The 140472-nt window shown below is 50.2% G+C and overlaps 3 protein-coding genes and 2 long non-coding RNA genes across 9 annotated transcripts; 2 read left to right on the top strand and 3 right to left on the bottom strand.

The window, feature by feature from the left end:
• Positions 1–13076: 13076 nt before the first annotated feature.
• HOXB13 (homeobox B13) lies at positions 13077–14921 on the bottom strand. The gene is made up of 2 exons (XM_042917211.1): positions 14324–14921; positions 13077–13330 (listed from the first exon to the last, which is right to left on the bottom strand). The coding sequence occupies exons 1-2, from the start codon at positions 14919–14921 to the stop codon at positions 13077–13079; spliced, it is 852 nt and encodes a 283-aa protein (XP_042773145.1).
• Positions 14922–44546: 29625 nt separating this feature from the next.
• TTLL6 (tubulin tyrosine ligase like 6) lies at positions 44547–83607 on the bottom strand. 3 transcript variants are annotated; one of them, XM_042914377.1, is made up of 17 exons: positions 83382–83607; positions 76673–76765; positions 74100–74321; positions 72738–72775; positions 71471–71589; positions 71202–71332; positions 69277–69433; positions 68420–68563; positions 67726–67811; positions 62004–62229; positions 60571–60743; positions 57783–57971; positions 56489–56663; positions 55080–55340; positions 47240–47606; positions 46104–46340; positions 44547–45269 (listed from the first exon to the last, which is right to left on the bottom strand). In XM_042914377.1, exons 2-16 carry the CDS (start codon positions 76747–76749, stop codon positions 46114–46116), a joined length of 2592 nt encoding a protein of 863 aa, XP_042770311.1. In that variant the 5' UTR covers positions 76750–76765; positions 83382–83607; the 3' UTR covers positions 44547–45269; positions 46104–46113. The 3 variants fall into 3 exon arrangements, with proteins under 3 accessions (XP_042770311.1, XP_042770312.1, XP_042770313.1); XM_042914378.1 differs by lacking the exon at positions 57783–57971; XM_042914379.1 differs by lacking the exons at positions 76673–76765; positions 83382–83607 and having other exon boundaries at positions 72738–72778; positions 74100–74142.
• Positions 83608–83929: 322 nt separating this feature from the next.
• On the top strand, positions 83930–121442 carry CALCOCO2 (calcium binding and coiled-coil domain 2). Of its 3 annotated transcripts, XM_042914380.1 has the most exons (14): positions 83930–84039; positions 84754–84838; positions 102102–102291; positions 107305–107407; positions 107544–107677; positions 109635–109760; positions 112030–112118; positions 112463–112532; positions 113483–113605; positions 113886–113975; positions 116485–116580; positions 118668–118803; positions 119864–119892; positions 120421–121442. In XM_042914380.1, exons 2-14 carry the CDS (start codon positions 84762–84764, stop codon positions 120595–120597), a joined length of 1440 nt encoding a protein of 479 aa, XP_042770314.1. In that variant the 5' UTR covers positions 83930–84039; positions 84754–84761; the 3' UTR covers positions 120598–121442. The 3 variants fall into 3 exon arrangements, with proteins under 3 accessions (XP_042770314.1, XP_042770315.1, XP_042770316.1); XM_042914381.1 differs by lacking the exons at positions 83930–84039; positions 84754–84838 and adding an exon at positions 93397–93503; XM_042914382.1 differs by lacking the exons at positions 83930–84039; positions 84754–84838 and adding an exon at positions 93927–93951.
• Positions 121443–124176: 2734 nt separating this feature from the next.
• On the top strand, positions 124177–125640 carry LOC122205804. The gene is made up of 2 exons (XR_006196272.1): positions 124177–124967; positions 125424–125640. It is a non-coding gene; the product is annotated as an uncharacterized LOC122205804 (long non-coding RNA).
• Positions 125641–130285: 4645 nt separating this feature from the next.
• On the bottom strand, positions 130286–131436 carry LOC122205805. Its single transcript, XR_006196273.1, has 3 exons — positions 131372–131436; positions 130712–130871; positions 130286–130319 (listed from the first exon to the last, which is right to left on the bottom strand). It is a non-coding gene; the product is annotated as an uncharacterized LOC122205805 (long non-coding RNA).
• Positions 131437–140472: the final 9036 nt, after the last annotated feature.

Raw genomic sequence — 140472 nt, 5'->3', positions numbered from 1 at the left:
AATCTCAGCTTGTGAGTTCGAGCCCCGCGTCGGGCTCTGTGCTGACAGCTCAGAGCCTGGAGCCTGCTTCCGATTCTGTGTCTCCCTCTGTCTCTGCCCCTCTCCTGCTCATGCTCTGTCTCTCTCTGTCTCAAAAATAAATGAAAACATTAAAAAAATTTTTTTTTAATTAAAAAAAAGTTCATTGATAATTTGGACAATTCAGCTGGAATGGGAGGAGAGAAACTCGGTGGGGGGGGGGGGGTGGTGGTGCATAAAAACGGGCTCAGCCTTGAGAGATCTTTATGAAATTTCTCCTGCTCTTTTCGTCCAGACTTCTCTGATCCACTCTCAGGGCACGGGAGCCCAAGCCGGCCAGTGACAGCCTGGGAGCTGTGTCAGCCTGCTGGGTTGGGAGCACGGGACCTCTGCCTGAAAAATACAGGCAGCTCTTAACGCTCCCTGGGCTCAGGGTGCAGCTACAGAAATAGCACTGGGTTTCGCTCCTCTTGAATATTAAAATGCTCGTAACGCCGTCTCCACGTCCCAGATGATGACGGCAAGCTGGAAATTAGCATTCTGTTCCAACACGCCGTGGCACCTTCGCTTTGGGGGTTGAAACGACGGTTTTTTAATAAGCTGGCTCCAGGCACCTGTCACCGGTAATGGAAGTTCTGCCCGGGGAAGATAGATCACTTCTTGTTAAAAGACCACAGGGCAATAAATTTCCCAAGTCATAGCTCAGCTTCCAAATCAGGACTCTGGAGAATCGCTTCCATCTAAAAGATGGAAGTGTTAAAAGCACTAACCCCGGAGCCGCTGGGCCCCGCTGATCCTGACCTTTGACCCCAGCCACAGTTCTTCTGTGCCCTTGCACCCGGGGGTTCAGTGCGATCCACACAGATATAACTTGAAGATACCACGGTGCCTCAGGACTGGACCAGCGGAGGGAAGCCACGGGAAGGACAGAGCCTGAGTGTTAATGCTCTACTATCAGCAAACCCACATTTCTGCTCTCCCACGGATCCCGGTCCTCAAGCCTTGAAAAGAATCTCAGTATCGAAATTCAAGCAGATGTCATCAGATCCATCAACGTTGGGTTTTTCTTCCTCTTAAATCTGAGCACTTGCCCCAGGTGTGGAAAATTGGCACTGGTTATAAACAATCTGATTTTTAAAGACAAGCAGGCTCCAGGCTCTCGAGCTGTCAGCACAGAGCCTGACACGGGGCTCGAACCCACAAACCACGAGATCACGACCTGAACCGAAGGCGGACGATTAACCAGTTGAGCCACCCAGATGCCCCTAAACAAATAATTTTTTTTTAAAGGTGAGTGGATAAACTAACTGTGGTATGTCCATAAATGGAGTAGCATAGAGCAATTTAAAAGAATAAACTATCAATACACACAACAAATAGACAAATTACTATCAAGTTCAAGAACAGGCAAAATTAATTCATAGCAATGGAAATCAGAATAGCAATTATCTCTGGAATATTATACTGGAAAGGAACCTACATGGGTGCAGGAAATGTTCCTATCTTGTTCTAAATCATGGTTACATGAGTAAATATTCCTTGAGCCATCCACTTAAAATTAATGCACTTTACTGAATTATGTTGTACCTCAAAAGGGGAGGAGGAAACTTTTTTATAAAACACCCAGCGTATATTTGTCTGACTTGGAAAGATGTCTTTGGTGTCTCCGTCAGATATTAAAAATCAACTTCATCCCGGGGCGCCTGGGTGGCTCAGTCGTTTAAGCGGCCGACTTCGGCTCAGGTCATGATCTCGCGGTCCGTGAGTTCGAGCCCCGCGTCGGGCTCTGTGCTGACAGCTCAGAGCCTGGAGCCTATTTCAGATTCTGTGTCTCCCTCTCTCTCTGCGCCTCCCCTGTTCATGCTCTGTCTCTCTCTGTCTCAAAAATAAATAAACGTTAAAAAAAAAATTTTTTTTTTTAAATCAACTTCATCTTGATCCTAAATGAAAGGGAGTGAAATGACAATTAAAAAATAACAAAATCACAGGGGCGCCTGACTGGTAGAGCATGTGACTCTTGATCTTGGGGTCGTACGTTCAAGCCCCACGTTGGGCGTGGAGCCTACTTAAAACCATTCAATGAAATTAATAACAATACATTTTTAAATGAACGAATAAAAAATAAAAAGAAGGGAAAAATCCCAGCTGAATACTGGGCAGTGGCTGTGATCGTCTTCCATCGTAAACACAATAGGAAAATAACGTGCCAAGTAGGTTGAAGGGTTTTTTTTCCCTCTCCTGCAGCGTCCCAAGGATTAAGCATGTGTTCTGGCCAGCACACGGCACGGCACGGCACAAAGTGCCAATAAAACTCCACTCAGAGACCAGACACTACTCCAATCTCTCGGGTCCTCCTGGTCATCCGGGAGGGGTGTTGTCCCTACAGCCTCCAGGTCCTGCCTGCTATCATTTGAAGCGAAAACATAGATTATAAAATAGATCCAAAATGAACCGTTTTCCTGAGGTTTTTTTTGTTAAATTTTTACGTGATATAGAAAGCACCCCACTTCTATTTCCCAGGACAATGATGGCAGGGTCAGCTGTTTATATGTTCATTTTAACTCTCTTCGTAAACCTCTTCTACCGGATTTTTACTCCTCTTCCACTCGGGAAATTCAGAGCCGCAGGAGTGCAACTATAATAGAAAAGCCATCTTTGCTTAACAAGGGTTAAGCACAGGGGTGGGGGAAGAGGGCCAGGCTCTTCCCCTGCCCCCGCCCCCAACCCCTGCTCATCACAAGCTGTCAAATATTTACTTTTGGTCTCTGTGAACCTAGCAAAGGGGTGAACCGATCCACTTTGGGTTGGTCCCCACCCCTCGCTCATTTCCTTCACCCATTTATTTCCTGCATTGTTCTTTTTCTAAGTAAACAGACATAGAGCTTGCAGGAGTGAGAGAGCAGTTTAAAATGTTAAAAGTGCACAAATTCTACATGGTCAGCTTAATTAATCTTTCACACACCCCTGTAACCACCACCCTGATCAAAACACAGAATATTTCAAGCATTCTAGAAGGCTCCCCTTAATGTTCCCTCCCAGGCAATACTGGGAAGGAGGAATTTGTTACCTAAAAAAGACAAGCATTCTATTCCTTGAATTTTGGAGATTCAACTCTCGTCTCCCTATCAAACTACGTGGGGGCATATCAGTGTTCTCTTTCTCACTTGTGAATTATTTTGAAAAGTAAACATGGAAGCCATCTAAATGACCAAAAGCAGAAATGCTTTTCCATCTGAGGCACGCCTCAAGGACTAGATACTGTGCAAGCCTTAAAATCATGCTTTTGGAGAATATTTAGTGGCACTGAGAATAATGTTAAATTTAAATGACGCTGAGAATATACTAATTAATATTAAATCAAAAGGCAAGGTGCACCAATGTTCATGCAGAAGTTCAGTTTTGACATCATACACACAGGCAAGGAAAAACGACTGAAGAAAATTCTCCAAAAGATTAGCTTTGGTGAACTCTGGGTTTTAGAATATGAGATGGTTTTTATTTTCGTCTTTATATTTGTTATCTTTGAAATTCTTGATGATGAAAAAGTGATACTTTTCTAATAAGGAAAAAAAAACCCTGTTTTCAAATGTGGGTTAACCGAAATGACCAACATTGGGGAAATGATTTTCTAAACTATGACAACACATTTTGTGGCATATTATGCATTTTTACAGGGCATTTTGAAGACTGGAATAACTTGGAAAGTTGCCTACGGTGTAATCAATGTATAGTGTTTTTTAAAGCCATGGGGCATCTGGCGGGCTCATTCCATAGAGCATGTGACTCTTGATATCAGGTCCTGAGTTCAAGCCCCATGTTGGGTGTAGACCTTGCTTCTAAAAAAATAAATTAAAAAAAATAAAATAAATAAAACCAGGACAGGATGCATATAACTAAGTTAGGGAGGGGGAGACACGACTAAAAACTGGTTGCAAATTGTAGAACACGAACATTGAAATCATGAATGGAAAAAAAAAAAACTTTAAGAAAAGGTTGTTTATTTAAAAGTTTTTAAAGAATGTGTGTTTAAAGCCCTATATATTTATTTCTGTGATCTGGATATATTTTTTTTGTACGTTGAGGGTTTTTTTTTTTTTAAGCCAGGAATGTCGTCGGGGGTAATCATTTCAATGTGTTTTAGTCTGAAGCTTTTGGGGAATTGTAAATGTGGCCTCTTCTACTCTGAATCAGATTCCACAGAAGCGGTCGGGGCGGGAACACTCTAAATCCTTAATTTTCACAAATGCCGGAACCGAACTAACACAAAACTACCCAAGTGCCAGAGACTCAATTCATGCCATTTCTGGGAGGCTCACTCCATTAGACCTTTGCATTTACTTTTTTCAATTAAACGTTTTCGTTTCGGCTCGGGTGATTCCTCCCGGAAACAGAGCTGAGTGGAGGGGTTGGGCAGGGATGTGAGAACCCAACAAACTAAAATTGAGAAGCCCTTCTCGCAGCTTCGGCCTCCCCGCCACCCCTCACCCCACCCCAACACACACAAAGTCCCAATTTAGGGTTCTCTTGGTCCAGACGACAGTGAGATGTGACCCGGGTCTGTGCACTTGCCCCGGGTGCCACGCCTCTCCCCCACCCCCAAAGTTAGACAAAGGGAGAAGGGTTGGCTGGGTTCTTTCCAGGGCCCAGAAAGCCTGGGGATTCCAGGTTGGAGAGAAAGAGAAAACAACAAACCCCTTTGATCCACGTCCGGGAGCAGGTAGAGCCAAATGGAAGGGCTGGGAAGAACTTGGCGAGCATTATCCGTCCAACTCCCTCAGGCCTCTTTTCCGGGTTGCCAGTTGCGGACCTGCCTCCGGGCATTTCATCTGGCCCAAATCGGGAGGCCGGGGGCTTTTCGTTGGCTCGCCGGGATCCGGTGCCTTCTCGGCGGTCGCGGGGCTCCTCGCTGGAAGGGACGCCGGCCGCGCACAAGACCCGGAAGAGCTGCGCCTCCCGGCGCGCTGTTCCCATCACACTGGATCTCACGAAGCCGGGAGAAGCCCGCAGATCGAGTCTTTGATCCCCCCAAGCTCCGGGATCCCAGAGTCTTTAAAACAAACGGACAGAAGAAGGAAGTAAAGAGTAACTGACTCCGTCTCGCCAGGCCGCTCTGCGCAGCCTCGGCCGGCGGGTGGCTGGCAAGTCCGCGCCACCTTCCCGGCTCTGGCGGCGCGGCAGGCCTGGCTTTCCTCCGCCACGGGTGCGGGCGTGGGGAGGACGCCCCATCTACCAAGTTCAAGTTTCCAGAGCCTGAGGGGACCGCGGGCTTTTGGGGCCTCGGCCACCGCCCGCTGGAATGACCCCGCCGACGGAGGGGCGCTTTGAAAATAGGTCGCGGCATGACCTACTGGAACGTTCTTTAATAATTCACCTTTTTTCGCCATTATTCGTTTGCTATTTTTTTAAGATTTAATTTTTAAAGTTTTTGTAATGTTAATTTTTGAGAGAGAGAACGGGGGAGGGGAAGAGAGAGAGGGAGACTAAGGATCCGAAACCGGCTCTGCGTGTTGACAGCAGAGAGCCCAATGCAGGGTTCGAACTCATCAAACCGGGAGATCGGGAGATCGTGACCTGAGCAGAAGACGCATGCTTAACCGAATGAGCCATCCAGGGACCCTAAGATTTTTTTTTTTTTTAAAGTAATCTCTACACCCAGTGTGGAACTCGAACTCACAACCCGGATATCAAGAGTTGCAATCTCTACCGATTGACCCAGCCAGGTGCCCTTCTTTGGCTATTTATGCATTTGTTTTCCCTACTCATTAAAAAAAAAATGGAGATTTTGCTGCCTAAAAATAAGGTAAGAAAACATGAATTACGAAAGAGCGAAAATGAAAAAATTACATTATGTTGATCCTGACTGAAATATTGCTCTAACTTGACGTGCAGCCTCAGTAACCGGGATTTTTCACGCAGATCAGGCGAGTTTTCCGGGGAAGACAACAGACACTCGTTGATAAAGCAATGAAGGCTTGGTTAGAAGCCAGGCCTCTCGAGTTCCGGATCCTTCCACAACCCTCCCCAGGCCCCTTTCTCTCCACCAGCTGCGCGTCCAGGTCCACCTCCCGGAGGGGTGAAGGAATGTTTATAGCCTGACTCAAGTTCAATGACAAAACCCTGCCTGGAGGGGGAGGGGCACCGAACTTCAACCTTCCATCAGACAAAGGCAGAGCGCAGGTGTCCGGCGGGAGGCGCGGGGCTGGGCCCAAGTAGACTCCGGGAGCTGAGGGCCCTCAGAAAGAGTATGGATCTCTTTGTCCCCTGCCTGGGGCCTCTGGTGTGCGGCCTGTAGCCCCGAGACCAACATTTGGTGCGTGTCCCCCTGGGTTGCAGTGGGGCGGTCACAGTCTGAATGGCAAGTAGCTGTCTGATCCCTACTCCGGCTACGCCCACCTTTCAGGACCCAGTGCTAAGGCCCCTGCCTGCTCTACCCAGCCAGAGCCCAGACCAGACCGTTCTCTGGCCACGACCTGCGTTTTCCGGCCCCCTCCCCGAGTTTTACTGGATCTTCCCTCCTGGATTTGATATTCTAATCATCTTCCCAGGTTCTACTCCAACAGGCCCTTTTCTGGGACACTCCAGATGCCAGGGGATGAGGGGCGAATCTTGCACACTCCTTGTTCCCCCCATTTGTCTTGGTTGTGATCATTTACCCCACCACACAATGTCAGAGGTCACAACTGAGGAAGCAGCGGACCCAGGATCTGGCAGTAAGCAAGAGGCAGGGCTCCACGCGATGGGAGATGGCCTCTCCAATGTCTCTCCTCCAGCCTCCCACCCCCAGTGGAAGATTTTGCATCCTGTAGGCACCGGGTAAATGAGTGGTGGGTTTAACCAAATTTCTATTTGTCTTTAATCCTGGTGTGGTTTTGTTTTGTTTTGTTTTGCATTTATGCAAATCTCCCTGGTGCACCCAAGAGGGGCCAGGTCTAGGGAGTTTAAGTGCACCTGTGTGACATCAGGGCTCGGCTCCTGATGGAAACAGGCGTCTGTCAGTGTCTAGTGGGACCTTGTGAAAAGAGGCATGTTGGGGATGTAGACAGAGAAGTTTAGACATTAAGAGCCCCTGCCACTGCCGGCTGGGTGACGCTGACCAAGTAACTTACACTGCTTGGTCTCAATGCCCTCATTTAAAAAAATTTTTTTAACGTTTATTTATTTTTGAGACAGAGAGACACAGAGGGAGACACAGAATCTGAAACAGGCTCCAGGCTCTGAGCGGTCAGCACAGAGCCCGACGCGGGGCTCGAACTCACGGACCGTGAGATCATGACCTGAGCCGAAGTCGGCTGCTTAACCGACCGAGCCACCCAGGCGCCCCTCAATGTCCTCATTTTATAAGCTATATACTCAGTTGTGGGTTTTGTCATTGTGACGGTAGTAACTCCGGAAGGAAACATGAGCAGGGGTCAGCTTGGGGTGGAGGGAAGAAGGGCAGGTGAGTCCTTGCCCCCCCCCCCTCCCCGCCAAGAGCAACGAATTAGCAGTGTCAGTGGCTAAGGTCTTGGGCATGTGCCCCACCTCCCGCGGCTGTCCTTTGGGGCTCTGAGCCCCTGTGCGCGTGTGCCAGCAGCAACATGTGTCCCCTCCAGTTGCTTCTCGGATCCTGGCACTCGCCAGGCTTCTGAAAAAGACGCAGGAATGGGGGGGGGACCGAAGGTAGCGGCTCCCAGACAATGGTATGCTGATTTATTTTTTTTAAAGGGCCAGGGCCTTGACCTTTAGGGTTAGTTTGTCAATTATCCGTGTTATCACTACATTTCATCCTCACAGAGTTTCCAAAACTAGGCGTGTTGTAAAGAATTATGATTTTACATAACAATAACAATAGCATTAACGGTAATATTAATTTTGGCTGTGCCAGGACACCACCCAGTCGGAGACAGACATAGGTCACGTGGGGGGCCCCAGCTCTGGAGCTTCCTCCCACCTGCCAGCCTCTCCCGGGCCGGGGCCGTGTCTGTCCCGCGTGCTGCGAAGCGCTTTCTTTGTCCCTTCCTCCTCAGGCAGCTGTGCGGCTGTCTCTCCAGGAACCAACATGGAGGTGCCCTCCCCAGGTGCTCGGTCTCTGGTCTCAAGTCCCTTCTACCCCCCTTTCCCTGCCCACCTAGACCGCGGAGGCCCACCCATTCCTGGGGAGACCCCTCCAGGGCCTCCTGAGGCCGGTCCCAGACTGTGAGAGCGGTGACGCCTTTGGCCCACAGATTAGCTAGTTTACCTTATTAGGGAGAAACGCACTCTTGAAGGTAGTGAAACGGGCCGGTCCCTGGTCTGAGAAATGGGCGCATAACACTCTTGTTCTCTCTGCAAAGGCCAAGCCCGGAATTCAGCTGGCGTCAAGGGCCTGAGTTCGGCAGTCGCCCACCTGAAGGCTCAGCCTCCCGAGTGGTGGCGCAGGACTCAGTTTGCGCACTCTGGGCTAGAGAAGGAAGGACGGGTGCCCCCCTCCAGGCAGAGTCTGGGGCGGGGCTCAGGGAGAGGGCTCCCCACTGCGGGCGAAGCCTGGGGTATCTCCTCCCCAATGCAGACCGAGGCCTCCTCGCCTGGCCGCCAACCTCCCAACCTCGGTGTCCCCAGCAGGTCTCCGGGTCTCTCCGGCCTTCCTCCCTGCCCCCCACCAGTTTAACTTTCTCCCTCCCGAGGCCGGAGGTGCCCCCCCCCCGCCCTTCCCCCCACCTTCCTCCCTCTTCCCTCAAAGCGAGTGGGGCGGAGGCAGTGGAGACCACCAACCTGAAACTTCAAGTTCAACGGCAGCCCCTGACCCTTCTCACCCCTCCCCTCCCCTCCGGATGCCAACAGACTCAATTTCCCTCTTAATCATTCTAGGGGCCACTGAACGCAAGCTGCCCGCGTCCCCTGTTTCACCTTGGGGGCAATTTAGGGGAGGGGAGTCAGTGGCGGGATTCTTTCCCTCTCTGTCTCCTCCACCATCCCACCCCACCCCCTTTCCACACAGAGGTAACTTGTAGCGGACAAAAGAGGAAAGGCCCGCATCAGTTCCCCACTGGATGTTTTTTAAATCTCTCTCCAGGCCCAGATCAACGCCTGGGCGTGGCGGTGGGGGAGCGGAGGGGTGTCCGACTCGGGTGAAAGGCCGAGGGCCACTCTGGTGCTTTCTCCCCCCGCCCCTTTCCTGGAGAGGAACTGTTCAGGTGGGTGAGACTACGATGGAAATTTCTTCAACAACAGCGGAGCCGCGCTTTAGTGCAGGTTTGAGTATCCAGTCCATGATTGTAGCTCCAGGGTTTCTACGAGACCAGACGCGGCCCCGGACACCGAGAGTTTCTCCCGAAGGGAACCTAATTAAAGTGCAGCGCTTAGGACCTCGGATAAAACTTTAATGACGGGGAGGAAGGGGGTGAGGGGGGGGAGGCAGTCTTCTTCGCGTTGGAGGAGGGGAGCCGGGCCGCTGGGAGAACTGGGGGGCTCGATCAGAGCCTTTCTCCTGCCGCAAAGGGCAGTTTCCGGCTCCGGAGCGGCTCAGAGCAGGGGTGGCTGGGGTGGGGGGCCGGGGGGGACCGCTGTGCGGATTCTCCGCCCGCCGCAGCCTCGCGGGCCCCGGAGCGGTCGGAAGCGTTTCCCAGCGTGAGTGAAGGACCCCAGGGCTGGGACCCCGGCCTGGCCCTCCTCTGGGCGGCCTCGGGAATTTAGATTCGAAAAGAGCTTCCGGAGGTTGCGTCTATGCACTTCTCCACCACGACCCCCTAATTCGGCCTCTGGAAGCCTAATAAAATACAACTGCTTTGGCGTTAGCAGTGATTGCGGTCCTGGAGCCAGCGTAGACGCGACCCTACGATCCCGTTCGGACGCTTGCTGCTGAGACTCTCAGCCCGGGGTGTTTGGGGGAGTACGGACAGGGCATGGAGGACCGCTCCGAGAATTCCGCCTCGTTGGCGGAAACACACCCGGTGTGTTTTCGGGAGTGTATTTGTGCGCTTCTGCATGTATTTTGTTCGTGCAAATGTTGTCTGAATTTACCGATATGGGAACGTGGCGTTCACATGTTTCAGCCTGAATAATTTTTTAGCAAAACCCGCTCCCCGGTGTCTAAACATGGCCCGATTTAAAAGCAAATCGCTGCAGACAAGTTAACGTAGGTGTATGGATTTTGTCGTCAGTTAACACCAATTGGTGAGAGGGTTTTGTTTGTTTGTTTGTTTGTTTGTTTTAAAGGCTCGGTCTGGGTGGGAGGGGGTAAAATTGCCTCGGAGTAAAATTGGGTGTTTGCAAAGGGATTTCATGAGAGGCTTTAAAGCCAAACGCAATTAAAATGTTTTGTTTTGTTTTGCACAGGTTCCTTATGTAAATCACTCCGGCTGGGGGGTGGGGGGGGAGGGTGTCGCCGCAAACTGGTCTGCAGAGGAAGATAATAATATTCCAGTGGAACGAAGACCCAGACCCGGGACAGATGGCGCCGCGGCCTTGCTACCCAATGTTGTCTATATTTAAGATCAATGCTGCTGCCCACTTTGCCTTCCTCCTGGGTCTCTCGCTGGCCGGACCGATACAACTGACGATACCTTGGCCCCATTCCAGGCGACTCCGGGTCCCGGCGCCCTCACAAGCAGCCCTAAACTGCACTTACTCCGGAGGCCTGAGACCCCCAGGCATCCGAAAGCCAGCGGCCCGGCCTGGGGGGTTGAGGCCGAGCCGACCAGCGGGTTTCCCTGAAATAGCAAACTTCTGCCGGCAGGGGGCGTCCTTGCCTTTTTAATCGTGCACAAACTCCTTGGTAGCGAAATAAATCTCTAAACTCCCGTATCTTTTGTTCGGAAATTGTCGCAAACGAATAATAGAGGAGCCCCCGAAACTCTAAGTCCCTTATAGCGGCGTGGAAGAGTTAGAGCCCGGGGGCTGCAGAGTCTCGAGGGCTCTGACTCCTTCAGGCCTCCCCCTAGGCCCACTAGGCGCGTCCAAGCATCAGCCCCTTTTGTGGCCTTTCCTCTCCTCGTGTGGCAACCCCCTGCACCATGGAGACCCCCACACACGCCTTCATTTGGCCCACACCCTACCCACATGCTGGTATGCACTGAAGTCTTGCCATTTCTGAAGCAGGGGAAAAGGGGGTTTTCACACACTACCCTCCAGAACCTGTGAAGTTCAAAGCTACTTGCATGAGTCTGTTTGAAAGGCAGTAAGTAACTCCCTCTGAGCCGGGTGCTTTACCAAAGAGCTTAAACTGGACCACGGGGCTTGGGAGGGTTTTTTCGGTTTTTTTTTTTTTTTTTTTTTTTTTTTAATCACAAAAGGGACACCCCCCCCCCCAAGCAGACACAGTCTAAGGAGACCCAAGGGGGGAGGGTGACCGGCCACCTTTAGGGCCTTTCCCCTCAACCCTGGGCTCCTCTTTGGTACACAGATTTAGAAGAATCTGAGTTGCTTCCCAACTCATTCCCAGGAGAGGAGCCAGAACTGGGATTTCACCCAAACGCCCGGCTGTAAACGCCCCAATCCCTTGGCTACACTTGGAGAACTATGAGCCTGAGCCTGCTTGGAGAGGCCATTGGGACAATGACCTCGGCCCCCACAGGGTGCGTCTGGGATCATGGGAGGTGCAGACCCTCTCCACTTGGATCACGAGGAGCATGCAAGCCAGGATGCCCCAGCCCAGGCTGCAGGAAGACCCAGGGCAAACCGGCCCACTTTGCTGCACAGCCAAGGTGGTGAATCCCGCAGGGCACTGAGCCCAGGTACGACGTGAGGGAGCAGGCACAGTGGGGAAGTCCTTGGCTCTGCAGCTCTGCGAGCAGCCAGTCTGCCCCAGGCTCGTGGAATTCTACATGCCAAGCCTCTGTCTACTTGGATGGAGAAAAGGGAGTTGACACGAGCACCAACCTCGTCCTCCACCCACCCAGGATTCAGGGTACTTGAGCCAGCGCAAAGGGAAAGGGGGAAAAAAATCTGCAGCCACCGTTGCTGAACATGCCTGATCCTGGGTCTTTGGGTTTCTGGCACCCACTGTTCTTTTATCCACAAAGGGCCTGCCCCATCTCCCAAGCCTGAGACCCGCACGCTTCTCTTGGTGGGGGCAAGCGGGTGGTGAAGGGCCATTTTCTGGTTTTCTCTCCAGCCTGGCTAGTCCAGCGGGTTTGGGACGTGTCTGCCCCTTAGGGTGGGACGGGATGCGGTTCTCCAGTTCTGTAACCTTCTGTGCCTGGGTGGGGCACATCTACAAGGCCACAAATACCTATTTCATGTGGCTTCCAAACGCCCGACGGATCGTAACCTGGACAGAACCACCGGGAACGCTAAGGAAAGACTTGGGAAGTTTGGGGGAGGAAATGAGAGGTGGTGAATTATCCGGGCGCTTTCTCGAACCCAGTTTTTCTCGAGGAAGGAGGACGGACTCGGGAGGGCAGCACGCTGGCTTTATTTTCACACAAGGACAAAATCTAAGCGTTGAGGATGGGACTTCTGAGACCACTCGGTACAACCTAGGGGGTGGGCGGGGAAGGGAGGGAGTGGTGCCCACCCGTGTTGTCTTTCTTGCCCGTGGGTCCTCTGAGAAAAATGCTAAACGGAGCAACGGTAGGCGTAGGTAGTCGCAGGGATGAATGTGCCTTTTCTCCTCTCTGCGGCAGTCACTGGGGCGGGGGATGGGATTTGGAAATGGACGGGGATCCAGAGGAAGCTTCCCTGCCAGGGGTCTCCTTCCAAGTTTATTCATAATCAGCTCAATCCATGCAAGCGGTTTCTAAGGTGCTCTTCAGAGCTCTAGATAGAAAATAGGAGACTAATTTTCATGGGAACTCATACTTGTGATAGTAATTACTGCCCCTAAGGTGAATGATTATGACCGCGACAGGTCCTGTAGCTGGTGGCTTACTCTGGTGGGTTGGACTGTAACTCTGGGCCTCACTGGCTCCCTAGAACATATGGGGGTACAGCAGACCATCCCTCCGGAACAGCCCAAGAGGTGTGGCCTGTGACGAGTGTAACCTGTGGGAGCCCTTCACTAGAGTCCTGCGCTCCAGCCTGGCACTGGCAGTCTCCCGGTCTCCCGAGGACACTCCCATTTCTCCCTCCCCCCCCCCCACCTCCCCAGGCAGGGATCTCCCTCACGGAGTGGTGCTGGTCTTGACCTTGGCGAGGACTTTCTTCTCCTTAACCCGGCGGTTCTGAAACCAGATGGTGATCTGGCGCTCTGAGAGGCTGGTGGCCGCGGAGATCTTGCGCCTCTTGTCCTTGGTAATGAACTTGTTAGCGGAATACTCGCGCTCCAACTCGCGCAACTGCCCCTTGCTGTACGGAATGCGCTTCTTTCGGCCCCGTCGGAAGGCGCAGCCTTCTGGAGGGTGCTGCTCGCTTGTATCTGCGCGTCGACAGAAGGAGGGAGAGAAAGCCACGCTCAGACCTCTGCCCCCAAGGCCACGCGCAGACCCAGGCCCTACAAGCTAAGTAACTCTCCAGGAGCCCCCAGATCGCCCTTCAGACACACGCGGGCTCCCACTCCCCCAAAGCACAGCGGGACACCTCGACTTCCGGCTCGTTTCTAATTACCGCTGAGGCTTGGAAAGACCAGGATCCTGCGGATCACCCTTACCTAACACTGTCCTCACGCTTGCAGGTCTGGAAACACACCCATCACACACGGCCAGACCTTTGCCCAGGGTCACATACATACATCCACCCTCACATGCATTTTCACACTCCTGGCCACTCTCCTAGAGTCTACAGCCAAGTTATGTACAGAAGGGAACACATTTCTGTCCCCGCTCCCAACACACACACACACACACACACACACACACACACACACACACCCCACACACACATACCCCTAGGTTATGACTGCAGGAAATCTGAATTTTCCTGTGGAAACTGAAAATTCATTGGAGAGAAAAGGAGGGCTTGTATTTTTTACAGAACATCCATTATCTCTGTTCCGACACACCCCACCCCCATACTCACTAAATTGAGAGTCATTTAGCCTTTTGGCAGAAGTAAACCTGGGATCTTTGAGGTAGGAACAGCCTGAGCCCCTCAGAGGTGATAGGGGAACCAAACACTCTGACATATTGAGAAGCTGGTCCCAAAGCCTCCTAGGGAGGTGAAGGGGCCTGGTGGCCCGCAGGCTTTCGAAAACACCCAGCTCAGCCACCCCCCCCCCCCACTGACCCTCTGGGGCTCCACCAGGCTCTTCAACTGCCTAAAACCCTCCTTCAGGGTCCTAATAGCCAACAGAGGACCACAAGCTCCTCCTCACCAGCCCCAAGTTTCCCTTCACCTCCTCCCATGCAAGTGCCGGCCGGGCCTACAACCCACACTCAGCACCAACGGGACCCAAAGTAGTGGGGCAAGTTACCTGCAAATGCTGCCTTCCAGAAGGGCCCTGGCGGGTTCTGTTCTCCCTGGCAACACATCTGGCTGTTCCAGCCCCCGGTGAGGGCCCAGGACTGGTAACTGTCCACAGGCAGCAGGGAGTCGTGGCGAGGCTCCCCGGGGGCCCCCAGAGTCTGCACCACCGACACATCCAGGTAACTGGCCATAGGCTGGTAGGGTCCCGAGTACCCCGGATAGAAGGCAAACTCGGTGGGGCGGCTGGGGTACTCCTCCCCGGCAGCGGCAGTCTCCGCGGGGTAGGCAGCTAGGGTGGCCGCCTGGGCACAGGGTTTCAGCGAGCTCCGGGACACTCGGCAGGAGTAGTACCCGCCTCCAAAGTAGCCGTAAGGCACCGGAGCCGCCCCCTGGGGCACCCCGGGGCAAGGGTGGCACTGCTTTGGCGGTTCCGCAGAGCCCGGCAGGTCCAGGGGGGCATAGCTGACGGCGGGCATCAGCGTAGGCGCCGCTGCTGGGTGGCTAGTCAGTGGGGAGTGGGCGACTAGATTCCGACTCCCTCCCGCCCCGGGCAAGCCATCCATGTCCTTGGCCCCGTCCAAGGTGGCATAATTGCCGGGCTCCATGGGGCCGCGGGTCGGCTCATGGGGTGCCGGGGGTGGGGGATACAGGGGGCACCCAGCTCGCTCTCCCCACCCAGGCCCCGGGAATCCAAGGCGTTTTAAATCGCTCCCAGCTCGCCCGGCGCCTGCATTCGCTCGTCCCGGCCGTCTTGACGCAGGAGACGCAGGTGCCAGGGCACGCGCGCTGATTGGCTGTGGCCTTGGGGAGAGAAGCTAGTAAAATCTTCATGGCAGAAATTGCGAAAATACTTTACCCTTGCTTCTCTCCCAGTGTGTCTCTCTCCCTCTCCCTCCCTCCCTCCCTCCTCCTACCCCTCCCTCTCTCCCTCCGCGCCTCCCTCCCTCCCTCCCTAAGTCCCTCTCTCCCTCTCCCTCGCTTTTATTGCATTTGGAAACCAGAAAAGAACCGAGAGGAAGTGTCCTTTCTCCGCTTTCCAGTTGGGAGCTACCCAGCTCCGCGTCCGGGGGGAGGGGAGAAGCGGGAGGCGGAGGGAGAGAAGACAAGGAGCCGGCCCCCCACCTCCGCAGCCTCCTCTCCCTCCCTGGCTCTCTGTCTCCGGTGCTTTGGCAGGTTTAACGAGAGAATAAAAAGCTCTCCCTATAAAGTGTGCATCTCATGGTGGGGGTGGGGTGGGGAAGGGGAGTCGGGGGTGGGGCCCGGAGGAGGCCGCTCTGTGCCTGAAAGGGGAACCTGGGAAGGTGCCTGAACCAGAAGAGGCTGGGACATGGGGATTAGAGGGCATTTCTGGGAGCCCCTTGCTTTAGGTCCCGGGGGGCAAGCATCCCAGTTCACTCCAGGTGCCCCTCCTATTCCGGATGCGCGTAATAGGCTGCCCAGGGAAGTGCCTGGGAAGCCCTTCCCCGACACACACACACACACACACACCCCACCCCGGGATCCCAGCTACCGCCCTGCCGGCTCCCGGAGTGGGGTGGGGCAAGAGAGGGAGGGAGACAGGAGCTGGGGAGAAGACGGGAGATCTGGAGCCTGGGATGTGCCACGTTCAGATCTGAAAGGGAAATGGAGTTTCTAGCTGTAGCCTGCGAAAGGGGGTCCGGATTTCCGTTTCATGGTGGGGAAAAAAGTACGGAGAGAGCACAAAGATGCCTTGTATATTCAGAGAGAGGCAGAGGCCGAGGGACGACAGCACCAAGAGGGAAAGAGAGAATTGGGTTGCAGGAGTGGGAAAGGGTCTTATAAAACCCCGAAGTACCAGCCAGAAAAGAGGATCTCTTTTCCCCCTTTGCTGGGATCTAAGGAATTTCCAGGAAACCAGGCCTAACTGGCTAAGCACACGAGTCGCAGGGGTGCTGGGCCCCAAGGAAGAAGGAGCCTGCCCTGTGCAAAGATGTCCAGCCTCTCTGCCCTGCGGTTCTCCTCTTAATTCCCAAGAGGCCCAGGTAACTCACCGTGGCTCTGGCACATTCCTACCCAAGCTGAGTGTCCAGAAAGCCCAGGACCCCCTATTGGCTTCCTCCAGGATTTACATTTCCTTGGAAAGCAGGATGGGAGAGAGAGAGCCCGAAACACTGCAAGGATTGCTGGAGGTCCCTCCCTTGGACCCTATTGTACAGTGCAATTCAGAAGACTCCAACCAATTCGTTTCACGGTTCCTCAGAGGTTTTTCTGTTTCCTTTGCTACCCCTCCCAAATCAAATCCTTCTGGGTCCACTTCTTCTAGAACCCCCAGTTTTTCTGGAGGAGGCAGGAACTTTTCCATTCCACACCAGCGTCACGGCGATTATACGAAACAATCCACCCTGACTCTCGGTGGGCTCAGCCATGCCCAACCGTACCAACCTGAACCTGAACTTGAGCCATCTCTCAGGAAACTGAGAATTCCATACAAACTGGAATTTCCTCCAAGCTGTGAGGCTGTAGTGGAGATCATAGCTCGCCCTCGACGGACCTTGCTAATAACAGAAGACACCAAGCACAAAATCCTCACTAGGTTTTATTTTATTTGAAAACAACATGAGAGAAAAGGGAGGAGATATCTCTTTGGATGCTTTCCAGTTTCTTCTCCTAGCCTCTTGCTTGTGTAATAATGAAAGACAGAACTGCCAGGATTTTTGCCTAAAGACTACAATTTTTTTCAATTTTTTTTTTTTTAAGTATGTTCTACACCCAGCCTGGGGCTTGAACTCACAACTCGAGATCAAGAGTCACGCACTCCACCGACTGAGCCAGCCAGGCACCTCTTGTCACTGGTTTTTACTGTAGGTGACAGTACAGGTATAAGATCCCTAAACTTAGAAATACATAATTCTTTTTTTTAAATTTTTTAATGTTTATTCATTTTTGAGAGACAGAGAGAGTGTGATCAGGGGAGGGGCAGAGAGAGAGGGAGACAGAGTGTGATCAGGGCAGGGGCAGAGAGAGAGGGAGACAGAATCCGAAGCAGGCTCCGAGCTGTCAGCACAGAACCCGACGCGGGGCTCGAGCTCACGAACTGCGAGATCATGACCTGAGCCAGTTGGACGCTTAAACGACTGAGCCTCTCAGGCGCCCCCCAAAGTACATAATTCTAGTCATACCTTATGACCCAGCAATTCCATTCCTGGACATATTCCCAACAGAAACGAATGTTTATGTCCATCAAAAGGCAGGTACCGGAATGTCCAAAGCAGCTTAATTCATTGTAGTTCAAAGACAAAAACAACCCAAATGTCCATCGGTAGTACAATGGGTAAATACATCGTGCTATAATTAAAGAAGGGAGTACTACACAGCAATAAAAAAAAAACCTACTACTACACACAACATGGATGAATCACACAGATATATGTGATTTGGGGATATGTAGTGCTCTGGTTCGTGTCCACGGAAATGCACTGAGCTCAGCATTATTCTGGAACGCAGAGATGATTCACCGGAACCTTGCCGGGGAGAAGCTCTCCAGCTGTGCTAGAGACTCCCGTGTAAACAGATAGGTTTCAATACAAATACTCTAGGATTTTTGTTTTTGTTTTTGTTACACTCTGCAATTTAGTTAGTGTCTACTAGATCCCAGGGAATCCTTCTGGATGTCATATTTATTAGCATATGACATATGTTCCCGCTTCTTGTACATTGTGTATGCATGTCCGTCTCTCTGTGACCTGTCATCGACCTTTAGTGAATTCAGATAAGGTACGACGAACTCCCTCATCCGTAAAAATTATGTCTCCTTACGGGGACAATAATTCCTACTTCACAGAAATGGTGTGGAGATTAAATGGAATTTAAATGGAATGCACTTGAGAGCATTTTATAAACCGAACACCTACGAGTTCTGTATGTGTATCTGTGTCTATCTAAGGAACTACAGCCACCTTTTCTTATTTGAAGAGAAAAGGACAGTTGCCCTAAAGACAACCAGCCTCTCCTCACTTGCCTCTCCCAATGCGGTGTACGCCTGAGATTTCCACAAAGAGAAACTGAGGCTCAGAGCCTCCAAATCCTCCCTCCAGCCCGACGTGAGTTGGGTTGAGGTCTCAGGGGGCCTCCTGACCTCCCAGCCGGCCCAGGCCGAGCCAACCCTTCCCCCCGGGCACCCCCCACCCCGCCCCGCCCCACAGACTCCTTTGTGTCCTGCTGGGAGCCTCCATGCAGACCCTCCAGGACCCCCGAGCCGTCCCCCCCGCCCCAAGTCCCTTTACGGACCCAGCCAAACGCGCTGAAAGCCTCAGCTGCTCCTTTACATACCGCCCAGACACCTCCGGGAAGGTCAAGGCCAAGTTGAAAGTTAAGAGTCTGTTTACCTCCGGGAGCCCATTCAGCGCGGCCCCACGGACCGCCTTTGACCTTTACAGCCGGGCTTTGAGCGCGGCCGCCGCGCCCCCAGGGGTTCCGGCCACGGGGACTTGGAACCTCCTTGTCAGCTCCCGCCCCCGCCCGGGCTCGGGTCGCCGGCGAGGGGGAGGGGGCGAGCGGCGCCCCCTCGGCCCACTTGGGGCAGTGGTTAAATTATGTATTATGTTTTGTAAAGCAAGATGAGCGCCGCTGTCTTCGTTCTCCCACCTGGAACAAGGTATATGATCACGACGACCGAAGGCCTCAGGTCGGCCGTGAAGAGTAACGCGAATTTATCTGTGGTGGCCACAGTTCTTTTTCTGGAAAGGTCAGGGCTCCGCTGCCGCGACACTGCTTGGAGCCGCTTCCTTTATGAAGAGGGCCTAATGGGGTGTGTGCTCTTTTCTCTCGTCTTTTCTAACATCCTTTCTTTCCATCTGTATTTTCTTTTCGTCTGTCTTTAGTCTCTTGGTATCTTTCTTTTCTTTTTTTACATCTGTGTTGTCCTGACTGCCTTTCTTTCCTTCGATTTTAATTATCTTTCTTTTCGTGCGTTCTTTCCCGCATTCTTTCTTTCTGTCTGTATTGCTTCCCTTCGCCCCCTTCCCCATCCCCATGTACCTTTATGTAGCCTTCGGTCCCTTTCTCCCTAGCTGCCCCTTACCCTATTTTTCCTTTGTTTGCTTTTTCCTCCCCTCTTTTTTCTTCCTTTCGTTTTCTCTCTTTTCCTTCCTTCCTCCTTTTCTGTCTTTCCTTCTCCTTTATGTCTTTTTTTTTTTTTCAATTTCTTTCTCTCTTCTCTCAGATTTACTTGTCTCTGCCCTCTGCCCCCAACGCACACACTCGGTTTCTCCTTTTCGGATCCTCCCAATTTTCCATTGTTCTTCTCCAGAGTCTGGAAGGGGCCTCTCCGCAGGCGGCCGGAGCCGGCCCTTGGCAAGGTCGGTCTGCAGGGCGGCCTGGAGTGGGTCACCGGCTTCGGGGGCCCTGCCGGCAGTTGGGGAGGACAGGGGGCCCAGGCCCTTCTCTCGGAACTGAAGTCAGGCTGGGCCTCTCCCGACCTTAGAGGAAAGTCTTTCGGCAAATTGACGGCCCGGTCCAGGAGCTACAAGAATCAGAGACTGGAAGCACGGCTCTTAAGAAGGAGCCCGCCACCACCTCCACTGTCTCTCCCCACCCAGAGAAGCCTGGAGACATCCCCGGGGATTAGGACCCTCTCAGGACAAACTCAAGTGCTTTCGAAGCGGAGACTGTAGGAGAGAGCTACAAAATGAGCCGATCAAGGCCTCGGGCACGGAACACTGGATCTGAGGAGTTGATCAAAAGACGGTCTGCTAAGAGGAGCGGCGCGCCCGCCCTGATGGTGCCTGGAAACCAGAGAAGCGCTTAACCAAGCCCAAGAACCGTGAGTGGGGGTCTGGAGCAGGGGGAGGGAGGGAGAGAGTGAGGAGCGGGGGGCGGGGGGCAAAACTGAGGGTCGCTGAAAAGAGACCAAGAGCCTCCAGTCCTTTGGTCCTGCAACTGTGGGCCAGAAGCACGCTGTTCCCTGCCTGCCTTGTGTGCTGTGTGTCCAGTTAGAGGCCCTGCCGGCCCCCAGAGTCCCCAGCCTCTTCCCACCCTGGGCTTTGCTGGGGAGAACGACCTCCGGCACCCACCCCAGCACCCAACCCAGAAGAGCCCAGTGTGGATCTGGCCCAAACCACTAGGAATTTGGGGCCTAGAGGGCGGCACTGCAGAGCAAGGCTTGGGTGGGCAGAATCATTTCCCCTCTCCGAGCCTCTGTTTTCTCCTCTGCCTGTGTAAGGAGCGGAGGGCTGGACAAATCTCTAGGCCCGCTTCAGCGTTCACTTTGGGCAGAAGCAAGAACAGGAAAAGGGAGCATTCCTGGAGGTCGAAGGCGTTAGTGGGGAGGGAAACCCTGGAGAGAGCCACAAATAGGCCACTGGGCTGGCCACTGATTATTCTGAGAGGATCTAGGGCGGGGCACAGTTATTAGGTCCTTGAGGGAGCCCTGCCCTGAGACCATTTCAGGCTGACTCAGTTGGGACAGACAGCCCCAGGGTATAAACTCCACAGTAGCCCATTAAATAAGACCAAATTGGTGTGGGAGATCACCTCCTCCACCCCTCATCCTGCAATGCCCTGAGGAGCCCTCTAACCTCCTCAATGATGCACCCACTGGGAGTAGGATAACAAGAGTGGCATCCTCAAACGGAGAGGCACAACTAACGTCTTTGGGGTTTGCAGCGGCTTCCCGGGTCCCCAGAGACTGGGCTTCCTTTGTTCCCACCCCTGCGATCCTGGATGGGACTCAGGAATGAGGAACATAAAAAAAAAAAAAAAAAAAAAAACTTACCTGCAAATTCAAGAAAATAATTTCAGTCCCTTATGACCTCCCCACCCCATCTCCACCTTGTTTTTTTTTCTATCGGGTGCATGTGGTTCTAGATGATAATTATCAGGATAAATGGCTGGCTACTCTCAGGGCTGCTGGTGGACAGGCAGTCAAGTGAAAAGTCAGCACCAAGTCCCCTTCAAATCCAAACCCACCTCCTTGGCCTAAAGTGGAGCTGTCGGTTTGAGGCTTTGGGGAGAGTACAGTTTGAGAGATTTAATTTCTTGCCCTGATTTCCCCCACTTCCCTTGCTGACAGGCCTGAGACCCCCTCCAATGGTCCAGAACTTGACCGTCTTGTGGCCCCACCTTCTTTTTCTCTCCCCCACCTCTATAGCAAAAGATTTTCCCTTTGCTTTCCACTAAGTTATTTGTTCCAAGAAACAAAGTTGGGGGAGGAGAAAAGTAGGCATTTCACACACACACACACACACACACCCCATCTGCTTCTCTGAATCTCAGCCCTAGCCTGAGATGACAGTCAGATGGTTCCTGGTTACTACCTAAGTACTCTGACCTGCAGGAAAGTCCATCTTAGACAGGCCGCCAAGGTTCTGGGCCAGCCATTTACCCCAGACACCAGCATGTTATAAATCTGGAGGAATCTGGCCGATTGTCTACACCGACCCTCAAGGTCCAGAGCCAGTACTGGGCCATACACAGGGAACCCCTCCATTGACATGAGATCTGGGATTGGAGCCACGCTCTGAGCTCTGGATCACCAGCTTAAACTAGTACCTCTCCCTCTCCAGCTTCCTTCAGGGGTTTTCTAAGCGCTCTGAGAGGGTGGAGGAGATGCCCTTCATTTTAAATTGGAAAATCTCCCGCCAAAAAAAACAACTTTTTTTTTAATGTGGTCCCCACAGAGTCTATGGCTTGGTCCACATTAGAGGAGACTGGTATCCGCTGTTGGCCCTGGAGGCCAGAAATCTTTCCCCAGAGACATGAAGAACTTTGCTTCCCCTTCAAGTTGCTTATGTGGCTGGGGGAGGGCTTGGGAGCGGATTCTGATCTTGTAGGCTATTGTATAAAAACTAACACCAGGGGCTAAGGATCTAGGAGCTTAAAAGGGCAGAAAAGCTTTCTCCCAAGGAAGCATTAATCAGGGCCATCTCTGATTGGGGGGTGTTGGGGGGGGCTCCCCTTTCTCTCTTCTCCCTTTGAAGGATCGGAAGTCCCAAATTCTGTAGTTACTCGAACTGGTCAGTTGGTGTTCGGCGTGGGGAGGATCCTTAGAGATCATTCAGTTGTCGCCAGCCGTGTGCTCAAGCGGCTGGACGGCAGAGGCCAAGAGAAAGAAGCGGTTTTGCTCACACCAGAACGAACGGACCTCAGAATAACTGGGGGTTCTCTGGTTCCGGTAAGCTCCGAGCTGAGCTGCCATGGTGGGAGCGGGACGGAGAGATGAAACCAGAAGGTAGACAGCTATGGCAGCTGGATGCAATGTGGGAACTTCCAGTGACGCCCTGACTGTCCCTCTCGGCGCCTGCCCCGGGGGAGCCCCCAAAGCCAGGCTGACTGGGACATGATTATGGAGAAGCTCTACAAGTTTGGCTCCATTGTCTACCAGGGCCTACAGGGCCAAAGCTTGGCCACAAAGGCACGCCCTCCCAGGCTGAGGGACTGCTGGTGGGGCTGTTCCAGCCCCACTGAGCAAGACCAAGGTTCTCGGTTTCCTATTCCTAGGGTTGGCCTGGAAATTTTCCCTTAGAACGGGGCTCAGCCTTAAAGGCCCAGATGGAGGCCTGGGGAAGAGCCATGGTAAGCAGACCCTCGCCCCATGTCTTCACCACCACCAATTCCTTAATAACCCAGGGGATCTGGTAAGGTCCAGTTCAGATATCTGGCTACGTGTGTGTGTGTGTGTGTGTGTGTGTGTGTGTGTGTTGGCTGATGCAGACAGGGATCTGGGTGGGGGGGAAGGGTGCCCTCCAGCCTTGGATTGGAATCCCCCATATCAGCCTACCTTCGGGTTCTGCATCATTCATTGTCCCCTGCCCCCCCCCCCCCCCCCCCCCCCGCCCAGCTCTGCATGGTGTTTCTAGCCTCAACAATCACCGGTCCCAGGGGTGCTGGCCAAGGCTGGAACCAGGGCCGGCAAAGATGGACGGTAGACCAGCTCCTCCTCCAGGGGCCTTTTGTGGTCTCAGATGCGGGCTAGGTGGATCCTCCCTCCAGAAAGGAAATTTCATAGGAACAACTCTCCATCAAGAGGAGGGGTGGCCTAAAGACTTTCCCCCTTTAGTCCAAGAGCCTTTCTTCCCTTACTGACGTGGGTGTAAACACCCCGTCGGGCAGATTTTTCAGTAATGTGGCCGAACACACCCGTCCTGCGAGGGTTACCCACCCGCTCTTGGATGGCAAAGCGTCCCGCCCGGATGGGTCGTTTTGACCTCAGAGGGCGCAGCTGCAGAGTGTGGGAGCCTCCTCCCAGACCCTCCTTCCACCCACCCAGAGACCTCTGTGCCGTTAGGTGCGCCCTCCTAATAGGGAGTCCTTACCCTGAGGCAGAGGCTCTCCCTCTAGACGGAAGTTCCCGCCAGACCAAAACCTGCCTAGTGCTTCGTCGGAAGCGGTGCGCGGGAGCAGCGTGGGACCGGCCTGAGGACCGGCGATCCCCGGGGCGCCACTTTGGCCGGCACCTTACTTCCGGCCAGACCCCTGCATCCCTGCCCCGCTGCTTCTGGGGGGGGGGGGGGTTGGTGGGGGGCCGCTTCAGAATTCTTGTTAGGATCCTAACCCAGTGTGTCCTGTGCTGGGGACTGTAAGTGCCCTGTATGTCACTTTCATTTAATCCCCCCCAACAATAGAACTGGGTAGAGGGCAATTGTTACTACCGGAGCTTTGCTTGTTTCTTTGTTTGTTTGTTTTGGTTTGTTTGTTTGTTCATTTCTGTTTTATTGTAGATAAGAAAACTAAGGTTTAAGAGATTATTGTGTCCCATTTCTAGAGGCTAATGGATGAGGAAGGCTGGACTCCAACGCGTGTCTTCATGGCACCAAATCCAGGCTCCGACCCTTTCACTCTCTCTTCCCTATTTAAACGCCACGTTGTTTCCAAGTTTTGAAATGGAAATAAATCTCATTAAAAAGTACAAACGGATCCTGAAAATAGAAGCTATTTGAGGAAGTTATGGAAGGGCAGAGGGAAAAATAAAGGGTTCGGGAAGAACTCTTTCACCCACGGTAAAGGTTGACTAGGGACACCGACCCCCCCCCCGGACTTTTAAAACTACAAAGGTGGGGACAAAATTCAACTCCCCTATTTCTACCCCGCTCTCACCATTCTGTCTCACTTCAGAGCTGAGTTTTTAAGAGCAACAACAGAGCTGTGCTGGGAAATTTTCACCTATACCCCAATGTCTGAACCCAAACTCCTTAGCGCCTGGGCTAAGGACACCTGGGCCTCCCACACCCGCGGCACTGGGGAGAAGAACGTTCTGTCGTTGCTCTGCCGCTGAATCATTTTCCAATTCTCTCCTGTCCCCGGAGGAAAGTAGGTGTCTGGTAAGCCCGAAGATTGTAAACCTGATTCCATGGGCTCACGCCTTGAAATTGGGGGTGAAAGTTGGTGCATGTATGTGTTTCTCTGGGATAGGGATCCACACTTTACTGACTGGTTTTCTAGTGGCAAATTTCACATATCAGAAAAGTAAATAGTAAAAAAAAAAAAAAAAGTAAAAAGTAAAATTCACATATGCAGAAGGGGATAATAATGCTTTCCTTATACTTTTCATTTAGCGTCCACAACGATCAACTCATGGCCAGCCTTATTTCAGGGTGTTGTTTTTTTTTCCGAAGTATTTTAAAGCAAATCCTACACGTCGTTTTACCCAAAATCACTTCTGTTTGGATGTTTAACAGATCAGGATTTCTTCTTTTTTTTTTTTTTTTCCTTTTAACAAAACCTCCACGTGATTATCATACATAACAAAATTACCAATAATCCCTTAATACTATCCATGTTTCAATTTCTTCAACTGTCTCACGGTTCTTTTTACAATTAGTTTTTCAAACAAAATCCTGACCTAAACAAACTCCACGCCTTACATTTGGCTGATACATCTCTCAACTTGCTTATAACTGATAACAGCTTCCTCTCCTTTTTCTCGTGCCGTTTATTCATTTAAGACCTGGGTCAACCCCATTCTCAAAGGTATTGGTCATCGACTGCTCTAGGGGTGCCCGGGGGGGCTCCGTGGGTTAAGCATCTGATTCTTGATTGCCGCCCAGGTCGTGATGTCAGGGTCGTGGGATCGAGCCTTGAGTCGGGCTCCTCTGTGCTGAGCCTGGAGCCTGCTGAAGATTCTCTCTTTCTCCCTCTGCCCCTCTCCCTGCTTATGCTCTCTCTGGGTCTCTCAAAAAAAAAAAAAAAAAAAAAAGATTCCTGCTCTATGTTGGACCAAACAGAGGTCCAACATATATTCTTATAGGCTTCTTATTCTTATAGGCTCCTGCCCCACTGTCCACGGCAGCTGGCTGGGGACAGGAGAGCTACATAGTTCCCTCTGCTCCCTCCCAAAGAGAGAGGAACCTTCCAGGCAGACTCCCCTCCCCCTCGCCCCCCCCCCCCACCTCCTGACTCGATTTGGTTCCCCTGTTGCTCTTGGAATGGAAGACCCCCCCCCTTCCCTCTCCCACCCAGCCGAGAATAGGATCCTCTGATGAGTCTTTGGGTTATCCAGCCTTCAGAGAGCATCAAAGACTGAGTATATAGTCCCAGGCCTAGAGACGAAATTGCTGCCATTGGCGCGGGAATGTCCAATTCCTTCCACGGGGAGTCCCCAGAGACCTCCACGCTTCCCAAGGGAACCAGATCCCGGTCTGTTTCTGAGGTGGGGTAGCCAGACTAGCTTTGCCACACCCTTCCTCCTTCCTGCCCCTAGGGCATCCCTGACGGGGGCAGCTGGAACTTCTGTCCCTGCTCTGTCACCTGTTGCCAGCTGCGTGCCCTTGGACTAGCCATCTCCTCTCTCTGACCCTCAGTGCCCGCATCTGCAAAATGGAAGCGATCTTCTCTGCCCCACCTTCCGTCCAAGGCTGCTGGGAGACCAAGAGGAAGGAAGTGAAGACTGAAAAGAAGACTATAGATATGTAAATAACGGGTCGTTTCTCTCCTTGTCCGCGGTGTCTGGGAAGGTGATGATTTCTACTGGGAGAAGAGGAACCAGCCCACAACCTTGTTCTGGCCTCCTGCCCATGGGGAGGCACTGCCCCCACACCCACACAACACCACCTCCCCAACTGGGAAGAGAGACCTGAGCTTGGTGTTGTCCAGTCAGAGAAGCTGTGACCTCTAGGCCTGGAGAAGAGTATCAGAACGCCTGCTCCACGTACCCCGGGACTGCCGAGGAGGCCGGAGCCAGGATCTTGTCTCGTCCCTGGGCTCCCTCCCTGCAGCCCACGCCCCTTCCCTCTTTCCAAGGCTCTCACCTCTGCTGCATCAACCAACCCAACACCTCGACTTGTTTCCAGGAAGAACTCCAGAAAACACTGGTTGGGACCCTGGCTACAGAAGCTGAAGGGGGTGGGGGGAGGAGGGCAACCCGGCTGCTCTGCTCTACCCTTCCAGGACGACGTCCCTCCCACCACCGCTGGGACCTGGTGAAAGGGAGTCCCCGAGAGTCCAGTGCAGAACGCAGGGCAGGGCAGACATCATGGGACAACACTCACATTTTTCATTTCCAAACTACACCTAGCTCATAAAAAGCCAGAGAATGTAATAAATTGTCCCCTGGAGGACATGGTTTTAATTAATTATTGGGTTATTCAAGGTGACTCATGTGTGAGACCCAATTTGCCCTCGTAAACTGAATCTCACATAATCCATCCTGAGTAACCGGCTGCTTGTGATCCGCAGACACAACTTGTATTTATCCTTTGAAAGTCTTGAGGGGAAATAGAAGTGTGACTTTAGCTTAGAGAGAGCTTACTCATTCCAGCAGCAGTGACGCCAAAAGAGAGAGAGAGAATGCCTGAGCGAGGGAGAACGAGTTTACGTAGCTGGCTAAGGGGATTAAGACATTGAGTCTTGTTTTCTCGACTACTTATCTGATAGGATTTCTTTCTTAGAAAATCTGGTGGTGGGGCACCTGGGTGGCTCAGTCCGCTAAGCGTCTGACTTCAGCTCAGGTCACGATCTCGTGGTGCGTGGGTTCGAGCCCCGCTTCGGGCTCTGTACTGATGGCTCAGAGGTCATTTCGGGTTCTGTGTGTCTCCCACTCTCTTTGCCCGTCCCTTGCCGGCAGTCTGTCTCTCTCAAAAATAAATAAACATTTTTAAAATAAAAAAAAAGAAAATCTGGTGAGATATATATATGTATATATATCGCGGATATATTTATATTCCTTATTCACTTGTTTTGCAATATCTGCAAGGGACACGCGTAGCCATCTCATTGCAGAAGAGAAATTTGTGCTGAATTTTGCCTCTGCTGACCTGGTGGCAGCAGTTCGTCCGACCTCTGGGTCTTTATCATCCAAGATTCATGTCGGCCATACATCACAAAGGTCTCGGCTGTTGAGAGTGGAGTCTCTGCCTGGGATTTAAACTCCTTTCCAACTAACTTAAACGCTCTTTACTCCTCTGGCTCCTCCCCCCCATCTACAAAACAAGCTCCTTCCTAGGAGGGCAGGATCCCCATAGAGCCATTAGCATTGCAGGGATGGTTCCTGGAATCAGGGAATCTACATTTTTAAAACTTTTTTGGACTTGTTGGGGTTGGAAAGCTGAAGCTATTTCTTTAAAGAGAATCTGGGGGTGCCTGGGGTGGCTCAGTCGGTGGAGCACTCGACTTCGGCTCGGGTCAGGATCTCAAAGGTTCGTGAGTTTGAGACCCACATCGGGCTCTCCACTGTCAGCGCGGAGCCCGCTCCGGATCCTCTGTCTCCCTCTCTCTCTGCCCCTCCCCCACTGGCACACACACTCTGTCTCTCTCTCTCTCTCTCTCAAAAACAAATAAAAATTGGGGCTCCTGGGTGGCTCAGTCGGTTAAGCATCCGACTTCAGCTCAGGTCATGATCTCGCGGCTTGTGGGTTTGAGCCCCGCACATCGGGCTCTGTGCTGCCATCTCGGAGCCTGGAACCTGCTTCAGATTCTGTGTCTCCCTCTCTCTCTGTCCCTCCCCCGCTCGTGCTCTGTCTCTGTCTCAAAAAATAAATATTAAAAACATTTTTTAAAATAAATAAATACACATTTTAAAAAAGAGGATAAAAAAGTAAAGAGAATCTGGAAATACAGTGGCGGGGGTGGGGAGGCTGGGGGGGGGGGGAAGAGGCAGTCCAGGGACTCTTGGCCGTCACCCCTGTGGGACAGGCTCCTTCTGCCTGACCAAGGCAGTGCAGAGCGGGGAGAAAATGTAAGAGAGGGGCAGGGATTCAAGCCAGCCCCCCAGAGTTCAACAATAGAAGGGGTGGGAGACACAGGCATTGTGTCTTGGGTTCCTGCCCCAGAGAAGCATCTGGGTCTTTGGGGGGGGGGGGGAAGGAAGGAGAGACTTGAGGACACTTTCTCTCAGTCTTTGGCCCCCAAGTTGAGTGTGGAAGGCCCTGCCAGGGGCCCTGGACTGAGCCAGTTCTGAGCTGAGAAAGCAACCCCCCCCCCAGCTTTTTTCTTCCCGGTTCTTTTTTCCCTTTTGCTTCCTTCAATTTCCTTCCTTGAGTTGGATGCCAGAACTTACGTATTTTTCAGTAAAAGGGAGACCGGATTCCAAAAACCCCTCAGCTCCCTCTGGCCCCCAGAAGTCTGTCCTAGCGGGTCCCTACACATCCCCCGCGTCCTTCCAAGTGGCAGGCAAAGTCCGCATCTCAGCTGGAGTCTTGGCCTGGACATTTTTTTTCCCCCGTTCATGACCAAGCCAACGAGGCTACACACTGGAACAAAAGAAAATCCTCTTCTGTCTCTGGCTCACTCGAGTTTTTCGTTTCAGGAGAAAAGAAATTTTGGGGTCATTTCAAAGTGTGTGGGGATTTAATAAACGCAGGTGGTAGTGGGTTACCTTTCCCATGAAGACGAGCCCTACCCGCAAGCACCCCCCCCCCCCGCGAAAAGACAGACTGACAGAACCACAGACAGCAGCTGCGTCCTCACACACAGACGCCCTGACCCGGCATTTGAAGGAGCCAATTAACCAGGAACCATTTAATTCCTTCACCAGACCCGAGGGACTGAATCCAGAGGAACCCCACCCCCAGAGAAACGGATTCAGTCTATGACAGACAGAGAGAGGAAAAGATAGAAGCATATATGGGGGGCGGGGTGGGATGAACACTGAAGTTTAAAAAATCAGGGAATTTCAGTGCACACGGAGCAAAGGAACGTCCTAGCAAGCTGGACGAGAGGGCAGCAGGGGCTGGGATCGTCCAGCACCCACGCTGACACAGGTACACATCACCCAGTTCAGCACCCGCTAGGCTGGCTTTCTAGGATGCCAAAATAACCAGCCAGTGCAGCCAATTCTGGGAGAAAGGAGCCAGGGAGTCACTGTTTGGCGTTTCTTTGACCAAACAATAATTGATTGGCTGGAATCTTCCCTTTACCTGAGTTGTTAACTCCTGCAGGGGAGTTGGTCAGCCCCCCCCCCCACCCGTCGCCCTTATCCAGGAGGAGACCCGCACCCACCCACCCCCACGGGGGGAAATCTCTCACCTTTACTGATTGAACATCCGAGAGAAAGTTCGTTGCCCATAAACCAAACAATCCAGAGTGATCCTGAAGTTTTATCAACTCTGATCGTGTGTTCAGAAGCAAGACCAGAGGCCCACCCACAATTTTAGAGTCCCCCAAAGCCGATGCGGTTTTGTTTTTATTTTTCGTATTAGTCTCATGATTGATCCTCTCCTTCTGTTTACTGTGACACATCCCCAACCACATTTACCCAAAGAAAGCCGGAGCATTTGGGCAAATACTCAGATTCCAAGCTTCCCCCCCCCAGCCCCCCTCCACCGCCACTGCTCCCAGTTTTAGCCACACCAGTCCAGTGGGGGAAGTGGGGGGGGGGAGTGGAGGGGAAGGTGACAGAGGAAGAAGATTCCAAGGGCCCTGTTCAGCTGAGCCAATCTTCCTTCATTTAGCAGTTTCTTTGGAGGGAACTGACCTCGGAGAGCAGAATCCCCAGTAAGGGAGAGAAAGGAGGAAAGAGAGGAAATTGCTGGTTTGAGGGTAAATCCAGTCCATTTACAATTCCTGTAATGCTTGGGTCACTTCAGCCTCTGCTTTTTGAGAGGACACCAGGAGCCAGGGAGGTCGGCCTGCTGGCTCTCAAGTCAAAGTCCTCCTCCCCAGGGCTCCTTGTCGGGGCTCCTGGGGGTGGGATCTCTTTGTCCTCCAGTCCCTCTTCTCCCCCTCCTAGCCCTTATGTTCCTCACCCCCAACTTGGCCCACCCTTACCTGTCTGTTCCCCTTCACCCAATGCGTCTTCCAGACTTGCCAACGATCCCGCTGACCAAGAAACCCATCCCCAAGATCTCCTAACCCAATTCCAGCACATCTCTTTCAACTTCTGTGCCTCGGTTTCCCTCTATTTTTAGCGAGGGAGACCCGGAAGATACCCGAGGCGTCGTCGGTCTGGTCAGGAAAGATGTGGGCCGAGTGGTGGGGAGGGGGTTTGACCCCAGGCCCGCGCACGGGGGGTCGGAGTTGGTCGCTGGTCGCTCCAGGGACATGGAGAAGACGAAAGCGCCCAGAGTCGCCCCCAACGGAAAAGGGTGGGAGCAGCGTACTCACAGGCGCCCCTCGCTCGCCCCACGTTTATCCGGGGGGTAGGGGTGCCCAGCTCCGCACAGGCAGCTTGAGAACCTCGGGCCCGCCGGCTTCCTCACCAAATCCTTGGAAAACCCGCACCGCCCCCACCCCTTTCGAATAAGGCGCGGGAACCGGCCCAACCCGGTGAGATTGCCCGAGGCGGGCCGCAGCGGGGGCCCGTCGGGGAGGGCTGGGCTCACCTCTCTCCTGGGGGGTCGGGGGAGGGCGCAGAGGGGCGCGGAGCGGGGGCATCTCCCTAAAGGAATCATTTCTTTCCGTCAGGGGTAGAGGCACGCTCTCCCTGACCCGGCTCCTTTCGCAGACGTCCTGGGCCCCCGACCCCCCGCGGCCCAGCGGCCCAAGTGGCCGCCGCCGCAGCATCCCCGCGGCCCGGGAGGGGGGACGGAAGGTGGGGAGATCTACAGAGCCACGCCGCCCCGGGGAAGTCGGGAGCCCCCCAACAGACACACACAGTGCCTGGGTTTCCACTTAAAAACCAACGGTTAGACTTTGGCTTCATTCTTGGTCTGAATGGCGCAAATGGTGTTTCCTTTCCCTTCTTCATTCGGAGGGTCTCCGCTGTGTAGACCTGGCCTGGGAGCGACCCTCCACCCCCCCACCCCCCCCACCCCCCCACCCCCCCCACCGAATGTGTCTTTTCTCCCGGTCTGCGGTTAAGTCGCTGCTCTCGCATCGTTCTCGTTGCATTAAACTCTGCAAACTTGCTTCAGAAACAAATGACTTTGTTTTTATATTTTTGTAAGGAATTAAGTCAATGACCTGATTTTTGTCAGTTCTGCTTATCTGAGAAAAGTCCACCCTTTCTTTAGTGATTGCCAAGATTGAGTACACGAGACCTCACAAACAGAAATGTAATTCGTTTTTAGTTTCTCTATTTTCAAAATTTTTTTCGTAAGGAGCTTCTATTACCTGTGTAACTAAAAAGGAACACTATCGAAATAATAATTTCCAGATTTTTGTCTTTTTTTTTTAAATGGATAATGTTGGCTAAAGGAAAAATTCAGAAGTGACCAAAGGACATTCGTTGAAAAGAAAAGTAGTTCTTTGTCCCGCTTCTTACCTCGGGTCCTTCCCAGAAGCAACCACTGTGCGGAGTTTTCTGTACCCTTACAAATATAGCCCTTAACACAAAGGGCAGCAGCTGGTAAATACGCAAGGCTTTGTATTTTTGTCTTTTATTTTTTAATCATGTTGATAATGGTTCGGTATGTTTACTAACGCCTCCTTTTTAATGGCTCCATTTTATTGTATGGATGTGCCATCACTAGTTTAAGCAGGTAACTATTGAGAGAGATTTAAATTGTTTCCAATGTTCCCTTCCCCTTTTTTTTCTGCCACTATAGGAAATATACACGACCCCGTGTATATACGCAAGTGTATCTGTAGGATATATTCTTGGAGACGGGTGGGATCAAAAGCCTTGTGCATTTTTAATGTGCTCTGAGTTTGAACTTATTTTCACAGTGTTAAAAGCAATTTGCATGTCCTTTTTCAGAGAACTATCTTTTCCTGTCTCCCCCCTCCCCATTTTCTATTGCTCTTTGTTGATCTAGAGTCTTACTAATTTGTTTTTATGATACTTTATTACAATGTAAGATTCTGGTTTTGTTCTGTTGGTAGGGTTATAAATGTGACAGAGGATTTAAAGTTTTTCCATCTATAAGGTATCAGAGCGTTCCCGACATTTTTTTCCTGGAGATTCAGGACAGAATGGTGGGAATGGGGTGTTGATTTTGGACTGTTGCCCGCTTGGATTTCCTCTTGCAGAATTCCACCCGTATTGGAAAATGGAGGGAGATTTTTTTTTTTTTTCCTTAATCATTATCTCCTCTTCTTTGACTCTCCTTCAGATTAGAAGACACAGAAAAGTCCCAAGTTGGACAGTGATGGAAGGTTCAGCACTGCAGAACTGGGACCTCAGGCCCAGTGTCGCCGCAGCAGCCTCGCTCCCTCTAAGCCCAGGGCAACCCCCCACCCAGGTCTCCAGACTCTCACCCAACACTAGAATGTGGGGTTGGGGTCTAAGATATGGCTCCTCCAGGCACCGGGCAGATGGGCTTCTGGAAGTTCCACCCTTCCATGAGGGGTGATGGTCTGCCTTCTCAGCCTTCAGTTTTCTGGGGAACTGAGAAAAAGCAGCCAGGGCACTTAGCCGCTCCCTCCCATGACCCAGTGGTCGCCACAAGCTTGTTATGACCCCGGAGAACACATGGGACAGCAAAGACTGGCTGGGGACAGGAGGGTCGGTGGGGCTGGAGTTGGGAGGGGTGAGGGAGGCGAGCAAGGAGGAGTCAGAGGGATTGGAGGGGCTGTAGAGACAGCTCTTTCAGCTACGGGGTCCCTGCAGTGAGCTGACCAGCCCCCCCTCCAATCGTGCCGCACACAACTCGGATGTCCCAGGCTCGGTCGCAGTCATCGGGGAACCTTGGAGCGGTAGCCAGCTGGGGAAGGGGGGAGGCGGCGGGGGGGGGGGGTGTCACTGCTCAGCCTCGCACTCCCACCACTTCCAGGAATTCTTTGGAAGACAGAATGGTTTGCGTCCCTTTATGGTACCTAAGATAGCAGTCAAGAAACTGGGCAAAAAACCTAGCAGATCTTTAGAGGAAAGGTCAACAGAGAATTCGGATCCTGCAGAGTTGCGTGGATAGGAGCCAGGCGGGCGCCGCGAAGAGAGGATATTGCAAACATTTTCTGAGCACCTACAGCATGCCAGGAACTTGCTAACAACTTCGGGGGTGCAATCCGGATGTCTCAGGGCCGTGTTTAAGGTTTGACAATGAGATCTACGTGCCCCCAAGGTTTTGTTATTAAGTTTGATCCCCTCAGAATTGTTGGAAGTGACATCTAGAGTGGGCGTGTTAAACGTTGAAGGTTTTTAAGAACGTTATTATGGGATAATAACTTATTATCTATTTCTTTTTCTTTCTTTTTTTTTTTTTTTTCGTCAGAAGATCTCTCTGTCTCTCCGGAGAAGTCTAAGGGCTTTTATTACCTAATTTCTGACGAAACGACATTTCACTCTTTGGTCCTACGACTGCATTATTTTAAGTTAGGAACTGTTGGGGCACCTGGGTGGCTCAGTCAGTTAAATGTCCGGCTTCGGCTCAGGTTGTGATCTCACGGTTGGAGAGTTTGAGCCCCGCGTCGGGCTCTGTGCTGACAGCTCGGAGCCTGGAGCCTGCTTCCGATTCTGTGTCTCCTTCTCTCTCTGCTCCTCCCCCACTTGTGTGCTCTCTCTCTCTCTCTCTCTCTCTCTCTCTCTCTCAAAAACAAATGTTAAAAAAACTCAAGTTAGAAAATGTTCCAATGCATCCAAGTGATTGCTGGAATTGGTATCAACCTCGCAATTGGACTTAAGACCTCAGTTCCTGTGGAGAAAGGGAGGTGGCCCCTCCACGGAGGAAGAGCTCCCATCCCCACCCCTCTGCCCTCTCCCGTGGATGCCACTTCCCCACCCCACCCCCACCTGGCCTCTGTGACCAGAGCCTGTCTTCCAAGGGTCTTTTCCAGGAGCCTTCTCTTTCTTGGGAGAAGGGATGGGGAGAAGAGAGCTAAGAAAGGATTTGAAGGCAGAAGCCATGTCGCTAGTGGCAGTGGCTGCTACATGAACGACCAGCTTTCTAAGCCTGGCTCCCTCCACCCTGGACAGATGGTCTGCGGCCCTGGGGCCGGGACCCACACTTTGTCCGTGCTCCCCCTCACCGAGGGAAAACTACCATCCCGCTCCTTCCCAGCAACCGGTGGTTGGGGTGTAGACCCTGTCTCTGATCCGTCTGAGATCTCTTTTTTTGCGCGTGTGCCTGAAGTTTTTTTAAAAGGCAAAGGGAACCGAGAAACAGAACATTATTCGGCAGGGCGGTCCCAGAGGACAAATCCAACCCTTCGCCCCGGCCCCTCACATTCAGGGTTGAGCTGAAACTAAGTTTCAGTTTCTGAAATCGTTGTTGACATTCTCCGACAACAACCCCCCCTTTCTCTCTCTTGATTTTTACGGTTTCCTGGAAGTCTTCTAAGACAGGGGCCAAAGAGGCAAGAGGAGCTGTGGCGGAGTAGAGGGCGAGGGAACACTATTTTACACCCACCGAGGGGCACAGAAAGTCGGCCCTTGGGCCAAAAGCCTGAGGATAGGGAGGAAGGGGATTGCGTGGGGGGGGGGGGGGGAGAGGCCCGATGTGTGGTGTGTAGGATTCCTGGAGGACCTACTGGCACACACCCAGGCGACCCCTGGGCCCGAGGTCGGAGAAAGGACAGGCAGAGAAGTCTAGAAAGGCAAAGAAGTTAACGATGTTTGGCCGTCTGGGGGCTTATCGGTGCGTCGGGGTCAGACGGGGGCCGGGGCTGCGCAGGTGAGGAGCCCCGCCCCCACGCTGGGGACCGCGTGGCGGCTGTGGTCCCGGCCTCCAGGTGGAAGGAAGGGGGGGTGGCGAGCTGGTGAAATATTAACCCCTTCTGGGTTCTGAAGTGGGGACATCGGTCCTTGGAGGACGTGGAGAAAGGGGGGGGGGGGCGGTGCTGAGAGCAGAGACATGTAGCCTTTCCGCAGGGGGCGCCTCGGTCAGGGTCACCAAAGTCTTTTAGTGGATTGGGGGTGAGGTGGAGCGGATTATGGGCACCCCTTCTCCGCAGCCTTCGATCTCAATCGGGACGGGGACTGGGGGTGAGGGGCGCCCAGCTCTCTCCCCGCCCCCCCCCCCCCCCCCCCCGGGGTCGCGCGCCCCCCGGGGCGTAGCCGGCCCGAGGCGGGAGGAAGGGCAGGCCGCCGGAGGGATGCCCTCGGGGCTGGGGAGTCGCGGAGGCATTTATGGGCCGGGCGGGGTGGCGGTTCCCAGCCTCGATCGCCTCACCCGCCGCCGCGCTCGCTGGGGACCGCTGGGTGGGGGCCGGGCCGGGGTGCCTCCCTGCGGTGAATCAGGCTTCTGACCTCAGCCCCTAGCCCGCCGCGCTCCGGAGGGTAAACATCCTCAGCACTTGGCAAACTGGTGGGACCAGAAAGGCGAGGGGATGGCCGGGAGAGGGAGCGGGGTTAGGAGAGAGAGGCCCAGAGACGGCAAGTTCTGAAATCCTGTGTCCAGCCGGGAATGCAGGGATGGCCTTCCTGGGGGGGGGGGGGGGCGGCAGGGGGTGTCCAGGGGGTGTCAGCTGAGCTGCCTCCTGGAGGCTGAAGAAGGCGCATCCCGTGGGGCGATGTTTCTCTCCTGCTGGATGAAGAATCCCTTCATTCAAACCTTGGAAATGCCACTTTGGAAGAGGTCCCAGACTTGGGGGGCAAGGGAGAGCAGGAAGGGGCTGAGAGGTGCCCACCCTGTTCCCATTCCCCCCAGGATCACCGGAAGAATACCCCTCTGAAGGGATACGGGGCATCTGTGAGCTGTTATGGATGGAAGCAGGGCGCAAATGACATCCTCACTCCTTCGGGAGGGACGGGGGTCACTAAACCTTAAGAACCGTGTGGTCGCCACAGCTCTCCTTTGTTAACGCTAAGACGGCGTGGAAAGAGCCTGTGTAGGGCTCCCAATTCAAAGCCATCCTTAGGCGGGTGGAGAGGAGCTGTGGAGTCACACAGATCCATCATAGACCTGGATCCCAGTGCCCTCTGGCTTCAGACCCCAGCAAGTGTCTCCCTCCACCCCCTCACCTCCCCCCCCCCCTCCCCCGGCCCCAGCAAAGTCTCCTTCTCCTTGCCTGTAAAAGAGGGCTGATACTAACAGCTACAGAGTTGATCCCGGACTCAAGAAGTCATACTCTACTCCTTTGCCACAGCATCCCCCCGACCCCCGCCACCCACCCGAGGGGGGCGGCTCAGTTCCCTTTCCTCCAGCACCCAGGTGGTAGAGCTCCACACCAAGGAGTCCGATGGCTCTGAGAAGAGGGAGGTCTTAGCTACTAGGGTCCGGAGACACTCCACAGCCTGTTTTCAGCACCCTGTTTCCTTTTAAAATGAAAGTAATTCAGGAGAGGGACTGGCTGAAAGCTCTTCCTGGGTTTAGGACAGCAGAAGACTTTTCTTGGAGCTGGTCTCCAAACGAGCTATGGCCTGGATGTGGTTGAACCCGCTCCTACTCTGTAAAACTACCCGCTCCCACCCTGTCTTCCTGGGGGGGGGCGCCTTATGGGAACAGTGACAGAGTGGAGGTGACTGCACAGAATGCTCTGTTCCCCTGCGTGGTATTACATTGATCTCCACGCTGGAAACTAATTGCAAGGGTGCAGGTCAAGTTCAAGTAACCGTGGCCCTGGAAGGACCTCACTGAGGTTTCGGGTGGCCTTGGAGTCATGGCGGAGTTCAGTCTTGCCTCCCACCCATATTGCTTCTAACATTACTGGGTTTCCCAGGGCCTGGTTTTCTCATCTGTAAAGGGGGATTGAACCCCCCACACGGGCACACATCACCACCAGCACCACCACCATCGGGTGGTTTGGGTATAATAAAGTTCCTAGAGCACTTGGCCCTTGTGCCTGACACCTGGTCCGCACTAAATAAACAGCAGGGACGTATATTCCTAAGTAGATACCAGAGGAAGGAAGCCGACTGCACGCCCCCCCCCCGCTGCGGGAGGCTTTACCCCTGCGGCGTTGGGGTATCTGGGCTGGAGACGCTGGGTTGCCCACAGCCTGTAGAGCAGCGAGGGGAAGGCGCAGGTCCCCCAACCTCCGTCCTACTTCTTCCAGCCTGGAGCGGATCCTCCTGAGACCCCGCTGGGGCGAAGGTCGGCTTCCCTTTGGGTGGACGGACGGCCGAGCCGGGTCTCTGGTCCTGGCGCCCGAGCCGGGATGCGCTCGGCAGGGCCGCGCGCGGAGGCGCAGCGGCGTCGGGGGGTTGGGGGGAGACAGGCAGGGAGAAACGGTCTCCCCGGGGTTTCTCCCCGCCCAAGAGCGCAGGGCTCAGCGCCCCGGATCTGCCGAACTCCTCCGGTCGCTTGGAGCACGAAGGCGGACCTGGCTCCTGGGTGAGCGAGGTTTTCCTCTCCGTGCGTCCTCAACTCCAAATTCGTGCAAATTCACTGGGACGCGCCTTTTCCGCGCTCACCTTCTCCAACAGGAACCTCTAAACCAGCTGCGCATAGGCCTCTCGCTCTCTCTCTCTCCCCGGGGGATCCCCAACCCCACCCTGCCCTCTAAGCCCCCCTCTCCGGAGATGGGAAATGGAGGCCATGCTCCAATCACGCCCTCCACCTCCACTTTGCCAGGCCCCTTCTGGTGCACATTTCCCTGCAGGGCCCCCAGATGCGGGGCAAATGACAATGCCAGGGAAAGAGGACCCGTTGTGGGTGTGAGACTAATGAAAGATTCCTTTTTTCTTTCTATCTTGCCCTCCCCTCAAACAGGCACTTTGGAAAATAATCCAGAATGTTCGAAGAATCAGGAAATTTGCTGAGGCATGGAGACCCAGAAGGGAACAAGCAATCCAACAGCTGGCTTTTTTTTTTTTTTCTCCTTTTCCATAGGAGCCCAGTCCCTCCATCAGATATGAATACAAATATTGTGCATCTTTCCGTGAAATATAAATTTCCCAGCCAGGCTGCAAGGAATATGAATTTTTATAGGTACACTGAGCCCTAAAACCACCCACAGGCCATAAGGGGGTCTATTCAGGCTACCTCCAAATACAACAAAATTACAACATGGAAACCAGAGATCTTGATTCAGATCTTTTATGTGTTTTTTTTAAATCTTTTTTTAATGTTTATTTTAATTTTTGAGACAGAGAGAGACAGAGCATGAACGGGGGAGGGTCAGAGAGAGGGAGACACAGAATCCGAAACAGGCTCCAGGCTCTGAGCTGTCAGCACAGAGCCCGACGCAGGGCTCGAACTCACGGACCGCGAGATCATGACCCGAGCTGAAGTCGGCCGCTTAACCGACTGAGCCACCCAGGCGCCCCAGATCTTTTATGTTTAAATAAAGAGGGGAAGGGGCTCCCGGGTGGCCCGGTCAATTGAGTGTCCGACTTCAGCTCAGGTCATGGTCTCACAGTTCACGGGTTCGAGCCCCGTGTCGGGCTCTGTGCTGACAGCTCAGAACCTGGAGCCTGCTTCGGATTCTGTGTCTTCCTCTCTCTCTGCTCCTCCCCTGCTCACACCCTGTCTCTCTCTCTCTCCCTCTCAAAAATAAACATTAAAAATTTTTTTTTTAAATAAAGAAGGGAAAAACAATTTTGAAGTATCCAAATAATTGGAAATATGCATAAATATATTCATTTCACCGGGCCTCTGTTTGGTTGGTGGGAGTGGCAGACAGAATCAGGGATGTCAACTAGCTATTTTTCTGGTCTGAAAACCAAAATATCCTCCCCCCCCCACACACACACATACACACCTCCTTTGAGCCTCTGCTTCTCAGCTAGGAAATGGAAAGAACTCAAGTCCCATTTAGACTGTGGGAATTGACATCGAGGGGTTCAAGGTGGAAAGGTGGGAGCGCAGAGGAAATGGGAAATGCAACAGACGCATTGTCAGAGGCCCGGAGCCCAAGTCCTGGCTCTGTGCCTTTGATGGCCCCTGGCCTCAGTGTTCTCATCTGCGAGATGGGGATACTACTGATCTCACAGGACCTCTGTGAAGGCTGTACAAAATAATACACGTGAAAAGCTTTATCATTATCAGACTTTTCTTGGCCTCTCCCAAATTGAAAGGGGATCACAGCAAGGAAAACGAGGATCCAGCTTGGGCCCTCACCCAGAGATGGTATGAACGTCCGCAAGGCTACTTGATGTCCTGACACGTGACCCTGCTGGCTCCATCTCACCTTCGGCCAGATCCCAGGGGAAGCGAGAGTCCGTCGCGGCAGGCCTGCCTCAGCCCTTGTTTGCTTTGGCCAGGTCGTGATGGCCCTGCTGGGTTTGCCAACAGGATCTGGGTGTTTGCTCTCCCGCCTGGCATGACTGCTGAGGCAGCTGGCATTCTGTTCCCAATTACCCCGCTAACCAGTGTTGCTCACGGCAAGCGGGATCTGTCTCGGCATTGCCTGCCTGACTTCCTGCCGCTTCCACTCCCCCCTTTGCAGATGGACGGGGGGCCCTTTTCATTCCTAAGACTCCTAGACTTGGGAAAGCAGGGTGGTGGAGAGACGGCACAGTCTTACGCCCCCCCCCTTTTTTTTTAGTTTATTTTTTAAACTTTAAAGTATATTTGAGAGAGTGAGCAAACAGGGGAGGGGGAGAGGGAGAGGGAGGGAGAGAGAATCCCAAGCTGGCTCCACGCTCCACGCTGAGTGAGACACGGGGCTCGATCTGACGAGCCCCACGGTCTTTCCCTTTACAATGGTTGTCTGGGGGGGGGGGGTGCCTGAGATGGCTCAGTCAGTGAAGCATCTGACTCTTGATTTCTGCTCAGGTCATGATCTCAGGGTTTGTGAGTTCAAGCCCCACGTCAGGCTGTCGCAGAGCCTGCTTGGGATTTCCTCGCCCTCTCTCTCTTCCCCTCCCCTGCTTGCTCACACATACACTCTCTAGTGCTCTCTCTCTCTCTCTCTCTCTCTCTCAAAAATAATAAAATAAAGGGCACCTGAGTGGCTCAGTCGGTTGAGTGTCCAATTCTTGATCTTGGCTCAAGTCATGATCTAATGGTTTGTGAGTTCAAGCCCCGCATCCGGCTCTGTGCTGACAGTGTGGAGCCTGCTTGGAATTCTTTCTCCCTCTCTCTCTGCCCCTATGCTACTCGTGCTCTCTCTCACTCTCTCTCAAAATAAATAAACTAAGAAAAACTTCAAATGGCGGCCCAGGAAGTACATTCTCAAGGAGTGAGAGGAAATCAGGAAGTAAGCCAGGAAAAGAAATCAGGGGCACCTGGTGGCTCGGTCGGTGAAATGTCCGACTTCGGCTCAGGTCATGGTCTCTGGGTTCATGGGTTCAAGGCCTGCATTGGGCTCTGTGCTGACAGCTCAGAGCCTGGAGCCTGCTTCCGATTCTGTGTCTCCCTCTCTCTCTGTCCTCCCCCGCTCATGCTCTGTTTCTCTCTCTCTCTCTGTCTCAAAAATAAACATTAAAAAAGAAAGAAAGAAAGAAAGAAAGAAAGAAAGGAAGGACTTGTTTTGCTTCCCCCCATTCCTTTCCTCATGTTCTCTGGGGATAGTAGACGGTTCCAGAGTAAAGAGGAAGGGGGACCCTTGCTGAAGGTCACCCGAGACCAGTCAGAGCGTCTGGAGAGTAGCGGCGGATAGCAAGTGAGTAGCAAGTACCTGATGGGGAGAACATCTGCTCAGAGCAGTCACGATCCTCCCACCGCAAGGCAGCTCCCGGAGCCTCCAGCCACCTCCCCAGCCCGCAGGGCGCACGCAGGAGTCACAAAATAGCCTGGCCACGGCGCACTGCCTGCTTGGCTTTCCCAGGCTTCTGGTTAATAACGTAGAGTCATGGCTGAAGAATGCAAAATAATTGAAAGCAATGCTTCGTAAATTGCAGCTCCACGGTCTTCATTGCCTTCCTAACAATTTGCAAAACCCATTTCACTGCTTTTTTCGATTCCTTGAATTGAAACGCCGCTGTGTGCTGTAATTAAACTAAGCGACATGCCAGCTGTAAAGACAAGGGTTGTGAATGATTACATTGGGCTCATGTAATCATCCAGTGCGGGTGGGGGAGGACGCTTGAGCCAGCTGCCAATCGGCCTGACTTCCAGTCCCTGCTAGAGTGGATGGAGAACTAGAATCTGCGGTTGCCCTTTTAAGGCTAGGGAGAGGTTTCCCTGCCTGGCCTGTTGGAGGTGGGCTAGGCGTTGTCCAGTGTGGGGTGAGCCAGAGAAGTGGTCCCCAAACACGGCGATGCATTAGAGCCCTCTGAGGGAGTTCTCTAATCCAGGTCAACACCCTCCAGGTCAACTGACTACTCTGGTTTTCGGGGACCGGGAGCACACATATCTTGAAGCTGCCCCGGTGGTTTCTGAGCCTGGACAAGCTGCCCAGTCCAAGATGTCTATTTAAAAAAAAAAAAAAAAAATTTTTTTAATGTTTATTTTTGAGAGAGAGACAGAGTGCAAGCGGGGGGAGAGGGAGAGAGAGAGGGAGACAAAGAATCCGAAGCAGGCTCCAGGCTCTGATCCGTCAGCCCAGAGCCCGACGCGGGGCTCGAACTCACGGACCGTGAGATCATGACCTGAGCCGAAGTCGGACGCTCAACCGACTGAGCCACCCAGGCGCCCCTAGACTTTACTTCTTGACCACGTTCGGGGGTGTTTTTATTTTCTTCCACACTGCTGTGCCTCAGTACCACACCTCATCTCCCCCTTTTTTTTTCTTTACATTTATTTATTTTTGAGAAATAGAGTGAGACAAAGCATGAGCGGGGGAGGGGCAGAGAGAGGAGACACAGAATCTGAAGCAGGCTCCAGGCTCTGAGCAAGCAGTCAGCACAGAGCCTGATGTGGGGCTCGAACCCACAAACTGTGAGATCATGACCTGAGCCAAAGTCGGATGCTCAACCGACTGAGCCACCCGGGCGCCCCTCATCTCCACTTTTAAAAATCATATTTATCTCCCCCCGCCCTTAATTTTTTTTCCCCTTAATTTTAAGTAGGCTCCACACTCACCGTGGGGCTTGAACTCACGACCCTGAGATTAAGAGTCGCATACTCTACCGACTGAGCCAGCCAGGCGCCCCCAAAACATCTTCTTTTCCTGCCATTTCAAATATCACCTCTTCCAAAGAAGGGGACTTGATCCTCCCTGCTGGGTGGGAGGGCATTTCCCCCTCTCATCTAACGACACTCTTTATTAGTGGCACTTAAGTCAGGCTAGCTATCTGTGGGCTTGTCTTCTCCCACTGCACACGCCACGGGAGCAACGTCTGCCACGAGCATTTATTTTGTCCCGCAGGAGCATTTGGCGGACGGCTGCTCGGCGGGGGCCCTATGGGTGAACCGGCAGGAGTGGGTGGGGCGTGCCATTTTGCCTTCTCTTTGGATAACCCAGAGCTGTTGAAGTCTCTTAAGCAGGACTGGCTACATAACGTGGTGGGTGCAAAATGAAAATGCGGGCCTCCTTGTTCAAAAATATTCAGGGGCGTCTGGGTGGCTCCCGTGGTTAAGCGTCTGACTCTTGATTTCAGCTCAAGTCACGATCTCATGGGTCATGAGTTTGAACCCCGCATTAGGCTCTGCATTGTTAGTACGGAGCCTGAGGTTCTCTGTCTACCTCTCTCTCTGCCTCTCCCCTGCTCACTCTCTCTCTCTCTCTCTCTTTCTCTCAAAATAAATAAACAAACATTTTTTAAAAATAGAATTTCAAGGGGTGCCTGCGTGGCTCAGTCGGTTAAGCGTCCAACTTCAGCTCAGGTCACAATCTCGCGGTCCGTGAGTTCGAGCCCCGCGTCGGGCTCTGGGCTGATGGCTCGGAGCCTGGAGCCTGCTTCCGATTCTGTGTCTCCCTCTCTCTCTGCCCCTCCCCTGCTCATGCTATCTCTCTCTCTCTCTCTCAAATAAATAAACATTAAAAAATTAAAATAAAAATTTTTAAATGAGGTGAAGAATAGTATGTAGAACAGAATCCATTTGGGTAAATGTGCATTGAAAAACTCTGGAAGGGGGGCGCCTGGGTGGCTCAGTCGGTTAAACGTCCGACTTCGGCTCAGGTCATGATCTCACGGTCTGTGAGTTCGAGCCCCGCGTCGGGCTCTGTGCTGACAGCTCGGAGCCTGGAGCCTGCTTCGGATTCTGTGTCTCCCTCTCTCTCTGCCCCTCCCCTGTTCATGCTCTGTCTCTCTCTGTCTCAAAAATAAATAAACGTTAAAAAAATTAAAAAAAAAATAGAATTTCAAGAGGGTGACAACAGAGCATCTAACCAAGTGCAAGGCCATGTGAGACAACACAGACTGCACGCCCATGAAGCTGAGCCCGTTTCTGGGATCAAAGGTGTGGGCACCAAATTGTCCCCTAGAAAGACAAATCGTTCTGACTTCACCTCATTAAAAGACTTCCTTTTTATCAGCTCAGGAACCTTGACTGGCTGGGGCTGGTGACTAGGGAGAAAAGGGGAGAGATTGTAGACGTTCCAGAAAGCCCTATTTCGGCAAGGCTTACATCTTTTGTGTGGGCCAGGCTATGATCCGTATAGCCTGAAAATTGACAATGGAAAAATTGGCCTTGAGTCCGTCTACTTGGAGGGTCCTCAATGGTATTGGGAAAGGGCGAGCCAAGGGGGTTTAATCTTTTTTTCAATAATCTCTGTGCCCAATGTGGGGCTCAAACTCACAACCCCGAGATCAAGAGTCACATGCTCTTCTGAGTGAGCCCGCCAGGCGCCTAGGTGGGGATGAAGGTGTTGTGTATGCGTGTCCTTCACAGCGGGACCCAAATGGCTTCTCCATTCACTCCTTTGGGTAACTGAGTGAGGAGAGCTGTGTGTGCTTCAAGTATCCCAGAACCCCCTGGCATCCTTGAGGCCAGAAATTCGTGCCAGTAGGAATTCATAAAGCAAAGCTGCATCAACATTGGGAAGCAGGTTCTTGACTTGGGACCTCACCCTTCTTCCACCGTTGCCCCAACCCCCCACCCCCGCCCCCTGCGCAAAGGGCCACCTTGGGCACTAGCCTCCCAGCAAGGAGGGCAGGGCCTACCATTCATCCAAAGAAATTCTTCAAAGGCTCCTGATGCATTTTCAGTGAATTTGGAGCTTTCTTACCAAGGAGTTGCTTGCGAGAACAATCTCTCCCCCTTCCCCCTTCCCCCTTCCCATCCCCGCTCTGGATCAGGCTCACCACCCTAGCATTGAGCGTGGCAATTTATTAATGCACACTTGAGGGGAAGATGCGTCATTTCTGCAGGTTGATGGAAGAAACATTGCACGCTGGGCACTCTCGCCTCACTTTTTTCTCCATCAGCAGGATCGATGTGGACCAGTGAGGGAGGGGGCACAAAGGTGGCACAGAGGTGGCTGGGGTGGGAGGAGGTCTGGTCTCAGGGCTCAGAATTCTCCATTCAGGGCTCAGAATTCTCCATGCAGGCCTGGCCCTTTCTCTGTCTTTTCTCTTCGAGGTTGAAAGCCAACTGACACAGGCCTGTTGGTGGACGGGGGGCTTTGCATCCCTGGAAGCTTTGAGTCCTTCCCTGAAACATGCCTCCCTTCACACTGCTCTACCTGGGGGGGGAGGGGAGGGCGGGGGGGGGGGGGGAGTGTTCTGGATGACGATGCCATCTGAGGGACCCGTAGGAATGCCACTGGTGGGGCAGCTGGGGTGGATCCTGGGGCAGCTCCAATACTTCTCATAAGTCACGGTCCTTCAGCACCAGAAGCTAACTGGGAGGGCACAAAAGGCAAGGCTGTTGGCCCACTGGTATTAATGGGAGGTAGTTGTAAGACCAGGATATCTAGATGAGGAAATAAAACTTTCCGTTGATCCTATGGACGTTGTAGACACTTTAAGAAAAGATAAATCATTTCCTGGGAATACGACGTGGAAAGGGAAACAATGGCAGAGATCCGGTCTGATTCTGGAAAAAAAAAAAAAAAAAAAGATATGTGTATATATTTCCTTTAACTTTTTTTTTTTTTTTTTTTTTTTTTTTTTGAGACAGAGAGAGACAGAGCGTGAGCAGGGGAGGGTAAGAGAGAGAGAGGGAGACACAGAATCGGAAACGGGCTCCAGGCTCTGAGCTGTCAGCACAGAGCCCGACGCGGGGCTCGAACTCACGGACCGCGAGATCGTGACCTGAGCCGAAGTCGGACGCTCAACTGACTGAGCCACCCAGGTGCCCCTCTCTTAATCATCTTAAAATCTACACAAGGGGCTACGTATCTCCCAAAAACTCAACGGTTGACACCTCTGAAGGCCTCGACTCAGTGGCCCATCCACTGTGAAAGTGGCTCCAGAGGAAGGATGATGAGATCATAGTGATTTAAGTAGAAACACGGCAGGGCTCCTTTCTTCCCACGGGTCAAGATGGGCTCTCCGTTCACAGCAGAGCAGTAGAGAGGAAGAAACACGGGGTTATTTGTCCAGAACCCATCACTTGTGTGAGGTTGGGCGAGTCGTCTAATGTCCCCAAACCTTGATTCTCTTCATCTGCCAGTTGAGGACAAAGTAATGATGTCTTCGTGCCAACCTCGCAGCATGTGACCTGAGGATCACGTGAGATATGGTACGTCGCCTTGACGTGTGGAAGGTATGACACTGACCAAAGAAAGCCCCAGAACTCGGACCTCTGCTCTAGTACGCGTGTCCTTTATCACTCCAGCCGTCCACCTGCCCATCCGACATTCCAGAAATACGTACCTGTGGTGCCCGCCAATCAGCAAGCACGCGAAGGGAATATGGTTGGACCTACCTAGTTCCGCTCACATCCTCTTGGGCCAGCGATCGGGCTGTGACTGGACGCTTCCCCCGTGGCTTCGGCCAGGCCTCGGATCCAGTCGGGCTGGGGTGGCGACCACCAGCAGATCCTTCAGAGAAACATTGTAGCTCGGACGATGGTGCAGGAGGACAAGGGAGGACACGTGCAGCCGCCTCTTCCTGCCAGAGCTTTGGCCGCCCCAGCAGCACTCCCAGGGCAGGGAGTGGTTTTCTGGAAAGGCAAAGTCATTGGCATCGTCGACGTGTGCCGCTGGACTCGGCACACCTCCCACTAGGGTCCCCTGGCCTCAAACCGCCTGAGGTTCCTCAATCCGAATCAGCCACCGCTCCTCTCCTCCAAGTAGTTTCTCTTCCTGTTGCCAGACTGAATGCCCCTCACCCAATACCCTGTGACTCAGCTGGATGCAGCTCATTTGAATGAGAAGCAGGAAATTGAACAGGGTACTTGTCAAAAGCATTCTATTGGGGGGGGGGGAGGGGGGAGCGGGGCACCTGGGTGGCTCAGTGGGTTGAGCATCCGGCTTCAGCTCAGGTCATGAGCTCTCGGTTCACGAGTTCGAGCCCCTCATCGAGCTCGTTGCTGTCAGCCCAGACAGATCCTTGGTCTCCCTCTCTCTCTGCCCCTCCCCCGCTTGCTCTCTCTCTGTCTCTCTCTCTCTCTCTCTCTCTCAAAAATAAATAAGACATTAAAAGGAGAAAAAAAGGTCCCAGGACACTGGGTGGCTCAGTCGGTTAAGCATCAGACTCTTGATTTCAGCTCAGGTCATGATCTCACAGTTCACGGGGGTCTCTCTCTCTCTTCTCTCTCTTCCCCTCCCCCGCTCGCATTCTCCCTCCCTCTCTGTCCCTCTCTCAAAATAAATAAATGAACATTTAAAAGAAAAATACTTTTTTTTTTTTTTTTTGCCTTTTTTTGTGTTTCTGGTAAGACTAGAGACTCCTTAAGGACACGGCTTATGACTCCACCATCAGGTTGGGGTCTCCCATCTGCCTGAGGGCAGGGGCTGCGTCCCCCACCCCAGAATGGCCACTCCTCAAAGAGGAGGACTGGTTCCGTTGGTGGCTCCACCCCCTAGGCCCTTGGCACATGCCATGCACGCTGGCACTCACGTGACTTGTTACTCAGCACCAGCTTTGGGTTGTCCTGAGCTGGGAACAGGGACAGCTTCTCCCTCAGGGGAACCCTGGTGAGTAGCTCCGACATCAGACTCTGCTTCCTCGTGTCACTCTTCAGCAAAGCCCAGCTCTGGTTCAGATTTCCTAAGAAGCTCTGGGAATTTGTCGGCAGAGAAATTTTCGAGATTTTCCCCTGGAGGAGGTGCTGGGAGATGTGGTGCTGCCTGTATTTCAAGACCGCCTTGTCCGTCTTGGGGCTACTGCACTCAGAGCTGGTTTTCGCGGTCATGCTAGGCAGAGACTCCGGGGAGTCTGAGTCCTGGGTGGTGGAATCTGGGGAGGTTTCCACTGAGGTTAAGGGCTGGAAGAGAAAAATAGCCCAAAATGAGATGGTCGAAGCCTAGGGCTCCTTCCTATGCCTTCTGGATTCCAACAAAGTCAGCCAAGCTCATCAGCAGCAAGAAAGATTAAGTCAAATGGTTTCTTCACCAGGAATTGGTTAAACAAACATTAGGGCAGAGGATCGGGGAGGGGGGGCGTCCACAGAACTTTCTTTGTTGTTGTTGTTTTTAATACAAGAGAGATTTTAAACACTCGAGATTGCTCATCTGAAAAATAGGTATTCAGGGACACTCAGGCACTGCCAATGAGAAGGTAGACTGATATGGCCATTTTGGTGAACCATCTAGAAACAGTTAATAAGATTACAAATACAGTATGACTCAGCATTTCTGCTTCTAGGTATACATACCGAATGAGTTATTAGATAGCTCCTTTTCAAAAAAAGTGTATACGCCAATGTTCCCAGCAACATTATTCACAATAGCCAAAAGGTGGACATAACCCATTTGTCCACCAACAGAGGAAAGAAGAAACAGAATGTGGCACATGCATCCAATGGAATACTATTCGGCCTTAAAAAGGAAAGAAATTCTGATATATGTTGCAACATGCGCGGACTTTGAAAATGTGATGCTAAGTAAAATAAGCCCAACACAACAGTATAAACGTTGTATGATTCTTCTTCTCTGGGGTACCTAGAGTGGTCATAGAGGCAGTAAAATAGAGAGGAATGAAATAAGGCAGAAGAAACATTTGAAGAACTAGTAGCCATAAACTTCTCGAACCTGGTGAAAGACAGCAATTTACAAGACCAATAAGCTCAAGACTCCTAAGCAGAACGAATACAAATAAAATGGCACCCAGATGGGGGCGCCTGGCTGGCTCAGTCAGAAGAGCACGCGACTCTTGATCTCGAGGTTGTCAGTTCAAGCCCCACACTGGGGGTGGAGATTTCTTTAAAAAAAAGAAAAAGAAAAAAAGAGACTCTTCCAAAAGGAAATGATACCCATACACATCACAGTCAAAGAGCTGAAATCTGGAGATAAAGGGAACAGCCAGAGAAAAATGACACATTATATACAGCAGACAATATTATGGATACCGTTGACTTCTCATTAAAAAAAGAAAAAGAAGATGGGAAGATAATGGAACTTTTCTTTTTTAAGCCTTTCCTCTTAATTTTTTTAAATATTATGACTGTTTAAAGCAAAATTTTGGGGGCTCTTGGCTGGCTCAGTCAGTGGAGCATGGAACTCTTTTTTTTTTTTTAATTTTCAAACGTTTATTTATTATTGAGAGACAGAGAGACACAGAGAATGAGCAGGGGAGGGTAGAGAGATGGGGAGACACAGAATCCAAAGCAGGCTCCAGGTTCTGAGCTGTCAGCTCAGAGCCCAATGCGGGGCTCGAACTCACAAACCATGAGATCATGACCTGAGCCGAAGTCAGACACTTAACCGACTGAGCCACCCAGGTGATCGGAGCATGGAACTCTTAATCTCAGGGTTGAGTTCAAGCCCCACAGTGGGGGTAGGGATTACTTAAAAATAAAGTTTAGGGGCACCTGGGTGGCTCAGTCAGTTAAGCATCTGACTTCGGCTCAGGTCATGATCTCGCGGTTTGTGAGTTTGAGCCCCACGTCGGGCTCTGTGCTGACAGCTCAGAGCCTGGAGCCTGCTTTGGATTCTGTGTCTCCCTCTCTCTCTGCCCCTCTGCTGCTCACATTGTCTTTCTCTCTCTGTCTCTCTCTCTCAGAAATAAGCAAAAACATAAAAAAAGTAAATAAACATTAAAAAATAATAAAAATTAATTTAAAAAGTAAAGCTAAAAAAAGCAAAATTTATAACACTGTGTTGTGGGATTTATAATGTACATTAGCACAAAAGAGGGAATAATTTTCCTATATTCAGAATGAAATCCATTACCTCTTAAGTAGATTCTGACAGGCTGGAGATGCATTTTGCAATCCTTAGAACAACCACTAAAAAAATGCAAAAATTATCACTAACTAACTAAATGAATGAATTAAAACTAACAAATATTCAGGGTTTTAATTTTAATTTTTTTTTTTTTTATGTTTCTTTTTAAGAGGGAGAGAGACAGAGCACAAGCTGGGGAGGGGCAGAGTGAGAATGAGACACAGAATCCAAAGCAGCCTCCAGGCTCTGAGCAGTCAGCACAGAGCCCGACGCGGGGCTCGAACTCACGAACCGCGAGATCATGACCTGAGCCGAAGTCAGACACTCAACCGACTGAGCCACCCAGGCGCCCTATAAATATTCAGTTTTTTAAAGAAAACCTTTATTTGTTTTAAGTTTATTTGTTTTTGAGAGAGAGAGAAAGCATGATGGAGCAGCAGAGAGAAAGGGGGAGAGGGAGAGAGAGAGAGAGAGAGAGAGAGAATCCCAAGCAGGTTCCATGCTGTCAGCGCAGAGCTTGACACAGGGCTCCAACTCACAAACCATGAGATCATGACCTGAGCCAAAACCAAGAGTAGGATGTCCAACTGACTGAGTCACCCAGGCAGCCCACAAAAATTCAATTTTCAACTAGCCCAAAAGAAGGCAGAAAAGGAGGAACACAAGGAAAAAAGCAAAAACAGAAGAGATGAATAGAAAACAAACAACAAAAGTTCAGCTCTAAATTCAATGGTATTAATAGCTGTATTAAATGAAAATGGAGTAAATGCCCTAATTAGAAAGCAGAGGTTATTATACTGGATAAAAAAAAAAAAAAAAAAAAACGAGATCCGGGGCGCCTGGGTAGCTCAGTCAGTTAAACGTCTGACTTCAGCTCAGGTCATGATCTCATGGTCCGTGAGTTCGAGCCCAGCACAGGGCTCTGTACTTACAGCTCAGACCCTGCTTCAGATTCTGTCTCCCTCTCTCTCTCTGCCCCTCCCCCACTCTCACTATGTCTCTGTCTCTGAAAAATGAATAAACCTTAAAAAATTAAAAAAAGCAAGATCCACTTATGTCTGCCTATAAGAGATACTCTTTAAATATAATGAGAAAAAAATGTTGAAAATAAAAAGATATACCATGCAAATACTAACCATAATCAGCTGAAGTGGTTATATTAATGTCAAACAAAATAGACCCTTACACAAGGAGTATTATCTGGGATAAGGAGGATTTTATCATTTCATGATTGAAAAAAGGGTCAATATACCAAAAAGACAAAATAATTGCAAACGTGTGCCTAATAAAAGAGCACAGAGCCTGACACGGGGCTCGAATCCACGAATGGGGAAATCATGACCTGAGCCGAAGTCAGATGCTTAACCAACTGAGCCACCCAGGAGCTCCAGTTTATTTACTTATTTTGAGAGAGACAGAGAGAAAAAAACAGCAGGGGAGGGCAGAAAGAAGGGTAGACAGAGGATCCAAAGCAGGCTCTGCACTGACAGCAGAGAGTCTGATGTGGGGCTCAAACTCATGAACTGTAAGATCATGACCTGAGCTGAAGTCAGATGCTTAACTGACTGAGCCACCCAGCCGCCCCACAGGAAAGCCTTTTCAATAAACAGTGTTAGAGGGGTGCCTGAGTGGTTCAGTTGGTTAAGCGTCTGACTCTTGATTTCGGCTCAGGTCATGATCTCACGGTCATGAGATCAAGTCCCACATCAGGCTGCACATTGGGCATGGAGGGTGCTTAAGATTCTCTCTCTCCTTCTTCCTCTGTCCCTCCCTGCCTCCTCTCTTTCTCTCTCTCTCAAAAAAAAAAAAAAAAAAAAGTCTTTTTAAAAATTTTTTAAAAATAGTGTTCAAAATAGCAACACATATGGGAAAAACAAACCCTGGTTCCCATCACCAAGCATACCCAAAAATTAATTTGAAATGGATCATGGACCTATACACAAAGCTAAAGCTATAAAGCTTTTAGGAAAAAACTAAGAGAACATCTTTATGACCTGGAAGTACATGAAATTTCTTAAATAGGACACAGAAAGCAATAAGAGAAAAATTGATAAACTTCATCAAAATTAAAATCTTTCACGAATCAAAGGCACGAGTAAGAAAAAGAAGCCATGGGGCCCCTGGGGGGCTCAGTCAGCTAAGTGTCCGACTTCGGCTCAGGTCATGATATCGCAGTTCGTGAGTTCGAGCCCCGAGTCGGGCTCTGTGCTGACAGCTCAGAGCCTGGAGCCTGCTTCGGATTCTGTGTCTCCCTCTCTCTCTGCCCCTCCCCTGCTTGTGCCCTGTCCCTCTCTCTCTCAAAAATAAAGATTAAAAAAAAAAAAACTTAAAAAAAAAGGAAAGGAAAAGAATAAGCAGGTTTCCAGGATATACAAAGAATTCCTACAAGTCAATAATAAAAAGATAAAAAATCCTAACTTTTAAAAGAGAGGGAAGCAAAAACTTGACAGACTCTTCACAAAGAAAGATAATACGAATGACCAACATGCACCTGACAAAGTCTCAAAACAGTTAACGACCAGGGCACTGCAAATTAAAACTACAAAGTGAAATCACAAATAGCCAGTAGAGTAGCTGAAATTTAAAAAGCAGATAACCCCAAATGTGGACAGAGGGACAAATGGAACTCTCATTCATTGTCAGTGGAAATGTACAAATGATACAATCACTTTAAATAAAGATTTTGGAGTTTCTTATAAAGTTCGACATAGATCTACACCTTGACCTAGCAAACTTCTTCTAGGTAGTTACCCAAGAGAAATGAAAACATATGTCCACAAAGACTTGTACAGCAATGTTCATAGAAACTTTAATCACAGTAGCAATAAAAAAATAAAAACTGGGAACAACCCACATGTCCATCAACAGGAGAATGATAAACTGCAGTAGATTTGTACAATAGATTATAATTCAGCAGTGAAGAACCAACTATTGATATACCCAACAACATGAATGGATCTCAGATATAATATTCAGCTAAAGAAGACAGACACAAAAGAATATGTACTATTTTATTCCATTTATATAAGATTCTAGAATAGGCAAAATAGTCCAAGGTCAAAAAAGCCAGGGTCAGGATCCCTTGTCCTTGAATGACGGACACAGGGAACGGGGTGGGGGGTGGGGGGGGGTGGGGGGGGGTGAGGGGGACAATTGCCAGGAAAAGGGCAGGAGGGAATTTTCTGGAGATGTCAGAAATTTCTACACTGTGACAGGGATAGAGGTTACATAGATGTGTTTATTTATCAGAATCGTAGAGTTAAGATTTGAGCATTTCAGGGTGGCTGGCTGGTTCAGTCAGAACAGCATGTGACTCTGGATTCAAGTTCAAGCCTCACATTGGGTGGAGAGATTACTTAAGTACACAAACTTTTCAAAAAATTTTGAGCATTTCAATGCACCCAAATTTAACCTTAAAAAAAGAAAAGAAAAAAAAAAAACAGGGCTCAACAAGAAAAAGACTGGGTCATAGAATGAGATAAATAACCCAATCACATTTAAATAAAGTTTAAGTGCATGCATTAAAAAAAAAAAAATCTCTACTGGGGCATCTGGGTGGCTCAGTGGGTTAAGCATTGACTTCAGCTCAGGTCATGATCTCGCGGTTCATGGGGTCGAGCCCTGCGTCGGGCTCTATGCTGACCGCTCAGAGCCTGGAGCCTGCTTCGGATTCTGTGTCTCCCTCTCTCTTTGTCCCTCACCTGCTCACACTCTGTCTGTCTCTCAAAAATAAACATTAAAAAAAAAATCTCTACTTTGCCAAGAAACACACTAACCAAAGATGGTGAATAAGCATAAAGATAAAAGGAAAAAAATAAGTAAATGAAAGACACAAAGGCTTTGAATGAACCAAGGATTTTTACTGAATCAGCCCTCTGCATATGAAATCCAAAAAAGAAAAAAAAAGACAATAAAATGTTGTTGCCTTATTTTTTGAAAACCTCTTTAGAGTAAGCAGTACCGCTTAAAGTCTTAGATTAATGAGAAGAGCACAGAGGCAGTCTTAAGAAGTCACACGAATATTAAAATAACAGCTAATGCTTCCGGAGTCCTGTGCAACAGGCACCACTCTAAACCTCTTTTTCCCTTTTTTTTTTTTTTAAAGTTTATTTATTTTGAGAGAGAGAACACGCACGCAGGAGCACTCGTGCGAGTTGGCGAGGGACAGAAAGAGAGGGAGAGAAAAGAGAGAATCCCAAGCAGGGACCGTGCGGTCAGCTCAGAGCCCGACGTGGGGCTGGATCCCATGAACCACGAGATCATGACCCGAGCCCAAATCAAGAGCCGGACACGTAACTGACTGAGCCACCCAGGTGCCCCGAAATATTTTCGTCAATTCTTTCATTTAACACTCAAAGTAATCCTCTGTAGTTATTATTATTAAATGACCATTTTCTCAATGAGTAATCTAAGGCTTGGGGAGATAAGAGTGACTAGACAAAAGTCATATAGGAGACTCCAGGATCCAAGTATCCAAACAGAGGCAGCCAGATCCTAATTCATACTCTTTATTCTTTTTTTTTTTTTATTGCAGTAAAATAAACACACACACACACACACACACACACACACACACACACACAAAGATTTACCATCTTAACCTTTAAAAAAGTTTTTTTAATGTTTTTTTTAAATTTCTTTTTCTTAACATTTATTTATTTTTGAGACAGAGAGAGACAGAGCATGAACAGGGGAGGGTCAGAGAGAGGGAGACACAGAATCTGAAACAGGCTCCAGGCTCTGAGCCATCAGCATAGAGCCCAACGCGGGGCTCGAACTCACGGACCACGAGATCATGACCTGAGACGAAGTCGGACGCTCAACCGGCTGAGCCACCCAGGCGCCTCTTTAATGTTTATTTTTGAGAGAGAGACAGAGCATGCACAAGGGAGGGGCGGAGAGAGGGAGACACAGAATCCGAAGCAGGCTCCAGGCTCGGAGCTGTCGGCACAGAGCCCGACGCGGGCCTCGAACTCACAAACCGCGAGATCATGACCTGAGACGAAGTCGGACGCCCAACCGACAGAGCCACCCAGGCGCCCCTTAAGATTTTACTTTTAAGTGATCTCCCCACCCAACATGGGGCTCGAACTTACAACCCCAAGATCAAGAGTCACTTGCTCCCCCGACTTAGCCAGCCAGAAGCCCCCCCCAAGCACTTTTCTGGAAAATTTTTTTTCAGTGTGTGTCTACGTACGGATGAAATAAAATGGATTTCTACTGTGGGCTATGGTTAGAAACTTGAAAAACACTTACACCGCTCTATACTGCACTTGGGCCGAGCCGAGGCCCAACAACGCTGAAGATTTTCCAGTAGTTAAAGTACAGTCGTGACCCAGCGCTTGGTGGGCCTGTGATTAACATTTGAAAAGCCCTAGAAGTAAGGGTCCGTTCTCCTAGCAGGTATGCTATTCCACAACTCGGGCTTCCCAGGTGGGGAAATCGAGGCTTGAGCGGCTCACTCAGAGACAGACAGTGAGGACTCAGGGGTAGAGAAGGGACCAGAAAGCAAGACTCCTCCTACCACCGCCCCCTGAGCTCAGCCCTCTGGGGAGGTGGAGGACTCTACTCACCTCAGTGCTGGTGAATATGTTCATTGCGGAGGCGGACTTGACCTCCTTGTTTCTGGAGAGGGGGTTACCGAGCTCCAGCCCCGGGCAGCCGAGAAGGCTCGAGTGCCTCAGGTCAGGTGCAGAGGTGTGCCGCCGTGCAGGGCCGGCCTCTTTTGTGGGGGCCTCCGGGGCGAGGCTGCTGTCTGTCTCATTTGTCTTTGCATCTCTGACACTCAAGAGCAACTCAGGTGTGCAGGACACTAACGTCAATGGCTGGAGATTCTGGGAAGGGAGGAAACCAAACACGGCCCGTGGGAACCCAGCTGTGTCCATTTCCAGATGCATCTGCACCCAGGGTAGGTGCCAAGGAGAAGAGAAGGAAAGCAATTGGTACCAAAGTGTCTCTAATCCGTGGTTCTAGAGGGCTCATGGATGGTTTCATGGCATCTCTGAGCCACTTAAGACTGTAGTTTGTTTTAATTTTTTTTTTAACGTTTATTTATTTTTGAGACAGAGAGAGACAGAGCATGAACGGGGGAGGGGCAGAGAGAGAGGGAGACACAGAATCGGAAACAGGCCCCAGGCTCCGAGCGGTCAGCACAGAGCCCGACGCAGGGCTCGAACTCACGGACCGTGAGATCGTGACCTGAGCCGAAGTCGGCCGCTTAACCGACTGAGCCACCCAGGCGCCCCAAAGACTGCAGTTTTAAAATTGTACCTTTGTATATTTTCTGGCAAGAGGTTCCATAGCTTTTATCAGATTCTCAAAGGGCCTACGACCCTAACAAAGTTATAAAAAACATAGAAAAAAAAAAAAAGATCCTGCTCTAATCTTGCCCCTTCAGGCGAGTGTTGGAGAAAAAGGAGATGGTCCAAAAAGCCAGCGTGAGTCCTTCCACCGAGCCAGAAGAGACAGTGTGGCAGAGAGGGGGAATCCAAAGATTCAGAGGGTAGGACAACTGGACAGCTGGCCCACAGGCCGGGGCTGGGCCACACACTCTGAGCAGCGGGCAGGCTGGAAGGACCCAGCTGTGGTCAGTCACCCCATGTAACGGGGAGGGTCCTGCGTCCCTAATGCTCTTCTCTGCACCCCACCCCCACCCCCACCCCAGCTGTGCCCCTGGCCTGCTGGAGGCGAGCTTTCCAACCCAAGCTGGAGGTGGGCCCGGAGCCCGCGGCCTACATGGGGACCGTGCCTGGCCTCCTAGCTGCTTTCACTCCCACTGGAGGGCTGGTGAGCGTCTGAAGGACGCCGGGCTCCTTGTGACTTCCAGGCCCCCCTGCCTCCTGGGGCCCAGCCCTCCATGCAGCCCCCCATTCCTTTAGTGCGTCAGGGCTCTGGGCAGGGGCCTCCTCAGCAGCCCCCCACGGACCGGCCCCAGCCGAGGAAGGGTGCTGGGCACACGGGCGCCCCTCCCCGCCGGGTTTACTTGTCTGGAGACGGGGGCCGTGGCCTTGTGTTCCTGCTGTGGTTTCTGTGGCCAGCTCCTCGCGCTCTTGCCCCTCGCTCGCTCGCCGGCCGACTCCCCCTGCGTCTCTGCCTTCTTCTCTTTCGTTTGGAAGGATTTTTTCTCCTGTTTGAGTCTCAGCTCCTGGATCAGCTGCCTGTCCGTGAGGAACAGCGAGCGTCAGGGAGGTGAGGGGTGGGCTGCAAATGCAGGCTATTGTCCCCCGAGGGGGGGTGGGGGATGAGACTCGGCAAAGAAGGGCAATGCTCCACATGTCCTTCCCCCAGCGTGTCTGGCCTGCATCCATGACATTGCAGGGCACAGAGCAGGAGGTGGGGGGAGGGGGGGGAGGCATTCCTCCCACCAGACCATTCCCAGCCTGGGGAACAGCATCCAGGGAGACACGCAAAGCAAGCGGCTCTACGGGGCTCCACCCCCTTGTCTCCGTCTCTGCTTCCCAACGGGCCAAAGGCCACGCGTGGCAGGTGCCGGGAAGAGGGTCGGGGTAGGCGGCCAAACCAAGGGGCCCCCGTGTTGGACCACTACACCTCTCTGGCCAATGACGTAGTGGGACTAACTCGGTCACCCGGGTCAGGAGACAGAGATTCCGATCTCTCTTTTGCCATCACCTGCTACGTGACCCCTTCTGGGCTCTGACCTCCCCTTCCATAAAACGAGTGATGGGTAGGGATTAGACGGGACAGGATGAGTCCCTTCCAGCTCTTAGGTTTCCTACCTGTGGGGATTCAGGAGTTCTGAAGGACTGGGAATTCTGGAGAGGGGTGAGGGTGCCTCTCTCAGGGGCGAGTCTCTAGAAACAGCCACGTAGCCACTTAACGCCCCACACCGGGGTATCTTAGCATTCCTGGTCCTTGTGAGACCAAAGCAAATATATCCCTGGCAACTCCCAGGTTGGGGACTGAAGCTCAAAGACCCTTCTCGTGGGGCGCCTGGGTGGCTAAGTCAGTTAAGCGTCCAACTCTTGATTCCGGCTCAGGTCGTGATCTCCCAGTCTGTGGGCTGGAGCCCCGCATCGGGCTCTGCGCTGACAGCTCAGAGCCTGGAGCCTGCTTCGGATTCTGTGTCTCCCTCTCTCTCTCTGCCCCTCCCCTGCTCACGCTGTGTCTCTCTCTCTCAAAAATAAATAAACATTAAACAATTTAAAAAATAAATAAATAAAAGACCCTCCTCGCTGTGCCAGGCCAGTCACCCTAAAGGTCAAGTATAGTGTCCCCCCCACCCCGACACCCACCCACCTCACCCAGAGCCTTCCTACCGGGCATACACCTCCCGAGCCCTGGAGGCAACAGTATTCTGGAAGAGAGAGCTGTTTCCCTGGAAAAACTTCTCATACTTCTCCGCATTCAGAGTAGGATAAATCAGGCGGAACCCTCCACAGTTTTCCTTCTCGTACTTCTCAGTTTTCTCTAACCACACAGCCTGGAAACCCTTGACCTCCTCGATCCTGTTGGGGAACAGAATGCAAGGCTGCTGTAGATTTTCTAGGAAGGGACGTGCCAAGCTGGATGTCACCTGGGGCCAGGCGGAGGCCTCGCACACAACGGCGGTCAACCCGTATTTGCTAAATAAATGTGCGGGACTGATTCTAGCCCTCTCGGGACAGCCGTTGTCATGAGGCACTAAATGCTGGTTAGGACAGTCTTTCCGACTGCTCACCAAGGTCTCTCGTCATACAAGATCCCAGTTTCCCCTTGGCTCAGGTCGGAGGAGGCGGACTGTGGCCACGTCCCCCTTTGCAGCCCTGATTTCCCTCCTCTGGAGAGGTGGCTAAATGTGAGGGCTTCTTTGGCTGAGCTTTTATGAGCTGCGATGATCTCATTCTCCCTCACAGCCCCTGGGGGAGCTGGAGGTCAGAGAGGGAGGAATGATGAGTCCCTTTTACAGCAGGGAGACCGAGAGCACGGAGCTTATCCGGGGGCCAAGCCATGACCAAGAGGATGATTCAGGGGAGGGCCCCGGCTCCTCCCTAACGGAGGCTGCCTCCTCCTGGAGAAGTTGAGACAGAGCCAGCTCAGTGGAAGGCAGCCCGGAGGAGTCCCAAGCGGCACGCTCCCTGGGTTCTTGGCTCCAGACCTGTCACTTCCCGGCGGGGCGACCTCGTGCAAGTCAGTTCCCCTCCCAGACGCTTGGTCTCCTTAGCTCCAACGACAGGACCATATAACACCCCCCCCCCCCCCGCTACCCACCTGTCTTCACAGGGAAGACGGGGCACCCGCAAAAGTGCCCTGAGAAACACAGTGCTGTCACAACGTAGATGCTATTGCCTCCGCGTCAGAAGCCCAACCCCGCCCCCCCAAGGGTTGGTTCTGCTCATGGGAAGAGAGGGGCTTCAGGGGGATCTGAAAAGCCACAAAGGCATTTCTTCCACCAAGTTCAGGCTCTTCAGACACGAGAATCGCTCCGCAGAATGAAGGCCCCTGTTTAAAGGCAGGTGCTGCCACTCGGGGAGCAGGGGGCGCTCGCTCCTGCCAACAGGTAACATGGGGTAGGACAGACCAATGGGTCTTTCGGCAAAAATGAAGGAATGGTTTTAATTTGGGGATTGGTGATCCCTGAATCTTCATCTTATATTTAATGAACTCATATCCGGGATATAGTTCTGTCTATAACTAAATCTCTTATTTTTAAAAAATTTTAACATTATTTTTTTTCTTTTTCTTTTTTTTTTTTTTAAGGTTTTATTTATTTTTGAGACAGAGAGAGACAGAGCATGAACGGGGGAGGGGCAGAGAGAGCGGGAGACACAGAATCGGAAGCGGGCTCCAGGCTCTGAGCCATCAGCCCAGAGCCCGACGCGGGGCTCGAACTCACGGACCGCGAGATCGTGACCTGAGCTGAAGTCGGACGCTTAACCGACTGAGCCACCCAGGTGCCCCAACATTTATTTATTTTTGAGAGACAGAGACAGAGCGTGAGCGGGGGAGAGGCAGAGAAACAGAGGGAGACACAGAATCCGAAGCAGGCTCCAGGCTCCGAGCTGTCAGCACAGGGCCAGACGCGGGACTCGAACTCACGAACTGTGAGATCATGACCTGAGCCGAAGTCGGGAGCCTAACCGACGGAGCCACCAGGTGCCCCAATCTCCTATTTTTAAGTACAAAAAAAAAAAAAAAAATGCTCACGGTAAAAATGTCCAAAAGGCCCCTTTCTGCACATATAAGCTAATTTTCCAAATAGGATTATCATTTGTTAGAATTGACTTCCCTCCCCACCAACTCGGGACAAGATTCTTTTTTTAAATGCAATCACTTGCTTTAATTGAGATATCATTGACATACCACCCTGTTAGGTTCTCGGGTGTACAACACAATTCGATATTGTTATATATCATGAAATGATCCCCACGATAAGTCTACTTAACATTTATCACCATACAGTTAACAAAAATGTTTTTCTTGTGATGAGAACATTTAAGATCTACTCTCTTAGCAACTTTCTTTATTTTTTTAACTTAAAAAAAATGTTTATTTATTTTTGAGAGACAGAGCACGAGCAGAGGAGGGGCAGAGAGAGAGAGAGAGAGGGAAACACAGAATCGGAAGCAGGCTCCAGGCTCCGAGCTGTCAGCACAGAGCCCGACGTGGGGCTTGAACTCACGAACCGTGAGATCACGACCTGAGCCGAAGTCGGATGCTTAACCGACTGAGCCACCCAGGTGCTTCTCTTTGCAATTTTCAAACACGCAATACAGTCTTACTAACTATAGTCGCCATGCCCTACATCATATCCCCATGACTTATTTATTTGATAAATGGAAGTTTGTAGCTTTTAACCCCCTTCACTCATTTTGCCTGCCCCCAGCAGGCAAGACTCCTCACGGTCTCTAACACACCCTATCGTGCCAGGCACTGTGATGAACTTTTATCTCATTTAATTCCACTTAGGTATCACTGGCTCCATTTCACAGAAAGAACACTGAGGCTCAGAAGTGACATGAAGGCCACATAACCAGTAGGCTGTCGAGGACCAGGCCAGGCCAGTGTTACTGGGAGCAGGGAAGTCACAGACAGTGGGGTCTCCAGGGTCTCGGGGCACCTCTGTACCTGGTCTGCCGAGAACATTTTTGCAGGAACTGCCCCCGTTGTCTCTCCTCCTCCAAGACTTTCTTTTTGTCACAGCTTCCCAGGTTGATCAGGACCAAAGTGTCATATAGCAGACTGTCTTTCACCTCTTTATCCAGCCAGGAGTCGGTGGAGAAGCTCGGAGAGTGGTTGACCTGTGAAGGCACCGGGGGGAGGGGGAGGGCTGGGCTGTCCAGAGCGGAGGCAGGGAGTGAGGCCAAAATGCCACCTCCAGGGAGCAGCCTCAGCCCAGCTTGGGGCCCTGGCTACCAGGTGAGGGGGGAGAGACAGGGAGAGGGAGTCCGCACTGCAGCCAGAGTGAGAAAAGGAGGAAGGAGAATATCCTCTGGTTTAACCAGCGTATATTTCAGCCCTTTCCTCTTTTTTTTTTCTTTTATGATTTTTTAGAAGTTTATTTATTCTGAGAGGGGGAGGGGAGGGACAGAGAGAAGAGAGAGAATCCCAAGCAGGCTCCTCACTGACTGTGCCTAGCCTGGTGCAGAGCTCTGTCCCCCGAACCCCGACCACAAGATCACAACCTGAGCAGAAGTCTGACGCTTAGCTGACTGAGCCACCCAGGCGCCCGTCCCATCAGGCCTTTCCTCTCGAGAAGCATCAGGGGTGCCCTGTCTTTGGTCTCCCCTCCCCCTGGTGTGTGTGCTCTCTCAGGTACATGCCATCCCACAGGACAGATGGAAGGGTCTGGCTGGGAGACCAGCCAGAGGGTCTGGCTGACCCAGACCCAGTCCAAAGGGTCAGGCTGGGAGGTGGGGAAGAAACCAGAGCGATGCATTCGGGACTCTGAGCAGGATTGAGGGGGAGACCAGTGGAGGTGGGAGAGAACTCATTCCTGCTCGCGGAAAAGTCCGTCCTGTTTAGACGCCCTACGCCCTACGTAACGTGCTGCGGGGCACCCTGCCATGGGTCTGGGGGAGACAGGAAACTCGTTGAACGGCTCTCCACCCACTCCCGCGGCCACAGACACCAGCCCACTCTGTGTTGGTGCTTGGAACCGAGTGGCCCAAGCCCCCGACAGCCAGGCCCGGCAGCTCCTGTCTGATCTCGAATATCATCACCCAGTTCTGATGAACAACACCCCCTCTCTGGGAGATGATTCTATTACAAAAGACAAAGCTGTCTTTGGAGGCTTTCTGCGCCTGAGATCAACGGTTTTCCCACCCCCCCGCTATGGGCGGACTTCAAGAAGGCACAAGGAATTCGCTAATCCCTGGCCGTCTACCCCCTCTGGTGGCCACTTCTCAGCCCCGGGCAGCAAGCCCCGGGCAGATGAACTGGCTTGGCCGGGAGGTTGATTGCGAAGATCTGGCTGAGCCGGGGGGTTGAAGGCATGAGCCTGACCCCCGCCGACCCCAGTAAGAGCGGCCAGTGTTCGCCCCTCGCCCCAACCCCTCTACCTCCAGCAGCCAGGGCTTGAGTTTGTGGTCCAGCAAAATGTCAAAGCCCAGGATTTCAAAGCAGGCGCTGTTGAGTGTGTGGTTGGGGAAGCAGGTGTGGTAGTTATGCTTGATGATGGGGTGGGCGGAGATGATCGTCTTGATGATGACATCCTCGATGTCTCTCCAGACCTGCTCCGTGTTGTAGCCATGGCTCTCCATGTACACACCGAAGGTGGAGAGCTTCCTGGAAGGAAACCACAGGCCGTGAGGCAAAAGCGGCCCCCCTCTGGTCAGCTAAGGCCATCTCATGCTGGAACCGAGAAACTTCTGGAGAAGTCCCGGGAGTTAACGGGGATGGACGCCCGGGATGCAGGGCGACAACAGGGCTGTGTCAGCTCAGGAGGGGCCTGCAGGAGATATAGGGCCACAGTCCTCAAGCCTCTGCGGCCCTGAAGTGGGTGCAGGTAAAAATGACACATAAGACCTGGCTTGGGCACTTTCACTGTGACCCAGAAAACACCCGTGAGGCCGGGGCAGGGACAAGGTATTCTGGGTGGAAAGCTTAATGGGTGCAAAAAAACAAAAAAACAACCCACCCAACATCCTACATTATGGTTTGGCTTTGATGGCAAATGGTTTCTCAGCCTTTGGTGTTCATTAGAAACACGTAGGGAGCCTTCTAAGAACACCAATACTTGGGTCCCACGCCAGCCATCTGAGGGGCTTCTGAGGACACTAGGTTCACAGAAACTTTGCTTTAGGACTATCCACAGGGAAAAGGCAGCCCCAGGGCACCGCCACAGAGAGGGTTACCAACTGTCCCAGGCAAACTAGGACAGTCCTGATTTTATTTTTTTAAAATTTTTTTTTGCAACGTTTTTTATTTATTTTTGGGACAGAGAGAGACAGAGCATGAACGGGGGAGGGGCAGAGAGAGAGGGAGACACAGAATCGGAAACAGGCTCCAGGCTCCGAGCCATCAGCCCAGAGCCTGACGCGGGGCTCGAACTCACAGACCGCGAGATCGTGACCTGGCTGAAGTCGGACGCCCAACCGACTGCGCCACCCAGGCGCCCCCAGTCCTGATTTTAGAACTGAGAGTCTCACATCCCAGAAACCCCCTCAGTCACCCGCTGTTCACCCTATTACACAGATCAGAGGACGTCTACCCCGTGTGGAGAGGTTCGTGAGGAAACGTCTGAAGGGGTGCTCTGGTCAGCTCTGAGCTGGGCAGTCCAGAGAAAGGGCACAGCTGACAGGTCTAAGAGGCGACGGTGGGGACACACAGCCACCCGCTCACATGCACAAGCATGCACACACGGAGCTGAAGTGGGAATGTGTGAGGGAGAGACACGGGGGCGGGAAGAGCAGAGGGGAAGACGAGCCAAGAGACAGGGGCTCACAAGGCAGTGCCAAGAGCTCACGGGACCCCAGCCAATGGGGCCAAAAAGGAGGAAGCGGGGGCAGTCAGTCAACGCACATTTGCCGAGGGTCTGCTGAACATGCGAAACTCATGAAGTGAGAGGACCCCTGGAAACCGATCCTGCGACCATGGGAAGCCAAGGACCATTTGGGGAGTCGACCCCCATATGAAACGACCAACCAAGGATGCATTCATGTAAAGACAGATTAGCAAAGGCCACTGCACACAGAGGCCCACCTCCCCCCACCCCGCCCCCGCCATTGTCAGGGTATAAAGTGTTGCCCATAAATGAATTTTCCAGATCGCTTGAAGCCAATCCATTCAAGTGCAAAAAAAAAAAAAAAAAAAAAAAATGTATTTAATTTGCCTAATTGGGAAATAAATCTTCCCCAAATAGATTATACACTTCTTATAACAGACATTGCAAATCATGGCGTAACCTCTTCTTGATGACTCAGGCACATCACAATGAATATACATTATTGTGTAATTTCATAATGCCCAGTGGTTAGCCAATTCAATTTAACACACCAGCTATGTGCCAGGCACCTCGAAAGATGAAGAGGGCCTGGTCTCTGCACCGCCCCCCCCCCAGCCCTGCCAGGTTTCCCATTGTTCAGTCTTTCCCTCCACTGTTCCTGCTGAGTGTGCACCTGGTGGGGGACTTACTGGGGGTGCAGCTGGCCTCGAGCTGGGGACAGGGGAATTGGGGGCGGGTAAGGCAGTCAGCGTAAGAAGCAGATCACCTCAGAAGGTGGGGAAGAGGAAGAAGAGCGAAGGACAAAGGAGGGAGAGAAGGAAAGAAGGACTCTGCCCGGCAACATGGGAGGTGCCCAGAAGGCCAGGGCATCGCTCTAACCCTCAGGGAACTTAAGTACAAGCAAGGACACAAGACAAACATGTGCACCAAACCCAGAGCAGTTACGGGCTATGGCTGACGTTGACCAGAGGGTGGTGGGGGTGCAGAAACGGGAAGGTGGGTGGCTTGACTCAGATCCCATAGTCCATCCTCAGAGATGGAACCCAATCCTCTCATCTGATTAAATGAGGAAACAGAGGTCCATAGAGACGACTGGTTTCACAGTGGTTAGTTATATGGCTGCACCAGAACCTAGAACCAGATCGGAGAAGGCAGTATGGAAGCTTAGCGAGCCCGACGGGCTTTCGAGGATGTTCCCCCATGGTTTTGGTTGGAGCTGAGCACAGATGGAGAAGTGGGAACGAGCAAGGCCTATATACGGAATATGAGCCAAAGAGCATCCTGGTAGAACCCCATGGAACGAATAGCACAGACTATGGCCTGGGGGTTCAGGGCAGACACGGGAGTTTTACTCTGGCTCTACCATTTTCCAGTAATGAGTAGAGAAGTCCCCCCTCCCCCCGCCACCCCGTTATCCACAGGGGATACATTCCCAGACCCCCAGGGGATGCCTGAACCCATGGAGAGCACCAGACCCTGCAGGTACTATGTTCTCCCCTATGCAGACACATCCGTGATGAAGCTTAGTTTCTAAATTAGGCACAACTAAAAGTTGTGTGACTGTGGTCTCTCCTGCACGCTCTAGAAACACCTTCCTGTGCTCACCCGGCTTACGAAGCCGATGTGAGATACGATGCCTACCCCGATGAGACAAATGAGGTGAGTGACGCGGACGTTGTGACGCAACATTAGGCTGACCATCCTCCAACAGGAGGATCATCTGCTCCCGGGGCCACAGTTAACCGCGGGTAACTGAAACCGTGGAAAGGGAAACCACAGATAAGGGGGACTACTGTATACAGAATACAGAATAACAGCACCCACCTGCGTGGGGGTTATTGTTTTTGAAGCTTATTCACATGCGTCATCTCAATAGGTCCTTGACGGCATCTCTGAGGCTGGCCAGCCAGTATTCGTAGTTTCCCATGTCGTTTTACTTTTTATTTTTTAATTTTTTTTAACGTTTATTTATTTTTGAGACAGAGAGAGAGAGAGAGCATGAACAGGGGAGGGTCAGAGAAAGAGGGAGACACAGAATCTGAAACAGGCTCCAGGCTCTGAGCTGTCAGCACAGAGCCCGACGCGGGGCTCAAACCCACGGACTGTGAGATCATGACCTGGGCAGAAGTCGGACGCTTAACCGACTGAGCCACCCAGGCGCCCCTATTTTTTATTTTTTTTAACGTGTATTTATTTTTGAGACAGAGAGAGACAGAGTGCGAGCTAGGGAGGGGCAGAGAGGAGGGGGGAGACACAGAATTGGAAGCAGGCTCCAGGCTCTGAGCCGTCTGCCCAGAGCCTGATGTGGGGCTCGAACCCGTGAATGTGGAGATCATGCCCTGAGCCGAAGTCAGACGCTCAATCGACTGAGCCACCCAGGCGCCCTGATTACTAAATTATCTTAGAGATGAGAAAATGGAGGTACAGAGAGGTTAAAGTCTGGATTTAGGGTGAAGAGCCAGGGGGCCGAGCAGCCCTTGGGTCTGAGGTCTGGGTCTGGTGGAAAGGAAGGGACACAGGGACCTCTGAAGGAGGAATGTTCGGGATTCAAGGACACCAAACTCCCTAATCCTGCAGGTCAGGAGGGAGAGATGGGGAAGCTGGGCAGGGGAACCATTCTGGAACGCTGGGGTGGGAGCGAGGGGTGAGGAAATGCTGAGTCGTAGGCCACAGGACATGTCCAGGGGCACTGGGGAGGGATGAGCCCGGAACTCAGGGAGAGAGGGCAGGGGGGAGGGCGGGAGAGCGGAGCAGAGGGGCGAGGCCTGGCCTGGGGGGAAAGAGAGTTGAGGAAACAGAGGAGGAAGGAGGAAGGGGGGTGCAAGGTGGCAGAACCATACCACACACTCTCCCCTTAGTCCCGGCACCCCCTGCCACCCCTCCGTCATGGCCCGAGGGCACAAAGCCTATTGCCTTCTCATAAGAGGAGGGAAATGAGGGCCCTTAGGGAAAGCCACGGTGACCCTGAGCACTGTCCCACAGGTCATTTGAGTCTCATGGGGGTGACTGTGGGAGGTGGGCAGGGCATCTCTCTGCCCACATCTTACACACCACGAAGCCGAGGCTCAAAGATCGCTGCCCACGCCGACTGAGCTGGCGAGACTCAGAGCCAGGACTGAAAGCCAGGCCTCACTGAGCACCGTCACTCAACCTGCAAGGGCGCCCAAGGCTGAGCTGGCGTCCACGGTCAAGGTGGGGAGCGGCGGGGGGGGGGGCGCCCTCGGAAACAGGGGAGGCCTCCCCTTTGAGCAGGCTTCAGCTAGTGATTTTCCGTTTGCTTTTTGGAACTCTGCCACCAAGGGAGTTGTGAAATCTCACGTGCCTCCCAGAGGCTCCAAAGCCAAACAGATTGCGTGTTTATCAGCCCTCGGAAGCCTCAGGCAGGGGGTAGAGCACGAGCCTTGGAATCTGGCAGACCTACCTTCTCCTCCTGCTCTAGCACTGACAGTTGTGGGGCCTTGGGCAGCTTAACCTCTCAGAGACCTCAGTTTCCTTGTCTGTAAAATGGACATAGTACCTAACTCATAGTTCTCCACCTACAAAGGGCAGATTATAGTGCTCTGAAGATTCGTGGGGGGAAAACTGTAAACAAAGCCCCCCCCCTGCCCGGCACGGCCCCCACCACACAGGAGGCACCACTCTCCCTTCCCCTTGTGCCTGGCAGGCTCCCTTCCTTCAGCTCCCCCTTTCTCCTAAAACTCCAATGAGACAGGATTAGCCGATCACATGAATGTAGTAACTGGAAAGATACTCAGGCATTCCTCTCATTTCCCTGCTCCTGGGAGGTGGGGCGGAGGGGGGGGTGGTTCTCAAAGCCGGCCAGCCACAGTCATGTCAACACATGCCACACACATCGTGACTTATCATTTGAGAATCTCTGTTGGAACAACACCCCAGAAAACCACAGGCCCAAGGAACATCTGCCTGACCTGTCCTTCTAGCGTGGCAGACCAGCGATCGATAAATATCTATTGGTTTGGAAATCTCAGAAGGGCCCAACGTACCAGGCATATGTTTTGGCGTGCACGCGTGCGTACGTGTGTGTGCGTACGTGTGTGTGTGTGTGTGTGTGTGTGTGTGTGTGTGTGTGTGTATCCTGCTGGGGAAACAGTACATGTTTCTCTCTCCTCCTCCCAACCTCCTAGGGTTTACGAGGTAGCCTGCTTTTAATGATTAACAGCCAGAGGGCAGAGACTACGGAGGCCAAGAAATAGTTTCTGAGACCATGTGACCCAAGATGGAACCACCAAGGGGGACTGACGGGGTTTGGGTAGAATCGCAGACGGAGGCTCCGAGCCTGGTGGGGCAAGACGAGAGAAGTGAAGGGGCTTCCTTACCTCTTGCTCCCGGCCTGAGCATCTCGAACGAAATTGGAGCTGTGCTTATTAATGGAATAATTAGTCAGGTGCATGCAGATGTCATCCTGGGGAAAGAGAGAGAGAGAGAGACGCAACTCTGTGGGGTCTCCCACTTCCTCTCCTTGCCCTCCCGGGGCCTCTAGGTCTTAAAGAAGAGACAGGGGAGGCCTTGGGCTTGCTTCGAGTGGCAAAACAGAGGAAGTCAAGTGGTATCCCGCAGCCTAGGGCGGAAGAGAGTCCAACCCCTCCTGCGTTAGGGGGGTTCACTGCCTGAGGGACATTTCAGAAGTCCTGGGGGGGGGGGGTGGTGTCTGAAGGTGTGGGCGGATCTGGAGCGCTAGCTTTGGATCTCCTGCAGATCTGGAGCGCTAACTTTGAAGCAGGGCAGCTCTGGCCACGGGTCCCAGCCTCCTCTCTTCCTCGTTCTGCGACCTCCGCCAAGTCCCTTACACCCTGAGTTTTCATTTCCGCGTTTGTGAAATGGAGAGATGATAATCCCTATTTCCGAGGGCTCCTAAAAGGGCCAAGTGAAGGGACGGATGCAACCCGGCACGCAGTAAGTGTTCAACAAATGACAGCCCGTAGCCACAGCGTCTTGAGGACGTGGATTTAACTGGGGGCTTTTCGTCCCCCTAAGGAGGAGGGGGGGAGGAGGCACGTCCCCTGAGCTCACCAGGTTGTCTGCGCAGGGGTGGGAGTAGGAGGTGGTGGCGAAGCGCGCTAGCCCTTCGTTGTATGCAAAAATCCGGAGGGGGTCACAGGACGTCATCAGCACGTAAATCCGCAGGTCAAACTTGAACCCATCAATGATAAAGGGCTGTGAGGAGGGAACAGGAGTCACACAGGCTTCAGAGGAGAGATGCAGACTTGAAGATCATCGCCAGGCACGGAGTGCAGGCTTGGCCTGGGTTGCGGAGGAGTGGGGGGGGGGGGGGGGGACTCGCCCTGTGGAAGTCACTAAACCACGCTGTGCCTCCGTTTTCTACAGCACAACTCACCACCTCCCAGAGATCTCCAGGCAACCAAAGTGCCATTATAAAGCCCTGTGATGAGGGACATGCTGTCACCATGTCACTTCTGCAAGAGTGCTTCCTGCAGGGCTGGCCGGGCCTTCCCAGTCCGCGCCCGTTCCCAGAGGGCTCCCTCCCTGCGGTGGGCTGTACCACTGTGACCTCTGACCTCCAGCCATGGAGTAAAGCCGGTCACCATGATCTCTCCAGGACGATTCCCCTCTCCCAAATGAAGCGGGGCACCCACAGACCAAAGGTGCCTTCCAGCTGCCATCTGTTGGAGGACAAGGGCCAGCCTAGTAAGGCTAGACCAGCTACAGGGGCACAAGGGTGAGAGACGCTTGCCCAAGCACACATCACATCCCTGGTCCGAAGGCCTGCTCTGACAGCTTCCAGGGCAGAAGACACGACTCGGCTCGGCCCCCATCGCCAGCCCCCGTCCCCTCATTTCCCACAGTCCAGTGAAGCCAGAGCATGAGGTTGCTGTAGCAAGAAATAAATAATCCCAAGGAAGAAGTACCTTTGAAATATAGAGTTGACAGATCATATCCTCGCCTGGCTTGATATCTTTCACCGTCCGGGTGATGAATATACCTTTCCCTTGGCAGCCCGAATCCGGCTTACAAATGTACGTCTTATTTTTTCTTGACCTGCTGTAGTTCTGCAAATCTCCCCAGCTACCAGAGCGGCAGAAAGGGAATGAAATACGCCTTTAGAGGGGGAGCAGTGCAAAGGAAGCCTAGCCCTTTATTAACAAAAAAAACATCAAAAGCCAAACCAAAACAGAAACACTAAAGCTCTCTAATGTGAAAAAGCCCTCGAGCTAACAGACACACCTACGAGATCTGGCAATAGGAGAGACAGCCGTGCACACGCGCACACGGTGGAGGGAGGGTGGGCTTTGGGGGGAACTTGGGCCGGGATTTAAACCCAGGCGACACCGCTCACAGCTGTGTAACCCTTCGCAAGGACTTGACCTCTTTAAGCCTTACTCCCATCACCTACACCGTGGGGTCACGACACCTGGCTTGTACGGTGGTTGATCACATGACAGAAGGCATGCAAGGTGTTAACACAGACTGCATGCCCCGCGAAGGGAGCTGGGACCCGAGTGTTTTGGCCTTGCGGGTCTGCAGACAGGAGATGTGGCGTTCTGCATCTGGCTCAAGCCCTGACAAGTGTTGTGACCTCGGATCAACCCGTCTCCTTCCCTACTCTAGGTCCCAGCTCTTCCCGGATAACACCTCTCCTCCAGCCAGAGCATCAAGGTGCAAACAGTATTCTCCGCTCTGAAGAAAGCGTATCCGGAAGAAAGAAGCCAATGTGATGCATTACAGAGCTTAGTCCTGCTACACTAGTTTTGCATTTTAACTCATTTGCATTGTGACCACTAGAGAAGTCACTTGACTGCCAAGTTCCTTAGGGGCCATGACATCTGGATGTGCCCGGTGGCTTAAAGGCAAACATGTTTCCTTCTGAGTTGCTACTAAGTCCCGAAAGTTGTTCCAGACAAGCTGAGGAAGTCTGGGAATCTTGGAGCTCCTGGTTTGGAAAAGCACTGGGAGGGTGCCGGGGTGGCTCAGTGGGTTAAGCGTCCGACTTCAGTTTAGGTCATAATCTCACGGTTCGTGAGTTCGAGCCCTGCATTCAGGCTCTCCGTTCTCAGTGCCGAGCCCACTTGGGATCTCTGTCTCCCTCTCTCTCTCTGCCTCTCCCCTGCTCATGCTCTCTCTCTTTCTCTCAAAAGTAAATAAACATTAAAAAAAAAAAAAAAAAAAAAAAAAGGAAAAGCACTGGGTGCAGAGGACAGAGTAGGATTCTTGCTGTGTGAATATAATTCCAATGGCAACGCTTCTCTGCCCCGTCCACCTCATCCCAAAGACCAGGTTGTACCCAGGTCACATTTATGTCATCTCACGTTTCTTCTGTTCCTTGGTGGTGTGGTCCAGAGCAATTTGTGTACCGAGAATGGGTGCCCAGTTTCAAGACGGAGAAAGTGAGGTGGGGGATGGGGAAAGGCTGCCTGCCATCCATAGTCCTGCCGTGGGACAGAGGTCAGGCGTCCCTCCCTGCTCCCAACCTGGGCACTAACCATTATCTCACTCCCTCCAGAAGTGTTCGTGGTCCTTCAAAATCCAGAAACTGCACACTTAAAAGGTTGGAACAAGTTCAAAATCAACAGCGTTCAGGGTCAGAGCCCATTCGCATCCCAACTACAGGCCCAAGCTCCAAGGCACCCAGCCCCGAGATGTCATCTAATTTTTTATAGCAGAGCTTTGTGTTTTCTCAACCTTGGACACACCCTTTTTCCCTTCTCTTCCTGAAAAGGAGAGAGATAGATGGGGGATCCTTTGGGAAGGGAAAGTGGCACCAGGGAATCAAGAGCAAGACGGAAACGTAAATTGGGGGTGGAGGGTGGAGAAGGGTGCACAGGTGGGCACTTACTCGGCAGGAAGACACCAGGTCCTAGGGAAGAAGAGGAAATCCTTAGGGAACATCTTTAACATGCGGCTCATATTTCTGGCCAGCAAGTCCTTTCGGCAGATTTCACTCATCCCAGGGAAGTGATTTATTTTCTGTGAAGGAAGCCAGAATTCATGAATAATGGGGGCCACGGGAGAACCCAGGAGATCCCCTTGCTGGACGGTCCTAAAAGTGGGAGCCCGCTGGATAGATGCCACACTTACACTGAGGACCAGCTCTGCCCCAGATACCTGGTAACTTTTCATCTCCATCACCCTCTCCAGCGACACTGAGTAGTCTGTCCAGTAGAGAGTCCAGTCATTGGTTTCCCCTCCCTCACGAAGGCCATACCGCTGGGCAGCCCTACGCACTGCCATGGAGTTGGAGAAAGAAAGGCCTGTTAGCCCCGGAAGTGGGGAAGGAGCATGGGGTGGGGAGGCTATGTTTCTAGGCGGTCTCAGACCATGTCAGACCATGTGCTGAAGAGAGACACCTCAGCTCGTTGGAACTGGCAGCCATCTTGCCTGGTCTGGACATACCTTTGCCAAGAAAGACACAGGGAGATCTGCGGAGGAATACAGCCTATACCCGGTGAACCCCACGGAAGGTTATCTGGGAAGAATGTTTTACCTGCCCTGGCTTTCCCTTGCCAGGAAGTAGGCTTCTGGCTTTCCTCCAAACACTAAGCACTCTGTGTTCAGGGAATGTAAACTAATCCTTAACATTAGCCAGAGTCAAGCTTAAGTAGGAAGCTAACAGAAAAAAAAAGTATACAATGCATTTCAAAACCACATATAGGCTGGGGCCCCTGGGCGGTTCCGTCGGTTGAGCGTCCGACTTCAGCCAGGGTCATGATCTCGTGGCTCGTGAGCTCGAACCCCACATCGGGCTCTCTGCCGTCAGCTCGGAGCCCGCTTCGGATCCTCTGTCCGCCTCTCTCTCTGCCCCTCCCCTGCGGGTGCACGCTCTCCCAAAAATAAATAAAACATTAAAAAAAAACCCACACTTATATGCTATCACATCCTTCTTTCTCTGTCCCTGTTAGCATTTGGAACTGGGAGCTCACTCCAACGCAAACACACAAAAGAAAAAAAAAAAGGCCTGGAAAGGAAGAAGTGCCTGCAAGTGACCAGGAAAGGCAGGACCAGGCTGAAACTTACTCAAACTCGGAATTATATAATGACAACAACACTTCTCTATAGTCCAACGTGGGTCTGTAGGCTGCCAGTCTCTAACTTCTGCTCTAACAAGGACCAACCCCTGCCTTTTCTACAGATTCCCAAAGAACCCTACATCAGAACTACAGAGAACTGAAGTATGGCACCACCATGGTCAAAACCCACGTTTTCTTGGAGTGAGATTCTCTTCCTCGAATAGTTAATTGAGCTGGGTGAAGGAAACGTGAGGATTTGGAGACACCCCCTTTTCACCCCCAAGAAGATACAAGTGACCCTTCCCAACCCTTTGGGGGCAATCCGCTGGGTCCCCATTGTGGATCCCTCGAACGCAGGCGCTCACCGCTCTCGTATCGGCAGGTGGAGAGATTGATCACCAATCATCTGGAAAAGAGAAGAAGGAAAGCGGCAAGACAGAGACAGACGCACTTGCCAGAACACGTGGCCGCACCCAGAAGCATCCCACCCCAGGCGGGTCCAAGCCTACTCAGTCGCACCCAGCCTGGTTTGACTACACCCCTACTGAAGACACGAATCCAAAGGATTGCAGAGAGGCAGAAAAAACACGGGCGCTACCATTACCCAGCCCACGAGGTCGAAATTCTGCATTGTGGTTGTAACGAATTCTGCTTTGGCTTCCTATGAACCTTGCCTCCTCAATCCTTTGACTCCAGCGGCCCATCAGGAGCAGGAAGTAAAAATCTTTTCGGCCAAATTACTTCATGGTCGCCCACCTCTTGCCTCCCCCCCCCCCGCCCCCACTAACGGAAGTTGTGAGTTAGAAAGTGGACAAGCTGTCACACATCAGTGAGTCTGAGGACTGATCCATTTTCCCCAAAAGAGGCGAAGCGCGACAGAATATTAAATGGGAACCAGAACACAGAAGCCACAGTCGGATCCCGGAAATCGGCATCAGTCTTGTTATTTTTAAAATGTACTGGGGCACCCGGGGGGCTCAGTCGGTTAAGTGTCCGACTTCAGCTCAGGTCATGACCTCGCGGTTTGTGGGTTCGAGCCCCGACAGCTCAGAGCCTGGAGCCTGCTTCCGATTCTGTGTCTCCCTCTGTCTCTGCCTCTCTCCCACTCGTGCTCTGTCTCTCCCTCTCTCTCAAAAGTAAATAAACCTTAAAATTTTCTTTAAATGTACTGAGTTCCCAAGGCAATAAGCACTTCCTTAAAACAAGGAAACTGTCTCTCTCCGCACAATTAAAAAAAAAAAAAGGCATGCTAAACAACAAATAGAAGGACGATTAGGACACAGTGTGGTTAAGATTACGAACACCAGGGGCGCCTGGGTGGCGCAGTCGGTTAAGCGTCCGACTTCAGCCAGGTCACGATCTCGCGGTCCGTGAGTTCGAGCCCCGCGTCGGGCTCTGGGCTGATGGCTCGGAGCCTGGAGCCTATTTCCGATTCTGTGTCTCCCTCTCTCTCTGCCCCTCCCCCGTTCATGCTCTGTCTCTCTCTGTCCCAAAAATAAATTAAAAACGTTGAAAAAAAAAAAAAAAAAAAAAAAAAAAAAGATTACGAACACCGTCGTTTGGTTCTATGCAACAGGTCATCAAGTGGATCCTTTCCATCCGAACCGAAAGGGGTGTGATTTTGACAGCCTCTTTTACCCTCTCATTAGCGGCCAAGGCCCCCTTCCCTCCGGGTCCCCTCTGCTCCCAACAACACGGAACCCCATTCCCCATCTTTTGGTCCTAACCTTTTTTTCTTCCTCTTCTTCTTGCCTTGCTGCGGGGCATTCTGAAGCCTCTCTTGTACCCCAGCGTTCTCGCTCATGAAAACCAGGGTGACGATTTCTTTCGACTCTTCTGGGGAGCTGTCCTCCTGCTCTTCTGAGTCTGCCCCTTCCTCGCCCTCCAAAGGCAGGCACTGGAGCATCTCCCCAGCCTGGGAGGACGCTGGGGGCAAATCCCGGCCCACCCTGGAGAGAGGGCAGAAGGAGCGGCAGTTACTTGAATCCACCTGCAGGGGGACCCCCTCCCTTGCTCATGCGGGTGGTAGACCCACTCGGAGACCAGGGGACAGATTGCAGTTTATAAAATGCCACCCCACCTCCACGGTGGGTGCCAGCTCGGGGAGAGAGCCGATTCCACCTTTTGCCACTGACTCTGACCTTGGGGACTCGCTCAGCCAATCCTGGCTTTGGTTTTGCCCTCCTGGGATTTTTCAGGAGTAGGCTGAGATGCTATGCATAGCACCTGGTAAACAATCTTATTAAAGTGAGCGAGTGCCTGGAGACAGCCTCGGAACCAAGGCCTAAGCCTTCCTAGCTGAGGGAGTTAGTCCCAGTGGGTGTAGACGAGGCGCTCTGAGGAGGTCCGTTAACTGGCTCCCCACGACGCTGAACGTCCCACGCCCAACCTGCTGCCTGACCGTGAATGCAAAGGGAGCGGAGCACAGGGTCAGTTTGTAGCTGACTGAACACATACCCAGCTCAGGGCCAGAGGGAGCCCTTCCGAGATCCCAACCACAGAAAAGGCTACAGTGTCTCCCGCCCCCTGCGATTCAACGTAAAAACAAGACCAAACGGTAAAATAGCACTAAGGAAGTCCAGCAGAGTTCTTGTCCCTCCTCCTATCCCCATGATGACTTCTTCGTTGTTTGCTGGGAATTTCAATATTTTTTAATGTTTTTTTTTTAATTATTTATTTTTGGGAGAGAGAGAGAGACGGAGACAGGGCACAAGCAGGGGAGGGGCAGAGAGAGAGGGAGACACAGAATCTGAAGCAGCTCCAGGCTCTGAGCTGTCGGCACAGAGCCCGACGCAGGGCTCGAACTCACGAACTGCGAGATCATGACCTGGGCCGAAGTCGGACACTTAACCGACTGAGCTACCCAGGTGCCCCAAGGTTTTCGAATGATTTTTAATGCCTTAGTTTCAATAATCCTTAGGAATGTGCTTAGTTTGCTTGGGGTGACCCAGAACAGCCCAGATCCAATGAACTGATTCATCACCTTCACCTCCAAGATTTCTATGACCATAAAGCCAATCTTCTGGGGCCCTTCCCCTCTTTACCTCCAAATCCCTGCCAACCTTCTCACCATTGGAACCCCTGTCCTTTGATGCCCTTCCTACCTACCACCTGTTCTTCCCTCATAAACGCTTTGGTTTTTAAAAAATGTATTAATGTGTTTATTATACCTTATTATAACATATTATTAGTAATGACATAATATAACATTAAAGGAAGTTTAGAAAAGGACACGTATATATCTGGAGCCAGGATTACTAGGTTAATATAGAAATTAGCTTCTAGTTTTATTTTATCTATCTATCTATCTATCTATCTATCTATCTATCATCTATCTACCTATCTATCTATCTTGCCATGTTGTTTCCCAGAGGGACTCCCAAAAATTTGGCCTACCTCCAGCAATATACCATAACAGCTGGCTCACCAACTCACATAATCTCATGGGAATCACTTTCCCTCCATACCCAAACTTGCTAATTCTAGACAATTTTTTGTACCTGTCACCACATTTTTAACATAACTGCATCCTTCTGTGTCTCTCTGCCCCTTTCCCACACCAAAATTGGGGAGTAGAGGGCTCTAACTTGGAGGCTACGTATGAATAACTCAGTAATAAAGCCGCCCTCTTGGGTGGCTCCGTCGGTTGAGTGTCGGACTTCGGCTCAAGTCATGATCTCGCAGTTTGTGGGTTCGAGCCCCGCGTCGGGCTCTGTGCTGATGGCTCGGAGCCTGGCGCCTGCTTCCGATTCTGTGTCTCCCTCTCTCTCTGCCTCTCCCCGACTCGTGCTCTGTCTCTCCCTCTCTCTCAAAAATAAATAAACGTTAAAAAATTAAAAAAAAAGCCTCCCTTATATGTGTGTACTTCTTTAGTGTTTTCAGAGAATTATCACACCCACCATCACACTGAAAGCTCACAGCCGTCGCCAAGAGGAAGGGCAGAATTATTAAGTCAGCCAGGGACTGCCCCTGGTTTCTCTCTTGCCAAAGAGGGCTGTCACTTATTCCCAAGCCCAGTTATGGTGACACCTGAAAAGGGGAGACAGAGTTGTACTCGGCACAACCACCCGACGAAACCTGGGCCTCGTGAGCCCGTGTTGCCCAGTGGACAGGCACATTCTTGGCAAAGTCCAAGAGGACCGAGGTACGTGAAATATTGACCTGGGGCTGCTCCCTTGATTTCAGATAAACAGCCCGTTCCGCTCCCCTGGCCCTCCGCAACGGCTTCTGTTTACCAAGCCGTGGAGGAGTGGCTCCGTTTACCCAAAGGTTAATGTTAACTCGAGGAGACAAAACTGACCCTGAACGTGGCCTCTGGAGTCGCGAGTTGTCTCTGCTGTCTTTCGAGTCCTTGCCCAAGTGGTAAGAACAAGTCATGGCTGCCGCTGTCTGCCTGCCTCAAAGAGAAAAACAACAACAACAACAACAAGATCAAATTCTGTTTCCTCTTGTCCCAGAGGGCCTCAGGCACATGGACCAGGGAACCGAACCCATGTACTTCTCAGGGAACTGATCGCCACCGCATTGGTTCCCACCTGCCTTTCCCCTGTATTCTAGGCTATCTATGACCCGATTGCCAGTTGAATGGCGCTTGAGTCAGGTGCAAGGTGGCGGAGAGCAGTCGATGCCCCCATGTGTCTATTTTTGCTTTGCCTTTGGTCTCCCAGCTTCCTCCTCCCCCAGCCCTCTCCGTCCTGTTTCTTCCTCAAGGCTAAATCCCGCTGACTTCTCTCAAAGGTTCCTGATAGAGAATATGGTGCTCAAAGTTTGCCAGGGGGAGGAAGGGGGGGGGCGGGGGGGGGTGTGCCTGGGGTCACATGCTGAATCCACCTGCAGAAATGTTTACTTGGCCCACCACAGTGTGTAGTTGTTATAGTTTTAAATAGAAGTAGGGACGCCTGGGTGGCTCAGTCGGTTAGGCGTCCGACTTCAACTCAGGTCACGATCTCGCGGTCCATGAGTTCGAGCCCCGCGTCGGGCTCTGGGCTGATGGCCCGGAGCCTGGAGCCTGCTTCGGATTCTGTGTCTCCCTCTCTCTCTACCCCTCCCCCGTTCATGCTCTGTCTCTCTCTGTCTCAAAAATAAATAAACGTTAAAAAAAATTTTTTTTAAATAGAAGTCGTTGCTGGGGTGCCTGGTGACTCAGCCAGTTAGGCGTCCGGCTCTTGGTGTCGGCTCAGGTCCTGACGTCACGGTTCATGAACTCGACCGTGGCACCGGGCTCTGCCCTGACAGCCTGACAGAGCGGAGCCTGCTTGGGATTCTCTCTCCCTCTCTCTCTGCCCCTCCCCTGCAGGCGCGCGTGCACGCGTGCGCGCACTCTCAAAACAAATAAGTAAAACTTAGCAAGAACGGGTACATAAAGGAGTTGCCAATAAGTAGGAAATGTGGATTTCTCATAAAAATCCAGATTTCTGTTGCTTCTGGAAAAGTAGGTCCCCAGTGCTTCATGCCAGAAATCCGCCAGAGCCAAATAATGCCTCCCTCATTAGCTATTTTTCAACCTGCCCCAGTCCGGTCCCTGTGGCCTCCGTGACACCAGAGTCACAAAACAGCTGCGCCTGTGCTGTTATTTTTCTCACAGTAGCATGAAGAGAGAGGAAACATTTTCGTACGTCCAGATCATTTCTCTCCGGGCCGCAAGCCGGGCGCCCTTGACATCTGAATTTGCCTGCCCTCTTCTGGCATCTCTCTGGCCCCCAAGCCGCTGTGAGTTAGAACAGAAGCTGCTTCCTCCAGAGAGTCTCGGGTCTTACTGGACTCTACCAGTCTCCTCTTACCCAGTGCCAGCAGCCACTCCCTTCTCTCCCGCCCAACAATTCGGGTGTCAAAAGTAGTCTCGCAGTCTTGTGGAAGTAGAGAAGGAGAGGCAGCAAATTCGAAGGACGGGGCTAAGGAGAATATAAAAGGGTGAAGGGGGGCTGCCGGCATCCCGAGATATACGTACATCCTGGCGTGAGGGCCGCTGCAGTGAGAGGCGTGACTTTAAGTCACCTGCTAAGAGGCAGCGGAAGTGAAGTCGCTGAGGACTCAGATTCTGGAGCCTGTCTGCCTGGGTTGAAATCCCGGCTCTGGGGGCGCCTGGGTGGCTCAGTCGGTTAAGCGTCCGACTTCAGCTCAGGTCACGATCTCACGGTCCGTGAGTTCGAGCCCCGCGTCGGGCTCTGGGCTGATGGCTCGGAGCCTGGAGCCTGCTTCGGATTCTGTGTCTCCCTCTCTCTCTGCCCCTCCCCTGTTCACGCTCTGTCTCTCTCTGTCTCAAAAATAAATAAACGTTAAAAAAAAAAAATTAAAAAAAAAAAAAAAAAAGAAATCCCAGCTCTGCCACTTTCTAGTCGCATGGCCTCGGGCAATGTATTTCATTGCCCCTTCTGCCTTAGTTTCCCCATCTGTAAAACGGTCTGCCCCAGCCAGTTACGGAAATTAAAAGGAGTTAAGATAATACAAAGTGCTTAGGACAGTGCCAGGCGCAGAGTAAGTGCTCACTAAAGGCTACCTGTCAGCACCAGCTATGTGGCCCTGGACTGTGACCTCCCTGATGGAACAGACAGTGTCTGTGAATGCTCAGCTCCTACTACCGGGTCTGGCAGATACCAGAGGGTTATAAGCTTCCCGAATGATCAGACTGGAAGAATGAATAGATTCATGGACTAATTTAGCTTACCGTTCGTTTTCCTCATCTATATAATAGAAGAGCTGTTGTGAGCATTAGATAAATAGCAGTTTTTCAAGCACTGGCCTTGGGTTGAAGAGGGCACTTCCAACACTTCGTGTCACTCATGAGTAACCGTAGCTACTTTTCACAACCTACTTACCACGTAACTAAGCATTTCCATTGTACTGAAGCATTTTATATCCATAGGTACTGTCTCAGCAGACCATCAGGTCATAGACATTCTCTCGCGTCCATTACAGATGAGAAGATTGAGGCACAGAGGGGCAAAGGCAGGAGACATAGCTGGGGTTCCACAGCCTATCTCTCTTCTACACGCCACACGCTGCCTTTCCCTCTCAGCTGATCACTCATAAACGGCGTGACCGGAAAGTGAAGCGACTGGTCTCCCAGCTCCCAGAAGCGGTTTTGGTGACCTCAGTCCCTTAACAATCAGTTGGTCCCATTTTCCTTAAAGCCAACTGCTTCCAAATTCCCACCTCCATTAAGGGCCTGGATCTGCCTGGATCTCCGTTTCCTGCCCTTCTTGTCACCAAAGTCCACGTTGTACGTGGGCTCTTATTTGGGGGTATAATTACAACTTTTTTTTTTTTTAAAGTAAACCTCACACCCAGCGCAGAGCCCGACACAGGGCTTGAACTCATGACGCGGAGATCAAGACCTGAGCTGAGATCAAGAGCCAGACGCTTCACCAAAAAAATAAAATAAGCAGCTCTTCCCGCCCATGGGTCCTGTCCCCATGCTTTAATAAAATCACCTTTTTGCACCAAAAAAAAAAAAAAAAAAGAGTCAGACACTTCTCTCGACAATAGCCAAAGTATGGAAAGAGCCCAAATGTGCATTGGCAGATGAATGGATAAAGAAGATGTGGTATATATAGACAATGGAGTATTGCTCGGCAATCAACAAGAATGAAATCTCGCCATTTGCAACGGTGTGGCTGGAACTGGAGGTCGTGAGGCTAAGCGAAATTAGTCAGAGAAAGACAAATATCATAGGACTTCACTCGTATGAGGAATTTAAGATACCAAACAGATGAATATAAGGGAAGGGGAAGCAAAAATAATATAAAAACAGGGAGGGGGACAAAATGGAAGAGGCTCATAAATATGGTGAACACACAGAGGGTTACTGGAGAGGTTGTAGGAGGGGAGATGGGCTAAATGGATAAGGGGCATTAAGGAATCTACTCCTGAAATCATTGTTGCACCAGATGCTAACTAACTTGGAGGTAAATTAATTAAATAAATAAACTAAAAAAAAAAACCCAAAAACAAAAAGAGTCAGACGCTTAACCGACCGAGCCACCCAGGCACCCCTGGAACACTTTCTCAGCTCTTACTGAATTCCTCAATATTACAGCTGGGAGGGACCATGAGAATACCTAGTTCAAACTGTTTGCTTTTTAGAAGTTTTGAAATGCCCCTGCCAGCTAGAGGAGGGGACTCGCACAAAGCCAGAGAGCGAGTCAGAAGGGCCAGGACCAAAGCCCTGGCTACCGAACCCTCTGCTCATCTTTCCATTACGCCAGGTGAATGGACAGGCAATGCGGACTAAGTGCTTTGGAGAATGTTTAAGGCAACTGACTTGTGCTAACATAGCAAACACAGTAAATACTATCTTTGGTTTTACTTAATGATGCAAGAAACATTTAGTTCACCTTTCCAAAGAGGACAGTTAAGACCATTTACAAACAGTGATGTTTCCTCTCATTTTAGTGTGGGGTTTGATCTTGGAGAAGCTTCCACGCCAGGCAAAGCCGACCAAATCTTGCTAGACAGCATGAAAATGCCCTTCATTGGCCACCAGGGGGAGGGAATGAGCCCTGGGATGGCTTCATGCAAACACATTGCAGATTATTTGGAAAAATCTCACAGGAGGGAGCGTATTTCATTTCCACTTCTGAAAGACTATACATGCTGACTCCTCTTCTTCCCCCTAGAGGTGCACGGAAAATATCTAGCGCTTTCTTTGGCAAGGCGGAATTAATACGGGTGTCAATACATTGGAGAAAAGAATTATTTGGTGGTTACGAACAGATCATGGAGCATGTTTAAAGTTGTAACTAAGTTTTTTCATCCCGACCTTCAGAGCCTGGACTTTTCTTTCAGTCTGTAGAATTACATATGGCACTGAAGGGCCATCCTACTGTGTCTGCCGGATGACTAGCTTCTCTTCTCCCAAATAATATGTTTTCCCGCACCTCCTCCCTTTTACAACTTTGGGTCCTCATTCCTCTACCAGAAGCATCCCTCTGAAGGCTTCCAGTGGCTAGCTCTTGGAAAAGGTTGAAAGCATGGGGAGGTTAGACCTCTGGATCTTGGGGAAGATGGGGAGGTTAGACCTCTGGATCTTGCTTTCAGCTTTGCCTCTTTGATTTTGTATGTCATAAGAAGCCAAGTAATATCGCCTCCCTCATTCCCTTTTTTTTTTTTTTTTTTTTTAGTGTCATTGACACACAATGTTACATTGCTTTCAGGTTCACCTTCATTCCCTATCTTTTATTCCCTATCTTTTCTGTGATTACCGGACCACCAGAAGATAAAAACTTCACATCTAGAAAAGTGCTTTGGGGTGCCTGGGTGGCGCAGTCAAGTTAAGTATCCAAATTCAGCTCAGGTCATGATCTCACGGTTCGTGGGTTCGAGCCCCGCGTCCAACTCTGTGCTGACAGCTGAGAGCCTGGAGCCTGCTTCGGATTCTGTGTCTCCCTCTCTCTCTGCCCTTCCCCCACTCACACTCTCTCTCTCAAAGATAAATAAATATATATTTTAAAAAGAAAAGTGCGGGCCGCCTGGGTGGCTCAGTCAGTTGAGCGCCGATTTCAGCTCAGGTCATGATCTCATTGCTTGTGGGTTCGAGCCCCGCATCGGGCTCTGTGCTGACAGCTGAGAGCCTGGAGCCTGCTTTGGATTCTGTGTCTCCCTCTCTCTCTGTCCCTCTCCGGCTTGTGCTCTGTCTCTTTCTCAAAAATAAAATAAACATAAAAAAAAAAATTTTAAGTGCTTTGAGCTTTGACGCAGGCAGAATAAATTGAGATGCTTTTTATGAACTTTTGCCTTTTCCTTCTAGCCACCCTTGGAATTTCAGCCCAGGGACTAAATGGGTTCTTAGCAAGATGTGGATTAACAAGGGAGGGATGGGGGCACTCAACTGCTTAAGGGCTGTGCCAGTAAGAAGTGCTGAGAGTGACCAGCCATATTCTCTGGAAACACTCAGAATTTGCTGACTTAGATTCCATTTTTTGCTCTGCCAGAAACTGAGGGGAAGATGCATTGTTCAGGGCAGGCTCACGCCCAGTCATTTTCTGCACAATACTCTGCATCACCAGCAAAGACAGATGGATCTGGATCCAGATCCCAGCTCTACTTCCTAGTGGGTGACTGTGGGTGAGAAACTGAGTTTCTTTGTACCTCAGTTTCCTCATGAGGAAAATGAGGAAAATAATTATCTATCTTGGGGGGTTATTTAAAGACGAAATGAGTTAACATTTATAATGCTCTTAAAGCAGTGCTTGGTTTAAAATAAAAGCTATGTAAAATGAAAATATAACAGCAGGATTGGTGTATCTATTAAATAACTTACTGAATGTAGAGCCTGGTACATACCGGTGCTTAGTAAAGGTTAGCTCCCTTCCCATCTCATTCCCAAATGTGAGTTACATTTTTCCTAGGGTTCAAATCCCAAAGGAGAACGTTCCTCAAGCCTAGAAGAATTCTCCCTCAGGAGGTGAGAAATAGGAACTGAAAAGGGGGGAGCTGAAAAGGAGGGGCAGGGGCATTTGTTGAGGGCTGTGCTGGCTATCCAAAACAGAAGTGTCTTTCTGGAAGGTTTCTCCAGGCAGAGGAAGAAAGGTGATCAGGAGAAAGTCCCAGCGATGGGGAAGGAGGAGGCAGACAAAGTTTGGCGATTCCCAGGGATCTCCGGTATCTAAGGGACAGCTCCCTGGGGTTTGGGAAATCCAGGGCAGGAAGTGAGGGTGTCCCAGATTCGGGTGAGAAGCGGGGACAAGAGGGGGTATGGAGCTAGAAAAGGAAGAGACTGAGGGCAAGGTCCTGGCATCGGGGTCTTGAGGATGAGAAAGGGAGCGAGGGTATTTCCGGGGTGAACGCCAGTACGGAGCTGGGAAGAGATGAGCTGCGGCGCCAAGAGGGAGCAGGGACTGGGAGGGCGAGTGGCGTTGGCCATAGAGAGCCACCAGGGAGGACAGAGGGAGTAACCCTGGTGAACTGGGCACCGAGGGGGACTTCGGGGGTATGAAGAACCAGGTTTTCCGTGGGGAGACACTAGGAGGCCGCGATCTAGGGCCAGCAACGGGTTTGGGGGGGGCTCTTACCCGCAATTCCTATCTCCCCGTCTTGCCCCCGCTCTGCTGCCCGTATCGTTCGCAGCCACACTTTCGGGCCCCCTCCTCAAAAGACTTAAGGAGACAAGGTCCCATTGGCTGCCCCACAACCCTTAAGCCCAACCCGCGCCCCTCCTAACTTGGGGTGCGCCCAGCCCACATATATTTGCATATAGGGCTTTCCAGGTCTTCGATTGGCCCCAGCGGCAGGCGGCCGTGCCCCCCCCCCCCTCCCCGAATCCAGTTAACCGCCCCTTTGCTCTGAGAGGCCAGCGCCCGAGGTCGTCCCGGGAGACGCGGAGGACGCTTGGGCCGCGCTCCTCGCGCTCGGGGCGGCTCCACTGCTAGCCCTGCGCGGGTCCCCGCCCTCCCCCGCCCGCGCCGTCGGGGCGTCGGGGCGTCGTGCGCAGGCGCAGCTGGAGCCTCGGGGCCGAGCGGATCCGAACTGTCTGCCTCGGAAGCTCCAGCTGCCCCGAAGGGGGAGGGAGAGGGGGAGGGGGAGGGGGGGGAGGGGGGAGGGGGGCGGGTGGGGTGCACCGAGCGGGGCGGTCTCGTCCTCTGGCGCTCTGGGAGGGGTGAATAGCCGAAACCGGGACTAGAGGGGACCCGCGCAGACAGCATTGGATTGAGACCCAAGTCAAGATCTCAGGCATGTGTAATCATGGGCAGTTGACATCATCTCTCCGGGTTTAGCTTCTCCAACGGTAGATACCGCAAACCTGCAAGGAACCGCTCTGGCTTACTGAATCATGACATCTCAGAGAGTGGGGGGGTCGTGGCCCCTCTACCGAACGAGCCCCTGGCCGAGAGAGGCGGCCGCGCAGGGCTCGGGGGTCTTGGCTTCGCACAGCGACATTCTCACTGTCCTCTGGCAGGCGGGGGAATCCGAGTAATGACTGGATTCAGATGATCGTGGTTTCCTTCCGTTTCCGCCTGTGTCAGCCCAGACTCCTGCGGGCCTGCAAAGGGTTGGCGGCCAGTAGAGCTGTGTCTACCTGGGTTCGTTCAGGATTGGGGAAAGACCAAAGGATCGATTTAAAACTCCTGAGGGGGGGGGGGGGGTGGTGGGTCAGTTGGTCGGCTCAGGTCATGACCTCACGGGCGGTGAGTTCGAGCCCCAAACGGGGCTCTCCGCTGTCAGCATGGAGCCCGCCTGGGATTCTCTCTCTCCCTCTTTCTCTCTGGACCTCCCCCGCTTGCTCTCTCTCGTGCGCGCTCTCTCTCGACATGAATGAATAAACTTTAAAAAGCACTTAAAAAATAAATAAATAAAATTCCTGAACCACAGTGTTCTTAGGAAACTCCCTTATGGATGGCGCCGGGGATTTCTTGTTGCCTATATCCATTGTTCTTCATTCTGCAGATTTCCAGATGCTTGAATTGATGTTCCTGAAATGTAGCTGCTCCTGCGGGAAAGGATTGTTCAGTCCCAAGGAGTTAAGACTTAGGTAAGACTCTGCAACATTAACTCTCACGCTGAGGATAGAGTTCTCTTCCCTCGGTTGAGGGGAGACAGAGGAGACACAGGCCCTTCCCAGAGAAGCCGTAATCAAAAGGACTAGTGGAAGAGGCAAGATCCTCGCTGATGTGGAGGATGTGGAGTTAGTCCGGGAGAGTTTCCCAGAGGATGAAGGTTTTAGCAGATTCATTGGGAACATTGTGTCCGATCCATGTGCCTGGGACTTCGGGCTGGCCTCTGATCCCTTATCTGAATAAAGCAGAGCTTTACAACAGTCCGCTGCCCCTCTCCCTGACACACCCCCTATGTCCCCAGGGAGGCACTGTTCCTGGACACTTGGACATTCCAAAAACTGTGTAAACAAGTCTCATCAGAAGCCCATTTTGAAGCCCTAATCACCCCCCCAACCCTCCCCCCCCCTTATAAAACTGATACATAATAAACCTTTATGCCTAGCTGTTTGTACAGTTACTCACGACTGAGTGCTCTCATATGCCTGTGAATAAACTGTTAACCTTTTGACCTAAGTTGCTGGAGGAAGTTTTCCTCCCGGCACAGGACCCTGTCCCTTTACCAGCTGATCTGCCCAGGCCGGAGCCTAGAGGCAAAGGCATGGCTTAGCCCCAAGTGGACAAAGAAAGCCTGGTTAGTGATGCTTAAATTCACACTGGAGGGCCTGAGGTGAAACCAGGGGCCCATCTGCTGCTCTTCCAGAAACCTCCCTGCCATCCCATCTTCTACCTCTTCCCTCGGTCCCCCTTCCCTCCAGGTGGCCCTGGGCTATCGCACCCCTCCCCACCTCTAGGGCCCTGGAGGCCCAGGTGACCAGTCATCAACTGGCCAAGAGCAGATGCTTCCCTAAGACCAACCGTCCCAGCTCTGTTCCCCTCCCCCTTCCGGCCTCTTTCTTTCCCCCAGTGTCCCACCAATCTACTCTGCCAAGCTCCGGCTTTGGTCTGAGGTCCCTCTGGAGTGATATTGTGATGGAAATGAGGGAAAGGATGCGGGAGGGAGCGGCAAAGATTTACAACTTCCAGAGGGTTTCCATTAAAATCCCTGACAACTGGTTATTTACGAGAGGGTTGGCCACAGTGGGAGCTAATAGGCCAGAGTCTGGCACCCCTGTCCTTTCAGGGGTGCTGACAAGGGGGTGAAACAGTAGAACTGCCCCCACTGTAGAGCAAAGCATCCCCTCCAGGGCCGGAGGGACGGCCAGGAAATCAGAAAGCAAAGAAAAACCGAGGGTTTTTCTGGGCCTGGGTGTGAAAGGCTGAAGTGGCGTGTTGAAAGTTGGACCGCGTCCCCTCCCCCGAAACTCAAACTCAGAGGCAAGAGTGCGCAAGGGAGACTGCAGGCACAGGTATGAAATTTGTTTTCACGGGCTTTTTGTTCCCAAGGCACCCACCTGACTAAATAGTAAGACAGTTTCCCTTCAGAATGTTGTTTGCTCTGCAGTTGACACACAGGCTCTTTCTCAGTTTGGGACTCTTCCTGTAAGTAGTTGATGGGGGAACAAAGAAAGTCCTGCTTCTGCCTGTACCAGTCAAAGGAAGTCTTGGTATGGGACACCTGGGGGGCTCAGTCGGTGAAGCGACCGACTTCGGCCCAGGTCATGATCTCACAGTTTGTGAGTTCGAGCCCCACATCCGGCTCTGCTCCAGATTCTGTGTCTCCCCCTCTCTCTCTGCCCCTCCCCCGCTCACTCTTTGTCTCTCATTCTCTCAACGGAGCAAAACAAACAAAATAAAAAACTTAAAACACACACACACACACACACACACACACAAAGCAAGTCTTGGTATCTGTACCAGGGATGATGGCGTCAGGAGTGGAAATGAAACAAAGATTCTTAGAAGACCTTTTTTTTTTTTTTCTCATACCCCAGGTTTTGGTTTTGGTTCTGTGTTGTTTTTTTGCTTTAAGTCTGCAAGGTCTGAGAGTCACAGAATCAGAGTTCTTTTTCAATCAGAAGAGATCTTACAGGCCACCTGGTATTTCTCTTGTGTTTAGAAGACGAAATTGAAAGGCGCCCGGGGTTGGGGGGGGCTCAGTCCGTTAAGCATCTGACTGTTGGTTTCGGCTCAGGTCACGCTCTCAAGGTTCATGAGATCGAGCCCCACATCAGGCTCTGTGCTGGCAGTGCAGAGCCTGCTTAGGATTCTCTCTCTCCCTTTCTCTGCCCCTCCTCTGCTTGCCCTCTCTCTCTCTCAAAATAAATAAATAAAATACACTTAAAAAAAAAAAAAAGAATTAGAAGAGGAAATCGAGGCCCAGAAAAATGTAGTGGGACTGACAAGCAGTTATGTTCACGCAGAATCTTTGCTTTTTATTTATCTTTTAATTAAAAAAAATTTTTTTAATTTTTTACACACACACACAGAGCATGAGCAAGGGAGGGGCAGAGAGAGAGGGGGACACAGAATAAGAAGCAGGCTCCAGGCTCCGAGGCGTCAGCACAGAGCCTGACGCGGGGCTCAAACTCACGGACCAGGAGAACTTGACCTGACAGTTAACCGACTGAGCCACCCAGGTGCCCCTTGAATCTTTGCTTTTTACAAAATTGTTTAATGATTGACTTAAATATTCAGTGGGTATAGAATGGTGAAGTAAATTATGGTAGAATCACTTATTACAACAAAAAGGAAACCAATAAGCATATGGTTTATAGCAATATAAAACGGTGTTTGGGGGCGCCTGGGTGGCTCAGTCGGTTGAACATCTGACTTCAGCTCGGATCATGATCTCTCACGGCTTGTGAGTTCGAGTCCCACATTGGGCTCTGTGCTGACAGCTCGGAGCCTGGAGTCTGCCTCTGATTCTGTATCTCCCTCTCTCTCTGCCCCTCCCCTGCTCACACTCTGTCTCTCTCTCCCTCAAAAATAAATAAACATTAAAAAAAATTTTTTTTAAATGGTGTTTAACCCAACAGTAGTAAGCAACAGCAACAAAAACTTGCAAAGGCTATGACTATAATCGTGTGAAACGTGCATTTGTATGCATAAAAAACTGAAAGAAATGTTAAGAGAACTTTCTAAGGAAAGGAAAAGCATGACTCTCCTACGGATATAAAAATGAACGCATGTTAAAGATTTTATGTAACTCAGCAGGGAGCCAGTCAGTCAGATGATTCAGCTGGTTCCAAAAAAGCGGCACAATTTGTCTGATAAAAAAGAACGTTGAAAGAAATTGCAAATGGACGCGAAACTGCTTTTTCTTCCACAAGGAAAGGAGGCAAAATAGTCCAACCTCTATCAGATCAGACAGAAATTCCTTGCCAATCAGTTACCTACAATTTACGGAGTTGTAAAATACTTCCCATAGAATCAGTTCAAATTGGCTAATTCAGGGAAGGGTGTCCAACAGAGAGATTTTTCTCTACAGACAACAGTCTTGAAAATATGTGTAGGATTATGAAATGTCTCTTTCTTTTTAGTTTATTTAATGTAACTTTTTAAAACAAAGATATGCCTCCCAAATTCTTACAGGGACCATATAATATCTCCTGAAATGTTCAATAGGTGATTTGGTTTGCCCACACATTCTAGAAACACAGGGTTAATGTGAGGCATACCTGGCTCCTGTTTCTCCAAAAGTTTATAAAACAGCACACCCGGGGTGCCTGGGTGGCTCAGTCGGTTGAGCGTCCAACTTCGGCTCAGGTCATCATCTCGCAGTTCGTGAGTTCGAGCCCCGCGTCGGGCTCTGCGCTGACAGCTTGGAGCCCGGAGCCTGCTTCGGATTCTGTGTCTCCCTCTCTCTCTGCCCCTTCCTCGCTCATGCTCTCTCTCTGTCTCTCAAAAATGAATAAACGTTAAAAAAAAAATTAAAAAAAAACAAAAACAAAACAAAGCAGCACACCCAACCTGCATTTGTTGAAAGCCTAATGGTATCCCAACCTAATTAGTAGTCTCCTTCTTGCCATTGGTTATTCAATTCTTCTCTTTCTCAAAGCCGGGCGTAGAAACTTTCTGTACTTGGGAATGCAAGCTGGTGCAGCCACTCTGGAAAACAGTATGGAGGTTCCTCAAAAAACTAAAAAGAGAACTACCCTACGACCCAGCAATTGCACTGCTAGGCATTTATCCACGGGCTACAGGTGCTGTTTCGAAGGGACACATGCACCCCCATGTTTATAGCAGCACTATCAACGATAGCCAAAGTATGGAAAGAGCCCAAATGTCCATCGATGGATGAATGGATAAAGAAGGTGTGGTATATCTATACAATGGAGTATTACTCGGCAACCAAAAAGAATGAAATCTTGCCATTTGCAACTATGTGGATGGAACTGGAGGGTATTATGCTAAGTGAAATTAGTCAGAGAAAGACAAATATCATATGACTTCACTCCTATGAGGACTTTAAGAGACAAAACAGATGAACATAAGGGAAGGGACACAAAAACAATATAAAAACAGGGAGGGGGACAAAACAGAAGAGACTCATAAATATGGAGAACAAACTGAGGGTTGCTGGAGGGGTTGTGGGAGGGGGGATGGGCTAAATGGGGAAGGGGCACTAAGGAATCTACTCCTGAAATCATTGTTGCACTATATGCTGACTAATTTGGATGTAAATTTTAAAAAATAAAGTTAAAATTAAAAAAGAAACTCTGTACTCTGTAAGGCATCCAATTGCAGAGTCTCAGGTGGTTACAGAGACGGCGAGCTTCAAGGGATAAAATTCCTCTGTCTTTTTCCAGGGAGTGGAGAGTCTAAACGCCAGAGTCATTGCCACGGGATAGCGCTGGACAGGGCTGGAGCGAGCGCAGGGGTAAAAGTGAGCCGCCGCTTGGACATCTTGTAGGCTGCCTCCTGCCTCTCCTTCCCATAGTCCACACCCCTGTCGCCCAGATACTGTAGCTTTACACCAGCCAGGACAGTGCTGACACATATCTATTTAAATTTCAGTTTCATAGGGAATTTCCATGTCTGTGTGGGTTCCCCATACGTACCTGCATATGCTATTAAATTTGATTTTCTCCAAATAAATAAGTAAATACTCCATAGAAAACCCAGTTCCCCGGTGCACTAGCCACATTTTAAGTGCTCGACAGCTACATGCGGTCAGCACAGTTACTGAGCACTGCCTTCGCTGCGGAGAATCTTACTGGAGAGCACTACTGGGGAGGACTATTCCCTCTCTCCACGTCGTTTCTCCTCCATCCCTTTCCCTGCGGGCCAAGCTTGTTATTCAAAATAAATCAAACATCACCTTTGACCAAGACTCTTTGACCAAACTTTGGTTGGGCTCCTCTGAGCCCTCTTGACTAGGCTTCAACCTTGGGCTTCTACGTCTGCCTTTGCCAAGTCCACTGCTGGGGTGCAGGGGTGCCAGGGCACCTGCCTCTGGGTGAGGGGGTGAGGGGGTGGGGGTGGGGGCAAACAGACCAGGTTCAGCCACTCACCGCTGACAAAATGCAAAGACAGGTGGCGGAACAAGGAAGGAATTTATTTCAGGGAAGGGCGACACCGGGAAGACAGTGGACCCTCTGAAATACAACCTCCAAAGTGCCAAAAATACTGGGTTTTGTAAGGAAAATGTGGGACAGAGGTCAGAGAGTACCGCAGGTGGAAAGCGAAGGTCAGGTCATTGTTGTCTTGAGGTCACTTGGGGTCTTGCTGGCTCAGGGCAGTCGTTGTTGCTTGAGGGGGTAGTTTTGGTTCCCATCACGATGATTTGCCTGCGGGTTCTTTTGCCTGAATTAAGAGATAAGCAGGAAAAAGAAAACTTTCATTAGAAAGTACAGACTGAGGTCAAAATGGAGGTAGTTGAGGTCCTCTTTCAAGTCCGGTTTCAACAAAAATCTTAAATCAGCTTAGACAGAATCCTTACTCTTCCTATCTGATCAATCCCTAGCCTGCCTTCAGCAAGAATCCTATTAAATCAGTTTGGCAAGAACCCCCACCCCCCCCACCCCCCGTTCTTGATGTCTTCTCCTCTTAGTAATTTTCCACCACTGACTCCCTTATTCTGCTTGATTGGCTGTAAATCCCCACTTGTCCTTACTGTTTTTGGAACTGGGTACAATCTCTCTCTCTCTGTTTGTAATGCTCCTATTACAACTGTCCCAAATAAAGTTTTCCTTTCTGTTTTAATAGGCCTCAGAATATTTTTTTTCTTTACCACTTTTTCTATGAAACCTTCCTTCTTGCCCCTAGGAAAAATGAATTCTATGCTACCTTAGCACTATGTAAATTCCTCTTCTGAAGCCACTACCATGGGGTATCATACTCATTTATGCATTTGTCTTCCCTTATGGATTACCGAACTCTCATGAAGAATAAATATGGTGAGAGTCACGATTAAGAGCACAGTCATTTGAGTCAGAATGCTCAGTTCAAAGTCTTCTGATGGCACTTACTATGTGGGTGAGCTTGCACAAGTAACTTTACGTCTCGAAGCCTCAACTGTCTCATCTGTGAAAAGGGTATAATAAAAAGTGCTTCCCTTGTAAGGATTAAATGAGAAAACCCACTGTGTCAGGCACAGAGTAACTACCCCATTCCCAGTCTTGGTCTCCCTTCCTAACACTTGAAGATAGGAGAGGAGGATTTTCTCTGTAGGTCTGAATATTGATTCCCATTCCTTCAATATCCAGTTAAAAAGGGTTCCACTTGCAGCCTTCCCTTTGACACTTCTATTGGAAATAAATCACAAACCAATCAATGTTTTTTATTCCATGCTATCGAACTTAGCTTCCCAAAATGTCAACAAAACAACCTGTTGATAAGACAAAACTGAGATCATTCTTACCTTACTGAGGAAGAAGACAGTCTTTTTTTTTTTTTCTTTCTTTTAAGTAGGATTTTTGCCCAGCACAGGGCCCTACATGGGGCTTGAACTCACAACCCTGAGCTCAAGACCTCAGCTGAATCAAGAGTCAGACGCTTAACTGACTGAGCCACTCAGGCACCAGGATACTTTCTTGCCAAAGTTGTAGCCGCAGCACAGAGGCAGAAGGACAAAATGGTGGTGTTTATTGAGACTCTGAAGTTGGTTTGGGGAAGGGGTGGGTGGATTTTTCAATACAAAGATAGAGGCAAAAGTTGATTAGGGTAGGGTAAGGGTCATGATATAATAGTTTACTATGGGTGGACACAGCCAAGCAAGGATTTTGAGGCCAAGGGCTCTTAGAGTCTATCATCATGTGATGCTTTCTCTTAAAGAATCAGTGGTTCTTTTAGGCAGTTCCTAAAATGCACAATGGATTCATTTGCATTTTTTTTAAATTTTTTTTAACGTTTATTTATTTTTGAGACAGAGAGAGACAGAGCATGAACAGGGGAGGGGCAGAGAGAGAGGGAGACACAGAATCGGAAGCAGGCTCCAGGCTCTGAGCCATCAGCCCAGAGCCCGACGCGGGGCTCGAACTCACTGACGGCGAGATCATGACCTGAGCCGAAGTCGGACGCTTAACGGACTGAGTCACCCAGGCGCCCCTCATTTGCATTTTTAACCTCCCCGCAAGAGTGTCATGAAATAGTTGTGTTAATATAGACATTAAGGTATGTAGGGGTAGGAGATTTCAGTTCCAAGGGCTTTTTAGAAAGCCACTAAGTAAAATTAAGGGAGATGTATCCAGGATACTGAGGGCACTTATCCCTGTAGACAGAGTTTAAAATGGAAAAGCATAATTTTCAGGACTATTGCCACAGGGACCGTTACAATAGAGGAGACATATGGTGCTCAATTCCAAATACGATAAGGACAAGTGCATGAAAAATTACTAAAGGGAGACATCAAGGGTGGGAGGGGATTCCTGTTAGCAGAATTCTTGCTGAAGGCAGGCCGTCGATCAGCTATCAAGGGTGAGAATTTCCCTCTAAGTTGACTTTGCAGGATTCTGAGTTTATGCTTAGTAAGAACTACCTTGACAGAGTTAACACTAAAAAATAATTTCATTATAGAAAGGGAATGATGAGGGGCGCCTGGGTGGCGCAGTCGGTTAAGCGTCCGACTTCAGCCAGGTCACGATCTCGCGGTCCGTGAGTTCGAGCCCCGCGTCGGGCTCTGGGCTGATGGCTCGGAGCCTGGAGCCTGTTTCCGATTCTGTGTCTCCCTCTCTCTCTGCCCCTCCCCCGTTCATGCTCTGTCTCTCTCTGTCCCAAAAATAAATAAAAAACGTTGAAAAAAAAATTGAAAAAAAAAGAAAGGGAATGATGAGACACAGGAAGTGGGGCACATAGGGAGATTGCTGGATCTCCTTTATTTAGGGGCAGGCGGGAGGCATGATTAAATGCCAAAGGGGGTCTCATCTATAAGACTCTTAGGGAAGTGTGATGTGGGGGCAGGAGAAAAATGAAGATGACCTCTCGATGGCCCTTTCTCGTTCAGGACTGGAAGAAGTAAACTTTTGGGCTTTTTTTTTTAAAGGTAAGTAAACAGCTCATTCTAAGGGAAAAATAGGCTCCTTGGGGTGAGAATGCTGTTCGGGATGGGCGAAAAGCACAAAGAGCCGCAGAGCGCCCCTGGGGCTCAGTCATCTGAGCACTACAAGTCCCAGCAAACATCGCGGCGAGGGCGGAGCTTGGTAGCCGTTGTGACGTGGTGGGCGGGATCAGACGGGATCTGCGGTCCCAGGAGTTTTTAGCCCCGCCCCTGTCCCTTGCCCTGCCCTGTTGCTGTTGTGCCGACGCCGGCTGCTACCCCCGGTGAGTCCCTGGAGTGAAAGGAGGGCAATTAGGGGCAGTTGGGCCTTCGGGTTCCCCAAATTCGGACTTCCACTCCTGAGGAGGCACCTTGGGCAGGCAGAGATGTGGCTAGTTTCGGTTTTCACTAGCTTCCATCTTTCTAGGGTGACAGTAAGTGTGAGTGGCGTCATGGAGCCCCTGGGGCCCCTCCCGTGGCCTTGGAGGGTTGAGGGGCAGTTTTCTCCCGAGGAGGGCCGAGCTTCAGCGCTTGTGGCCGGGTGGCAGGCTCCTTGAGCAGAAGGGACCCCTCTGACGGCGAGTCAGGGTCTTGACGTCACAGCGTCATCTACCCCACCCCCCACCCCCCCAGTGGGCTGAGGTCTTGGCAGTTCCTTAATCCCTATCCTTGACGACATCAGCATCGCTGTTTGCTTCGAGGCTGCGGCGGCGCTCTGCCCGGTCACCCTAGGCAAGTTACTTTCTCTTTGGGCCTCAGTTTCCCTGTCTGTGATCCCCAAAGCCCCTTTCCTTCAGATGAGGCCTTCTGTAATTGGAGATATTCTAGGCAGCCGAGAGGAACGAGCGTAGTGACCTGCTTTTTTACGGTTGATCTCCTGTAGCCCCTCCTCACCGCTACCGTCACCCCAATTTAGTGTAGGTGCTAATGTTCCCCGTTAGGATTTCAACCCCGCCCAGGCGTGTTAACTTTTCCGGATCACTTGGATTCTTTGTTCCTGATGCAAGCCAACAAGTGGCCTTTGCTGGAGCTGAGTAGAAAAACACAGATGCTATGTATTATAACTTAACTTCCCCCGTTGGCAAAAACCGTTTCAAACAAAAGACTTTAATGCAGTCGGTCTTTGTAGATTATGGAGAGTACATGACTAGGAACTACCCAGGTGACTCACTTTCACGGGTATTTTCAAAGGGCCTCTACCTGAAACTCGACCCTTGAGCAGGTATGACAGCTGTGGAGTGGAAAGGACCCCCGAGAGAGACAGTGAGAGTTACTTAGTGTCGACAAGCTGTATTATCTTTCAAGTCAGGTGGTACATCCAGGGCTCCTTAAAAACTTTGTGCTTGTTGATATCATACCATGGTTCCTTCTTTCCTTAGATGACAAGAGAGGCTGTTTAGATGACCTCTTTCGCTTTCTTTTTCTTTCACTTAGGATCACCATGATCGCTGGAAAGTTTCTTAGAGATTTTCTAGCCTGATCCATGCGTTTTACTGATGGGGATCCTGAGGCCTAAAAGGAGGGAGTGTGAGTTGGTCAAGATCGCAGAGCTAGGACAGGAACCCAGCCAGGCCCCTTGGCTCCTAGCCTCGCTCCCTTCCCACTACACTTGAAACGCTGTCCCCACCCATGTCATTTCAGGGGTCAGCACGGTCACCCCTTTCAAGGAAAAAAGTGTACCATCTCGTTATAGAGGTGGAGGACACGGCTTTGAGCCTCTCAAACGGTTTCTTCTGGTTGCCTGCATCTCCTGTCCCAGAACGATTTTTCTTTTCTTCCCTGGTACCGTTGCCTCTACTGGTGTGGGGTGTGGTGGAGGGCCTGCTTAGCACAAGCTGGGCAGCCAATCCCAACCGTTGTTAATGAGGAATATTAAAAGCCTCCTGGATGGGGCGCCTGGGTGGCTCAGTCGGTTAAGCCTCCGACTTCGGCTCAGGTCATGATCTCGCGGTCCGTGGGTTCGAGACCCGCGTCGGGCTCCGGGGTGACAGCTCAGAGCCTGGAGCCTGTTTCGGATTCTGTGTCTCCCTCTCTCTGCCCCTCCCCTGTTCATGCTCTGTCTCTCTCTGTCTCAAAAATAAATAAACGTTAACAAAAAATTTAAAAAATAATAAAAAAAATAAAAAATAAAAGCCTCCGGGAGGTCCACAAGTTTTCTAAGGTACTCTGAAAGATTTTAGGTAAAGAACTAGAATGAGGGGCGCCTGGGTGGCTCAGTCGGTTAAGCGCCCGCCTCTTGATCTCGGCTCAGGTCTTGATCTCAGGGTTCATGAGCGCGAGCCCCGAATAGGGCTCCGTGCTGCTGGCCGGGAGCCTGCTTGGGATTCTGTCTCTCCTTTCCGCCCCTCCCCTGCTGGTGCACACATGTGTGTGCTCTCTTTTTCTCTCTCTTTCTCTCAAAATAAACGAACTTTAAAAAAAAAAAAAAAAGAACTAGAATGATTTTGGAAATTTTGTTTTTTTTAATAGTCTTTTTTTTTTTTTTTTTTTTTTATTTTGAGAGAGAGAGAGTGCAAGCGGGCAGGGGGCAGAGAGAGACAGACAGAAGATCCGAAGCAGGCTCCGTGCTGTCAGCGTAGAGCCTGACATGGGGCTCAAACTCAGGAACCCCATGAGATCATGACCTGAGCCGAAGTCAGGAGTCAGATGCTTAACCAGTGGAGCCACCCACGTGCCCCTGAACTTGGAAATTTTGGATTCCAACAAGTGGCTCAATAGTTTGAAGACCAGTGACTGTGTGTCTTTGCTTTTGCTCATGGCCATCCTTACACCCAGAGTGGCCACTGTCCATGTTCTCTAAGGGTAGTTTTGAGTACGTATCTCTTCTTGGGCCTGGGAGGAGTGGGATTCAAATCCGTTCATGCATTTTGCTAATTGCTACTAGTTTAGAAAGTTGCATAAGCAGAATGAAGGAATTAGAGTAAATGTGGTTTGGTTTTTTTGCTTATCTTTGTTTTTACTGTTCCCAAATGAAGAATTGGTTTGCATTTCTCTCTTCGCTGTGGAAACATTTGGTTTCCTTCTGGGCACTAATCCAGAGACACTACTGATAGTCTTTATTTCTCTAAACATGTGCCCACTGGTATGAAAGGCTGATGCAAAAATGTTGGGCATACTCTACAACAGAACTTCAGTTATTTTTTTTTTTTTAGTTATTTTTATTTTTGAGATTATTTCTTCTTCCTGGGTAGGCATACACGGGGAGAATCTTTAGAAAAATTGGTGAGTTGATTTGGTTGAGTATTTGCATTGTTAGAATCTGAACCAGGAAGCTTTGTAGTATTTTCGGATTTTTCTGCTAAAAAGCATATCCGTGTCCTTTATGAATTCACTCAGAGAGAGCCGAAGTAGAATTAGCTGTTCCTTTTCAGGAGAGCATAACAGAATCTATGCCCTCATGGAACAGTCCTGGGAGTAGTAGATTAGGCTTGAAAAGCTCATTAGATGAAAATGTGTCAGGTTTTCTTAGAAGCCAGAAGCCAGTTCAGGGGACTCATTTGAAAATACATTGCCTGTTATTGCATACATCCTCTGAGAACCCTAATCCTTTCGGAAACTGAGCTGAAAAATCACAGTCCAAGTAAAGTGCCTCTGACGGTTTGTTGAACCTCTGCGTTATCTTCCCATACTCGACCGTTTGCTTGTAGACATCCCTTCTTGGCCTTGGTCACTCCTTATTTTTTTTTTTTTTAATTTTTTTTTTTTTAACGTTTATTTATTTTTGAGACAGAGAGAGACACAGCATGAACGGGGGAGGGGCAGAGAGAGAGGGAGACACAGAATCGGAAGCAAGCTCCAGGCTCTGAGCCATCAGCCCAGAGCCCGACGCGGGGCTCGAACTCGCGGACCGCAAGATCGTGACCTGAGCTGAAGTCGGATGCTTAACCGACTGAGCCACCCAGGCGCCCCTTGGTCACTCCTTATGTGGCTAGTCTTTGGTGTGAGGGTAGGAAGAAGGAGTTAAGTGGAATACCAGCCCGTGATTTCTAGGAGACCTAATTTCATCCCACTGCTTTTTCATGACTCAGTAGCTCTCCAGGCTTCTACATTTTTGTTTGTTTATTTGTTTACTTTGACAGAGACCGAGCTGGGGAAGGGCAGACAGAGAGGGAGAAACAAGAGAATCCCAAGTAGGCTTCTCGCTGTCACCCCAGAGCCTGATGGGGGTGGGGCTCGAACTCAAAAACCACAAGATCACAACCTGAGCTGAAATCCAGAGTTGGATGTTTAACCATCTGAGCCACCCAGGCGCCCCCAGGCTTCTACGTTTAACTTTTACGTTTTTTCTGTTTTTTCTCCTTCCCTCCCTGGATATGATCAGAATTAGAAATGATGGTGGACATCATTAGAAATGATGGTGGTTCTATGGGGGAAGAGTGGTTAAGGAAGGGGAAGTCGGGGGCGCCTGGGTGGCTCAGTCGGTTGAGCGTCCGACTTCGGCTCAGGTCATGATCTCACAGTTCATGAGTTTGAGCCCCGTGTTGGGTTCTGTGCTGACAGCCCGGAGCCTGCTTCAGATTCTGTGTCTCCCTCTCTCTCTGCCCCTCCTCCACTCACACCCTGTCTCTCTCTCTCTCTCTCAAAATAAATAAACTTAAAAAAAAAAATTTTTTTAATAAAAAAAAAAAAGAAGGGGAAGTTGATGCTCAAATCCTTCCACTTTTCCTTCCGTTGCTTAAATCATTCTACTTTTCCTTCCATATCCTCTCCGCCCCTTCTATAAACAGTCAACTTAATCACTGGGGGGGGGGGGAGGGGGAGGAAGGGTTCAAGGATCACTGACTTTGAGGCCCCTGGGTGGCTCAGTTGGTTGAGCATCCAACTCTTGGTTTCTGCTCAGATCATGACCTCATGGTTCGTGGGTTCGAGCCCGGCATCAGGCTCTGTGCTGACACTGCGGAGCCTGCTTGAGATTCTCTTTCCCTCTCTCTGCTCCTCCCCTGCTCGCACTGTCTCTGTCTCTCTCAAAATAAACTTAAAAAAAAAAAAAAAAATCAACTGACCTTAAAAATTAGTGGTAGATACCTTCCTTCCAGAAAAAATTCAATGAGCGACCTCTTTACTGACCCAGTTCAGATTGGCATGGTTATGCTCTAGATTAACCCATGGCCTTTTCTGTCCTCAGCTTTGGCCTCAACAGAGCCATTGCTGTTCTCCAGTCTGCCTGCCTCCTCAACCCCTTTCTCAGTCTCTGTGGAGGAGAGTTTTCTATTTCAAGAACAACTGAGTTCCAAATGCCTAGAGAGCCATAGGTGCCCTCTGAGTCATCTTGGGAAGGTGATGAGATCTCTGAAATGGGAAACTTCACGGGGTCTTACATTTTTGATAAGCAAGGAACCAAGACTGTTGGACTTTTCCAGGCAGATGATTAGATGTTCAGATGAATGTTAAGAGAGAGTTTCCACCGGCTGTACGCTCAAGCCTCAGGACATAAGCTCGTGTGTGTGTATGTGTGTGTGTGTGTGTGTGTGTGTGTGTGCGCGCTGTCCTTTCTTCAGTGTTCTGTTCACGAGCTCATTGATTGATTGTTTTCTCGAGTAAGGAAAGAGATCACACGAAGCCCTCTTACCCTTGGCTGGTCTTGCCTTTCAGAGTAACATCCATTTGCAAAACAGCTTGCCAGAGTTTGAGTGTGTAGAAGGTGGGTAATGGAGTGTGAATTTTATGGGTCCTGAAGGAAATCAAATCTGTGCCTTTTGTTTTTTTGGCTCTTGAACCAGCTAGGCCAGCTGAACCAGCCATACCGAGAATTGACATAGCACTTGGAGATAATCATCTCTTCACCCTGTTTCAGAAAAGGGAAAGCTGAGAAACAGCAGCCTCTCTAAGGGTCTCCAACAAAATTAAGAGCAGGGCCTCAAAAAAATGAGCCGCATCGTCATTCACACCATTGTTTGCCTACAAAGCGCCTTCCTTTCATTTTTTGATGAATCTCATGCATTTCATTTATTCAGTGAATACTTAATCAGCAATTGCTATGGGCTAGGCATTATGTGATGTACATTGGGGTGATAGTGTTAGGAAGTAAAAGAAGACGGAGTTGGGTACTCAGGTTAATTGAGAGACAGGCCCTGAAGCCCCTCTTACCCGCGTGTTCTTTATGATCCACAGATCACAGATTAGGTCGCTTTACAAGCTCAGATAAACGTTCCAGGCCGAGGACAGAGGGAATATGCTGACCTCAGTATGACTCGAGACCCCTAGGAAAGAGAGAGGTCCGCAAGCAGAGAAAGCCCTCCGTGGCCACCCTCCCGTAGCACCCAAGAGATCACACAGGCAGCCGCTTATCGTAAAGGAACCGGTTCTGACCTAGATGGGGACCTGACCTCCCCCTTCCTCAGAAAAACCGATCTGAGGTTTGAGGTTGCGGATGTGGCTAAACTGTGTCACAAACCAGAAAGCCAATACATGTCTCAGTTCCTTAGCTCAATCCCGAGACTAGGCAGTTCAGTGCCATCGAAGTCCTCTCGCCTTCTCTGTGAAAAATTGCCTACTGGAGGAGTTGAAAGAAGGGGCCTCGTTGCTTAGAGTCCAAAATAAAATAAATAAATAGGGTCAGGCAGGGCTAGAAGAGTTATGTTTTTTGGTTATTGTACTTATTTTTACAAATTGTGCATATATGGGGCGCCTGGGTGGCTCAGTCAGTTAAGCGTCCCACTTCGGCTCAGGTCGTGATCTCATGGTCTGTGAGTTCAAGCCCCGCGTCAGGGTCTGTGCTGACCTCTCAGAGCCTGGAGCCTGCTTTGGTTTCTGTCTCTCTGTCTCTGTCTCTCTCTCTCTCTCTCTGCCCCTCCCTGCACGTGCGCGCTCTCTCTCTTTCTCTCTCAAGAACAAACACTAAAATAAATAAAAAGAAGTTGAGTGTATACAATCTTCTAGCATGTTCCAGCAGCCAAATTTGTAAGGTATTGCATTCCCGTGGATTCAGCTCTCCTTCATGTGCTGTGTACAACTGAATATGTTTCCATCGCCCAGTGAAACCCTGGGTTGAGGACCATGGATGGACTCACTAAATGTTAGACCAGGGTGGCGTTTAGAAGGAAGAGCAGGTGACTTTTGAGAGGCAGGAAATAGCCGGTCTCAACAATTCAAAAGACTCTGTTTCTTTTATATACTGTTTTACTTCCCAAATACTTTCTAATCCTTGAGTACATCTTTATCTGTACCGTGACCTGCGAAGGTGATATACAGGTTTTATCCCCAATTTTATAGATAGGGATCTAACTCGCTTGCCGTCCTCCAAACGCGGGGCAGCATTTCTCTGTTTCGTTGCTTTTATGCGTGCCATTTCATTTACCTGGAGTTTTGTCACCCCCAAACCCGCTTGTCAAAACGTTCATCTTCCTTGAGGGATCATCCAGGACTCTACTCACTCCTCAAAGCCTTTCTTCTTCTCTCTAACCATTGGCATCTCTCCCTCTTGTTTTTTGTTGTTGTTGTTGTTGTTGTTTTAAGATAACTTGGGTGGAGTTTTGTTTTGTTTTTTTTTTTTTTTTTGAGTTTATTTATTTTGAGATAGAGAGTGTGCCCACGTAGGAGGAAGAGAATCCCAAGCAGGCCCCACACTGTCAGCACAGAGCCTGATGCGGGGCTTGATCTCACGAACCATGAGATCGTGACCTGAGCCGATCGTGATCGAGAGTCAGATGTTTCACCAACTGAGCCACCCAGGCACCCTGTCCCTTTTTTTTTTTTCTTTCTTTTTTTTTGTAAGTTTATTTTTCTCCTGGGGCATCTGGGTGGCTCAGTTGGTTAAGTGTCCGACTTCAGTTCAGGTCATGATCTCATTCACAAGTTTGAGCCTTGCGTCGGGCTCTGTGCTGACAGCTCAGGGCCTGGAGCCTGCTTCTGATTCTGACTCCCCCCCCCACCCCTCCCCCACTCATTCTCTCTCCCCCCCCAAAAAAAAATAAACATTAAACAAAAATTTTAAGTTTATTTATCTCCCTCTTTTGAACCCAAGAGCATTTTGCACGGATTCTGTCCATTTGGCAGTGAGGTAGATGTTATTAGCCCCGTTTTACAGGTGAGGAAACAGGCCTAGGGCCCAGCTGATGAAGTGAATTGCTCAAGCTCACGCATCTGATAGGTGGCGAGGCTGGAATTTGAACTTCATTTCAGAACCCATGCTTGTCCCCTTGCATGTCAAATAACCCCCTGCTCTCAACCCTATCTTTCTTCCTGCACCTCTGCCCAGCTCGTAGCAGAGTGAATACATGCAAAGACTCACTAATTATAGGATAAATGCAACTGAATGGAGAAGCTGACAGCTTGAGAAACCGACATTCTGGAAGTCACGGGACTTGCTGCGATGAAAAATCTAAACTCTAGGTCTTCTAGTTCCCAGCTCAGGTTATTTTCCTCTAGGCTGCCTTACTTATTTAAGACATTTAGAAGCAGAACAAGCTAGGGGCACCTGGGTGGCTCAGTCGGCTGAGCATCTGACTTCGGCTCAGGGTCATGATCTCGTAGTTTGTGGGTTCAAGCCCCGCATCGGGCTCTGTGCTACCAGCTCAGCGCCTCGAGCCTGCTTCACATTCTGTGTCGCTCCCTCCCTCTGTCTCTCCACCGCTCATGCTCTCTGTCACTCAAAAATAAGTAAAAATTAAAAAAAATAAATAAAAAGTAGCCCAAGCTAGCTATGAGCGGAGAATAAAGGTATGTGAGGGTGGTGGAGCTCAAAGACATTCATACGAAGTTCTAGCATAGGAAGCTCTGAATGCAAAATGGCTCAAAGTGAAACAGAAAACAAGTTGTATGATCTCAATCCTTGTCAGGCTTTTGCTTTTCCTGACTTGCCTCGAATGGAATGTTCCTAGAAACCTCTCACAGATTTCAGACAACCGTTTCTCAGCCGTATTCTGTCCCCTGTCTCATAACAGGACGCCCACCATGGAAGAAACCGTAGAAGATCCCCCCACATCCGCTGTCTTGCTGGATCATTGTCATTTCTCTCAGGTCATCTTTAACAGCGTGGAGAAGTTCTACGTCCCTGGAGGGGACGTCACATGCTATTATACACTCACCCAACAGTTCATTCCCCGTCGAAAGGATTGGATCGGCATCTTTAGAGTAAGTGCTCAAAAACCAAATGTAAATGTTTTATTGATCTATTTTTATTTTTTTAAATTTTTTTTAATGTTTTTATTTATTTTTGAGACAGAGAGAGACAGAGCATGAACGGGGGAAGGGCAGAGAGAGAGAGGGAGACACAGAATCGAAAGCAGGCTCCAGGCCCTGAGCCATCAGCCCAGAGCCCGAGGCGGGGCTCGAACTCACGGACTGTGCGCTCGTGACCTGAGCTGAAGTCGGACACTTAACCGACTGAGCCACCCAGGCGCCCCTTGATTTATTTTTAAGTGTTTATTTGTTTTCGAGAGAGAGAGAGAGAGGGACAGAGAGAGAGAGGGACAGAAAAGGATCTGTGCTGACAGCTCAGAGCCCAACGCAGGGCTCAAAGTCATGGATCGTGAGATCATGACCCGAGCCGAAGTCTGATGCTTAACCGACTGACCAACCCAGGCGCCCCCAAATGTAAATGTTTTAAAATTAATCCTATTTTGAAATGTCTACCTGTGAGTTGACTGGGATGAGTGGCCCCTTATGTAATTTCTGTGACCTTAAATATTGCTTTCCAACTTAGTAGAGTGTTTTAATATGAATATTACGGATCTGAAAAGGATGTTGAGAAGTTACCTGGTTTGACATCCTGCACCCGAGAAGTTTGTTCCTGAATAAATACGTCTTGCTTCTTTGTAAAGATTTCCAGGGAGAGGAATTTTTCTGAGGTCCCTCAGGGACCTCTTCTAGTGTCTAATTACCCTGCTGGTTCAAGTACAGAAGTGGTACTTTTTTATTATAGTCCACTCACTCTCTGCCTCCCATTCTCCCCACCCCCATCTGTATCTCTGTCTCTCACATCACATACACACACACACACACACACACACACACACACACACACACACATCATAATGACAGATCTTCCTATTATATCCAGAGACAGGAGCTAAAGGTCAAATTTTAAGTAATTTACATCGCTGAGTTCCAACGTCAGTGACCTTTGTTTTGACATCTCAGTATGTCATGTGCTTGTTTGCCAATGTTCGTCCTGAAATCAGACATCCTTCTTGACGACACAGGGAAGGAGCTGGCGTTTGTTCACATCCCTCATGGAGCCACTTTTCCTTAATTGTTTGGAATTCCAAGCTAACTGATGGAGCCCTGGAAGCTGGTGTTTAGAGGCAGGGATAGTAGACAACCAGAGAGACCCTGGCAAGTATCATGACACCTCCTGAGACCGAAGGATATTGAGCTGTTAGACTAAAGGATGTTCTGGGGGCGCCTGCGTGGCTTAGTTGGTTGAGCGTCCGACTCTTGACTTGAGCTCAGGTCATGATCTCACGGCTTGTGAGTTTGAGCCCCGAGTCGGGCTCCACACTGAAAGTGCAGGGCCTGCTTAGGAGTCTCTCTCTCTCTCTCTCTCTCTCTCTCTCTCTCTCTCTCTCCTTCCCCTGTGCTTGCTCTCTCTCTCAAAATAAATAAACTTCAAAAAAAAAAATACAGGATGTTCAGAAAACTGACACATCAGTGTTTCCCATTTTGAAAAGAAGTTAGTGGTTGTTTTCCTCTTCCCTGTATGTAGCAAAGCTGGCCAGTAGAACTTTCTACAAGGGAGCTATACCTTCAGCTACACGTTCACTGTCTAGGACAATGCCCTTTAGCCCCATGTGGCTGTCAAGCACTTAAGATGTGACTAGTGAATTAATTAAAAGTTAATTAATTGAAATTTAAATGGCCTCCTGTGGCTAGTGGCTATCGTACTGGACAATGCAGACATCGGCAATAAAAACATTAGCCTTTGAAATGCGATCTGTGGGGCGCCTGGGTGGTGCAGTCGGTTAAGCGTCCGACTTCAGCCAGGTCACGATCTCGCGGTCCGTGAGTTCGAGCCCCGCGTCAGGCTCTGGGCTGATGGCTCCGAGCCTGGAGCCTGTTTCCGATTCTGTGTCTCCCTCTCTCTCTCTGCCCCTCCCCCGTTCATGCTCTGTCTCTCTCTCTGTCCCAAAAATAAATTAAAAAAAGTTGAAAAAAAAAATTAAAAAAAAAAAAAAAAAAGAAATGCGATCTGTAACTTTTTTTGCAACACGGTCATCCTTCTGTTTTGCTTAGATTGATTATATTTCCCAAGCACTTAGCAACTTCCAGTGAGGACTTAACCATAAGCCAAGTGAAAATCTTATGCTTTTTTAAAAACGAATGTTTAAAGGCATATTTTTAATGCATCTATATTTGGAACGCTTCATGCATCTCAGAGGTATTGCCATGACTCCATGAAGAAAGCATGGTTAATCAAAGAATGGCTTCTAATATTCATTGTTCATAAAGCTGTTGATTTGAACAGCTACCCAGGAGCCTGAAAGGTTTTTTTTTATTATTACTGAGAGAGAGCAGGAATGCAAGTGAACGAGGGCAGAGAGAGAGAAAGAGAGAGAGAATCCCATGAGGGGCAGAGAGAGAAGTGGAGCTCACCCGATGCGGGACTCGAACTCACAGACCATGAGATCATGGCCTGAGCTGAAGTCAGATGCTTAACCAACTGAGCCACCCAGGCGCCCCTGGAAAGACAGCTGTAAGGCTCATAAGGAGAACACAAATTTCTTGAGAACGTAGAGTGTGCTGTGTCTCTGATGAGGTTTTTTTTTGTTTTTACGTTTATTTATTTTTGAGAGGGAGGGAGCACACAAGCGGGGGTAGGGGGGTAGGGGGGAGGGGAGAGAGAGAGGGAGACACAGAATCCGAAGCAGGCTCCAGGCTCTGAGTTGTCAGCCCAGAGCCCAACGTGGGGCTCAAAGCCACAGACTGCGAGATCATGACCTGAGCTGAAGTTGGGCGCTACACCGGCTGAGCCCCCCAGGGGCCCCTGATGAGGTCTCGTGCATGGGTGCACATGCGTGCGCATGCGTGTGCGTGTGCCCTTTGATCCTGACAGCATAGCTGCACCCTCAGGTGGGCGTGTTCCCTCTTGTGCACAGGTGAATAAAAATGAATAGACCCAAGACCGTGACCTTCCTGAGGTCTCCCAGTGAGTAAGTGGGGAACAAGTGTGTTGGACGCCTAAACCTTTGCGCTATTCTGCTGAGTTCACACGAACAGCAGATGGTATATTAGAGAGCGAAGAGTTGCCTGTAGAGTGTCATCTCTCACCTCTCCCTCGGAAAGCCCTTCCGGTGTTTGTTCTTGCAACGAGGTCTTTCTCAAGGAAACCCCACGCCACATGGGCTCAGACTCACAACCTCGGGGTCAAGAGTCGCACGTTCCACCGACTGAGCCTTCTTGCGGCGCAGTCTCGACCATAGTCCTCAGCTCCTCCCCAGCCCTGACCCTGGGCCTTCCTGGCACGGCGCGGGCGCTCGCGAACTTGGTTTCAGCGTCCACTGTGCTTCGTCTTCTCAATAAGGCGAAAGCTGCCCGCACCGATAGAGCCTCAAGCAGGTGGTAGCTTCCCTGCCTTCAGCGCGTGGCCCTGTGCTCCAGGCTGTCCTTTACCTGGGCGTTTACCTGTGCCCAAGGTCTCCGAGAGGGGACAGGTCCAAGAAGCGCGCCCGGACCAGCGCGGCTCAGGTGGGGGACCCAAGGCCAGAAATCACAGGCGGCCAGAAGTTGTCTCCTGGTTCCAAGACCGCAGTAATTCTTAGGCCTTCCCAGATATTTTGGTCACAGTGCATTAAGAAACTCCAGGATGTGAATGAAGACTCCATAAAATTCCTGCTTCCTGTACCAACCACAGGCCGCGCTGGCTCCGGGCTGCTTCCAGCGATGGGGTGCGTGTTAATGAGACACTAAAACATGCCCTGGTACGTTGTGATGAGCGTTCAGTGTCGCCTTTTCAACCCTGCACTGATTCCTTCGTATATAAAAACGGAATTTTATTTTTAGTTCTTCTTCTTCCCACTGGGCTCAGGCAGGGTCAAAATACGGCAATAGATGTAATTCTGCTTCTCATTTGCTGAGTGTTCTCCCCTTGAAGACACAATGGCTCCCTTTCTATTCTCCGGTGTGCCCTTACCGTCTCGATATGATTTGAGCCATCTTTTACCCTCCTTCGACTTTACTGAGAATATTTTCCACTTAACCGGCTTCCTGCTCTGAGGCATATTTTACAGTATCCGTATATCATGACTTAATGCTTTCAATACCTGGAAGGGGCCTTCATGACCACCAGAAGCACCGAAAGGCCTTCCTTAAGCGCGTGTTAAGAAAAACACTGAAGAAAGAAAATTCTGTAGACGGGGCTCAGTTTCCTGGGGCCTCATCATCTCAGAACCCTTTGGCCCCTCTACTCTGCAACATGCACATTATTCAAAAAGTGCATTTTAAAGATATGCTAGTCTAACCAGGTCAGTCTGGGTGATGAGACTGGACTGGACACAGGAGAGGACTGACCAGTGGAGAAGGCAGATCAGAAGGGCTTTCTGATTAAGAAGTTCTACGAAGCGTTGTAAGAAGACAGCAGGATCAAGAGTCACAACCCCCGATTTTCCCCAGTCACTCACCGTTCTCTGTCTGACTTGGTGTTAATAATTTTTGGAACTCTTGTCCTGGGTGTGGAGCGGCCAGTTTACATTTCTAGGCATTCTGGACTGTACAGGTGTGCAGGCCAGTTTCTAATTGTATCAGACCTTGTACCACATATAGTTGTCATGAGTCAAAAAGCAAGACCTGGGGGCGCCTGGGTGGCCCAGTCGGTTAAGCGTCCGACTTTGGCTCGGGTCATGATCTCACGGTTCGTGGGTTCGAGCCCCGCGTCGGGCTTTGTGCCGACAGCTTGGAGCCCGGAGCCTGCTTCGGATCCTGTGTCTCCCTCTCTCTCTGCCCCTCCCCCCGCTCACGCGCGCTCTCTCTCTCTCTCAAAAATAAATATTAAAAAAACTTACTAATAAAAAGATCTGATCCAATGGTGGGTGGATTTTACTTTCAACATCAACAAATCAAAAGCAAGTGTATTTTGAGAAGACAGAGCCCAAATCAGGACTCTCCCCTGAGCAGTTTGAGATGCTGAATGAGAACCTTTTGTCATTGCAGGTGGGTTGGAAGACGACCCGGGAGTATTACACCTTCATGTGGGTTTCTTTGCCCGTTGACCTAAACAGCCACTCAGCCAAACAGCAGGAGGTCCAGTTCAAAGGTAAGGAAAATAAATACCGGATCAAAGGTGTTCCCTTGAGCTTAATTAAGCTTTCTGGGGCAGATAAAAAGACTTGCAGATTTTCAGCTTTCTTACTAGACCTAATTTTGGATTAAAAATCATGTTGCGTCTTCAGCTTATTACCTGCCCAAGGATGATGAGTATTACCAGTTCTGCTATGTGGATCAGGACGGCGTGGTCCGGGGAGCAAGTATCCCTTTCCAGTTCCGTCCAGAAAATGAAGAGGACATCCTGGTTGTTACCACTCAGGTCTGTAAATCTCACCTCGAGCCCTTCCCGCCATTAAGAGTAGCGATTTCACAGGACACCTGGCTGGCTCAGCTGGTGGAGCATGTGACTCTTTTTTTTGTTTGTTTTTAATTTTTTTTAATGTTTTATTTATTTTTGAGATAGAGACAGAGCGTGAGCAGGGGAGGGGCAGAGAGAGAGAGAGCGAGACACAGAATCCGAAGCAGGCTCCAGGCTCCGAGCTGTCAGCAGCACAGAGCCCGACGCGGGGCTCGAACTCACAAACAGTGAGATCATGACCTGAGCCGAAGTCGGAGGCTTAACCGACTAAGCCACCCAGGAGCCCCTGGAGCATGTGACTTTTGATCTCAGGGTCAGGAGTTCAAGCCCCACGTTGAGCATGAAGCCTACTTTAATTAAAAAAAAAAAAAAAAAAAAATCGTAATTTCAGGATAGGGTAGAATTTGAATCAAAAAAATAAGCCTTTACTGAATGCCTTAACAGATGCTATTGGGAGAAATGTATCCTGTACCCACTCAAACCTACTCAGGAATGACGTAGAAACATTGAACAGAATCACAAGAAGTGATTTCTCCTTTCTCTAAAACTTCTGTAACTCCGTTGGCGTTCAGTTACTCCCTTCACTTTTCCAGTCGCTTAATTTTTGTCATCACATCTTAGCACCACAGTAAATGACTCTGCTCCTCTGAGGAGGCACACACCAAATATTCTTTGTGTCTCTTAGTTCTGGCCCAGGGCCAGGTCCACATGAGTATTAGATTCATTTACTTACCCAGTTATTTCATAGGATGCCCTCTTTCCATCCAGCCCCGTGGCGGGCAGGGAAGAACGGATTAAATCACTTTCTGTCCCGAAGCTCGTCCAATAGGAGAGACCAACGATACTAAGCATTTGCAAGAAGAATCCACATTCTTCTGTCATTCCCCCTTTTAACGTTTTTTTTTTTAAGTAGAAATATATTTTGTGGTTCATAAAAAAATATTTTCAAAAGTCATTACAGTGAATCGCTTCTCACTTAAAAATAAACTCTTGAAACGTATTTAACTTGTTTTCTTACTGAAGTCTTAACCACTTTCCAACCCCACGTATCTTGGTTATAATCCTAAAATTTCTTGACCAGTTTCTTGGGCAAGCACCTTACAGTCCGTGTACCTTTCCTAATAGATCTAGTCCAGGCTTTTAATAATTCTGGGGAGACCTCTCCAAATCCTTGTGTTGGTCTCCGTATCTCTTAGTCCGGTGACGTCACATTGGACGGGCTGGGACACACTCAGGCGGAGGAGCGGTCAAGCATATCTTCACCCATGGGGTCAGCGGAACGTAAACATAAACCAGTACTGAGATGATATCTTTATTGATACACCACTTGGTCAAAACTGGATTCTTTGCACCCCATATCCTGTCCCAGCCTTGAGACGGATTCACACGTGTTGTTAGTGGGTCTTGACATCTGTTTGTTTAATCTCCCTTCCTCTGGGCTTCCTGACTGGGTCCCCAGTCCCTGCTGGGTCACTGCCATTATTCCCTCGTCCCCTCACGCATTCCCAAGGAGCCCACCAAGGGAAGCCCAGCCCGTCACCTTTGCCGAGTGGCCGTGGAGAGCAGTGATGGCAGTGGGAAAGGCACGCAGAGACAAACACGGGGATGCGGTCGGAGCCAACCCTCCACCCCAGAAAGATGAGCCACTCTTTCGCTTTTTATGGTCTTCATTTTGTTTGCCTGCCTTTCTTGGTAATGGCGGGCTCCGTGTTGCAATTATCCAGACATGCCTACACGGCCCCCTTCCCCTCCCACCTGAGGAGGTGTTCCTATTCGAGGTTCACAGATGCCCTAATAGTGAGTGGGAAGCCAGCAGACCCTCAGCATCCCAGCCTGTGGGAACGTTCCGCCAGCGGCACTTGACTATCCGTCGAGCTACAAAAGGTCAAATACGAACTGATGGAATGCTCTTTCGTAGGGGGAGGTGGAGGAAATCGAGCAGCGCAATAAGGAGCTTTGCAAAGAAAACCAGGAGCTGAAGGACACCTGTGTCAGCCTCCAGAAGCAGAACTCAGACACGCAGGCTGAGCTCCACAAGACGCAGGTATGGCCGCTGGTTCACCGTGAACCTGCACACCAACTCAACAAACAAGCAAAACGTGTAATGAACCTGGAGTACAGAGGTCACAAGCAGGTGGTGTCTCTTCTCCAGCACCACTTTCTCTTTGGCCGGTGATCTCCCTCCCTCACACTCATATTTTTGAATAGGCACAGCGTTGAAAGTTTTCTGTGGATTACCTTATTGCAACTCTGGAATAGGCACTGTTATTACCCCGAGGTTACAGATGAGTAACCTGAGGCCTGAAGGGCAAGTGCTCCCTTCTACAGCTAATCAGTGATGGTGGAGCCAGGATTCAAACTCAGGCGGTGTGGCGTCTTCCTAGTTCGTACGGAGAATATAAAGTATTTTCTCTGATTAGCTGGATCCGGACATCGAGGGAGAAGAGAGGATGGAGGCAAGGTTGCAAGTTCTCCTAAGTCCTTGCTGCTTCTCTTTTGAAACATCCTTCGAAACAGCAGGTGGTAAATGAGAGTTGAGCATGCAAGGAGCTAAAGAGGAGAATCTTCTCTAAAGACTATAAACTTAATTACCCTGAGGTCATGTCTTAGAAGTTTCCAGAACACGCAGACGTTGGCAGTCACCATCTGTAGAGCCCTTGATCTACAGGTGAGGAACCCGAGGCCCAAAGGAGAGAGGAAGAGGTCAATTTAGTGATCCCACTGGGTTAGAACCCACTTCTCTTCGCTCCCAGACAGACCGTTCTTTATACCTTGCTGTCACACAAGTGCCCATGATGTCCTCGGCCCTGGGCTGGTATAGAAGTGTGGATGACAGGTCCAAGATACAGATCTGGCCAATCGTAGGCAGTGAGGTAACAGGGGTGGCATAGGTATATAATTCACAAGCTCTCTGTCGACCATCAGCGTCTGGCCAGGAGCTCACCTGCCAGGTTCTAGCCAAGGAATCACAAGGTCTGGGTTCTTGGGTTAGCTCGCCTACCTACCTGCTACCAGTTGTAATGATAACACAAGCCAATATTCAGCACCTACTGTGTGCCACTGTAATTAAGCGTATTTTTATCAGTGAAGTAAGCTTCGCTTACTCCTTAAAATGACCCGGCAGCTCAGGGGCGTGTGAGTGTGGATCAGTCAGTTAAGCGTCCAACTCTTGATTTCGGCTCAGGTCATGATCTCACAGTTTGTGAGATCGAGCCCTGCACTGGACTCTGTGCTGTCTCTCTCTCTCTCTCTCTCTCTCTCTCTCTCTGCCCCTCCCCCACTTGCATGCAATCACACTCTCTCAAAATAAGTGAATAAAACATTAAAAAAAAAAATGGGGCGCCTGGGTGGCTCAGTCAGTTAAGTGTCCGACTTCAGCTCAGGTCATGATCTGCGTTCATGGGTTCAAGCCCCGTGTCGGGCTCTGTGCTGACAGCTCGGAGCCTGGAGCCTGCTTCGGATTCTGTGTCGTCCTCTCTCGCTGCCCCTCCCCTGCTCCTGCTCTGTCTGCCTCTCTTTCTCAAAAATAGATAATAAACATAAATTATTTTTTAAAAGACTATGCATTTGTAAGTCTTGGAGCTAAAAGCAGCGAGGCAAAAAATTAATTAAAAAAATAAAAGCAGCGAGTTATTATTGATACGCTGGCTTGGTTTCAGTGCAAAATGAAGTTGGGGAAGAAAAAACAAATGTCTGGGACCAGTACGGTGGCCACTAGCCGCAGGTGGCTATTGAACACTTGAAACAGGGCATATTGTGATACTCTGGCAGCGTAAAGTATATAACAGATTTTGAAGGCTTCGTATGAAAAAAAAAGTAAAATATTTCCTTTTTATTTACGTATTGAAACAATATTTTAGGCCTGTTGGGTTAAATATGCCGTTAATAAAATTAATTGTATCTGTTTCTTTTTACTTTTTTGAATGTGGCTACTTGACTTTTAATTACGTGCGCAGCATTCAGGAATGTATTGGATAGCACCTTTCAAAGAGAAAAGCCACTTTATTTCACCCACTGCCGTGTCCGCAGTGCAGGAACAGTGCTTCCTAGGCAGTCACTGAACATTTGCTTAGTGAATTAATGGACAGATACAAGCTCCAGGGGAAGAGAAGTTACGGTGCGTACGTTTTGGGGAAAGAACAGATTGAGAACATGTTAATCCAGAAATCCCCTTACTCGGACGTTTCATTCACTGTTGTGTCATGACACATGGCAAGTGCCTACCACGTAGTAAGTGTCCTGTGAATATTTGTTGGATGCCTGAGATTCTAAAAAATGGCTTAGAAATGGTCGGTTCCTTTGACGTTCTGCAGGAGGAGCTAGAAATTCTAAAGAGCACCGCTCAGAAGCTGGAACAGGAAGCGAAGGCGCAGAAGGACGGCTGGGAGACAGAGCTGCTTCAGTAAGTGTGGTTCCCGGCCGGGAGGAGCTGCGTGTTGTAGACACCCTTGGCCGGGCTCTGATCAGTTCTCCAGAACTCCCTAGAAGACAGTCCTGCCATCAGGACAGTGATAGGAATGATTCTAGGTTAGACAGTTAGGATCTGAATGGTAAGGAGACACGACCTGAAGTCCAGTATTAACGTGAAAGTTGTCGAATGCAGGCAGTTTGAGGTCAGGAAGCCGAAACGGGACGGAAGAGGAGTGGATCTTAAACTCACTCCGCGGCCCTAGGGCCAAGGCGGCCTTAAGTCATCGAAGGCCTGGGGGATCTGACCCGCGATCGGCGTGTTTTTCACCTCCGCAGACTGAAAGAACAAAACCAGAAGATGTCCTCAGAAAACGAGAAGATGGGAGTCAGGGTGGAGCAGCTCCAGGTAGGTGATGCCGGACCTTTGCCAGAGTGCGTTGTCCTCCCCTTGCCACCATGCCTGCCTGGTGGCCCAGAGAGAGAAAGCTACGTTGCACCGTAGTGAGTGCCCGAAGCGTGCCTTTCAAAACATCAGACTAGGGGCGCCTGGACGGCTCAGTCGGTTAAGCGTCCAGCTTCAGCTCAGGTCATGATCTCACAGTTCGTGGGTTCGAGCCCCGCTTCGGCCTCTGTGCTGACAGCTCAGAGCCTGGAGCCTGCTTCAGATTCTGTGCCTCCCTCTCTTTCTGCCCCTCCCCTGCTCGCGGGTGCTCTCTCTCTCTCTCTCTCTCTCTGTCTCAAAAATAAACGTTAAAAAAAAAAACTAGGGGGTGCCTGGGTGGCTTAGTCGGTTAAGCATCCAACTTCGGCTCGGGTCACGATCTCGCAGTTTGTGGGTTCGAGCCCCGCGTCGGGCTCTGTGCTGACAGCTCGGAGCCTGGAGCCTGCTTCGGATTCTGTGTCTCCTTCTCTCTCTGCCCCTTCCCCTCTTGTGCTCTGTCTTTCCGTCTCTCAAAAATAAACAAATGTAAAAAAAAAAAAAAAAAAAATCTTTTTTTAAAGATGGGGGACTGTCAGCTCTCCCAGTGGTTTCCAGACTTTTTTCTTTTAGCTATAAAATCCTTGCAAGCCAAGTCTTTCTCAAAAGCCTAGAACCTAAAGCAGATAGCAGCTGAATCACTCTTGTTTTGAGGAAGCTGTACCTTAAAGAGCGGCTGGTTGAATTGTCCTCATTCGAGTCTCGGCTACTGAGGGTGTAAGGCAGAGCTGAAGAGAAAACGTTCCAGGGGTGTCTGGCTGACAGTTGGGAGTTGCTACGGAACACACACCCCTTTGTGTTAGCGTTCATTAACTAGCACTGGCTCCCTCTTCGGTGATCCCTTCATATCTTGGTTATATTCACTCATCTTGCTTTAGGCCCAGCTGTCAACTCGAGAGAAGGAAATGGAGAAGCTCGTCCAGGGAGATCAAGATAAGACAGAGCAGTTGGAGCGACTGAACAAGGAAAACAGCCAGCTTCTTCTCACTCTAACCCAGCAGGTAGAGTCACGGACGAAACTAACATTTTTAGGCCCTCGCGGGAAAGCGTATGTTGTTCTTTCTTTACTCTGTCGTATACCTGGGTTATCGCCGGCTCCGGGAAAGGCCTCGGAGGAAGCCACCTGAAATGAGGGGCCTCGTGGCTGTTCTCAGAAGCCAGCAAGGGCAGACTCCCCTCTGTCTCTGCATCCTGGCTCGCTCATCGGCTCAGCGGGCCCTTCCCCAGTGCGCGTGTGCCCGTGTTTCCGCAGCGGCGGTACTGAAATCTATTTCCGTGCAGAAGGAGCGCCAGAAGAAGCTGGAGCAGACGGTAGAGGAGAAGCTGAAGCAGGAAGAAACAACCACCCTGAAGAAACAGCAAGCGTTAAAGGCATGTCTGTCTTCGGATGGCTTTCGGGGGAGGGAGCCTACGGGAAGGAAGGGGAAGGGTTTGTTTTCAGGTGACGGAAAGGATAAAAAAGACAGATGGGGATAGCGGTCGCCTCCGGACGTTTTGCTCTCGACCCAGAAGAGGACAGAGAATCTGTCGTCTACAAAACGTCTCAGAGAGGTGGCCGTTTCTGCGGTGTGGTGAATGGCAGAGCGATACCGAAAGTGAAACCACATGACAGGTTGTGGTAAACACAACCTTGGACTAGGTTACGACCCAGAGTAACCCGACTCCCTCCTTAAAGAGTTCTTATGGGGGCAGACAAATTAACAATTGTAGCGCTAAGCTGTACGGTTAGAGGATATGGCAGCAGTCAAAACAGATTTTGTTGTAACTATAATATTAGCAATTAGCATTCTAAATTATTCTGAGCTATAATAATATAGTAATGAAAGCCTAACCGTCTGATCTTTTCCTATAGTAGAATAGAATGTTGGAAAAGAGGCCTCGTGGTGATAACAGGTACCAAGAAGCCCCATTTTCTCAATTGATAGAAGGGTATGAGAAACCCTGATGTCTGGAGGGTATCCAGCTGCTGGGTTTATAAATCCTATCACACAGGCATCATGCATTCACTCAGTCATTACTCGGTCAACTATGGAGTCCCAGTATATATGAGAGACCATATATTTTCGCATGCTAAGGAGGAAAACAAAGTTCTCTGAACTCTGTTCCCGAACCAAATCGGCCGCCCAGAGAAATGTTTTATTTGGCCACACTGATGTTTTTCAGAAATTGAATTGGTGACCAACCACTAAACATGGGAATATTTCCCCCTTAAAAACAATTTTTTTACCGTTTATTTATTATTGACAGACAGAGAGAGAGACAGAGCATGAGCATGGGAGGGGCAGAGAGAGGAGGAGACACAGAATATAAAGCAGGCTCCAGGCTCTAGGCTCTGAGCACAGAGCCCGACGCGGGGCTCGAACTCACGAACCGCGAGATCATGACCTGAGCCGAAGTCGGACGCCCAACCGACTGAGCCACCCAGGCGCCCCAGGAATCGCTCGTTTAAATGACTCGTGGCCATTCAGGGGTCTGAACGTCCTTGTGGCGGGTGTGGGTTCCCTGGGTTTTCGTGGAGTGTTTTCCAAGACCCAGGCGCTCCATTCTTCATTCCCCACCTATCCCAAGGAACCCCAGCTATGAGGACCACGTATCTTATGCTTCAGGAGCCTAGGAACAAGACGTGGAGCGCCTCCAGGCAAAGGTAGAGGCCGGGAAAGCCTGTTTCTTAGAGAAGTACAAAGAGTGTCAACGACTCCACAAACAGATCAGGCAACTCAGGGCTGCTGCGCTGGTAGGTGACAGAAATAAGGGGCCCAGGCAGCAAGGGGTGTGAAGGTTTGTGGTGCTTAGACCAAGCCCAGAGCCCAGAGGACTGTCCATCCTTGTTCAGGAGAGACATTTCTAAAAAAAAAAAAAAAATCTCCTGCTAAAAAGAGGCGTGGACGGCCAGAAACCAGTCTGGGGATCCCCCCGAAATCTCGGCCCCCGGCACAGATCTCAGGGAAGGATTTTGTAACCACCGAGCAGGTGTCTGCGTAGACTCAGATAGTCCTTTCTTATTTCTGCCTTTTGAGGAAGTGAAGCAGGACCAGAAGAGCCAGCAAGAGCCCATGGGGATGGGGAGCCAGGAGCCAGCAGCAGTGAGCACTGTGGTCGGGTAGTCCCTCCCGCATTACTACCTCAGGGCCGGCTAGAAGCACACGGCAGTCCGGGCACCAGCATTCAAATAAAAAAATCTTGGAAAAAAAAAAAAAAACAAAAACAAAAACGCAACTGATAGGACTAGCTTAAGTGTCTTTGTGAGGCGTGTGCGTGTGTGTGTGTGTGTGTGTGTGTGTGTGGAGGCAGGAGGTGGGAGCAAGCCTACCCGTTGTGGGGTGTTTGAACATAGGTCATCATCCTGGGAAGCCCAGGACCTCAGTCTGGGTTCCCGGTGGCCGCGGAGGAATGCCTTCCAGGGTTCCTCCGTCCTCCGTGTTACTTGAGCCCAGAGGCCCGTCCTCCCTGGGAGGGGGTCGCGCCAGCCTAAGCGCCCCGCGCCGCCTTGAGCGAGATGTTCATTCGAGACAGAGACGCTCATTTCCGTGGCTGGGTGCGGTCGAACAAGGTTCCGCTTAGCCCTCATCCTGATGCGTCCGTCTGGAGGCTCTTCCCAAGCTTGTCGCCCTTTCCATCTTTGGTCGCTTACACTGCCACTAACCCAAAAGAAATCGGCATCTCGATGCCGGCCCAGGCCTCCCAGCATCTTGTTAAGTCACTTCTCTGTAAGCCGACACCGCCCGCGTCTCCTCCTCTGCGCCCCAGCTCCCTTGCCCCCCCACCCCCGAGTCCCACCAGTTTGGGAAAGCAGGTCCTCTACAGGCCCCTCGCTTTCCCCCACTTGGGATCCGGATGACAGCATGTGATCCTAACCCTAATTGTTTTTTATTACCGATAGGACGAGAACGCTGGCCTGTCAAAAAAACTGAGTGAGAACAAGATTATATATGATGCTCTGCAGAAAGAGAAAGAGAGATTGGAAAGAGAAAATGATGTGAGTGTGTACGGAGGGCGAAAACCTCAAGGTTTTAAGGGGAGGGAGCAGGGTGACCCGGAGATGTGGTGACCAAGAGGTAAATAAAAGAGCCCTTTCTGGGACAGTGGGTGAGACCATTGCTCCTGAGAGCAAATTTAGTCTGGTTTCCTCACCTCCCATGAACTCTCTCTTGGTTCCCCAACCGAAACTTGCTTGGTGTGGCAGGAATCAACAAGAAACGAACAGCCTTGATCAAGATCTAAATTAATTTTACTCTTAACTTCATACCTATTGTAGGTATTGTCTTTGAGGAATCATATCCTACGTCCTTTTTGTGCTAGTTGAGGGACCCCTTTCCTTCGGCACAACTTTCTCCTTTTTTTCTGCCACTAAACCAGGGCAGAAGTGATGGTCTGTACTATCGCTGGACCCTTGGTGGGCCCTTAAGAAAATGCTGTGCATTCATTCGCGCCCTCATTCATTCATCCATTCATTCATTCATTCATTCATTCAACCAACATTTATTTTCTGCTGTGGGTTAAACACAAGTTATTGTTGATTGAGGATGATGGCCCTAAATAAAGAAACTGCACTTGGGGGCGCCTGGATGTCTCAGTCGGAGGAGCATGGGACTCGTGATCTCGGGGTTGTGAGTTCGAGCCCCGCCCTAGGTGTAGAGATTATTAAAAACAGTAAGTTAAAACTTTTTTTTATTTAAAAAAAAATTTTTTTAATGTTTATTTTTGACAGAGAGAGAGAGAGAGAGAGAGCGCGCATGAGCGGGGGAGGGGCAGGGAGAGAGGGAGACACAGAATCCGAAACAGGCTCTAGGCTCCGAGCCATCAGCACAGAGCCCGACACGGGGCTCGAACTCACGGACCGCGAGATCGTGACCTGAGCCGAAGTCGGACGCTCAACCGACTGAGCCACCCAGGCGCCCCAAAACTTTTTTTTTTTAAAAGAAGCTGCATACAAAGGCACTTTCCTGCTCTTGCATCAAAGGTGTCCGTGCATTCTGGCTTCTACTCCTGGATCCACACCTCCCGTGGTTCTCCATCTTTCCCCTCTCCGAAACCCTCCCGGGCTGTGCCTCCAAGTGATCTTTTCTGGCTTTGATTATGCCATTTATGCCCCTTTCAGTACTGTAGGGACCTTTGGAGTCTGTTTCCGGTCTTGTTATTCTCATCCTCTTGATTTAGAGGAATACACCTTGACTTTGCAGTCTCTGTTTTCCCATGTAGGCTCATGGGAAGAAGGGACGACACACAATTTGCAACAGGGAAAAAGATCTGATTTTTTTTTCTTCTAAGATTTTTTTTTTTTTTTAAGTAATCTCTTCCCCCATAGTGGGGCTCGAACCCACAACCCTGAGATCAAGAGTCCCGTGCTCTTCCAACTGAGCCAGCCAGGCACCCCAAGATCTGATATTTGAAAGTTTTCTTAAGAACCAATAGTAAAGCCCTTTTAAGATGTCAAGGGGCAGTTTACTAATTATAAGAGCTTTAAACGCTGTCTGTCCTCCTCGTAGCTTCTCTCTCATTCTTCCCATTATTCCCTCCCTCCCTCCCTCCCTCCCTCCCTCCCTTCTTTCTCTCTTTCTATTGGTGTATCCATCTGAAAGGATAAAACATGAAGACGGGAAAGTCATATCAGATGAGTATTCACACTGTGTAAGAAAATCGTTCTGGGAAGGTGGGACGGAGACTAAAAGAACCATTTTACCCTCAATAGCATCCAACAGCTTCAACCTTAATATAGCTCCTGCCGCCCTCCTGTAGGCACCCAACTTTTGTACCCCACCTCAGCTGGTGTGTAATTTAGAGGCTTAAAATTCTTTTTTTGAGTTCATCTAAACAAAATGCAGCGTATATTTCAATTCAGGTCTAAAGAACTGAGATCTTCAGGGTGTTGAGGCCGCTGCTTTCTCTGGAGAAGAATTACAAATGATCATTTCCCGGGACCCCCCAGGGCCCCGCTGTTCATCGAGAGCTACCTCTTTCCCGCCTTCCCACCTTGCCAAGCGGGCAATCCCCTCTCCACTTGCTTGTGGCCATTCTTTGTCGTCGTCTTTCAATATGTCTCTCTCTCCAACGTTCTGTCCCTAGCTTTTGAAGAGGGAGAACAGCAGACTGCTGAGTTACATGGGTCTGGATTTTGACTCCTTGCCATACCAAGCGCCGACTTCAGATCAAGGAGGTGCAGGACAAAACCCGGCCCTTGTCTATGGAAACCCCTATTCCGGTAAGAGACAACTGCCGTTTGAGCCCGAAGGCCCCTGCCCGCATCCTTTTCCCCCCACTAAGATTCTTTTTGGCCTGCGATGCTAATTAAGACCAGTCTCATTGTTAAGACTTGCTGGGCAGAAGCTGAGGACCCCCAATAGAAGGATTGCCAGGCGAGAAGTGTTAATTGAGAAATAAATCTGAATCTAGAAGACGCAAATCAGATCATGCGCCTAGAGGCAGCAGACACAAATTGAGTCCCGTGGCTATATTCCAAATATATAAATCAGAGAAATGTCTCTGTGTAGAAGATATACACACACAAAGCCGAGGAAGCTAATTAAGGTTTGGAAATGGAAGCACACGAGGTGGGGTCTGCCACCCAGGAATGGGCGGTTATGGCGGCCACCTCGATGGCCTGACCGAGGGTGGCAGGAACGTGCACCACAGAGACCCCGGGGTGGTTTGGAGGACAGAAGTGGGGGTGAAAACCAGTCTTGTCACTCAAGGACTGAGGGGTCAGAGTGCCCTTGCCAGGCACGAGGGAACAGGGAACTTCTCCTCCTTTGTCTCCAAAAGCAATAGAAGACCTCATTGCCTTTTCTTGGGCAGTTTAAAGCAGCCGTGTTCCCTTAAGAACCCCAGTCAAATCTTTACAGCAGGCAGGGGTATGCCTTTGTTTTCCTCTTTAAAAACTGTTTTCTAAGCCTTTCCTTTAAAAATACCTGTTTGCACGGATTCAGTCTTCAAACCTATTCTCAAGTTGTGTCCTTCCCAAATCGTGGCTGTTTTTGTTAAAATCTCGTCTTGCCCATACTGAGGTTTATTTGTTTTTTCTGACTGTATAGAAATATGCATGGCTATCACAAACGCCACTTCGTTATTTTTTTCCTCTTTTCCCTTTATCGTCGACCTGGATCCCCTCTGTCAGAAGTTAATGGTACATGGGCGAGAGAAAGAGACGCAGTGGGGAGAAAGGGGAACAAAGAGAGTTACAGAAAACAGCTGCTGCATCACGGTTGGAGAAACTTAGGGATGGTATTTCTTTCACTGAACGAAATCTTTGTTATTATCCTCAGGTATCCAGGAAAGTTCTGCCCCAAGCCTGGTAAGTACGTGAATCACGAGAGTGCCCACATCAAATCCTTGAGAAATGTCCCCCCCTGCTCAAGTTCATGGGAGAAGCGTAGGGAGCCTGGTTCGTTGTGATAATTCCGGAAGTCAGCTGGATCGATTGGGTCAAAACCCGAAGCCGAGTGAGCCTGTCGAGGCAGGGAGAAGAAAGCCCGGTCCGTCCGCCAGCTTTCTGGCGGGTAGATCTCCACCCGTGAGCGGAGGTACCGGAACTAGGGAGGAGATACGAACAAGGCAGCCGGTCCAACAGGGCATGTCCCGTGTCCCTCCTGGGCTGGAAGCTCTTTGACCGCTTTAGCACTAGTGGGTCCTTTCACCCCTGGGGTAGAGAAAGCCCCGGGGAGGGCCTCCAAACGTGAATCGGTTCGTTCGTCGTCCGTTTCCTGAGCACCTGCCGTGGGCCGAGCGTTATGCTCCGTGCTGAGAATCTCGTAGAACACGGGACGTGGCCCCTGTTACCTAGAGCTTGCCTCTGTGCTGACCTCTTTGCCCTTCCTCCCAGCTCGCCGTCAAGAAGTGCCCCACCTGCAAATCCGACTTCGCTGGCGACATTCTTGATTTCACCTCGGAGCAGCAACGCCCACAGCCCCTCTGTTTGAGTTGTCCGATTTGTGACAAGACCTTCCCAGCAAAAGAGAAGCAGATCTTCGAAGACCACGTGTTCTGCCACAGTCTCTGAGTGTTCCGGCCTCTTGGATCTATACCGTACATAGATTTTGATAGGGTAGAACCTATAGCTTCTACTTGGAGTTATGACCCAAGACCCTGCCTAACGTGAAATTATTAGGGGTTTACTCAGTCCTGCTGCCCTAAGGGTGGAGTCATGCTGATTATGTGGTGAGGGCTGTTACTTCCATCCTTGTGGGTTACAACTACTTTTTAAATCCCATAACTAGCCGTGGCCTGCTCTCCCCTCTGGCGCCCAGCCTTCCGAGGGTCTCCAGCACAAGGGCCCTGGGACGGAACTGACCGGCTTGACTCGAGTGCTAAGTGATTCGTTTTCTGAGTTGTCCCAGCGCCCTTCAAGGTCAGGCCTTGAGTGGTTTTGCCCTCAGTTCTGAGTCTTAAGCCTGCGGCTGGTGATTGAGCAGCGGTTGAGAATTTCTTCCTCCTCCTCCTCCTCCTCCTCCTCAGGTCCCTTCCTCCCACTGATGGCATTAAACTGGGCAAAAATGTCACTGCAGAGAACTCAGTCATCCAATTTGGAGACCAAAGGTTTCACAGCTCCCAGCAGAAGCATCTTATTCCTGAACCCTGGACACAAAATAGTATTTCAATCACAGGCCTTCTCTCTCTCTGGATACCTCTGTTTGGCATTTTCTACTCTTCGATCTTTCCTATGCACGTAACTTTTAGTGTTGTAAGTCCTTTCGTAATGATTAGTAGGACCTGTTAGAAACTGGGTTTGCAACTTTCTGAGCAGGTGAGTTTTGAATATGGAGAAGTCAGAATAATGAGAGCTATTAATCTCTTTAATACTAAAAATAAACTAGTCCTCTGTTTCAGGGACGTGGGTAACTTCAATTTGGTAATTTGAGTTTGCGGTCTTTTATTTCTAAGCTTAGGAGAAAAGGGTAACCAAGAGGCCTGTGGGACTTGTAGGCCCCAGCAGCGATTTCCCTTCATTTGTCTGAACTAGTCAACAAAAGTGTCCCGGCCCTTGTCTTGAGACGGAGAGCAAGGTGACGGAGCATTAGTTTGAGAAACCTAGGACTCTGACTTCTTGTTCCAGCTTTCCGTGCACTTTTTGAAAGGGAACAGTGTGGACTCTTCGCGAACCAGGTTCTAGTCCCTCCATCCAGATTTGCCTAATTGAACTACAAGAAAGCAATTCCATTTTCTCTCCCCCTCCAGGGACGGAACAAATGGAAAGGACTCTCAGGCAGGCCACCAGCCGGTCACCATAGAGACTTGTACAAAAACCTCAGAATGATGTAAGACATGATGTCACGAATCAGGTTGAGCCAGCCTCCTTCCGGGGTTTTCCCTACGTGATTGGAGTTCGGCCCTAGACCAGCTATATTGCCCCGGTCACCGCTCCTTGTCTTTATTTCTCCTTTGATAAAACGAACATGAAACTGTACTCCTGCTTCTCCTCCTCCCCTATCAGCATTTCAACGAGCTGTCTCTTGGACGCCCAGCCTTTCGCCCCTTAAGGTTCCGATGTGACATTAAGAGGAGCTCTGGCAGAGAAACGTAACGGGGAGGTGGTAACACCGTTTTCCTGGCAGATCCCTTTCCTCGCTGCAGAAATTCTGCCGCTCCCCAGATAGTTCCAGTGGAGAGCTGCAGTTTCCTTTATTTTGCACTCATCAGCTCTTAATTAAGCACATGAATGGCGAAGAGCAGTGGTGCACATGATCCAAATCAGTGAATACCAAAAAAAAAAAAAAAGGTGCTAATGATCCTTTTTTTGCTGGACGTAAAACAAAGCATCTTTAACCACTGTTCATTATCCCCAGCTGCTCTTACCAAGGATTTGAAGGGGAAATTATGCTCCAGGCGGCTCCTGGTGAAAGGAAACAATCATTCTCCTATAACCCACTCCTTACCCCAGCCTTTCCCCTCTCACCTCCTTGCACCCACTCGTTTTAGAGCCGTAAAATACCCCGCAAAAAAATAGCAGGAAGTTAACGGGGGCAAACGGTACCTAGAGCCCAACTGGGTTTTAGAATCGTCGTACCCATCATGGCAACCAGTTTCCCCTCCTAACTCACTTGCTCTTGGTCTTAATACGAAGGTGTTTTTGCACTATTTAGCACGCTTCCGTCACCCGGCACACGTGTGTGCGAGAGCGTGGTAAGAGAGAGCTAGTGAAAATCCGGGACGTGAGTGTCGGCAAGGCAGTCCGAGAGCCTGGGGCCCTAAGAACACCTGTAGCTTCAGCCCTGTGCCCTGGGATGAAATGAAACTGCCCTGATGTTTAAATATCATTCTATGATTTCGGGTGGTTTTCTGCAGTGGCCGTGGGACTGCACCGAGCCGAGCCCGCTCTAAGCTGGTCTCCTAGCAACAAATGGCAATGCGATGAGCCGCCCCGGCTGAGCGATTGCAGTCCCCCGCGTAGAAAAAAAAAAAAAAAGACGCAAAGTGGACTCTCCGTGGGGATCAAACCCAAAGAGACACTCACCTAATTCCCCTGAGGCGACCAACAGGGGGCCACACGCTCGGGGAAGTTAGGCGAGCCCCAGCGCTCTCCTTAGTTGGCCGCCTATAAATATTAATATAATTGTCTTTACCTGCAAGTAGCGCTTTATCGTTTGGACCGCGTTCGTGTATTCCACGCAGACTTGCAGTAATCTCTGAAACGGCTCTGAACTCCCAGTTTTGTAGAGGAAGAAGTTGAAACGTGGAGCCATAACTTGCCCATCGTGGAAACAACCCAAATGCCCATCGGTTGATGAGTGGGCGAATGAAATAACGGCCTGTCTAGGGGACGAGATATTATTTGGGAGCAAAAAGGAATTGAGGGGCACCTGGCTGGCTCAGTCGGTAAAGCACGCGATTCTGGATCTCGGGGTTGGAAGCTTGAGCCCCACATTGAGTATAGAGATTACTTAAAAATAAAATTTAAGGGGCGCCTGGGGGGGGGGCTCAGGCGGTTGAGCAACCGACTTCGGCTCAGGTCATCATCTCACAGTTCGTGAGTTCGAGCCCCGCGTCGGGCTCTGAGCTGACAGCTCAGAGCCTGGAGCCTGCTTCAGATTCTGTGTCTCCCTCTCTCTCTGACCCTCCCCCGTTCATGCTCTCTCTCTCTGTCTCAAACATAAAAATAAAACATTAAAATTAATTAATTAATTAATTAAAATAAAATAAAATTTAAGGGGCGCCTGGGTGGCTCAGTCGGTTGAGCGTCCCGCTGTTGATTTCAGCTCAGGTCATGAACCCAGCGTCACGAGATCAAGGCCCCACGTCGGGCTCTGTGCTGAGTGTGGAGCCTGCTTGGGATCCTTTCTCTCCCTCTCCTCCTGCTCATCTCCCCTGCACTCTCTCCCTCTCTCTGAAATAATACAATTTATTGTGCAGATAGTGGCACAATTACACACTTTATTTTATTGAATTACTTTATTTTTTTTTTAATGTTTATTTTTTAAGAGAGAGAGAAAGACAGAATGAGAGTAGGGGAGGGGCGGAGAGAGCGAGAGGGAAACCCAGAATCCGAAGCAGGCTCCAGGCTCCGAGCCATCAGCCCAGAGCCCGACGCGGGGCCGGAACCCACGAACCGCGAGATCATGACCTGAGCGGAAGTCGGACGCTTCACCGACCGAGCCCCCCAGGCGCCCCTGAATTACACACTCTAAATGGGTGAATTGTGTGCTCTACGAATTCTGTCTCAAGCTGTTGTATTCTTAAAAGGTTAAAAAGCTTGCGAAGGTCATCCGCGGGTTCACAGTAGAATATCTTGAGTACAGCTAGGGAGCTGGGTCCACATTATTGAACTTGGTTAGAAGTATGCTTATTTCGGTACCACCCACTGCCACAATGGTATTGGGTTCTCCCCCCACCTTGGGCTGGAGGCAGGCAGCAGCTTTGGTGGTGATGGAATCAAGATGAACGGGGTCAGGGCATTTAATAGTGGCCCACCATTTGGCCGGCAGCATTAGTGGTCTCTGGGAATATCTATTCTGTGGAAATGAATGTCCCCAATAAAGTTGGGGGAGAGAGTCACCAGCCACAAATTTCAGATAATCATATTAAGGGATCCAGCCTGCTCTGCCTAATGTTATTACTTTCTCCCTGTGGAAAGAAAGCATATGGCACTCTGGGGACTCAGTCTATTGTTGACTCAGTCAATCAACATTTATTGAGCATCCACGGTGGGCAGAACTAGCACAGGGCCAGGATTTTAAAAAATAGAAAAGTTCTTCCCTTGAGGTATCTACGAGATTAATGAAGACTTTCCCTCTGTCCTCGGGGAACCCTTTCAACTGCTGGCGGAGGGTCTCAGGTTTCAGGGGTCTCCTAATCTGACAGGGAAAAGAGACGGCCACCCCCAAAAGCAATTTCAGGACAGGAAAAAAAGGGAAGCCATCGCACCAACGTAAGGACGTAAGTAAGGTCTGCGGGACCAGAGTGTTCATGAAGGGGTGATCGAAGCCTAAGTTAGTGATGTCTTCTAAGAGGTTGAGGGACAGAAGTGGCAGGCAAAACCCGGAGTGTATTCTGAGGGTCTCTAAACAGGGCGAGGGAGAAGGGAAGTCAGAGAAGGGGCCCAGAATGCAAAGGATTCTGAACCAAAAGCACTAGAATATAAAAGGGGACCAGCCTCTGTCCCAGAAGACTGTAATCTAGGTGGATCATGTCTAACACGCTCATCGGAGCTCAGGAGACAGGAGTGAGGGTGGGGGGAGCACGGTGGCTAGAAGGGTATAGGAGTGTCTCAGAATCCCAGGCTTCGGGACTCCCAGCATCCGGGGCTGGAGCTCTAGGCGGCCCAGAACTAACTTCCCTTATCGGCTCATCCTGCTCCTCTGCCTCTGACTCCACACTTCTCGTTCATTCTAGAAGCCGACTCTGCCGCCCGGACCGCATAATGTAGAATGGTGGCTATCTGCAGGCCTGGGTTTTTCAGCTACTCTGTTATTTTTTTTTAATTTTTATTATTCTTTTTAATCTCTATTTTTGCAGGAGACCACCCACCGCAGTGGTTCAAGAGAGCAGTCAAGGCCTGGACCAGATTGGAGATAGACATGGGAGGGAAAAAAAAAACAACAGAACTATTTTTTTTTAATGTTTTATTTATTTTTGAGACAGAGACAGAGCACAAGCGGGGAGGGGCAGAGAAAGAGGGAGACACAGAATCGGAAGCAGGCTCCAGGCTCCGAGCTGTCCTCACCGAGCCCGACGCGGGGCTCGAACTCACAAACGGCGAGATCATGACCCGATATGAAATCAGATGCTTAACCCACTGAGCCACCCAGGCGCCTCCCAAACTAGAGCTATTTAAGGAGTTGAAACCAGCAGGATTTTTGTGACCCATTAGATGCCAAAGAATGAGGGCATGTTAATTTGCTAGGGCCGCCGTAACAAATGAACTCGAATCGGGTGCCTTCAAGCAACAGAAAGTTATTCTCTCACAGTTCAGGTTCTGGAAGCCCTCAGATGTGCAAACCCAAGGTGGCGTGGGCAGGGCCACGTTCCTCCCAGAGGCTGTAGGAGACAGTCCGTTCTTTCAGTGGCTGTTGGCATTCCTTGACTTGTGGCTTCACTCCGATCTCTGCCTCCGTGGTCACAATACCTCCTCAGTGTGTGTGCTCTGCCCGTCTCTTAAGGACACTTGTCACTGGATTTAGGGGGCACCTGGATAATCCAAGATAAAAGATAATCACATCTTTTGTCATATAAGGCGGTGCTCTCTAGCTATATAAGGTAACGGTCACAGGTTCTGGGCCATGGACGTCTCTTTTCGGGGGAGGGGGCACCATTCAACCCACTCCCGGGAGATAGGGAAGGATAAGTACTAGGGTTCCGACCCAGGCCACCAAGGTAGACAACACAGAAGAAAGAGGGGCTTGTGGGGAGGGAATTTCAGCTTTAAGCATGCTGACTCTGAGGGACTCGTGGGGACAGTCAGTAGGCAGTGGGAGAAATGTGTCGGCAAAGGGCTGGGCCGGAGACGAAAGTCATTGTTGACATAGGGCAGTCTCGCTGAAACCGCACGGCGAGGGCACTAGCCTGGGCAGGGGAGATGGAAACGGTGGGGACAGACCCCGAAAAACATCAACCGTAGGGGGTGGGCAGTCATCCAAGACGGGAAGAAAAGCCAGGAGAGAAGTGGCAGGCTGAAAGGCCAGTGAGAAAACAGCTTCAGAAAAGGAATTCACCCAATAGTGTTAAATACTAGGAGGGTAGGGCTGGAAAGACACCTTTGACTGGGAATTGAACAGACATGCAAACACGTCTATTTTCTCCCGTTTAAAAAACCCACATATGCTCTGGGCCGCCTGGGTGGCTCAGTCGGTTGAGCGTCCGACTTCGGCTCAGGGCATGATCCCCCAGTTCGTGGGTTCGAGCCCCGCGTCGGGCTCTGTGCTGACCGCTCGGAGCCCGGAGCCTGCTTCGGATTCTGCGTCTGCCCCTCCCCGGCTCGCACTCTGTCTCCCTCTCAAAAATAAAATAAACATTTAAAAAAAAATTTTTTTAATAAATAAACATTAAAAAACAAATCACATTTTAAGAAGTTCAAGTATAGTTCTATGAAGCAAACACAATCACTCACATTTCCATCTGGTTTTTTCCATGAGCTTAAAAAAAAAAAAACAAAAAAAGACCGTTCATTCACATGTGTGTCCACATGGATGCGTGTAGGCACCTGCCTTGATTCCCGTCGAAAGTATCCTTCTCCCAGTCCTCCCTGAGGGCCTGTCCCCAGCTGGGGGGCCTGAGTTCCGGACCTCGGTGAGGCTACCACCCCCCCCTCCCCCCTGCAAGCCTGTGGGAATGTGACCCTCCTGACCAGGGACACTTTTCCTCACCTCCTCCCACGGAAGCTGCTGCACCTGTTTGACCTGGACAAACACCAGTCGCTTTTCCCCGGGTCAATATTTCACATCCGTTGTCATCCAACCTCAACATCTGCTCCGGGAGGGAGGTGTTGTGTCTGCCCTCCCACTTCGGACCGCCTCATGGTCTCCCCCCCACCCATGCCCCCCCCAAAAGAGGCTCTCTACAAGCCCCCAGGGCAGAGGCGCTTCCTCCTCAATGCTGCTCAGCATGTATCCTCTTTTCCTTTTTAAATCCTCTAGCTTCTGCCTGAGCTAATAAACTCTCTTAAATTACAAGGAGAACCGCCTCCATCTGGAAGCCTTCCCGGATTGCTGAACACTCGGGTACCCGGTCAACGCTGGCCGCCTCGTGTTGAATTCAGTGATCCTGCCCAGCCTCCGGGCGGCACAATCCAATCCCCGCGGGTCCCTCTGTGCTTTTGGATGTAAATGGTCAATTCCCCCGGTATCCGCCAGTGGGCCCAGAGTCTAGCCAAATGTCTGGCTTGCCGCCCTCTGCTTCCCGACTAGCTGCTTCCCACCGTCACCATGAAGGAGCCCTGGGAGACACATCTTCATCTGAACAGCATCTCAAAATAGATGAGGAAGAGAAAAACCAATGCAGAAATGTGACGAAATACAGTGCAAAGCCTAACTAGGAATCGTTCCCAGTATTTGTGTTTTTGCTCCCCACATTGGCTGGCAAAGGCATTTTCCAATTGCTCTAATCAGCTTCCAAGAACAGGGACAGACTCTGCCAGTCTGTTCTGTCCCCTCTGTGCTAATCTGTGACCCCAGGACGCCTCGTTTATTATTATGACATTATTTAAAACCGACACACATTGAGTGTTTCCTGTAAGTAAGTCCTGTAAGCCCTTTTTATCTTATTTTAGAGTTTATTTATTTTGAGAGGGGGGAAGGGGAGGGGCAGAGAGAGAGAGAGAGAGAGAGGGCAAGAGAATCCCAAGCAGGCTCTGTGCGGTCAGCGCAGAACCAGACTTTGGGCTCGAACTCGTGACCCTGGGATCACAACCTGAGCGGAAATCAGGAGTCTGAACGCTCAACTGACTGAGCTGCCCAGGTGCCTCTATCTATCCCTTTTTATAGCGGAGGGAGCCAAGGCTTAATGAGGATGAGGATTGGGGTGGGGGGGGGGGAGGTGACACAGCGGGTGGCTGAGGGCGGGGCTAGAACCAGGGTTTAGGTTTGTAACACTATCCTGTTTGGGGAAACAGCAAATCCCCGCTGTGGGAGAGGGGGAGGGCTGGGTGTGGAGCTGAGCCTAACTTCCTCTCACCAGCCATTCCGTCCTTTCTGCAATAAAAGTTCATAGTCCAGGAAATTCCCTGCAAATGACAATGACCCTGAAACTTTCCCAAAGATAAGAACTGCTTGGCCGGAGTGGGGGCCTCCCCTCACCATGTCTCTCCCCCCCACCCCCACCCCCTCCCCGCCCCGTAACTCTTTCTTTGCCAGGCTTTCCAGCCTACCTTCAAGTCAGGACAAATCCTCCTACAGTCGCCCAGATCCGGGTCCGCCATCCCCATCAGGGGGACCCGTCCTGCCGTCCCACCCAACCCCACCTCTCCCTTCCTTCCCATCTGCCTTCTGGGAGTTTTTGCAGCTCACAGCCTCCACTCGGCCCCAGAAAATCAACTGTTACTGTTAAGCAGTGGGGAGACTTAGGCAGGGCGGCAAAGAGTACTTGTAAAACAGAAACGTACTCGGGTCTAGGAAACTGCTATAAATGGGCATCTTGGCAAGGCCAGCGCTCCGTCTCCTGCGTGTAAACCCCGGGCGATTGCCAAACGGAGCGTCTGTTTATCAACTGCCGCGGATTCAGGAAGCGCCCGTCACCAGGGCAACCCCTCCAGTCCCCTGCCTCCAGAAGTGACCACCCCTGAGATGAAAAATCGCCCTTGGGAAGAAACTAAGGAGCTTTTACTGTTTGCTCGGGGCTTCACATCCTTTGTTGTCGGGAAATTCCTCCTGTAGCCGACATCCGTCTCTGTTAATACATCCCGCACAATGGGGCTGTTTTTGTTGTTGTTCCCCATCTACCGTATAATATTTCCTTTTGATTTGAACAAAATCGTGGGCTTCGAATGCGTGCATGGTAAGCACTGTGTTGAGCACTTTGTATTTGGTCGTTTCAATCCCCACAACAAACCACGAATCGTTAACATATGAACAATTAATGATTAAAGAGATCATGAATGTACCCATTTTGCAGACGGGACATCCAGGCTGAGAGAGGTTGAGTCAATTGCCCAAGGTCATACAGTAACGGAGTTGGGATCTGAGTTCAGACAGTCCAACTTGAGAGCCCCCGTGCTTAATTATTAACGCTTTGCGTCTCCCTGCAGTTTTCACCTCCATAAACCCGCCTTTATTCCCCTTTGACCCAGGAAACCTACAACGGGTCCCGAAGAACCCAAACACATATTTTAGAGCCAGAGCCAAGGAAGGTTTCCTCCCCATCACTCAATTCAATCTCTGACCGTGTCCACACCAGCCACTGCCCCTGGACAGCCCTGCCCTGCTCTCGTCCCTCTCAACAAAGAGGTTTCCTAACCGGAACTGGGGGACCGTGAGAGCCATTCAGGAAAGCTCCAGAGAACCAGCAGCCCTGGTCACGAGGGAAAAAGGAGCCCCTGTTTCAGACGAGATCTGGCACGTTTAGGGTGGTGTGGCCCTAGACAAAGGAGCCCCTATTTCAACGTGGCTGTATTTGCTAATTAAAAAGCACTTCAACAAAATGCCTTTATTTATTTTTATTTTTATTTTTTTTGAGAGCGAGAGAGAGAGCAGGGGAGAGGGGCAGAAAGAGAGGGAGACAGAGGGTCCCAAGCAGGTTGCACGCCATCACCACAGAGCCTGACGCGGGGCTCGAGCCCACGAACCTCGAGATCGTGACCTGAGCGGAAAGGAGAAGTCAGACATTCGACGGACGGACGGAGCCACCCAGGTGCCCCAGCAAAAGACCTTTTAAGAAAGAGATATTTGGGGGGAATTATGCATTCAGTAGTGTTGATGGGAACTCAGCGTTGAATTCCTAGCGAGCAAACCGCAGAGGAAAACATCTCGTGTCTCCTGTGGTCGGTCTGTCCTGCTCCTACCTCCCATCCCTACCTCCCACACCGCCACATCTGTCCCACCCCTTCTCTACCCCACGGGGTCTGTCACTGGCCCTGAGTTTTGACAACCCTATACCTGTGTCTCCAGAGAGCACTGGGGCCAGCAGAGCTTCGTGGTCCAGAGCCCAGACCCTGGAACCAGACCTCCCGGCCACAGTCTTAGGCAAGTTACCTTGTTTCCCCCTTTGGCAATGGTCGTGACAGTCTTTGCTTCAGCTCGATGAGTTGACATGTGTAAAGCATTTAGAGCATAAAGAGCATGGGTTTGAAGTCAGCCTTGAATCCTGACTTTCAGCAACTTCCTTAACCTCTCTGAACTTCAGTTTCCCTGTCTGTAAAACGAATCCAATAACATCTCCCTCTCATTAGGGTTCTTGAGAGGATTAAATGAGACAATATGGGTAAGGGACTTAGCACAGGGTGTCATTGGAGGTGAACGCTCAGTAAGTGGCCCTTGTGGGGGCACCTGGGTGGCTCAGTCAGTTACGCATCCCACTCGGGCTCAGGTCATGATCTTGCGGTTCACGAGTTCAAGCCTCACGTCGGGCTCTGTGCTGACAGCCCAGAGCCTGGACGCTGCTTCGGATTCCGTGTCTCCCTCTCTCTCTGCCCCTCCCCTGCCACCCTGCTACCACTCTGTCTGTCAAAAACACACGAAGTCCCCTCGTGTATAAATTGGAGGCCAAAACACCGCAGGAATTCTGTAAGGCCCGAAGGACATGCCTTGGGGTTTCCCTTTCCCTCCGTCCTGCTCCATCCCACCTACTGCCTGTGGGATGCTGACTCGGCCGGCAAGGCCCACTCAAAATGCTGCCTCTTCCCAGAAGCCTACCTGTGTCCCCTACCCGACGCCGACCGGTTCAGACTCGAATTCCTAGACCCTCAGTTCTGTTCTTGTCTCCTGTCCCTTCTGCCCCTTGAAGGCTGAAGGGACAGCACCTCTTCCTGTTCGGCATCTCCCCAGCGGAAGAACTTTTAAGTGCAGGAAATACCACCCCTCTTAAATCTTACCTCAAGACCAAGCAAGATGGGAGTGGGGGGCAGCCGTTGTTCCTGACCCTTATCTTCCGGGGCTTGGCGGTAGAGCCCTCGCAGGAAGAGGGGACCCCGGCCCGGCCGGCCACTCGGCGGCTGAGCTCACGAACAGCCCCCGGAGCCCCCTGGCGGGCAGTCTGGGCCTCCGCAGAACACTCCGTTGGGTTTACTCCCTCCCCGGGGCCTTTTCGAGGGCATGGAGGGCCCTTGACACTTCAGGAACGCCTCCCTCATGTCAAGAATATTAAGATGCCCTCACACATCCCACGTGAGATGGGTTTATCTCCACACTCTGTACAAGTGGGGTTGCAGTTGATCGGTTGGTGTTCTGTGGCCATTTGTTTTGCAGCCATTTGCTTAACTATTTATGAGTTTCCGTTTTGCAATTTCCTCTTTTCATTTTGAAATCAATCGCATTTTCCCGTGCTTTACCCCTAGTCGCTCGACCTAAGCCTAAGCCTAAGGGATGGGCGGCGGTGTCTCCAGTGCCTAAACCGGGTTGGTTAGATCCTGGGTCCCAGAGCTTGTCAACTCCAGAGCCCATCTGGACCACATGCGTCTTATCGGTCTTTCCACCTATCATCTATCTATCTACCTATGTATCTATTTATCTACCATCTATCTATCCTCTATCTATCTATCATCTATTTATCTATCTACCTATCCATCATCTATCTATCTGTTTATCTATTATCTATCTATCATCTATCATCTATCTGTCTATCTATTATCTATCATCTATCTATCTATCTATCTATCATCTATTTATCTATCATCTATCTATGTATCTGTCTATGTATCTATCTATCATCTATCTATCTATCTATCTATTATCTATCATCTATCGTCTATCTATCTATCTATTATCTATCATCTATCTATCTATCTTCTATCATCTATCTGTCTATCATCTGTCTATCATCTATCATCTATCTATCTATCTATCTATCTATCATCTATCTATCTATGTATCTATTTATCTATCATCTATCTATCCTCTATCTACCTATCTATCTATCATCTATTTATCTATCTACCTATCTATTATCTATCTATCTGTTTATCTATTATCTATCTATCATCTATCATCTATCTGTCTATCTATTATCTATCATCTATCTATCTATCTATCTATCTATCTATCATCTGTCTACCATCTATCTATCTATCTATCTATCTATCTATCATCTATCTGTCTGTCTGTTTATCTATTATCTATCTATCATCTATCTGTCTATCTATTATCTATCATCTATCTATCTATCTATCTATCTATCATCTATTTATCTATCATCTATCTATGTATCTGTCTATGTATCTATCATCTATCTATCTATTATCTATCATCTATCATCTATCTATCTATCATCTATCTATCTTCTATCTATCTATCTATCATCTATCTATCTTCTATCATCTATCTGTCTATCATCTATCATCTATCTATCATCTATCTATCTATCTATCATCTATCATCTATCTATCATCTATCTATCATCTATCTGTTTGTCTATCATCTATCATCTATCTATCATCTATCTGTCTATCTGTTTATCTATTATCTATCTATCATCTATCATCTATCTGTCTATCTATTATCTATCATCTATCTATCTATCATCTATTTATCTATCATCTATCTATGTATCTGTCTATGTATCTATCATCTATCTATCTATTATCTATCATCTATCATCTATCTATCTATTATCTATCTATCTATCTTCTATCATCTATCTGTCTATCATCTATCATCTATCTATCTATCATCTATCTATCTATCTATCTATCTATCATCTATCTATCATCTATCTATCTATCTATCTATCTATCTATCATCTATCTATCTATCATCTATCTATCATCTATCTGTCTATCTATCATCTATCATCTATCTATCATCTATCTATCTATCTATCTATCTATCATCTATCTGTCTATCTATCTATCTATCATCTATTTATCTATCATCTATCTATGTATCTGTCTATGTATCTATCTATCATCTATCTATCTATATATCTATTATCTATCATCTATCTATCATCTATCTATCTATCTATCTATCTATCTATTATCTATTATCTATCTATCATCTATCTATCATCTATCATCTATCTATCTATCTATCTATCTATCATCTATCTGTCTGTCTATCTATTATCTATCATCTATTTATCATCTATCTATCTATCATCTATCTGTCTATCTATCATCTATCTATCTATCATCTATCTGTCTATCTATCATCTATCTATCTATCTATCTATCTATCTGTCATCTATCTATCTACAGGTTTCTCCCCACTATCCAAAAGTGGAACGATCCTATGAAACCTTCTGTAAGCCAAAATGGCATAAAGTGAAGACGCCCTTAGCAGTAATTTATATGGAGAATTTCAGCCTTTCTGATACCTTAGGGCACTTCTTGCAAATGGAGGCACAAAACAAATGGAGATAAAGCGCAGATGCCCACAGTCAGGGCAGAGCTCTGGAGGCTTGGTGTCGGGACGCTGAGGGTGGTTGGGAGGGACCGGGGAGCTTGGCGGGGCCACTCTGCTGCTGGGGGTGCTCGCTGCCTCCACAGACTCTCAGCTCACCGCAAAACTAACGCTGGGCGAGTGCTGTTTTCACTTGTTTTCATAAAAGCAAAGATACCCTTTGGGTTTCTCTCAGTGAGTGAAAACAGGTACTTATAAAGGTCTTTTGTAAGAGCAAAGTGGCCTGATGGCTTTGGACAAGCGGTGGGCACCTGCGCCTGTCCAGTTGCCAAGGATGGGAAGGCAGCCATTGGGCAGGAGCTGGAGAAGCGGCGCGTGGTGTGAGACTGCCCTCTAGAGGTTGTGCCCGGAAGGTGCAGGTGGGGAGGCCCCTGCCTGTGCGATTAGCCCACCCCACCGCTCCTTCACTGGCATTGACTGAGCCCCCACCCGTCCCAGACACCATGCACACGCTCTCGGAACAAAGGGTGACACAAAGAGGGTACAAATGGGCAACCCCCATTTTGGAGCGGCTGCTGCACACACATAACACGCAATTACAGCTGGGGGCAATGACTACAATGACTACCCTAATAGCTGTGTGTACCGACTTCTGTGGGAGCACAGGGGGAACAGGAAGAAGTCTGGAACCACAGGGGAAGGCATCACAGGTGAGGTGACATTTACTTCGGGCCTTGAAGGATGAACAAGGGGTTTCCAGGCAGCACCGGGAGGAAAGGGATTCTGGGCGCATGAGCAAAGGGCGAACAGCCCAAGACCCATCTAGAGAGGCAGGTGGGGCAGATGGCGAAGAAACTCCCATTCGAAAAACAAAAATGTGATGCTCTGGCCAAACCAGAGGGAGGCCTGACCCAGCCGCACAAACGGCCCCAACGTCCGGGGGAGTCACACATACCCAGGACCATGACATCAGATACTTAGACACAGCAGCTGTGTCTCAAAGGGACGGCGCTGAGCCAATGGAAGGGGCGAGGTCCAGGGGAGCAGGGGTGAGACAAGGAAAGCAGAGCCCCTCTGTCCTCTGGGCACCTCCCACCTAAGTGTAATTTGTGTGTAAACTACGTACAAATGGACTGGCAGGTGATCGGTTCTGCCACCAGGTTGTTTCGAGACTTCGAGCAAGTCACTTAATGAGGCAGAACCAGTGTGCTCATCCTGAAAAGGGGACTATGATAATAACACCCGTATCAGGGTATGATTAATACCACATATCATAACAATACCACCCACTGGGGTTGTTTGAGGATTAAAGGACATGAAGGCATAAAAAGGACGTCCTTAACTTGGTGCCTGGCACCTGGCAGAAACTCAGTAAAGGTCAGCGAGTTCCCACAATTCCACCCTTTTTTTAAAGTGCATTTATTTATTTTGAGAGAGAAAGAGACAACAAGGGGGGGAAGGGCAGAGAGAGAATCCCAAGCAGACTCCCAGGCTCAGAGCTCAACCCAGGACTCGAGCTCACGAACTGTGCGATCACGACCTGAGCCAACATCAAGAGTTGGATTCTTAACTGACTGAGCCACCCGGGTGCCCCTCCCACAATTCCATTCTTGACCGACTTTTCTTCTTCTTCTTCTTCTTCTTCTTCTTCTTCTTCTTCTTCTTCTTTCTTCTTCTTCTTCTCCTCCTTCTCCTTCTCCTTCTCCTTCTTCTTCTTTTCAGGAATAGAATTTACTGATTCATCACTTATTTATAACACCCAGTGCTCATCCCAACAAAGGCCCTCCTGTCGCCAATGGCCCATTTAGCCCATCCCCCCCCCCACCACAACAACCCTCAGCTTATGCTCTGTATTTCAGAGTCTCTTAGGTATGGTTTGTCTCCCTCTCTCTCTTTTTTTAAAATTAATTTTGCTTCCCTTCCCTTATGTTCATCTGTTGTGTACCTTGAATTCCACATATGAGCGAAGTCACATGATATTTGTTTTTCTCTGACTTATTTCGCTTAGCATAACATACTCTAGTTGCATCCACGTGTGGCAAACGGCAAGATTTCTTTCTTTTTCACTGCCAAGTAGTATTCCATTGTGTATATATACCACATCTTCTTTATCTATTCATCCATCGATGGACATTTGGGCTCTTTCCATACTTTGGCTATTGTTGATAGTGCTGCTATAAACATTGGGGGGCATGTGTCCCTTCGAAACAGCACACCTGTATCCCGTGGATAAATGCCTCGTAGTGCAATTGCTGGGTCGTAGGGTAGTTCTATTTTTAGTTTTTTGAGGAGCCTCCATACTGTTTTCCAGAGCGGCTGCCCCAGCTTGCATTGGCACCAACGATGCAAAAGACATCCTCTTTCTCCGCATCCTCGCCAACATCTGCTGTTGCCTGAGTTGTCAATGTGAGCCATTCTGACAGGTGCGAGGTGGTATCTCATTGTGGTTTTGATTTGTATTTTCCCTGATGATGAGTGATGTTGAACATCTTTTCATGTGTCTGTTAGTCATCTGGATGTCTTCTTTGGAGAAGTGTCTGTTCATGCCTTTTGCCCATTTCTCCACCGGATTATTTGTTTTTTGGGTGTTGAGTTTGATAAGTTCTTTATAGATTTTGGAGACTAACCCTTTACCTGATATGTCATTTGCACATATCTTCTCCCCTTCCTTTGGTTGCCTTTTAGTTTGGCTGATTGTTTCCTTTGCTGTGCAGAAGCTTTTTATTTTGATGAGGTCCCAAGAGTTCACTTTTTTCTTTTTTTAATGTTTATTTATTTATTTTGAGAGAGAGAGAGAGAGAGCAAGTGCACACGTGTGAGCTGAGGAGGGGCAGAGAGAGAGAATCTCAAGCAGCCTTCACGCTGTCACCCGACTTGGGGCTCCATCCCATGAACCGCAAGATCATGACCTGAACCGAAACCAAGAGTCAGACGCTTAACCGGCTGAGCCGCCGACTAAGCCACCCGAGCGCCCCTCCTACAATTCCATTCTTGACCCTCTCAACTTCCACATTAACTCCCACTTCTTAGTCGTGGCTCTCCCCCATACCCCATGCCTCCCAAATCTGCCTCTAGACCTCTCTCGTCTGAGCTTCACAAGCTCACACACAGCTGCCCATGAGACACCTGCACCCAGAGGTGCTTCAGGAGCCTAAATCCAGCACCCCAAAAAGAATGTCTTCTCTGCTCCGCCCTGGCATCCCTTCTCTCTAACTTGACTGATGACACCATCCAAACCACCCAGGAAACCCGAAGGCCACCCTAGACTTCTCTCCACTCTCTTGTGACCTGTCACTTCCCAAATTCCCAAACATCCCTAGAATCTGCTGCCTCCTCCCACTCTTAAGGTCTCGCATGGGCCTCCTTATTTCTCCTCTCTTCTGCCTGCTACCTAAGGATGCTTCTAAGTCACGGGGCTGCTCCTGGCTTCCCCCAGCCCAGATCACTTCATGGCACATCAACATGCACGAGACAAAGGCCACACTCCCAGCCTCACACACAAGGAGGTGAGCTCTGGATCTTGCAAGTATCGAGGACCTGAGCCACACTGAAGTTACTTGGGTAGTGGGGGTTATTATAAGGACGCACAGGGAGGGGAGGAGGACAGGAGTCTCAGCCACCAAATAGCCAGGCCGTGTGGGAACTGGAAAGTGACTGAGTGGTCCATAAGACTGCCTCTGCGGGAAGGCAGTCCTTTACTGGGAAACATGACAACATTTCTGTAAAAGTGTATGAGCGTCATATGTCTGAAAGTTGAAAAACAGATTTATGTGGTAGAGGAAAGGCAATTCTGGTCTCAGAAAGCAAAACAAGATCTCGAAATACCTAAACATGATCCAGAAAGCAGAATAAAATAGCGACTTAAGAGTATTGCTCAGAAACAGGCTGTCCTGGCTCCATCATTATTGCCTGGGAGATTCCAGACAAATTAACTGACTGCTCTCTACCCCAGTTTCCTTTCTATAATAATAGCATACTAGTCATTTCATATATCAGGGGGCAGATTAAACGTTTCATGCACGGCAAGTGTTTGCAATGGAGTGTCTACATAGTAACCACTCAATAAAAGTTTTCTACTGTGATTCATCCAGGCATTGGAGCGGGGAGTACTAATGACCCCCTGAAGTTCTCCTTATTCTCCCTTCTTTCCTGTTAGTAATGGCAATTCCACCCTTGAGCGTTAGTACGTTAAGCGGTAGCCCAGCTGGAGACCAGATTTTGGCGCCCCGCCTTGTGGGGAGATGTTCTGGCCAATGGAAGGGGTGCAGCCTCTGGATCCCACCCTTAGGAGAAGAAAACTTGCCTGCTCCTCGAGTTTCCCTTCCTGCTGATTGAGAAGTGGCCATAGCAATGGAAGCCACACATCAAGGATGGCAGGGACGTTCTAGAAGCCCTGGGCTGTTCTCCTCTTACCGCTATTGAGAAAGAAATGATCTTGAGGCACGAGAGTGGCTCAGCTGGTTGGGCGTTGGACTTCGGCTCAGGCCATGATCTCACGGTCCATGGGTTCGAGCCCTACGTCGGGCTCTGTGCTGACAGCTCAGAGCCTGGAGGCTGCTTCAGGTTCTGCGTCTCCCTCTCTCTCTGCCTGTCCCCTGATTGCACTCTGTCTCTCTCTGTCAAAAATAATAAACATTTGAAAGAAAGAGAGAGAGAGAAAGAAATGATCTTGGTCTGACTACACCACTATGCTGTGGGCCTCTTTGTTAAAGCAGCTGAGCGTGTACCTTTAACAAAGACAGCGTCTTTTTTTTTTTTTTACTGTAATTTATTGTCAAATCGGCTTCCATAAAACACCCAGTGTTCATCCCAACAAGTGTCTTCCTCAATGCCCATCACCCACTTTCCTTTCTCTCCCCCACCCCCCATCAACCTTCAGTTTGTTCTCTGTATTTAAAATCTCTTATGGTTTGCCTCCCTCCCTCTCTCTTTGTAACTATTTTTTTCCCCTTCCCTCCCCCCATGGTCTTCTGTTAAGTTTCTCAAGATCCACATATGAGTGAAAACATATGATATCTGTCCTTCTCTGACTGACTTATTTCACGTAGCATAATACCCTCCAGTTTCATCCACGTTGCTACAAATGGCCGGATTTCATTCTCTCTCATTGCCAAGTAGTATTCCATTGTGCATATAAACCACATCTTCTTTCTCCATTCATCACTTGATGGACATTTAGGCTCTTTCCATAATTTGGCTATTGTTGAAAGCACTGCCTGGGGCGCCTGGGTGGCTCAGTCGGTTAAGCGGCCGACTTCGGCTCAGGTCACGATCTCGCGGTCCGTGAGTTCGAACCCCGCGTCGGGCTCTGTGCTGACGGCTCAGAGCCTGGAGCCCGTTTCCGATTCTGTGTCTCCCTCTCTCTGACCCTCTCCTGTTCATGCTCTGTCTCTCCCTGTCTCAAAAATAAATAAAACGTTAAAAAAAAGAAAGCACTGCTATAAACATTAGGGTACATGGGCCCCTAGACAGCATCTTTTTCTGCCACGATCCTTCCCTGTTAGAAAAGCGCACTGGGAATGCGAGCTGGTGCAGCCACTCTGGAAAACAGTACGGTGCCTCAAAGAACTAAAAATAGAACTACCCTACGACCCAGCAATAGCACTACTAGGCACTTATCCAAGGGATACAGGTGTGCTGTTTCGAAGGGACACGTGCCCCCCCATGTTTATAGCAGCACCATCAACAATAGCCAAAGTATGGAAGGAGCCCAAATGTCCATCGATGGATGAATGGATAAAGAAGGTGTATATCTATACAATGGAGTATTACTCAGCAATCAAAAAGAATGAAATCTTGCCATGGGCAACTGCGTGGATGGAACCGGAGGGGATAATGCTGAGTGACATTAGTCAGTCAGAGAAAAGACAAAAATCATATGACTTCGCCCGTGTGCGGACTTGAAGAGACAAAACAGAGGAACATAAGGGAAGGGAAACAAAAATCATATAAAAACAGGGAGGGGGACAAAACGGAAGAGACTCATAAATATGGAGAACAGACAGAGGGTTCCTGGAGGGGGTGTGGGAGGGGGGATGGGCTCCATGGGGAAGAGGCATTAAGGAATCTACTCCTGAAATCATTGTGGCACGATATGCTAATTTGGATGTAAATTTTTAAAAATTAAAATTAAAACTAAAAGAAAAGAAAAGAAAAGAAAAGAAAAGCGCACAAAGGCACGAGGACACGCTTGACTCACACACCAAACAGGATCTGCAAATGGCCTTTAAAGACCTGAAAATACGTTCAATCCACGCATTGAGAAATGCAAATTAAACGCACGCCGTCATCACAGTCCTCATTTATCAGACTGGCAGAAATTCAAAGGCTTGACCCGTAGTCTGTTGGCGAGGCTCTGCGGGAAGGAAACAGGTCCTCTCACACGTTGCTGATGTGACATAATGAGAAATATATATTTGGTCTCTGCCGCAGGTTCTGAACCCTGAGCTCCTAAAACC

The sequence above is a fragment of the Panthera leo genome, chromosome E1 (assembly GCF_018350215.1).
Source record: "Panthera leo isolate Ple1 chromosome E1, P.leo_Ple1_pat1.1, whole genome shotgun sequence".
Taxonomy (NCBI): domain Eukaryota; kingdom Metazoa; phylum Chordata; class Mammalia; order Carnivora; family Felidae; genus Panthera; species Panthera leo.
Note: the sequence above shows the minus strand (reverse complement) of the source record. Positions and strands in the feature narration are given on the sequence as shown.

Excerpts from the sequence above, each read along its gene's own strand:
- CALCOCO2 (XM_042914380.1), top strand. The coding sequence starts at position 84,762 with ATGCTTGAATTGATGTTCCTGAAATGTAGCTGCTCCTGCGGGAAAGGA. Across the intron at positions 107,408-107,543 it reads GCAGGAGGTCCAGTTCAAAG|CTTATTACCTGCCCAAGGAT; the intron begins GTAAGGAAAATA and ends TTGCGTCTTCAG. Across the intron at positions 112,119-112,462 it reads TGGGAGACAGAGCTGCTTCA|ACTGAAAGAACAAAACCAGA; the intron begins GTAAGTGTGGTT and ends TCACCTCCGCAG.
- HOXB13 (XM_042917211.1), bottom strand. The coding sequence starts at position 14,921 with ATGGAGCCCGGCAATTATGCCACCTTGGACGGGGCCAAGGACATGGAT. Across the intron at positions 13,331-14,323 it reads CTGGAAGGCAGCATTTGCAG|ATACAAGCGAGCAGCACCCT; the intron begins GTAACTTGCCCC and ends GTCGACGCGCAG.
- TTLL6 (XM_042914377.1), bottom strand. The coding sequence starts at position 76,749 with ATGACTTGTTCTTACCACTTGGGCAAGGACTCGAAAGACAGCAGAGAC. Across the intron at positions 57,972-60,570 it reads AAATGTTCTCGGCAGACCAG|GATCGAGGAGGTCAAGGGTT; the intron begins GTACAGAGGTGC and ends GTTCCCCAACAG. Across the intron at positions 55,341-56,488 it reads CGGCCCCCGTCTCCAGACAA|AATCTCCAGCCATTGACGTT; the intron begins GTAAACCCGGCG and ends CTCCCTTCCCAG.